Source organism: Sebastes fasciatus, chromosome 21 (assembly GCF_043250625.1).
Source record: "Sebastes fasciatus isolate fSebFas1 chromosome 21, fSebFas1.pri, whole genome shotgun sequence".
NCBI classification, from domain to species: domain Eukaryota; kingdom Metazoa; phylum Chordata; class Actinopteri; order Perciformes; family Sebastidae; genus Sebastes; species Sebastes fasciatus.
In genome coordinates, this window is record NC_133815.1 from 6,159,416 (window position 1) to 6,264,217 (window position 104,802).

The window sequence follows — 104,802 nt, forward strand, 5'->3', positions numbered from 1 at the left end:
TGCTCCGCCGGTCCCATCTAAGAGCCAACACCGACACCACGCTGCTGGAGGCCCAGGCCATATTGCTGGGCCCACTGGAGGGAAGGGAGCCAGTGGAGACCCAGAACCAGGACTGAGCGGGGCAGACTGTCAGACCCTGCTGCTGCAGTAAAATGAGAGGTTTTCTAAAGGGAGTCTGGTGCTCGGGAACACTACAGCTTTTTTCCACAGGGACAGCCAAAATCAACACAAATTAAAGTTCCTCGTAGCAGCATTACCATAAGTTTGGTTAGTCTTAAGGCTGAGATAGGTGGAGAGGCGTCACTCCTATACCTTACGCTGAATTCACACCAGAGCTGTGGCGAAGTGCAGCCTGCGGCAAGCTGCCATACAATGTTTATGAAAAGCTGTGGTGGCTGCTCCCGAGCTCAGCAAGCTGCAGCCCTTTGATCTGCGGTGAAGTGCGGCCAAATAAAAGTTTGGAAAAGTTTCACTTTTTGCTGTGAAGTGCGGCCAGAGAGTACACACAGCCAAACAGAAAACAGATCCTATGACTTCTGTGACATGTTGACCTATTGAAAGAATTTCTTCCCGCCTGAAACTCATGAATATGCCTTCCGGCCGCAGATAAATGTAATTATTGCGCATTATAGCCGCGCTTCGCTGCTGCCCGGTGTGAATTTGGCATAAAAGGTACCCTGTGGAGATTATGAAAGCAAATAAAGTAACGTTTACGTTCTGTGTTTCTCACCAAAATGCAAAAGGTCGAATAAACGTGAAGCGTTCAAATCAATTTGCAGAGGAGATTTTTGGATGAATTTCAAACCTACATTGTTTACATCCATGCATGCTAGTAGTCCTCTTTTTCCTTATTTTTGTTGGTCAGTGTTGTCAGATTGGACTGAAAAAAGTAGCCCCGTCAGAGCCAAGAACATCCCACCCAATCATCATAAAATTAGCCCAAAACCTGAACCCACTGAACTCAAGTGTGTGAATGTTAATCATACTACTCAGACGAGAGGAGGGATTCATTTTGTGGAATATAGCCAAACATTTTATTGGTGGAAACCAACACAAAAACACAAACCAATTTTACTCGCACAATTGCATAAATTGTGCATTAAAAAATAACCCAAATCAGATCCGGATGTCGTGTTGAATAACAACTGTGTGTTTGAGAGACTGTGAAAATCAATTACCGCGTCTGAATCTTCAAACTGGCCTTTATCTGCTTTATTATTCTGCTACACCTTTATTTCCAAAGTGTCACAATTACCTATTATTATGCCAAAACGGGACATAACAGTTTTATGCAGAGTGTAAATAAATGTAGCAGTCACTGTCAGGAAACAGGGAGGGAAGAAATCATTTTGAGGCGCAGCATTAAAACATGACATGAAATAGAAAATTGTTGAGATGGAGACGACGTGGACTGGTGGCCATTCTACAGCTGCTGATTTATCTGATGAGAGAAGCAATTTAACACTTCTGCGCTGATTTGTGGGTGTTCTTCATGCCCTGTCCACCGAGATCAATATGGGTGTCAGCGCTATGGCCTTAAATTACTGTTAGATGCTCATTACGCAGCCAAGCTCAATAGAATTGGGGGTGTTGGTATGGTTTGTGTAGATATGTGTGCGTAGTGCACCTGCGAGTGCATTTTTCTGAAGTGCCTGCCAATAAACACCAAGGCCATGAGGTTGTTGGAGAGGTTTAATCAACCAGAGGCATGATCTCTACCTCTCACACAAATACACACCAGCGGGGAAAACACCAAACTCCTTGAAGTTACCTTCTGAAAGCACAGGTCTCTCGGTATACAACGTAATATATAGCAAATAACGTTGCAGTGCAGATAAAACATGAAATAGTATGTCCACAATGGGATGATCAAAGGCCAGAAAAAGCAATAAAAGAAGTGTGTCTATCCATCAACAGGCTGCTGAACACCCATAATGATGTGAGTCTCAGGTGGACTGGATGGCTGACAGAGACTCTCCTCTCTAAATCACATGGCTGCTCTCTTATTTCCTGGATGACTGGACAGTTTCTCCCCTCAGCCATGTACAAAACAAGCAACTTCTGAAAGGGAAACTTCACCAGTCAGTCAATGGTGACTCACAGTTATGTATTATTGATTCTTTCTTGTTGCTGCTCACGGCCACATCAGTGCGTCTTATGAGGCTTTAAGAATTAATAGGACTCCGCACGCACTTTGTAAACATAATAGCATCTCTGCACTGGCTCGCTTCCTGCTTTGAAAAAGAACGTTTTTCTATGCTAGATTACTTAATATATATTTTCAAGAGTGACCCCTGCATATTTATACAGTTATACATTTTCATGCGTGGGACTTTTTAGTTTTGCTAGCTTTCTTTTTGCTGAGCTCCGCTCCATGGTTGTATAATAAGAGCTGGATACTGAACCGTAAGATGGTACCTATTCTTTACAATGAGAATTACTCACTTGGCGTATACGGCAAAAAAGTTTTCTAGCTTCCAGGTTTACCTCCATGTCCACTGAATATGTGCAGTAGTGTAGCCCACAAGTTCCCGTTCGGCCCGTAGACTCTGGGCTTTTTGACAAATATAAAATCTACATTGACAAAACAAGATGTTAACACTTCATTTTACAGGTCCACAAATTTCAGGGTAATTAGGTGATAATTAGCAAGTAACCTATTTGAAATTTCTTTGGAATTACTGCCAAATTACCCCAATATTAACTTCAAAATTTATCGAAAATTACTAAAATAAAATAGCATATAATGGTTAAAATAGGGCCCTTACGCTTAAGAAGCGGCGCTGCTCTTCATCGGATGTGGAATACTAATAGAAGACACTTCTGATCAGGCACAGATCTCACCATTGTGTGACTTATTGTTTACACAAATGTAACCTGGTAATTAATATGATGATTCAGGGAGTTTTTTAAAGAAATTTCAAATAAGTTATTTGCTAATTATCATCTATTAATCAGTAGACATGGAAATAAAGTGTGGCACCCTGGACATTTTAGGGTTAAGGATTGTGCCCAGAAACCTGTATGTCATTATTTTGGTACCCCCGCCATGGTTATTAATGGTAATTATTATTATTATTACCATTATTATTTCTAAAGCGCTTGGTGTCACTTAAAAGACAGTACAAAGGACAGTAAACCCACCTGCTTTAGTGTCAAGTAATTCTAAGACAACATTTTGTATTGACCAGTAGGTGGCGGTAGTGGCTTTGATATGTCAGCGACTGGCGCTCTTATTCTTCTGTAGCCGGAAGTCAGCGCAGTCGTAACATAACAGTCAGGAAAGCAGTGGAGAACAAAGCCGGCATTCATCCTTGACTGTTCTTTTACTATGTTTACAGGTGAGAGACGTACACAAGCGCCATATATAGTACTGATAATTGTGTGTTAAGTTTATTATCGTTTATGGGGCCGTGTGTTTATGTTTATAAGTGTGATGTACGTCACGGAGTTAGTCCGCTAGCTAATGCTAACAAAGGCTAGCTTGAATAGCTATTTTAGGTCCGTGGCGCGGGAACGGTACAGGTCACGGTTGTGTATTGATTGTGTAAATGTATTCCCATCTAAGATGCAGTGACATCGTAAACAAATGTTCAGTTGTTGATATAATTAATCTGTAATATGTTCAGAGGTTGATATAATTAGTATAATATGTTCAGTGGTTGATATAAGTAATTTATGTTCAGTGGTTGATATAATAAGAGTGTGTATTAGAGGCTGCACAGTTGCCATGGTGATTTGGTAATGATAGTTTCAGGATAGATTTAGCTTATGGTATATTGTGTACTGAATACTTCCATTGTATTACTTGATAGTGATTTAGTGATATTTAGTTACTGTATAGTTATTCTTCTGTAGCCGGAAGTCAGCGCAGTCGTAGCATAACAGTCAGGAAAGCAGTAGAGAACAAAGCCGGCATAGATAAAGATGGAGCAACTCCAGGACAACATCAGTGCAGTGCTGTGGACACTTGGGCAACCAGAACTCATCAATGTGTGCCAGCGTCTCAAGTGCAGTGAACCAAAAGGGGAGGGATTTAGAGAACAATCCCGTCGGGCCCTGATTCGGTTAACAGAGAGAGCACTTTGAGCGAGATTGAAGAGAGTGAGGAATCTCACGTGTTCCAGCAGTTTCTGAGTGAACTTTCTTTATACGTACAATCATTACAAAGAAATGACGGTGACAAAGTAGAAAAACAACAAACTGAGCCTAGTGAACTAGAGAGACTGAGACAAGAGTACACACAGCTTCAGCAGGCTCAGGCAGAGGCACGTCGTGCTCTGGAGGAGAAGATTGAGGTGCTGGGGACCCAGCTGAGCAACACAACAGCGTTAAAAGAGAGGGAGGCCATTCAGCCTGCACCCATCACAGCACCAGAAGTGACTTTGAGAAAAGATTTCCGGATTTGGGGTCAGATAGGGGAGGCTGGACAGAGGGACAAATTATCTTTCACCAGTCTGACCAACCAGATTGAATCAGGGTGGAAGAAGGGCTACACAGAGACTGAAATCATCGAAGCAGTGATTAAAGCAGTAAGTCCTGGCCTTCACCTTCGAGACTTGCTGGAGGTTAAGCGGGACCTCACACTCTCCATATTGAGAACCATACTGAGAGGACATTACAAAGTGGACTCATCATCTGACCTGCTCAATAGACTCATGAACATATCCCAAGATCCCAAGGAATCGGCTCAAGCCTTTTTGTTCCGGGCAATCGAGCTCAGAGAGAAACTGCTCTGGAAGTCTGGTGATGAGGAGGAAGGGGAACAGTTCAGTCCAGACTTAATCCAGCGTAAGTTTCTGCGCTCATTAGAGACTGGTATGTTTAGTGAGGCAGTGAAGTTTCAGCTGAAACCTCACCTTAGCAACCATAAAGTCACAGATGAAGTCCTGATAGAAAAGATAAATGAGGCTGCCAGTCTCGAGTTAGAGAGGCAAAATAAGCTTAGGAGAAACATCACAGTCAAGCCTCCCAGAGTAAATGAGATCCATACAGAACAGCAACAGCGACCTAACAACAGTCACTTGCCTCTGAACAATGAAACAGACTCAAATGATGAAACACAGTCAAAAGGGGATGTGGTAGTCTCCACGAAGAAAAAACAAGGACAGAGTAAAGAGCCTGATCCAGAGACTACCAAGCTTATTGAGGGCCTCAAGGCTGAATTTCTTGAGGTGAAGAAAATGTTTCAGGAGACACTAGAAGCAACAAAGCCAAGACCCAGTACAGACAACCGGCCACCATCAGCTGCAAGGTGGGCAAGAGGATGCCAGGCATGCAGAGAGGCTCAGGCCGGCGACACATGTAGACACTGTTATCGCTGTGGGCTAGAAGGCCATCTTTCTCGTGGTTGCAGGCAGGGCAGATTCACGCAGGGAAATGGGAGGGGGCTGCTGATGCGGGACCCACAGTAGCCCACCCACTCTCCAGGTCCCAGGTAAATTCTGTTTCTCTGCAAAACACCTCCTCACCTTCTCAAGAGCAAAATGATCACACAGACACCCTATCTGCCACCCCACTGCCAGACAGCAGCAACCTCAGAAGTGACACATCCACAAGTTATGTGCCTTCACAACGTCAAGCCAAGCTCATCAGTCTCATCGGGAGAAGATGCATGGTCCAGTGCCATCTAGACAATGTACCTGTCGAGGCTCTATGGGACACTGGTGCTCAGGCAAGTCTCATCAATAATGACTGGCGAAAAAAACACCTTCCACACAGCACTGTCAGGCCGCTTACTGAGCTTTTGGGGACAGAACCGCTGGTGGCATTAGCTGCAAATGGGAGTGAAATCCCATATGATGGGTGGATCGAAACTGAGTTTCATTTGGACTGTGACACTCATCCAGAAAAGACACTATTAGTTCCCATGTTAGTATCCAGTGATCCCAACGTGGCAGAACAACCCATTATAGGATTCAACGTGATAGAAGAAGTAGTGGGTAAGTGGGGAAAGCGACAGCCATGGTCACAACACTACCAGAGGATCAGCCGCATTTTCTCAGTGTCAGTGAAAACAGCTAAGGCAGTGCTAAAGGTACTACACACAGATCAGAGCCCATGTGTGGGGACAGTGCAGACAGGGAAGAGGGGAATACACCTGGCTGCTGAACAGATAACCACTACCTATGTCCGTGCACATGTTGGAGCCCAGTTTGCAGGACAAAGTCTGTTGTTTGTTCCTGATGTGCTGTCACAGCTGCCTGAGGGTCTAGTCATCCAAGAGGGACTGGTCACTATCAGTGAGGGAAGGTCAGTACACATCCCTGTCTCAGTTGCTAACATCAGCAAGCTTGATGTCACCTTAATCCCTCGCACCATTCTGGGACACCTAGAGGAAATAAAGGCAGTATATCCCATCACAGTGGAGTCCTCTGACGAGACACCAGAGACAGCTGATAAGACACCGGAGACAGCTAGACAAAATACAGCACAGCCTCCCATTCAGCTAAATGAGGTAATCAGCAACACACAACACAGCCAAAAGCCATCCCAGTGGGATCCTCCAGTGAAACTAGACCATCTAAGTGAAGAGCAGCAGCAGATTACGAGACAGATGTTACAAGAGGAATGTCATGCTTTTGCTTATGATGACCAGGATGTTGGATGTATTCCCACCTTAAATGTGCACATCACACTGCATGACACCACCCCTGTTCGAAAAACCTACATGTCAGTGCCAAAACCGCTGCACCAAGAGGTGAAGGAATACCTCCAAGATCTGCTGAATCGTGGGTGGATTTCAGAGTCAAGGTCACCCTACTCCTCCCCGATCGTCTGTGTTCGCAAGAAGTCAGGTGAATTGAGGCTGTGCTGCGATTACAGAGAACTCAACAGGAAATCTGTACCAGACAGACACCCGATTCCAAGGATCCAGGACATGCTAGACTCCCTGCACGGCAGCTCCTGGTTTTCAGTTCTTGATCAGGGCAAAGCATATCATCAGGGGTTCCTGGACCCTGAAAGTCGCCACCTCACAGCCTTTATAACACCCTGGGGCTTATACCAATGGAACCGCATACCCTTTGGCCTTAGCTCAGCTCCAGCAGAGTTCCAAAGGAGTATGGAGGACTGTCTGAGGGGCCTTCGTGATGTCACCTGTCAGCCATATTTAGATGACAACCTAGTTCACTCTCCTTCATTTGACGGTCATGTAGACCACATCCGTGCTGTCCTGCAGAGATACCAAAAACATGGTGTCAAATTGAGTCCAAAGAAATGTGATGTATTCAAGCGGAAAGTTCGCTTTCTCGGGCGGATGGTGTCAGAAGAAGGATACACCATGGATCCAGCTGAAATAGCTCCTGTTCAAGCTCTGAAAGACCGACCACCATCCACAGTAGGGGAGTTGAGCAGAGTCCTTGGCTTCCTCTCCTATTACAGGGCCTATATCCCAAACTTCTCTAAGTTAGCAAAACCGCTGTACCAGCTTCTGACCCTGCCTCCAGACAGAGCTCCACCACCTGTGCTAAGAACAAAGGGAAAAAAGGTTAGTGCAAAACAGAGGGGCCGACCACCACCCAATACACCTATTTGTTGGACCCAGAGCCACCAAGATGCTTTTAATAGGTTGATTGACTGTCTAATAGAGCCACCTATTTTGAGCTATCCTGATTTTGCAGAGCCATTCATACTCCACTGTGATGCTTCACAAGAGGGCTTGGGGTCTGTGTTGTACCAGAAACGAGAAGGCAAGATGAAGGTGATTGCATATGGTTCACGGACATTAACATCCCCTGAGAAAAACTATCATATGCATTCTGGAAAGCTGGAATTCTTGGCCTTAAAGTGGTCAATTTGTGAACGCTTTCGTGACTATCTTTATTATGCCCCACATTTCGTCGTCTACACGGACAATAACCCCCTGACATATGTCCTCACAACTGCAAAACTAAATGCTACAGGCTATCGGTGGGTGGGTGAATTGGCCGACTTCAACTTCACGATCAGGTACCGACCAGGCAAGAGGAATGCAGATGCTGACGGTCTCTCAAGGTTACCACTCAACATCAACCAGTACATGGACCAGTGCACAGCAGAGGTACAACAGGATGTGATCAGGGCTGCCGTGGAGAGCACTGTGATACAGAGGAAAAGCTCTTTTCACGAGACCACGGTAGTCAGCCAGAATGCCATCAGCCTAGTGCAAGACACCACATCACTGTCTGTTGGAAAGTCTCTCTCACAAGAGGAAATCAGAGTGAGTCAAGATCAAGATGCTGTGATTGGTCGTGTCATGCATTACAAAGCCAACAACTATCTGCCAAAAGGTCGTACTTTAAAAGCAGAGTCACCTGATGTAAAAATCTTGTTGAGACAGTGGAGCAGACTACATGTAAATGATGACGGAGTCCTCTACAGGAGAGCTAATGGCAGAGATCAGCTCCTCCTTCCCAAAGAGCACCATGACACTGTGTTCAGAGAACTGCATAAAGAAATGGGACATTTGGGGGCAGAAAGAACACTGGGACTAATAAGAGACAGGTTCTACTGGCCCCGAATGCAAAGTGATGTGGAACACTTTGTGATGCATGCCTGTGAATGTCTGAAGAGGAAACGGCCAAGTAAGCCCACCAGAGCCCCACTGACCCCCATTACCACTACCTATCCTTTTGAGCTTGTGTCAATTGACTTTTTACATCTGGAGACCTGTAAACATGGCTATGAATACATTCTAGTGGTGATGGATCACTTTACACGCTTCGCACAAGCGTACGCAACAAAAAACAAATCAGCTAAGACAGTGGTGGAAAAAGTCTTTGATGACTTTGCCCTCAATTTCGGCTTCCCAGCAAGAATCCATCACGACATGGGCCGGGAATTTGAGAACAAGATGTTTTCCCAGCTGCAACAGGTCTGTGGCATGCGTGGCTCTCACACTACTCCATATCACCCACAAGGCAATGGACAAGTGGAACGTTTCAATAGAACTCTTCTGTCCATGCTGAGAACACTGACTGATGCTGAAAAGGCTGACTGGAAGAACTCACTGGCGAAAGTAGTGCACGCCTACAACTGCACTCGGAGCGACGCTACTGGGTTCTCCCCTTACTTTTTGTTGTTCGGCCGCACTCCCAGACTCCCTGTGGATATCTTGTTCAACTTACCATCACAGGAGCAACAAGTTAGCTATGAGGAGTATGTGGCTAAATGGCAGTCACGGATGAAAGAGGCCTATGAGATTGCAGGAACAGCAGCTCAGAAAGAAGCTTCTAGAGGCAAAACATACTACGACAAAAAGACCTACGGAGCCCAGCTTCATCCTGGCAACAGAGTCCTGCTCCGCAACCTCACTGAAAGAGGAGGGCCTGGCAAGCTTCGTTCACACTGGGAGGATACAGTGTATGTGGTGGTCAGTCAAAAGAGCCCTAACATCCCTGTTTATGAGGTCAAGCCGGAGAGAGGAGGTAAGAGCCGCACAGTACACAGAAATCTGTTGCTTCCGTGTGACAGCCTACCTATTGAAAGACCAGAGACAGAAGAGCAGGACAAAAGAAAGAGGGGCTTGAGACAAAACAGAGGGAAAACTCAGCAACGGCTACTACCTCAGGACATGGATATGGAAAGTGAGGATGAAGGTGAATTTGTGTGGCGGGTTCCATATCAGGACAACCATGACGGCAGAGTTAATGCTCCAAATCCTGAAACAGAGGCCTGTGAAGCAAGACTGGATGCTGGAGGAGAGGAGGAACTTCAGCTGCAGACAACACAGGATCAACACAGCCTACATGAGCAGACATCTGATGTAGAACAACATCAACAAGGAGACAGAGACTCAGACACAGAACAGGGGTCATCACCTGTGGCACGGCATGTTCACCCTCAGAGAGAGCGGCGACGGCCAAGTATGCTGACGTATGATGCACTGGGACAACCTACAGTGAGACAAGCTGGTATGGACAGTATTGAGGTGGACACACCAACACCTTGTTTCCAGACACTGTGGAGACCTTGGATGCCCACAGACATAAAGACAATACGCTAGAGACTGGAGTAACAAACTCATAACAGGTTATGATAAGAGCAAGAATGTGAAAAAACAACATCGGAAACAACACACAAGAATATAACGCGCATCTTAAAGTACATAATGTGGTGTCATAAATTGAAACTGAGATGGTGACAAACACACGTTATGGTGTCTTAATATGTAAACATGAGAAAGGTGGTAACAGACTATAGTGAAATGTTGGCCGATAAGTGAGTCTAGTTACAGTAGAGAATTCCTCCTAAGGAGGTGTACATGTTTATGGGTCTTGAATGGAAAAAGAATGGTTACCCTCGACAATATTTTGTGTTGTGTATCAATTGATCAGTACTAACTTCTTCTATGAGTTTTAACTGTGTCTAATTGAACATGGTGTGAAGAATACCTTAATTGGACAGGTATTTGCTATTGGTGTATGTAACCACAGTGATTATTCAAGCAGAGACACCAGTAGTACAGTTATAGGTGTGTGTGGAGTTAAGAAAAAAATGTAATACATTTTTTATTTTTCTTAAGTAGGGGAGGGTGTGGCACCCTGGACATTTTAGGGTTAAGGATTGTGCCCAGAAACCTGTATGTCATTATTTTGGTACCCCCGCCATGGTTATTTTTGTAATTATTATTATTATTACCATTATTATTTCTAAAGCGCTTGGTGTCACTTAAAAGACAGTACAAAGGACAGTAAACCCACCTGCTTTAGTGTCAAGTAATTCTAAGACAACATTTTGTATTGACCAGTAGGTGGCGGTAGTGGCTTTGATATGTCAGCGACTGGCGCTCTTATTCTTCTGTAGCCGGAAGTCAGCGCAGTCGTAACATAACAGTCAGGAAAGCAGTGGAGAACAAAGCCGGCATTCATCCTTGACTGTTCTTTTACTATGTTTACAGGTGAGAGACGTACACAAGCGCCATATATAGTACTGATAATTGTGTGTTAAGTTTATTATCGTTTATGGGGCCGTGTGTTTATGTTTATAAGTGTGATGTACGTCACGGAGTTAGTCCGCTAGCTAATGCTAACAAAGGCTAGCTTGAATAGCTATTTTAGGTCCGTGGCGCGGGAACGGTACAGGTCACGGTTGTGTATTGATTGTGTAAATGTATTCCCATCTAAGATGCAGTGACATCGTAAACAAATGTTCAGTTGTTGATATAATTAATCTGTAATATGTTCAGAGGTTGATATAATTAGTATAATATGTTCAGTGGTTGATATAAGTAATTTATGTTCAGTGGTTGATATAATAAGAGTGTGTATTAGAGGCTGCACAGTTGCCATGGTGATTTGGTAATGATAGTTTCAGGATAGATTTAGCTTATGGTATATTGTGTACTGAATACTTCCATTGTATTACTTGATAGTGATTTAGTGATATTTAGTTACTGTATAGTTATTCTTCTGTAGCCGGAAGTCAGCGCAGTCGTAGCATAACAGTCAGGAAAGCAGTAGAGAACAAAGCCGGCATTCATCCTTGACTGTTCTTTTTACTATGTTTACAGCTGAATAAATGTACCTGGCACCTGGATGAGAAAACCCTGTCTCATCATTCAGTGTGTGGGTAACAAAAGCATAATAATTAACTTTGTATTCTTTTCCTGGAACTGTATTAAATAAATTACCAGCTATTGGGTAAGAGCGGAATATAATTATTGAATAATGTTTCTAACAAAGTCATTTTTGATAAATTTTGAGGTAAATATTGGGGTAATTTGGCAGTAATTCCAAAGAAATTTCAAATAGGTTACTAATTATCACCTAATTACCATGAAATTTGCAGACCTGTAAAATAACGTGTTACCAACAAGACATTTGAGGACGTCATCTTGAGCTTCGGGAAACACTGATCAACATTTTTCAGAATTTTCTTTTCATTTTATAAACAATATAAACATTATAAACAACTAACTGACAGATTAATCAACAATAGTTCATGAAATCATCCTTGGCCTTGGAAGTAATGATTAGGCGGACATGCTAACGATTGCAGTTTACAATACGTTTAATCCATTCATTAAACTTTTGCATTTGTGTTTTTGGTTTCGGAGAAGCTGAAACTCTTTAAATTCAGAGTATCGCCCTGAAGCCTCTTTACAAACCAGTGGCTGATTCCAGGGACGCCATGTTTACTGACAGTCTACAAGGCAAACACAACTTGAAATGCAAGACACAGCATGTCTTGTGGCAGACGTGCTGGTGGATAACGTGTCCGACAGCAGCCTCCCGTTCCTCTTGAAGAGCGTACCTCCTCGACAGTATCAGGCTATCGGGCTACCTGGCTCTCCCAGACCTGTCACTGGCTGCTTGGCTGCCTGACTGTCTGAGGACACGAGTGAGACCATCCTAATGAGAGATAAGGAAGGAGAAGAGGCATGTCTGTGTGTTGAGATCAGCCGGGTCCAGAGGGCTCACGCTGGGAGGTAAACAGCAGCTGTAACTTTTTATGTATTCAGCAAAGGTATTCTCAAGTTGCATTACATTTAAACCACTTAATCATTGCAAGTAAACAGGGTTTTGTTTATATATACTCACTGAAGCACAGTGTGCATCCAGCCTACACGTTGGCTGCTTTTCATACCTCCACATAACATTTGCAAAAAGGGTTTTTTATGTTCTTTTTCAGCAAACCCTGCAGTCTTCTTCTCTTTTATTAGAGCAGTGCTGCCATTTACAGTACTTTACCACCCTACGCGTTCTGCAGGTTTTACATTAAAAGATACTAACAATATGGTGACCTGCACATCATGCCCTGCTTTCTACTGCTGCTAATGGTTAAAGCTCCACAGGCTATGTTTACATCGTACTTTAAGTTGCATTTAATGTGTGACTAAATGAGTGAATGAATGAAGGAAGCACAAATTAATAAATACCAGAACCAGACTGCTGTGTACACATTTTCAAGCATTACTACAGAGTCCAAAAATAACAAATAAATCTGATTTTCAGATACTTATGTCTACAACAAAATTTGTAAAATCGCTGCCAAAGCACATGCTGTATAATACTGGAGAAATCAGAATAAATACTATTTAAATAGTCCATCTTGCTTCGTTTTTCAGGCTTTTGAGACAAAATAAACATTAAAATTAAACAGCTATTTCAATTTCTGCTCATATACCACAATATTTCAGCCATTTCATGAAGGATTTCCACTAAATAATATATGTTTGGATATAATATGGCTGCATCCGAAATCACATACTATGCACTACTGTACATACTCAATATGTGTACCGTCTTTCTGCATGTGTGAATAAACAGTAGTATGTGTCTTTTCAGCCGCACTGAACTGTAATTACCACGCCACTTTCTGAGAGCCTCCTTGCCAGTAGGAGATGCGTAACCATGGTAACCTGTACCAACGTCATGTGACCAAATGATGATTTGTGAGAATTATAAGGTCTGAACCACAGACTGTATATAAAGATGGACAACATGACAGCTCCCCACAGGTGAAGCCAAAACATCTCTTTCGCCCCCTGGTGGCTGGCTGCAGTATAGATCATAAGTCTCGCCCCCTCCATGTTAGCAGATGGGACATGAACCAAACTAAAAAGTAAAAGTACACGTCAAATACATTTTTTCCAAAGATAGTTTCTGTCATTTTAGGTAGTTCTTATCACGCTGATGTATATTCAGGAGTTCATTTTTGGTTTTAATTAGTTATTTGATGCTATAAAAAGGGGGTGTGACGTCATGATTGACAGCTGTGAGTCTCTCTTGCTGCGGCCGTGCTCGGCTCGTGAATGGTTCGGGTGGGTGACCTCGATACTGCGCAGACTCTGGCTCCAAATGACGTCAACATCTCAAGGTGGCAGCTCCCGTATCTGGGATATTTTGGCTTCACTTCTGTACAGCAGGAGGAAGTGGAGACGCGTCTTCCATCTTTATATACAGATGGAAGACGTCTTTGCTATAGACGTCTATTACGTCTATAGCAAATTGGAATATTATACTTGCACTTATTGAAGCGTTTTTGACGTTACAGAGCTGTCTGTCATCGTCTGTTAAGATTGTTGTCGTTACTACCTCATTGCATTGTGGGATATTTATGCCGGCGTAGTGTCCAGTGTTTGCATACTGTAGTATAGTATGCAATTCACGTACTATTGGTTTCATACTAAGGTTTCGGACATACTAAAAGACCTCACATACACTGTAAAACTTTTTCCTGTAAAATTACAGTAACTTACAGGAGAAACTGCTGCCAGTATTTTACTGTAAAATTTACAGTATCTGTACTGTATCAAAGAATACAGCAACTTACTGTAATCAAAGCATACAGTAATTTGCTGTAATAATTCAAAAATTACAGTAAAATACTGGCAGCAGTTTCTCCTGTAAGTTACTGTAAAATTTACAGTATCTGTACTGTATCAAAGAATACAGCAGCTTACTGTAATCAAAGCATACAGTAATTTGCTGTAATATTTCAGAAATTACAGTAAAATACTGGCAGCAGTTTCGCCAGTAAGTTACTGTAAAATTTACAGTATCTGTACTGTATCAAAAGAATACAGCAGCTTACTGTAATCAAAGCATACAGTAACTTGCTGTAATAATTCCAAATACAGTAATTTATTGGTTGCAGTTTCACCAGCAAGATACTGTACAATTTACAGTATCTCTACTGTATCAGAGAAATACAGTAACTTGTTGTAATCAAAATGTCCAATAATTTCCTGTAATAATTCCACAAATTACAGTATCTTAAGCATCTATAAAAACTAACAAGCAAATGAAAAATAACAATTTTGAACAATAAACACAACAACATGGCATATTCATATTATTCTTGTTTATTATAATAACCTGAGTTTGACAGAAAATAACATCCAAATACTCAAGCTCTTACAAATAAAAATGGTGTGATGAGTTGTGAGTGAGTAAGAGACACAGTGTGTGTGTGTGTGTGTGTGTATCTGACTGACTGAGTGAGGGTGTATATTTGACTGTGTATGAATATCTGAGTCCATGGACTGAGTAAATACCATAACCTTTCTGTTTCAAAATTAAATAGCCTCCCCTGTTACACTGAGGGGGTTCACTAGACAGAACCATCCTATTGAACAATACTGCGTGCTGGCTAAACATCTTCAATATTAAACGTAGAAATAATGCCAGGTTGAACATTGTAAATAGAATAAAATTCAAAAATACAAAAATAGCCATTACAAATAAAAATACTGTTGTGAATGAATGAATTCATGTGTGAGTGTATGAGTAAGTGACGGGCTTAAAACATTTGTACTTTGTGGACTGAGTAAATACTGTAACTTTTCTGTTTCAAAATGAAATAGCCTCCCCCGTTACACTGCGGGGGTTCACTAGACAGAACAATACTGTTGAACAATACTGTGTGCTGGCTCAATATGGTCAATTATTAAACGTATAAATAATGCCAGGTTGAACATTTTAAGCAAAATTAAATAAAAAATAACATTGTGAATAAGTGAGACACAGACATAAAGGGATTTTCAGTAATTGAGTGAGATATGGAGGGTTTGTCTCTACAGACAGAGTCAGGGATGTGATTGTTAAACTCACACAAAGTCCCACTCGAAATCCATGAGCTTCCGCAGGAGGGTGCAAACATGAGGATTCAGGGATGTCCCTTTCTTATGAACCATTTCCCCGCTCTTCTTGCTGGTCACCTTTCCCTGTCGTGCCTTTGTCCCTCTCTCTGGGTTGATCCTGACACAGCATCTACAAGGCATAGCAAGGTAAAACAAAAAGACACAAATGTGAATCAAACCACCTCTTACCTAAAATTAGACCGCTAAATATTGTTAGTATAAATAATACCTGATTTATTATAAGTCCCCAAATCGTTCTTTTTCATGCTTTATGTTTGCAATGCATATTAGAGTAGATACACGTGGACATGGTGAAATACTTTTTGCTAATATAGCTTACTTGCCTGATGTTTTATGAGTCACACTTTTGGAATATGAATATAACATTGAGTTTTTTTGGTAACTTGATGACTCTTTGATAATTATCTATTTAATTTAATTATTCAAGACTAATAACAATGGGTTATTAATTTATATATGAAATGATATTATTGAAGGCTAATACTGTTATGTTTCTTGTATATATTTTAGAACCACACATACACACCCAAACATCCAAGTGATCATTTAAGCTTATTTTGGAATGAACTCTCCATACCCTACTCTCTGATCGTATGTCTATCACACATAGATAGATACAAGGATAGCTGTAAGGCCCAAACATCTGACACAAATGACTATATGGAATTCAAACTTACTTCTGTATGAATTCAAGTGTCCAGGCAGCGTGATCCTAATATTGGAGGTTGAAGTTGTAGTAGGATGTGAAGACAACAGCAAGCCCCAACGCAGACAATGCCCCTTCACACACCACCTGACCCTCGATGCTTACCATCCAGCGCTGGTCGGAAATCATTGGACCTGAAACACAATGCAAAAAGCTTTAGGCTGAATACCAAATTGACCATTTGACGAATTATCAAGTGGCCACTTACCGCTTTATTGTTTTTGTATGGTATTGGCATTTCCAACTGATATTTGAAAACCTTTCTAAAAAAATGTAAGCCTCCGCTAGATATCAGGAATTCTTGATGTAGGATGCGAGATGCTACTCATCTACTGTACTGCTCTTTGATGTATCCAGGTAGCCATTTACATACTTGCGACACCATCGCGCACTCATTTTCATAAAGCTTAGTGGTTGTGTCCGTTGCAGTGAAGGAGAAATCAAGTAAAAAAGTTAATACAAATAAAATAAAATCTACAAAGGGAGGGAGAATATCAAACGAACTATTTACATATTTACAAGCTATAGGAACACCCTAATCCAGAAAGAGTGAGAGAAAAGCTTAAACAAACTATTTACATATCAGAGAAGAATCAGAGAAATTATTATTCCGTAGCCTACTGTGTATGTATTATAGAGTCAACTATTTATTAACTAAAACATAGCCCACTGTGTATGTATTATAGTCAACTATTTATTAACCATCTAAAACTACATATTTATTTATCCATTTCTGTATGCACAACTGTTTCAGAATCAGTATCTATTTATAAGAATGTAAAGTTGTGTGTATTATATACAATATAGAAGACATAACCATAGAAACTCACTACAACTGAACTCCAACTCCAGCGGCAAGCAGCGTCTTCCTGCCTGCCCCACACCTTCTGACTGCCTGCTGACAGGCTCAATAGAAGTACTCTGCATATGTGCACTAGTACAGTGTAAGTAGAAACGTGGGGCTTAGTGCTTACCTAGAATGATCAACCAAGGGCTATCAGGAAGGGTGAGGGATGTCTTCACAGTCGCCGCTGTGTCTGACACCTATATAGGAGACAATAAAGGCATTGCAATAAGTTAATACAATTAAACAATGCTTTAACTATAGTTGTCATCAATTTTCCTGTTTAAAGAAATTATTTTTAAAATCACACTGAGTTCCACTCATTGCATTTCAATGTCTTAATCTGAAATAAACTACATCAGTTATACTCACATCTGCCTGCAAGATGAGGACATCTCTCTTCTATTTGAAGCACCCTGCATGCTCATGTGAGCACCCTGCTTGCTCAACAGTATTCTCTCCATCATCTCTACCTGACCTGATCTGACTCAAAAGATTACCAACTACACAACCTTTATGTGTTCTTGACAAGTGTGATGAAAAAGTGGATATCACAGTAAACATTTTACCACAATTTGTGAATGGACATAAGACTGGTTTCCCCTCTTTAATGTGAGTCTTCAAGTGAGAAAATAATGTAGACAAACTGTCACATTTGACAGTACAGAAATCGATGTGGCATGATAAAACGTCTAATGTTAATGTCCTTATGCCAGAACATCCTTCCCTCAAGCTTGACTCCCTCTGATCTGGGTGATCTCTATATACATGGCATTTTAAAGCTGTAACTTTGCCAAATGAACGGTAACAATCGTGGAAAGCACATTTAAATGTGATGTGTGGGGTGTTTTGGTGAACTTTCATATGCCTAACAAAGGCATATTTAGTACCACATGCATGGCGGCAAAATTGACAGTTGAACATTCTTGAAACACAAGATAGATACTGCCTTGTCTCCCTTTTAGATTGCTGCTACCTATTAGTAATTATATTGAGAATTTAAATGCTGACTAAGCTAAAACCAGCTAGCTAACGAGCTAACGCTAACTAACGAGCTAGCGCTAGCTAACGTGCTAGCGCTATCTAGCTACCGTGAATATAAGATAGACTACTGATGTTTGTTACCTGTGATACTAATGAGTATTGAAATATAGACAAAGCTAAGAATAGCTAACGACCTACCGTTAGCTAGCTAATGTACATCCATGGAGGAACGTGCACTGTGTTAGCAAAGGTACAATACAACTTGATGATTTGACTTACCATAAAGTAACGTAATGTAACCACTGGAGTTTCCCTTCGTCTGGTCTGACGATCAAAATGGAACTGGCGGTGGTGAAAATAAAAAGTGTTTATCCAAACTGCTGCTGTCTCTCAAGTTGCACTGGACAACAACGATGCTGCTGCTGCTGCTGCTGCCGCCAGAGTGACCGTTGACCGTTGAGCTGCGGCGCTCAACGGTCAAATCGAAAAAAATACGCGCGAGAATTTAGAAAAATAGCCGTTAATTTATTTTCCCGAGATTCTCAGCGGCAAGCAGTAGATTACTGTGAAAAGATACACTTGACTGCTGGGATCATGGGAGCAAGCGTTCTGACTCCCAGAATGCATTGCTTTCACAGTAATATACAGTAAAAGCATTTTACAGTAGGTAACTGTTAGAATCTCGCTGTAAATTTACATCGAAGTCTTACAGTGTACTGTATGGAACTTCGGACGCAACCGTAGAGTTTTGAAAGTTGTTGAAACAAAGTTGTATCTTTTTGGTATCAGACGTGTGCTTCTTTCCCTATACTTTCACTGTATTGCTGTTACCACACTTTCACACTCCCTGTATCAAATATTTAAACTGGCGAAGCTTCAAACAGTCGAACAGTTCACTGTGCAATTAAACGGCCTGGATTTGTAAAAGCCGCAACCTCCCAGGCTGTGACGGAGGGTTTTCCACGTATTCTGGAGGTGTTAAAATGTTTCCATGTGGTTTTTGTGGTTGACACATTAGCATGCTCTATTTAGTGAGCAAACAGAAACTGAAAGTAAAAAAAAGTAGGCTGAAAGAGTTTGTTTTCATATCATATATATAATCATCTCATGTATGCTGAATCTTAAAAAATGATCCACCAAGATTCATATCTGTTGTCACAACACTTCACGGAGCCCCGTTGCTCATGTAGGAACATTTTGGAGACACCATGTTGCTAGAAGAGCGCAGTGCATTCAGCGTAATTAGGATTTTGTTTGGCAGTGTCTCCGAAGCTTGTTGCCTCTGTAGATAATCCTTAAAGGCTACACAATGTGTTTGTGTGAGCTATGGGAGAACTGTGAACTCAAGCCTGAGCCTGTAAGCTGCCACAGAAGAAAATGAATGAACACCCACATTCACAACAAAGCAGAATTTAAGAGAGAGGCAGGAAGAGAAAAACAGTGGCTGTTCAAGTGATGACACATAGCATAGCTGCTTTCCACAGCAGAGGAATTACTTTGGACAGTGTGTTCAAACTTGTGTGTGTGTGTGTTAAGTCAGCCCTGCACTTATCCAGCAGTTGTAGTTTATTTTATGAACTTTACCGTAAGTGTTTACTTTTTTTGTGCATGTGTATATTTTGGATTTGCACTTCTTTATTGTTTATATTTTGTTTTATTTGCACTCTATATATTTCCACTATTCCCTATTTTGTACTGCAAATGCTGCACAATAATTTCCCTCGGGATAAATAAAGTTTTATCTTATCTGTAGAAACTGGCTCTCTGTGGAAAGTGCATGAGTTTAAGTGGTTTTGTCATACTCTTTTTTTTATTTTAGATAACCCGTATTATTCTTTCTTTTTTACTTTTTCATGCTGAGGGTTAAATGAGAAGATTAATATCACTCTCATGCCTGTATGCAAATATGAAGCTAGCAGTTAGCCGGTTCCAGTTAGACTGGAAACAGATGGAAACAGCTAGCCTGGCTCTTTCCAAAGGTAATAAAATCCACCTAGCAGCACATCTAAAGTTCACTAATTAACACATTATATCTTGTTGTTTAATCTGTACAAAACCTGAAGTGTAAAAACAACAAGATGTGGTTGTAAGATGGGTTTCATACTGGACTATTTCTTGGCTAGAAGCAGCAACTTCCTGCACCACAACTTGTTGTTTTTGCACTTCAGTTTTGTACAGATTTAAATTAATTACTAATTATATATCACATGTTAATTCGTGGGTTGCTGGTTCATTTCTGAGCACTTTATGCATGAACTTCATGAAAAACTTTCTCTTGATTTTGCCTGATTTCACAACAAATCCCCGTCATCGCTGATATCTCGAGACAGTTTTTTTATTCATGGTTAAAGGAATAACTCGACATGTTAGGAAATAAACATATTTGCTTTCTTGCTGAGGGGTTCGGTGAGAAGATTGTTAACACTCAAAATATGAATCTGGAGCCAGGAGACAGTCAGCTTAGCTATGCTTAAAGACTGGATCATGGGGAAAGGCTAACCTGGCTCTGTCCAAAAAAGTAAAATCTACCAGCACCTCTAAAATGTCATTAATTAACACTAACAGTTATATCTTGTAAATGGTCTCCTGGCTAGCATCGTATTTAACGGACAGATATGAAAGTGCATCGATCTTCTCATCTAACTCTCAGCAAGAAAGCAAATATGGGGGGAAAAATACATTACAGTTATTTTTAAAAGTTTGACTTTATACGTAGTTCATCTTACCTCTGAATTAAATTTAGTTAATATTCATTGCCCATGTAGGCTAACAGCTTTGAGCCGGCCATGCCTTATAGGTGAACCCATCGATTTTCATTTAATAGTTGATGACTTGTGAGTCTGGGGCTCATTAAAACAACAGCGTGATGCAGATGCACGGCTTAGCGCCGTCAGATTCGCGTCTATGACCTCCTAGGACCACTGCATTTAACAGGGAACTGCCTCTCATTACTTATCCTTTATCTGCTGTCTCATTATACCCTCGTTCTGTTTTTTGAATTTTTCTATTACTGTCTTTGCAATGCAAATCTTCTGCTTAAATCAGCAGCTCTGTGTATACGAAAGGCAAGGGGGGGAGAAGAAATGACTCATCCTATTAGCGTTGAGAAATCTGGGCACTTGGGGAAGTAGTCAGGGTGTAAAGAGGGAAAAAGAATATTCCCATCTTCCTAAATGCTGCTGTTTCCCGCTAAAGTATGATTGGTATGAGAGAGAGAGACTTCCTATAATCTTTGCAGCTCAGCATCAGTCTGCAGTAAACTAACGTGTATGTGCTGATATGGCTTCCTGGATGGTGGATGATAGCTCATGTGTCATGACTGCAGGCCTATCACTCGCTGCGTTTCCCCCCGCAGTGTGAGCCAATATGTTCAGTAGACATAGATGTGGGCATTGCCTAATGGAATCCAGTCAGTATGGCTGATACCATCACCAAGTCACACTGCCAAGCCTCGATAACACGAGGCTCTCTCCCTCTTTGGAGCAATGGCAAGTGTCCTGGAGAGCCCTGCAGGATGTTACATATTAATACTTCTCGACATTTGCCGGGTGATAAGCAGCCTGGGTATAAATATTTCTTTTCAAGGAACCACTTCGGCACAGCTTCCTCATAGAAGACGATCTCTGGCTATTTTCTCTTCATGGACCTGTATCTGAAAACAAATGCTGTGTCCTCAGTAACCTGCACTTCTTAGAGATGCATCACCACATGAAGGGAAAGTAATGCACACAGGAAGGCATGGTGAGCATATCTGTGGCATTAAATAAATAGTTTGACATATTGGGAGATATACTCGGTCACTTTCTCGCCAAGAGATCAATGAGCAGGTAAATGTGAAGCTACAGCCATTAGCTTAGCTTAGCAGAAAGACTGGAAACGAGGGGAAACAGCTAGCCTAGCACTGTACAAAGCATAGACCGCATATAAGAAGTGGACGTAGTCACCGTGACGTCAACCGTTGGTTTCTGGACTGCTGTTTTGAAGCCTCGAGAACAGCATTTTGGCCGTCGCCATCTTCTTTTTTTGCAACCAGAAGTGACACGAGAGGGTGGAGCTAAGTACAACTGAACACTAAATAAACAAATTGTCATTTAATAGGGCCCCCAGGAAGTCAGTGGTCCCGACCAAGAAATAGTGCGGAGCATAACCCAGGTAAAACATGTGAACTGTCGTTCTTACACTTTGTTTTTTGCAAGATTTAAACAAGAAATTAAATAATATGTTAATTAGTTCGCTTTATTGGTGCTGGTGATTTGATTTTGTTACATCCAAACAGAGCCAGGCTAACAGTTTCCCCCTGTTTCCAGTCGTTATGCTAAGCTAAGCTAACCAGCTGCTGGCCACAGTCATGAGAGTGGTATCAATCTTCTCATTTAAAGCTACAGTAGGGAGGGTAAAGCATTTTAGAAACATCTTTTGTTGTATTTTTTTAAATTCACATCCCGACATCAATCAATAAATCAAATGCTCTGACAAAAAAAACGAAAATCTGGTGTCTGTGGCTGTCGGAAGAACTACATTAAGCTGAATTAAATGATTGGACGGCCTACCTGCATGCACTCTGCCCATGCACTAATTTTTGGGGGAGTGGCTTTGGAGGGAGGCCTGAAAGGACGGACTGTCAGTTTTGCCGACTTGGAGACTTTCTTGCCAGATTTTGCGACTTTTGGAGCTAGTGCTGCTACTTTCATCGGAAAAAAGTTGGCAACACTGTGCTCGGTTTTTAGGTTAAAAGCTAGTGTACTCTTGCTGGTTTCTCCAATGTTATCTAACCAAGAAAGCGAATAAGCATATTTCCCATTCCTTTAATGGAGAAAGACTCTTCTTACACAGCTATGAGCCACATGTTCACCAGCTATAAATGTGTGTGAGGGTTGGTTTGTGTGCATGTACCTGTGCGTCTGCATGCCACAGAGCCTTGAAATCCAAAACTGAAACGCAGAGCGAAACAAATACAAACCACACGGATCTCCGTATCCCCCCCCCTTCTCCCTGCCGAGTGAAAAATTCATGTTCTATTACCCCATCAAATGTGAATCGCAGCTTATAAGATCACATTTGAAATTCCATGTCACAGCTCATGCATTCCCAAATACTTTTGGTAACGTCGTCGGGGTTTTGTTTCTGGAGCCGGACTGAAATTTACAAATGTGTTTCTTCACGTCAAGGTAGACTGTGACAAAGAATGCTTCCTCGGTTTTAAAAGCTGAAATAATGAAGCAGAGCTGCAGTATATGGAGGTATATTTATTTAAATGTGTGCATCAGCTATAGCAGAGCGCTGCATGAGTTATGAGTCTGCCTGATCAGTTGTCGTGGGCTGGCATAAGGGAATGAGGCATGTGTCATATCTTGTTTAAGCAGCCTGATGCAGTGTGTGTTTTGGTGGACGGTTCACAGCTACTCCTCAGCCTCTCATTGCAGCTCATGTTGTTGAACGGTTCCTCCCCCCCGGCTGTTAACTGACTGGGAAAGTTTCCCGCCGGATACCATGACGACGGCTGTCATCCGCGCTTTGCACCGCGGCAAATGGAGGTCATCTGAAGAGACAGCACCCTCACCTCTTATAGTCGCCGCTGCCACTGCTGCCATGGCTACAGCGAGCCGGGCAGCCTCTCTCAGCCCTCAGCCATCCCAGCATGCAGTTCACCTCTCAGCAGGCTGGAGCCATGCATCCGTTCCAACGTACATATGCTCATGCAGGGGAATTCAGGTGCCAAGAGACTAGCGCAGCATGTGCTCGCATCTCTTACACATCCAAGTCCTTGGGGTTTTACATATCCCAGTCCCTCCAGCTCGGTGTAGAAAAAAAAAAAAAACACAAGACGCTGCAGCAAAGAATGAGTTCAGCCCTCCTCTGTTGGAAAGCAGCCCGCAGCGTGACACATTAATTATTCATCACAAGAAAGTAAAGATTCCATATCTCTGATGCGTGTGCATCAACAGGATGCTTTATAAGATTACGTTTCTCATCCTGATCCCCTCAAAGTCCACAAAGTTGCTGGCAAAATGTTTAAGGATTTATCTGTTTGTGTGGAGTTTTCCGTCCGTGCTTGGATTTTCTCAGGTTATGCATCAAACTTTCAGTTTAACATTAAAACCACGATAAAAAGATCTGAGATATAAAAGTAGACAAATCTATTTTGCATTAGTTCGGTGTGTCTCCTATTTCCAGTTACCACCTCGTAAACACATTTCCATGAATGTAAATGATTGATTTGACTATTTAACTGAACTAGAAAATACCCCGCGGTGCTCTTACATGAATAATCTTCTCTGTTGGTGTCAATGGTGCATGACTCAGGTACTGTGTGTCATGATGTGGCTCTGTGTCTGCTGCTGAGGGGCAGTAAACGCAGTTGGAGGGCTGTGATGGAGAAAAAAAACAGAACAACACTGCATAGCCTCTTGCAGTGAGCGAGGACAGGTATGGAGCAGGATGAGCCTGCAGTAGATATACAGCACAGAGAAAAGTGCTTGATTTGAAAGATTGTTTCTCTGAGAAAGTTGATTTCAACCTCACTGACTATATTTACATGCACACTAATATTCCACTATTATTCTGAATTTGATACAGGTATATACGTAGCATTTTCTGATTAAGACATGAGGGATATGCCGATATTATTTGTGTTTTAGGAGCATTCTTTGGACATGCCTACTGTGCATTCAGAATATGCATCTCAAGTGGGTTGTTTATGGCAGTTTGCAACACACAGCCTCTTGCCTGTTTACGGCCAGATCTGTGCGTTGTACACAAACCAACTAGCCGTCAGTTTGGCGTATAAATAGCATAGCATTACAAGGAAATTCCGCCTGCCATGATGACGTCACGCAACAAAACTAAGGTAACAGTCGCAGTTAGGTTTAGGCAAAAAATAAACACTTAATTAGGTTTAGGAAAAATGTCATGGTTAGGCTTAAAATAAGTATGTAAACTAAGTAAAATACATACATAACAATGTAACATAAGTATGGAAAACACGTCACAAACGTCATTAAAAATGCAACTTACAAAACAAAACACCGGCCTCAAACACCAGTTTCCTGGTTGGAAGTCATGTGTTTGTTGGATCCATCCACCTCTCCTTCCGCCCGCCATAAGCGTACTTTCTCACTTTTTATTCTACGTCAGCTCTGAGCGTAGAATATTTACACGGATACGTTTACATTGCAGTACATGGTGTACAAATGACACACCGAAAGCAAGAACGGCGTTCTTATTGCACACTAAATGCCTTGCACGTTATTGTGCCATTCATACGCCATTTAGTGCGAACGGGCCAGGGGTAGAGATGCAAGCCCAAAAGAAAAGCCCACATTCCTGGTCAGAGGGAGAAACAAACCTATTTTTTATCAAACCAATCACCAAAGACTGTTGGAGTTACAGTTCACAGTATTTGCACAACTTTAGGACATCAGCAGTGGTGAAAGAAGTACCCACATGCTTTACTTAGGTAACAGTAATTCAACAATGTAAAAATACAGAATACAGTATTAAAAAAACAGAAGTATCAACAATTTCACTTCAAGTATTAAAAGTAACAGTACTTCTTGTGATTGTTAATACTGATGCATCAATGCGTCACATTTTAGTGTTGAAGCTCGTTGAGGTGGAGCTAGTTTTAACTATTTCATATACAGTTACTGCAGGTCGTTTAGTCCAGTACCTCAAAACTTTACTTATGTATAGTACTTTTGTAAATGTACGTAGTTACTTCCCACCAGTGGACATCAGAAAGAAGCCCAGAAAAGTGTATTCACTTTAATGCCTAAAGGAAAAACATTAAAACGACATTATAAAACTGAATAATTCTTAAAAGCCTTCAATATTGCATCCAGCTAATGACAGTGAGGAGCGTACAAGATGAATTGACAGTGACAGTGGAGCCAAATGGCATCGAGAGCATGAATAGCAAACTGAATCAAATATTAAATTCATTCAAAAGGGGGATAACACTGGCAGTGACAGCGTAATCAATCCACATTTTGGCCTGATCTATTATGTAACAGCTCAGACAAAAGAGCACAAATGAAGAAAGAAGTCGATCTCCCCTCCTCCGCTGCGAGACTCATCTTCCTTTCACTCTTTCTTTCTGTCGCCAATCATTTCTTAATGTGTGCTACCTCTTTCTGTTCTTCCTCCAGATCACTTCCAGTCCATTTTCAACTCCAGTATATTACACTTTTGTCTGATAGCATGCGGTAGTTTCACATTTCAGAGTTATTTGCGGTGGGTTATATGTGCTGCCGCCACAGTGGAGAGACCGCCTGCTCAATTTCTCTCTTCGTGACAGATTTCATCCTCCACATATCCATCTTTCTTACCAGCTTGGGCCACATTGCTTCTGAAATAGGAAGAAAAGGTCAGAGCGTTAATGCACAAAGTGACAGTAGATACATCACCTAAATCTATGGTGACTTTTGGCAATACATCCCACACATGGACACTCGATTTTCATTGGGAGGAAACGGGAGTGATGAGAGAGGAAACTGGAAATACACAATAAGTCTCTTCCGGGCTAGAGAGGGTTTGGACTCTAATTGTTTTTAATGAGGAGATAAACAAAGTTATTCGTTCTAATATAACTTATATTAAAAATAAAATATACACTCAATCTATTTGCCATTAAATTAGTCTTAATTTTAGTAATTTAAAAAACAGATGGCGACCAATGCACTTCGTAATAGAAACATATCTCAAGACTGTGAATTTGAGCCAATAAGAGACACAACTTGGGACATTTCTTTTAACAACAAATAAATAAATAAATTAATAAATAAAAGTGCTTTACAAAGACATAAAGGCAAGATAAATGAAAAGTTAGTAATATATAAAAATAGAGTTGATACAGTAAAAATGACAATCAAGGTATAAAGTACTAAAACATATAAAGGATAAATAGAATTTAAAAAAAAAAGATAAATAAAATACATTTATCCTGTTGCAAATATAGGCATGTCACCAAAGATACCATCATAGTGTCCATACTGTTTATTTACGTCCTTGTTTGAGGACGTTTCCAGCATGCTTGAAGGTTTTGTTTGCATTTTGTGCACCCTTACACTGATTTCGGTTTAAAACCAGTGTTTCTCAAATGGGGGTACTTTGGAGAACTGCAGGGGGAGGTGTGATTTAAATGAAAATGTTAATTTGAAGAATATCAGTCATGCATAATTCCTACAATAATTATACTATAAGTTCAATAAAAAAAGTTTGATAAACCACATTCAATTTTAATGTTTTTTTTAAATTTATTTAATGAAAGTTATTTATTTATTTAATTAAATGTATTTATTTATTACTGTATTTTATTATTTTTATTTTTATTTTTATTCATTTGTATTATTATTTTATTTTTAATTTTGTTTTTTTAATTCATTTAATAAAATTTTAATTTCATTTAATATTCCTATTTTCAATGCAATCGTAAATGGCCGCAATCACGGTCCTGATTACGTTTGTTCAGTGTGACCTGGAAGCTACTGTCAATATTGAATGACAGACGAAAGTCAATTAAATGAATTTGTGGTTGAAACATAGCAGCAATACAGCTGAAACCACAGAGAAAGAAGGATGGTTTAGTGAATCAGACACTGATGATGCTGCGCTGTATTGTATACCTCTTAAGGGTACTTGGCTGAAAAAACATTTCAAAGGGAGTACATTATTAAAAAACATTTGAGAACCATTGCTCTAGACTGTTTTCCAGGACTTCCTCACAGTAAGTAAGAGGGCACCAATTTGAAATACCATCGTGCTTTATTTTACATTTATCCTGCAGATTACAGCTAACTAAAGCATCTTGCTTTTGATTTGTCGGTTGGCTTCACTGAGTTGTGACTGGCAGTTGAATATTTATCTCGGAGCCAGAAAAAAAATGTGAGAAATCAGGGAGGCAGAAACTGGAAGTAAGATGCCTTTGGCTCTCGCTGTGTTCCCAAATGTGCACATTAATTTGAGTTTTTCAAAATGTTCAAATGTATAGCTCGCTATTGGCTCTCTCTGCTGCAGCTCTGCAAAATGTGATTGATGGCAGTTGTTGTTGTTGTTTACTGTTCCATGTTGAAGTCACTGAGATTAAATGAGCCTGAAAACTGACTTGAAACAGAAGTAGGATGTAAATATCAATAAAATTAAGGATAAAGGGATGAAAAGTAAGATGAGCTAGAACTTAATTCAAACTACTATATTTACAAGATTGACAGTATGAACTGTAAGAAGACGTACCATCATCAAATATATTTTAAAAAAGCATTAAAATGAATGTGGTTTATCAATATAGTTTTATTTTGCTGCTACGTTTCAACCACAAATTAATTTAATTGACTTTTTGTTGAAAATAGGAATATTAAATTATATTAAAATGTAATTTAATTTAATTAAAAAACGAAATAAAAAATACAAATACAATTAAAAATAACAATAATAAAATAAAATAATAAATAAATGTAATTAAATAAATTAGTTAATTTAATTTAATTTAATAAATATATTTAAAAAAAACATTAAAAATGAATGTGGTTTATCAGTGTTATTTTATTATTTATTTATTATAGTATAATTATTGTAGGAATTATGCATGACTCATGTTTTTTTTAATTAACATTTTTTTTAAATCTCACATACCCCCATTTGAGAAACACTGGTTTTAAATCAATATAAATCAGTATAAGGGTGCGCAAAATGCAAACAAAACCTTCAAGCATGCTGGAAAACGACCTTAAACAAGGACGTAAATAAACAGTATACTATGATGGTATCAATGAATAAATAAAAAACAACATGTTTGATGAAATGTGTTGTTAGATTTGACCTGTAACAGAACAGGTCAAGACATTATCTCATAACGGTTTCACAGACCACATTATATGGCATATTCGTCCCTATCTAGACATATATTTGAATGTTATTTTTATGATTATTAGGGTGGGTTTTTCCTTTACAGATTCAGTCGAATGTCCTATAGATTGCAGGCTGTTGGAGCCATTAGTAAGGAGGCTTTTTTTCCACACCCTCTGTCTCTCTCTATCACTCCTTGTCCTTGTGGGTGATTAGAATGCACCCTGGTTGTCTGTCTGCTCGCTCATTAATCACACAGCGAGAGACTGGGCCGAACACTAAATATACAGTTTGTCCTCATCTCAGCACTCCACACAAAGTGCTATTACAGCAGAAAACCACACAGGGTCATAAATGACTCATAAGCAGGGCTACGGGTTGCCTAGCGATCGTTATAGTAACCCTACCAACACGTAGATGTACAGAGGACTCCCCTGCATTTATGTAAAATCTGTCTCCCATTAAAACTTCTGCACAGGTTTTCTGTGTACATTACCATTACATTACAACCCTATAGCCAGCAAAAAAGTTCTCCAACTTCCTAAACTTTAAACGAACATAATATAGGTACAAAACTTCCTATATGTTCCTTGTTTTTGAAGGAAATATCTACCTGGATGCTATCAATCTTCATCTCTGCCTGAAGCCAGTGTATCTTACAGCGAGAGACAGCAAATCCCCCGGCAGTGCTGTAAATAAAAAACCAGGAGAGTGTTTGAGCAGATGCCCAAGGCACACCACAAAAAGTCTCACCGTCAATACACAACGACTTAATCATAGTACTATTTGAGTTATTTCCAAAAGATATAAGCTTTAATGGATTCTTCTTTATAGTGTTGTAACATGTGATTCTGCTTTCTGGCATCGTATTTCTCCCTTAAGCATAAACGTGTCTTAAAATTGACTCAAGACTCAAAAACACAGTCTCTATAGTGCCATTGACCATTAGCTCACTTTAGTTATCCTACTGTTGCTACACCTGTGCACATATGCAGCTAACAATGATAACGTGGTAGATTTACCGCTCAAAATTATTAGATTAGATTGGAAATTCTGGCATCGTCTTGGTACCGAAGAATCGGTTTGCGTGACATCTCTACACATCACACACAGCCTATAGCCTACTTTTAATTTTCTGTACATTCTAGTCATTGTCTGTGGTTTGTTTAATCAATTCCTTACACTTTAGATTGTTAAAATGCTGGATAACTAAATAAGAATAATAAGTATCGTTAATACATCCCTTGGAGTGTGATTGAGGGAACATACGGTAGGCTATGTTCGACTATTCTTCGTGTGAAAGACATGAAACAGTTTGGAGTTTAATATGTGGTTTTCATCCTTTTTAGAAGACTGAATGGAAATTCAGCCTCCATCAATCCAAAGTTAAAACTTGAGTACTATAATGAACTTTTCGAAACCCACAGGTGACAAAGGATGCAAATGAGAACATTTAGTTTCAGCTCCAGTAATAAGGGCAGACAGCGTTCACCCCTCTAGCCTCACCGGTACCGATCGACAGTTTTAAAGACGGAGGAGGATGATTTGCGATTCAGAAGAGAACGTTCATCAGTCAACCGACTGCAGCTAACATGCACCACAACTTCAATAATATCTTGTGACTTCAAGGATATGATTAAAAAGAACAAGGACACTATAGTAGGGACCCCTTTTTTATATTCTCCTTTCTCTAATTATTCTGCCTCCACATTCAAAGACCACCCCAAGGGCAGTCATTTACCTGCAACCTAAACTTATAAGCCATTACTGCTGCATGATTCACAGGCAAACATAATGAGGTTGGAGCTTCCTAATGGAATCCAAACACGCTTTTTTTTAGATATTGTTTTCTGTCTAAGGGTTTACCAGCTATAGTACGTTTTAGCATCAAATGGCACATCTGAAGATAATCTACCTAACACCAATTATCTCTTCTATAAATAAATACTTCCTATATATCTACTATAAGAACTGCAGGTTTGAGCCTTAATTTGGTAAGTCTTTAAGATTCATCCTTGTCTCTCGGGAAAAGGGATGAGACTCATTCCCACTGGGATATCTGGGAATTGTGCCCCCCAAATGAGCACTTCATTGATTTTGCATGCTACAGGAATGACTCCTAAAACCCGGAAATTAATTATCATTTTAGCATTTACGGTTCCCTCATCTGGAAGTCAATGAGTTTTTTTAATGTTTTTTTAGTTTGTTGCCTGAAGGTCTGTGGTTAACACAAGTTTAAGAGATTTTAACGTTTCCTCCTACAACATAAAATACATCAATACATACCTCACTCGTGAATTTTGAAGCTTTTATATGTCTTTGAAAAGGAGGTTACTCGCCTTATGCAACCGTGGTGTAGTCCGTTTATAGCCTAACATTAGCTTTTTACTTCTCACAGATTATTTTGCTGAATAAAAAGTGTAAATATCATAAATGTGTGTTTGCCACAGAGCTTATTTTCTGCAATAATCCAAAACCCAATGAAAAAATCCCATTGGCTTTTTGTCGAGGGAACCCAGGGCGATGCTAACTTCCTGGTTGGCCGACAAAAATAAAACATCCCTGCACCTCTATTTACTAGTCATGGTGAATACTGCACAGGGTGTTAAAACAGTTGTACAATATCTTCAGTCTGAGAGAGACTGGGGGTGTGAGAGATGTGGATATTAGGTGATTGAAGGAAGGATGTCATCCCTCTTGTTAGCAAAATGACCAAAATGCATGCTCCCTTGTTAACCTGCCATCCCCTCCTTCTCCATCCCCTTGTAGCAGAGAGAGTGCAGGGCCAGAGGGGTCGTTCAATTGAATGTCTAGTCTGTCTGACACATTGATCCGTTATCTGACTGAGGTTTGTGCAAGTTGGAATCTATGGCCCCGACCACGGCACAGAAATATCAGTAGCCTAACTGTGCTGTGTATTGATAAATCCATGGTGCTGCCCGCGGTGCTGAAGTAGCAGACGGATCTGTAATTGCGACTTTTCTCAGAGTGGCGGGTGAACGAGACGAACCGGAATCGCCTCCTGGATGTGGGTGTTGTTTACCAGACTGTTGGTCTAACAAAAGACAAAATTGGGTTGCATTATGGGAAGTGTAGGATCATCTTTCAGGCCTAAAAGTGCCAATTATCTCAGCCTTCGCTGCAACGATTTTTTTAAATATGTCTCTTGTCTGTTATGGAAGTACAATACTAAATCATCAGAGCTCTGTGGTATATTTTCAGGTCTGATGCCGGACTGAGAGGCCCCTAATTAAAAAACATATGTGAAAGAAGTAGGGCAAAGGCCAGGGGCTGAAAGATAAACATGTAGGAGATACCTAAGACATGATGTCATATCTTAGCTCGGTGATTGGAGGGCCTGAACCCGATATAAGGTGGGCGCGGGCCCCCAAGCTGGAGGACTTTCATATTCGACTGGAGGCCTCCGGACTGCTCGCGACGTCCGTATGACATGTGTGGCTTGTTTGTAATAAACTCTATTTTACCAGCAAGAACAGTGTCCTCGGAGCATCCTTCATCATCACTTCAACAGCACTGTCGCAGAAAAGATACGACAGCTCTTTATTGTGTGAATGACATTTGTGATGAACCCCTCCACTCCACTAGGAGTTCCGAGGTCCTATTTGCTGTTTCTTCTTCTTCTGTTTTGCAGGGCGGAGTGTCGTCAGGTTAATGATCCTCACCTGGGCTCGGTGTGGTGGTGGTAATAAAAGCCTCCTACCTTCCCACAGATGGCTCTCTTCCTTGGTAGGCACAGCTGTTTTGGTTTTGTTTGCTGCAGACATTTTCACACAAGCCTACATTACTGATTACTGACATTCCATGTTTGTTAAGTTATTTATTGTTAGTTTGTGAAATAAATATGCTTTTTACTATTTTAAATCTCATCTCATTTTTGTCGCAGCCTTTGAGCCGGGTTGTAATCCATCAAGGCTCGTTGACTAATTTGTTGTTGGTATTTATTTAAACATTTTATGCAAGTGGAAGATGAGGTTCTGCATATGTTTCATCTCACTGGTCACTGGTGTGATAAGTAAGGGATAATGTACAGCGAGCCGGTCATTGTTGTAAAATAAACCCAGACACGGCGATACAGGCCTTGCGTCGCCCTGAAGGGGTTTATTTCACAACAATGCCCGGCTCGCTGTACATTATCCCGTTTATTACACGGCTACTTACTTAAGAAATAAGTAAAAAAAGATAAGCACTGCGCTCGTAGCAACGGTCTGTTATAAAGAAATAACAGATCGTAGAACGCCGTGATTGACCAATCAGAGTCAAGTATTCAACAAAGCGTGTAATAAAGAAGAATTAAATCACATGATCAGACGCTACACACACAGACCAGTAGAGAACAGAATTTCAGTCAAAAAAATCACAATAAATATACAGATATACCCATAAATAATTGGTCAAATACACATTTAATTCAGAGCAAATTTTAGAGTAGACCAAATGGAAAGGCAACAATGTTATATGTAAGATGAAAATTGACATACATATACAATTTTATTAAAAAATACACCATCTATAATCCATGGTAGACCTAAAAAAATATATAATATAATGATAAATAAATACTTAAAGCTAATATTTAGCTGTGATGTTACATTAGTTTAATTTTCTATTAATTACTACATTGCTTTTTCTCATGTTTTACTTGTTGGCTGAATGTATATCGTGTATATTATTAAAAAAACATCTGCCGCTATGTATTTAAATTCCTCCCTACAGCGTGATGGAAGACATTGTCAATCATCATCATTGTTGGTGTATTTCATAATTCCATAAATAAACAGCTGCAAACTGTTTTACATCTTCATCCTGATGAGTTCAAGAGTCGGTGTGGGGGAGTCTTCCCTCCAGGTAAATGTGCCTCCTGGGTGTGAGCTGGTATGTTTCTCTCTGACAGGTTGTTTGCTCGGGAAGATGTCAGCAGCATATTCACTTTGAAATAACACTTAAAACATGGAACAGTATGTTTCTGCAGAAGCCGGTGGAGAAACAAGATGTACTGTGCTCTTACTGTGTGAATATCTGCTACAGCTTCCAGTGCACTGCCGAGGTTTTACAGCACTGCAAACAGAAGTGCTGAGCACAGACTGTGCAGTATTTGGGTAAGGCTTAATCTACAGAGCGAGCAATGAATCATAAACAAGATGTCTTATTGACTTATCGACCTTTACACACGTCAAAGTGGCTGCCTGTTTTGTATCCATCCCCCCGCGCCATTTCAATTTGAGCCTCAATAATTCTCTGGACTGCAACTCGCACATTTCACGCTTGATTTCATGTTTCTCTCCACATTTATGGAAAAGCAGTTGTGTTTGCTTACGCAATTTGCGTTAATGGCTCTGGAGATTGTTTTTGCCACGGCGTGGACAGCTGTAATGTGTGGGGAAGTTGCTTTATAAAAACAGTTGTTCCCTTTGTCACAGATCATCTAGCTTTGTTTCACCTTGGAGATGTGAGATTTCACATGACCTAAAGCAGAATCACACTGTCCTCTCTGCAAACGTTACTTACCACAATCCTTTTAAAAACAGTGATTAATGAATTCCCACACTTTCCCACCACAGCTGCTGTCACTGCTTCTTTCCATTCTAAGCAGAATAATATTGATCCGCAGCATCGTACAATAAATACAGTAGCAGATCACCAATATTACAACCAATCACTGCTGCAGTAAGAGCCCATTCACACGGCTCAGACAACTACTAGAACAAAAAACATAACTCAGTTATTTAGTTTGGAAGAGGATGAGGTGATGACAGAAATAGAGAAGTATAGAGGGAAATAAAATCCATGCAGAAAAGGTACAAACACATAAACTGCATAATTATTAAACTTGTCAAGGATGACATGCAGTCTCGAAAATCGTGACAAATCAAATGACAAAATATGATTCCAGCTTTTTCCCTGAGCTGCTAACGAACGGCAAGCTGTCACTTTATTCACAATTTGAACCACTGTTCAAACACAGAAATAATCAAAGCTGGAATATGCAACACTGTAAACATACTGATACCATACTATACTGTATAGAGTATACAGCACAATCTTCCTCTTACAAATGAAAAGTTAAAATTATGAACAATAAAACGCACCTTTGCTCAATTCAGCTCACTTAGGGGCTTTAGCCGCTATAGCCTTAATTGGTCAGGTATGATTAAAGACTGTTTAGATGGATGACGTGACAGATCCCCAAAAGTGAAGCCAAAACATCTTGATCGCCCCCTGGTGGCTGGCTGCAGTATAGGTAATTAAGCCCGCCCTCTCCATGTTAGCAGATGGGCCAAACTAAAAAGTCATCGTCAAATCAATATTTCCCAAAGATGGTTTCTGTCATTTTCGGTATTTCTGATCACGCTGATGTATGTTCAAGTGTTCAATTTTATGATGAGTTTGGTTTAATTAGTTATTTGATGCTATAAAAGTGGGTGAAACGTCATGATTGACAGCTGCTCTGAGTGAAGTAATACGAGAGAGAAGTAACTTTAACTTTCCATAACCGTCACGAGTCTGTGTAATAGAACATGTGCCAATTTGATCATAAATGTAGTTATACAGATATTACAGTTAGTGCCCCCGTATCCGCTGTATTTAGTCTTCACTTATGTACAGTGGGAGGAAGTGGAGACACGTCGTCCATACAGACTATCGTATGACATATAGCATATTGTGGCTAATGTTAACGAGTGTTAGTTTACTTTAAATATTATTGTTGTTGTATAAATCACATTACTGAGTCAGTTTTCTGACCCCTCTAAAGTTGTGATTCAGTTACACTACGTTTTAGTTCCTTCAGATAACGTAATCATGACGTCTTTAAAGGAACGGACTCAAGAGAATCTTGGGAAATGTCGGAAATTTCGATATGCCATTATCCTGTAATTGCCAATTGTGGCCACAGTGGCCGCTGTTTAGCAAAAGTTATGTAATTTGGCTTTAAGTATTTGGTCTGTAATGATTTATTCTAACCGAATTTAAGACAAAAAATGAACAGAATATTATTAATTCTACAAAATGGTTTAGGATTCATCTGTGTGTGCTGCATTCAGGTTATTTTAAACATCTCTCCCATTTCTTGATTTTTTTTATATGTATATATGTGTTTATGTGTAGAGACGGAAACAGAGGGGTAAACGGATGGCTGCATGTAATCTTCCTTAATATTCTTTACATGCTCTTGAAACGCACAAACAGCTATCGCTGCAAACTGTGTCCAAACTGCAGACGTGTTTGTCTGTTTGAGCATCACGCAGGCAAACTTTTTTGAATGAACGCTCTCAAACAACTCCAGCTCAGATGTGCCCTTCTCTAAAACAAGTCTGAGGGTGAAGACGGTTGGAGCAGATTGGCCAGATTCACTTTCATAATGACTTACTTGAGCCTGACCTTACATGTCAAAGGTAAGGTGTGAAGTGAAGCTGAGCATGACATTTATGGGTCATATCTGCTGTAAATGATTGGAGTGCCCTTTGTCTACTTGGTCGGAGTTAATGGGGATGTCAGGGAGAAGGTGAGGCCACGTCTCACAGAGCAAGAGAGGAAACACAGAGATGAACATGATGTGCATATGGTGAGTAAAACGGGAAATCCAGAGAGGAACTCCCAGCACACGAGGCTATCGATATTGACAGAGATCAAATACGTGACATTTCTGTAATGTGATCTCTGCCACCATGTGTGACAATAGCACAATAAAGGTCAGCGCAGCGGCGTAACCTTTGGACAGTGTCACCTTGCTGCTGAACACACAGGGCCGACACACAGCAGCAGGATGTAAAAGCTGCCCTTTTAGCACTCCATCATGATTGATCGGCTCTGAAGGCTTTACTCTCCTCATTCAGAGAATATTAGGTAAATCACTATCTCTGAAATTACATAGTTAATGCAGAGTCTTTAAAAAGAAACCGCTCATTAGGAGAGATTAACACCCTGTAATGTAGTCACGCTAATGGCTGGTATTCTACCTGAGCTTGAATGATATGCAGCAGGCGTAATTACTGACACCATGAAAGTTTTTTTTGCTGTGCATGCGTGTGGAAACTATTGTTTCACTGCCACTACTTTTAGATTTCACATTTTAATTAAAAACTACTGTGAACGCAGCCCCGGGAGGAAAATCACTCAGAAAAAAAAAAGCAACAAATTGTAAACAAAACATCTAAAAAAATTCAGCGATGTGCATTTTCTCTTTCTCTTTCTGTTTCACTCATACACACAAAGAAAACAAGGTCTGACCAGTGGCTATTAAACAGCCATTAGTTCAGCTGACTCACCTCTTCAAGGAGCAGCATGGCCCAAGGCACAGTGATGCACTGTGGGTCACATTATGGTTCAGCTGCTGCAAAATCTCAAAGGTTAATTCAAAGTCAGCACATTAGTTCTTCAATAAATCATCCTTAAGTCCTAATTATTTTCCCTTCCCCCGGTGCACTGTCAACAGTTACAGGTAGCGCCTCTTCCTGTCCTCGAGCCACCTTGGAACAGTAATGAGTTAACAAGCTGGAGTCCAGGTAAAGTCTCTGATTAGCCAAATATGATAAGCTTGTGGATCATGATGAATTTGGCTGCGATCCATATTGAACAGCAGCCAGCAGCTAAAGAAGTTGAAAGAAAGTCTTCAGCTCTCTCTGCCGGCTCCCACGTCCACTGAAGGCATTAAAGAAAAGAATGAATTTCACTATTGATGTGCATGTGTTCATATTTATGGGCTTTGGTTCAAGGATGAAAGGTGTATCTTGATCATAACTTTCTGTTTTGCAAGTTTTATGATGGATTGAGATGATTTCCAGTTTGCTCTCCAGTCCTTTAGCACCACACTGTGCCTCGACTGGGCAGCACAGTTGGTAAGAGTTAAATGTGTGTGTGTGTGTGTGCGTGCACTGCAAAGCCATGTGCATGTGTGTGTTAAAGTTAACTGTGTGTGGCATTTTGCTGATTCTCGAGCTTTTTAAGAGGCTGAAGGTTAGGCACATAGTTAGTGATTGAATCGAGACAATTTAAGGCCTTCACAGGTAGAGTGATACAAATGTGGGTGACGTTTTTGTTTAGCTTTTTGTTTTCCGCCTTTTTTTGTGCCAATTTTCCACAAAGTGTGGTTGTTGTGTGCACTTCAATAAATATATTCATCCCATCTGCATTTGTTATTTTAATCCTGTCTGACATTTATTAAGTTTTTTTTATTATTATTATTAAAGAAAAAAAAACACAAAGCCCTGTCGTGTAGCCAACCATTCTCTCTCATAGTCTACCGCAGGAGTTTGTGAAACACTAGTGGAGATCCCATATCAGGCTAAATACAATTTGGGTAAATGTGTCTATCAGGGGTCTGCAACCTGCGGCTCCGGAGCCACATACGGCTCTTTAGCCCCTCTCCAGTGGCTCCCTGTGGATTTATAAAAATGGAAATGAATAACTGTTTTTTGTTTACATTTTCATTTTTATTTATCATTGTTGTAGGTCTAAGGTACGACGGTACGACGGAGTATTAGGGCCACATTGAGGGAAAAAAAATGTATCTGAGATTTTGAGAATAAAGTCATAATAATAATAAATTCATAGGTTTACGAGACAAAAAAGTCGTAATATAATGACAATAAAGTCATAGGTTTACGAGACAAAAGTCGTAATATTATGAGAATAAAGTCATTAGTTTAAGAGAAAAAAAGTCTTAGTATTATGAGAATAAAGTCATAATATTATAAACTAGTAATTTTACGTGTTATTTTCTTTTTTTCTGGTAAAGTTATGACTTTATTCTCGTAATATTACGACTTTTTTTCTTGTATTATGACTTTATTCTGTAAATCTCAGATGTTTTTTCCCTCAATGTGGCCCTAATACTCCGTAGTACATTGTCTCTTTGGCCCTCACTGCATTAGACTTATATACTATATACTTAGACTATAAACTGTGTTACCTTCATCACAATGCTCAAATGTTTTGCGGCTTCAGACAGATTTATTTTTTTTGCCTAAAATGACTCTTTTGATAGTAAAGGTTGCTGACCCCTGCTCTAAAACAATGCATAAATTAAATGTGTATATAAACAACTTCATATGGCTTCTATTAAAGGAATAGTTTTGTGGAAATACCTACATATTCACTTTCTTTCTGAGACTTTCTGAGGAGAAGAGAGTGGTATCAATCTTCTCATCTAGCTCTCAGAAAGAAAGCGACTAAGCATTTGTATGTAATGTTTACAAGTAAAGGCGTAGTATAAATATTGTATATTTATGTTTTTTTTATTTTTGTTTGGTTTATTTGATTCTATTTGATGTTATTTCCTTGACTGTGAAGCACTTTGTGACTGGTATCCCTGAAACTTTGCTTGCTTGTTTACCTGACAGGAAGTCATGTGACTGGGTAATTAGCTCACCTGTAAAGGCCTGGGGTGTACTGAAATGTTTGGAGCCTGTTTACAACTAATTTGACTGTAAAATGTGTTGGATCTTGTGAGGAACATTTGGGACTGACGTAAGGACAAAAGCATGGTGAGTTTTACTGGATTTGCTCATTAGTTTACACATAACCACAATGGAAAAATCAGGTCTACAGGCAGGTTTTTTCTTCAGTGTGACATAATTAATTAGATATTTAAATATGCATTTACCAAAATGTGAAGACTCCCTGTCTCTTCTTCTCGTCTTCTCTCTAAATTGTTCTCAGTGTTGTTTCAATCACTCACACAAAAAAATATATGATGCTGCCAGTCTCTACTGAAGCTGGCGTAAATCTTCAGCCATCCATCATCCACGCCGTATTAATCACAGACTAGCCGCCATCCACGTTCCGAATTAGCTTTGCAGAACGGAACCCCTCTGAGATAATCACTTTTTCATCACCGGCAACGTGACGTGTGGCAAATTCAGATGTGGATATATGATGGTAAAACAAAGGACAGATGTGTGTCTCTTTGTTCAGCTGCATGTAGAGCATCATTCAGTGGATGATGCTTCTGCCATTTGTGGCTCCAGTATGGTTTGTGAATCAAGTTGTTTTTTATAAATCTACTGCCTTGTGTGGTTTGTTATAGCATTTAAGGTCAGTTAGGCAGCCATCATGAAAGACTCACTTTTTCAGTGCTTGTGCTCATATATTTGTGTATCTGGAGTGACTACCAACCCACAAACTGTGAAATAAGACGACCCAGTCAGTTATTTGTGGGCTGCCTAGATCAGAAAACATGTGATTCAACAAGCCATTCAGATTTGGCTCCACTTCCTAAGTCACATGCAGGCTCATTAGAATATATCGCCTACAGCTTGAGAACTAACTTTGCAAAGGTGAAACATATTTTTCTCACAAGCCAATCAGAGCAGACTGGCTTAAAGAGACAGGCGCTAAAATGGAGCATTTAGTAGGGCTGTCGTAATAAACCACAATATTGACAAGCCAACCGCAGGGGATGGCAAGCAACCACCACAAACGCAATGTTCAAGTTTTTTTTCTTTTTTGAATTCTTTGCAATGGTAGTGCCGCATTTTTACACTTTGACGTCACAAGGAACTGAGCGCTGCACGTATGGCGTTTTTTTTTCTGGTCGCCGAAAGTTGAAAAATCTTCAGCTTTGGGTAAAACTCCACAAAGACCAACCGTCACATCCTACATGTAGGCTACAAGTGATGGACAACAACAAATATGGAGGAGAAATGAATATTAGATAGACCAGCAGGTCCATCCTCTCTCCCTACGTGCTTCAGCTTTCCTTCATCCAGAGCGAGTTCTCTACATTGTGCCGACATTTTGATATTCCGTATCGTAGCAACCAGACGCAACCATAGTCTGTCATTTAAAAAGCAACAATATATCTAATAATAGCTTAACGATAAAGCTTATTTATACAGCACTAAAATAAGGATAAATAAGTAATTTGCAAAAAAGAAGTTGCAGTAATATCGCGCTGTTGAGCCAATCATTACCGCAAGAGAACTTCCTTCACCACAAGCCCTACGTTTCAGACAGACAGTATGAGAATAATAATGTGTTTTTTTTTAACATTACAGCATGTAAACATGTTCTAGTAGAAACCCAAAATACAAGTATGAACCTGAAAATGAGCACGATATGTCCTCTTTAATATCTATTTAAATGGCAATTCTCAATATTTGAATATGTTTAAAGACAAGTCCTTGCACTTGGAGTGTAATGTAATGAAGTGTCTTGATGTTATGAAGCTTTTAAATAGTGATTCAATTAAACCTGAGGTTTTCTTTTCTTTTCTTTTTACTTTGATAATAATCTGTATAACTCGATATATTTATAATTAGGTATGTGGACTGATGAATTGTTCCAACTGGATCGACATCTCTCTGAAGACACACCGCCTGTTTCGTAAGTTTATCCTTAATTTGATGCTTCATATACATTAGTTGCATCTCTAATATTCTCTCTCTAGCGAGAGCATTCATTTGAACGTGATGTGAAAGGAAACAGTTAAAAAGAAGGCTGACTTTATTTGAAAGCAACACCTCATTTGATGAAGGTGAAAAGGGTGAAAAGGGTCTACTGACATCCAGAAAAAATTCATATCAAAGTTGTAGCATTCAGGAGGACTGGCCTGTGATCTCTGTGAAACTGTTTTCCATTAAGTTCAAAGAATTGAGTTAAAGTGCTTGAAGATTGAGTCCACTGGGAGCTGTCAGCTATTGGAACATTTTCTTTCATCCTGACAGTCGCACCGCTCCGCGTCTGTATTCCAGGTTGTGTATTAGTTGTCTGAAACGTGATGCGTGCTGCTATCTCCTTAGCCATGTCTCCCTTGATAAAAAAGTCTCAGCGGTGCTAACCTGGCAGTTTCTTTGTAGAAAGGAGAAGGGTTTTCATGCTACAGCCAAAATATGCCTATTTGCATCACAAGGAGCTCGTCATTGTACGAATGGTGTATAAAGTGTCAAGATTTAGCTGCAGTGAAGTCGGAGGCTGCCAGCTGAGGTCTATTGGTTTCGAGTGAGACTTACAAGTGAGTGGCCTTCAGACGCAGCACTGAATGTCAATCTGCAGCACATATTCATCTGAATGAGTGCAGGTACGAGCGAGAGTGGTGATAGACACTGCCATCCAGTGGTGTGATTTATGAAGTCACCACATCTACAGATGGTCATTTATAATATATCAAAATTATATTATTATATATATATTAGGGCTGTCAATCGATTGAAATAGTTAATTGTGATTAATCGCACATTTTTTTCTGTTCAAAATGTACCTTAAAGAGAGATTTGTCAAGTATTTAATACTCTTATCAACATGGGAGTGGGCAAATATGCTGCTTTATGCAAATTAATGTATATATTTATTATTGTAAATCAATTAACAACACAAAACAATAACAAAAATTGTCCAGAAACCCTCACAGGTACTGCATTTAGCATAAAGAATATGCTCAAATCATAACATGGCAAACTGCAGCCCAACAGGCAACAACAGCTGTCAGTGTGTCAGTGTGCTGACTTGACTATGACTTGCCCCAAACTACATGTGATTATCATAAAGTGGGCATGTCTGTAAAGGGGAGACTCGTGGGTACCCATAGAACCCATTTTCATTCATATATCTTGAGGTCAGAGGTCAAGGCACCCCTTTGAAAATGGACATGACAGGTTTTTCTTCGCCAAAATTTAGCGTAAGTTTGGAGCGTTATTTAGCCTCCTTCCCGAGGAGCTAGTATGACATGGTTAGTACCAATGGATTCCTTAGGTTTTCTAGTTTATGTTCTAGTTCTTAGTTGTATATGGTGCCAGTATCTTCACTTTAGCTTTAAAACTGAGCCCGGTACAACGTCCGGAAGATCAGTTGGGTTAATTATTAATAATCATGTTAGCTTTGACAGCCCTATTACTGTGATAACTTCAGTAACAATCCTTGTAGTAATTAAAGACAACGATACGTTGTTGGCATTTCTTTAATAAACATTTGCCAAAGGAGGAGGGAGAGGGACAAAATCAGTTTAGTACAAAAAAAAAAGACAGTTTTTGAACTCGGGTTGTGTTTTTTGTTTTGTTCATGATTTTACAACACCTATCGGCAAAAAGGCATGTGGAATTTAAAGTGAAAACAGCCTTTCTCCATGAAGTCGGATCAGATTTTGAAGTGCTACCTCTCTGTCTGGAACTAACAGTCCTTATACCTCAAATAGCTCCCTATACGCGCCATCAACCGAATAAAACTGAGCCATCATCGTTTCAACATAATAAAAAGAGGACACTACATTACTGGTCTTATTCCTAATTGTGCAGATAAAGCACACCATCCATTTCCTTTCATAGCTAAAATAGTTTCCGCCTACTTCAGTCAGTAGTGCAAAACATTAATACTAGTCTGCCCTGGAGCAATTACAGAAAGGCTAAGGTAGAGATTTAAAATGTACCCGGCCTGATAAATGTACACTCAAAAAAGGTAAAAGTTTAATTTAAAAGACAGCAGAATAGATTACAAAAAAATAGGAAAATGGTATGAGCAAGAAAAGCTCCTCCGGTGTTATTCGGCTGTCCTTCTGCAACGTACTCCACATTCCAGACTGAGGAGGAATAAAACGCCTGACACAGATTTATTACAAACTGAGTGTGCATCTCCAGATCCCTCTGGTCTGGCCTGAGAGGCTCCAGGCTCTAAACTGAGTCCTCGTGCCTTTTGTCCATTGTCACAATTTCCTATTTCCAGTCTCTCAGAAAGGCAGGCCTCGTCCCCTGATTGTTGCTGCAGAGTTTACGTGTGGGACAAAGCCGAGGGGTAGTGGCGGAGCCCCCACTTGGGAAGGGGAGCCCCAGGGTTGTCCTGGCGCTGGGATGGGCGGGTGAGGAGGTAAACCATCCTTTCTAGCCATGGCGTGGTTGTACATGTGGATAGGGTTAGGCTGTCCCTCCACAGTTAAAGGGCTGTGACTGTACTTAAAACGGTGGTCCTGGTCCCCAGTGAACACCATGCTGCCGGGTCCGGTGGCTCCTGGAGGGTAGGGGTCTTGGTGAACCCCTGCAGACGACGAGGAGCTAGCAGCCTGGCCAGGTCCGCTAAACACCTCCCTCAGAGCGTGAGGTGGCAGGCCTCCGCCCAACATGTGACCCATGTAGCCGTCCCCAAACCCTGCAGGAGTGAAGGGAGGCGGAGGTGGGTGGATGTAGTCTCCGCCGTATCCGGGCCCCTCTGCAGTAGGGAGAGGGGGGTAGTCTGGCTCTGGGGGTCTCCCTCCATCGCCTCCACCTGCAGACGCAATAGGTGGAGCGTGGCCGGTCTTGGGTTCAGGTGGAGGCTGCCGGTAGTCCAGGTCAGCGTGTGGAGGTGGCTCTGGAGGCTCAGGTGGTCTCTGGTCTGGCGGCAGGATGGACACGCCACCTACTTCAGACACTGAAACACAGAAATTACAACATTATATTAAGTAGTTCTTATTGTTTTATTCAAAGGCTGTCAAAGTTAACGCGATAATAACGCTGTAGCGAGGTTGTAGCGAGCTCAGTTTAAGATACCGGTAGGGTTACCTGGAGAGACTGGGCTGGGCTCTGGAGGCTGTTTGACCTCTGGAGGTAGAGGCTGCCCCCCTGCTGCTCCTCCTGCAGGGTTGGTGCTCTCCGCTCCCTCTCCACCATCACTCGGTTCCTGCCTCTGGGCCTGCTGAGCCTGGAGGAGCTGGGCCAGCAGCATGGTCATGGCCGTCTGTGTGGCGGCTGCGGCCTCTCCTTCTGGAATACCCGACGGCGCAGACATGGGGGGTGACGGAGGCTTGGGCATCGGGGGTGTTCGGGGCACGCCTACAGGAGCAGCTGGCTGGGGAGGCTTGGCCGGCATAGGTTGAGGAGGAGGCTCAGCTGGGTCGGTGGGAGCGAGCGCTTTGGAGAGCTGTTGTAACGTTTCCTGATTGACCTTTGTGCCCATGGACTGGACAAACTGGGCCGTGTTGACTGAACTCTTGGACTGGCCAAGAAAGTTCAGGAGGACCGCTAGCTGCTCTTGAGTCAACTGGGAGTGTGGACCCTTTGGGTCTGTAAGAAGACAGAAGATTCATTCAGAGATGCATTCTCCACACACATGTGGGATGAGATATTAGTAGAAATAGAGATCTTTCTGGAGCTTTCGCCCGTATTTAAGATTCGACTGAAAGCTGTACTGTACATCTCAATGAGTCATAACAGTTTTAGAGACCCTTAAATGCCATTTCAAAATCACTCCCACGTGAAATGAATGCAAATATGAAAAGCGGTTAGACGAGTCCGACTACAGATCCACCTGACTGAGCTGATTCATCACTAGAACAAGGACCAACAGTCATAGTGTCAACATTACTGTAGAAAGGGACTGACTAAATGAGCTTGATAAATGTGTTATCTATGCGGATATCCTCCAAAGACGTATGACCTTCAGAGGATAAGTGTATGAATGAGTATTGAAAGGACAATTATTCTGCAAAGCAGCCAAGCTTTTAAGCTTTTAAGATTGATCTTTAAGTATTAAAGGGATAGTTCAGGTCTTTTTAAGTTGTATGTTGTACTTATCCATAGTCAGTGTATTACCTACATTAGATGACGGTCGGCACGCCCCCAGTATGGAGAAACAGACAGGAGTACCAGCACGGGAGTAAAGCAATGTACTGCTGTGGACGGGGGCATCAGCAAAACATGTTTTAGCCACCTAAAAAAATCGATATCAGTTTAAGTGTACGCTATATTTAGGATATTTTCACCGGTTTACCTTGCCGTGAGACAGCAATATAGTCTATGTTTCCGAGGGGGAACTGAAGCCGTTCTCTATGCTCTCGCTAAAGCCACCAGACTCCATTGAGAAACCTGTAATTTCACCTCGCAGGACATGGAAGTTGCTGGTCTACCGCTGCCTCGATTGGTTAGTTTGTTAGTGTTATTGTGTGACTTTGGTTAGTTCGGATTCACCAAAGTCACACTATAACACAATCAAACTAACCGCTCGAGGCAGCGGTAGACCAGTAACCCCGGGGTACTGTGAGGTAAAATTACAAGTTATTTCAATGGAGTCTGGTGGCATTGGTGAGAGCATCGATGGACACAAACGGCTTCAGTTCCCTGTCGGAAAGGGCTGTCTGACGGCAAGGTAAAGCTGTGAAAATGTTCTAAATATAGCGTACACTTAAACTGATATTTTTTAGGTGACTAAAATACGTGCTGCCCCCGTCTACAGCGGTACATTACTTTGCTCCCGTGCGGTAACTCCTTCTCTGAGCTGGGTGCGTGCTGACTCATCTACTGTAGGTAATACACTAATTATAGATAAGTACCTCATACAACCCCATTTCAAAACATCTTAACTATTCCTTTAAGTGCACACCAGTTGTACTTGTTTTGGATGCATTACATCATACTCCATTAGCTCAGCACCTTTAATACAGGTGAAGTGCAACAGTTACTAACCAGTGACTGACAAGCTAATAATAAGTACAAAAACAAACAGTAGTGAAACTCACCCAGCAGCGCAGAAGCAGCCGTATTCTGAGCTTTAACACCTCCAGGAGCAGGGAAACCCTGGGGAGTGTTACTACGGCTGTCGTCAAGGCCCAGCTCTTTACGGGGCGCCTTAGGGGCGGCCGCTTCCTCTGGCATCTGCTTCTGTCGCCGGCGTTTCTTACTCCACAGCTCGTGACAGTCCTGCCACAGCGGAAGACTGGAGAGATGGAAACAGTTAACGTTGTAATCCTGCTAATAAACCGTAGGATAAACATGTTGATGCAACATGGAGCCAAACATACTCTGGTGGGGGCATCTTGTCTGGGTCCACGTCCTTGAGGAACTCGCTGCCCAACGCTTGTTCGGCTGTGCAGCGTTTGCTGGGGTCCAAGTTCAACATGTGGTCAAACAGGTCCAGGGCAGACGGAGGGATGCTGGACAACAACAGAAATACAACCTGTCAGTATAATGCACTGCTAGGGGGCCCAATCTTTTAATGTTCAATTAGACATCATAACTTACAAAGCAAACTCCTCTCGTAACCGCCTCCTGTACTGTTTCTTTGGTTTCATGGTGTTGAAGAAGGGAAGTTTTATTACATCTGGCCAGACGGCGGGGCAGGGGCTGCCACATATTCGGCTGAAAGACAGAAATGTATTTGTTTAAGCCGAGCGCAGTAATGTGTGGACATAATAGGCAATCGGGACTTTGCACATATCTCAGAATGACATCATGACAACACCCAGAGAACTGGCCTGACTTGTTACTTTAAATCACATTTGAATTCACATGAGCTTATTTTCTCTCCTCTCTCACCAGTGTTTCTTTACTTTACAAAGTGAGGCAAGTAATTAAGAGGAAAATTAAAAAGCTCACAGCAAAAAACGATCAATAAAAATGTGCAGGGTTTCCCCCAGCAGAGGCGGGCGGCCTCCACTGGATTAATCACTACCTTCAACTTTCCTCTAACAAGGGCAGTCATAACAAAATAAGTGAAGCCCGTTAAGCAAAGCACATCTTGTGACTGTGTAGCTTTATGGCCGATTGAGCCGATCAGTGGAAAAGATGAGTATTGCTTTCTCTTCCTGTTTTAGATCAGTTTCTCAGTCTGTCTCTGGCACAAGTGGGTGCAGCACTATGTGGGAACCAGTCAGCAGTTCACACAACTAAATCTCAGTTTCAAACATTTAACATGATTTAGATTCAACTTACCTGATGAGCTCTAACTGGGCAAGCTCCTGATTGGCTTGAAAAATTGGTTTCTTTGTGAACAGTTCTCCAAGAATGCATCTGTGAGAAACAAAACAAGACAAAATTTATCATTATAACTTACAAAAATAATACTGACAGGGCTAATAATTAAATAGTAACATGTAAACTTCAAAACAGTCTCTTACCCGCAGCTCCACACATCGATAGCCGGCGTGTACCGTTCTTCTCCCAGAAGTAACTCTGGGGGACGGTACCATAGTGTAATCACTTTATTGGTGTATGGACGACTGAAATGAGAACAAAAAACATGTTATTAGTGTTATCACACACATGAGTGACAATAATTGTGAAAGCGAGAAAGCCTGCAGGCCTTTAGACACCGGGTGCCTTTTTTTCGTGTGATTAATTTGCATGTCAATATATTCTTTCAAACTGCTGTTGAAACGCGAATATTATGCGGCGGAAAAAACATGTTTTAAGGTAAATTTTTCTGAGCTTTCACACCACGAATAAAGGGATCAACCAATCACGTTGTGCAGAATGGGTTGAGTTGCATTTCTATTTATAAAACAACAAAATGGAGGCTATCTAGTCTGAACCAAGACGACAAACTTTATTACTCATTTCAACATTAACAAAGGCAGAGCAGAGAAGACCAGATGCACTCCTTCTGTTCTTAACTTTCACAATAAAAGCCCAAGACATCTATTAATCACAGGCGAGAATTTTGCATTTTCATGTTGCTTATTTGTCACACCCCCGGTGTGTAAAGGCCTTAACAGGTGTGGTGTTTAGCTACCCAAAACATAGGAGACTCACCTCTCTTCAGAGTTATACAGCCGAGCCAGACCAAAGTCTGCAAGCTTTATTTGACCTCTGAATAGGAGGGGAATAAAATAATTAAATGTAGTCAAGAAAAAGACAAACTGTTCATTCTGTTTGAGTGTGTTTGAGGACTCACTTGTTATTGAGCAGAATATTGGAGCACTTGATGTCTCTGTGCAGAAAGTTCTTCTTGTGGCAGTAGTCAAGGCCCTCCAGCAACTGTCGCATGAAAGACTTGATGTGGCTCTCGTTGAAATGGACCAGGCCAGACTCGAGCAAACCCATCAGGTCGTGGTCCATGTATTCAAATACAAGGTAGAAAGCACCTGAAAAGAGAGAATAAAGATTTAGTCATCAAATTAACGTTGCGTGGCAGGATCATAGAGCCACTATGAGTCAAAACCTAATGTACCTTTATCATTCTTGAAATCGAGAGCATCCTCCTTGTCCGTGACGATCTCCTTCATGTTGATGATGCTCTTGTGGTTGAGTTGTCGCAAAATCTTAATCTCTCTGATGGCCGTGATTGGGAAGCCCTCCTTTTCATTGTCCAGACGGACTTTCTTCAAAGCCACCATTTCACCTATGAAACAGAAGAATAGAAATGGGAGATGAGCATCATTACAAACCTTAATATCACCTCTAAAGAACATTAATAATGGATGTTTACAATGTTGAGGAGTTACGGATATCTTCAAAACACTCACCAGTGTCTTTGTCTTTCGCTTTGTACACCTGACCGTAGGTGCCCTCCCCTGTGATCCCAATGATCTCAAACTTGTCCACACAGCGTTTGCCCCAGTCTATCTCAGTTTCCTTAATCTCGCCGTATCTTGGGCCACAAATTCTGGAAATTACAAGAACATACTTCAGTGAATATACAGCAAACAATGGCAACAAGAAAATATGATAAAGCACTAAATGCACCGTAACATACTTGGGTCTTCGGCGAGGTGTTTGGGACTTTTTGTCGTCGGGCGGGCTGCGCGGGGAAGACGTGCCACCAGGAAGTTCAGGGGGGAGAGGCAAGTCGGCAAGAAGCTGACGGGCCTTTTTCTCCAACTTTTTCTTCCCTGAGAGCAAGCTGTCCTTCAAGCTGATAGTAGAAAAAGAGCAGGAGATACAGAGAGAGTGTGAGTAAGTCTTGACAATCATTTATAAAAGGTGCATAAGAATTTGTGGCACAACAACATACCTTTCTCCTTTATCCATGTGCTCAAGAATGCTTAGGGGCAGTGGTAGGGATGATAGAGCAGAGATGAGTGAACTGGTGGCTCGTTCCTTGTCTTTGCTCGGTCCAGATGCTGGTGCTTTCCTTTTGTCCCGATGAACAGAGTCATCTTTACCCTTTCCATCTCTGTCCCTGCTGGTCTGTTGCTCAGTGGTCCTCTTGGACGTCCTATCAGAGGGGGACTGTGGCTGGATTGACGTCGGCGTTCTGGGTCCTTTCTCAGGTTGTGGTGGAGATGGAGGACGACCCTTCCTGGACGTGTGATTGGGCTTCGGGCTGGGCTGATGAGCCGACAAGGGACCCTTGGTTGGAGTAGATGTGTTGCTGGAGTTCTTGGCTTGCTTGGCTGCTTCTGCAGCTTTAGCCTTTTTCTGCTTACTGAGTTCGGCAGCGAGACTGGTTTTGAAGGTGAGCGTGCTCGGCGAGAGGCTAGAGGGGCGGCTGCGGGAGCGAGAGTGGCGGTGACGGCTGCGAGAGCGTGAATGCCTTGTGGATGAATATGGACTTCTGCTACGTGACCGAGCAGATCGCCTGGAAAGAAAATGACATGGAGACATTTTTAGATTTTGATTAAACGTTACAAACTCAATGTGACTGTTTTATTTACTTGCATGAGATAGAAAATCTAGTGGATATCTAAATATGAAGACATAAAATCTAGTTTCACTAATGTCACATGCAGGACTTTCACTAAATAGTAGGGCTGACCCGAATGCTTCGAAGCTTTGACCGTTGCCACGACAATCGACCTTCAAATCAGTATTCGAATGCTTTGTTTTTGGGAGATGGAGACAGAAGAACATATCAGCCTGTCGCGCCACACTTCGAAGCTTCGAATACCTTCGGATATTTCTCACTGAAGCTTCGAAGCCCCAAAAAAATGGTATTCGGGACAGCCCTACTTATTGGCATCTGGTCAAAGGTCAAATGTTTTTGGAAAGGCATAGGCAGGCAAGCAAATATTGACAGAAAACATAAGGCCTCAATTTTTCTTGCCACACATCCCCATTAGCTGCTTTATAATAACTCACCTGACGTCTGGACTTGGGCTCAGGGACTTCCTGTACGGACTTCGTGATCTCCTGCGGTTCCCGTACGGACTTGAACCGAACTCTCCTTGTTCGTATGGACTGTGTCGACCATAACTCGGGGACCTACGCCAGTTTGCTGGGCTCGCTGGGGATCGCTTCCTTTTGTTGCTGGAGTAGGAACTGGGTGACTTTGTCACACCGTATGCCCCGTACCCATCTGCATCCCGGCTGTAATACGCGGAACTGGGAGAAAGTCTTTTGCTCCCATAAGTTGGACTTCTTCTAGATATTTGCTGGTTATAACCACCAGGAGACTGGTAGCTATACGAATAGGACGTCCCATAGGGACTTTCTCCTTTGAAACCAGGACTTCTCTTGTACGCCCTGAGGTCTTCGCTTCGGTCATCTCTGTAAGATTGTGGAGCATCTCTGTACGCAGACGGGGGCTCTTTCTCGGATCTTGTTTTACTTTTGTGACTTTTTGAATCCTTTTTTGAATCTGCAGATTGCGAGGACTGAGATGTCTTTTTACCGTTCCTGTCACTGCTCCTTGTAGTGTCTCTGTGGTTTTTAGAGCCACTAAGACTAGCTCCACTTCTAGCTTTTGAGGGGTCTCTCTCTCGGCTCTGGTGGTCCTTTTTCCTGGCTGTCTCCTTCTCCTGTTTGCTCCTCCCAGATGGTCCTCTTGTTTGTCTGTCCTTGCTGATACACACTCTCTGGTGACTTCTGTCTGGGGATCCATTATACTCACCAAAGTCACTAAGTCGGTCCACTGAGAGTCTGTCAGCATGGGGGTCATGTTTTGGAGATGGGCTCCCAGAGAATCTCTCAGACTGGGAGCTCACATCATCATACTCAACCAATGTCCGAAGTTCAGTGTCTTTGCGGTCATTGTCTCCTGCTGCACCTGCATGCCCCAAGTCTCTCCCCCTGGTCTGTCTGCGTCTCTTCCTCCCGGTAGCCGAAGATCTCCTCTTCTCTCGGTGTCTGTCTCTCTGAGCAGCAGCAGGAGGAGCAGGAGCAGCAGCAGCACTGCTCCCAGGTTTACTCCTCCTGTCCTGCCTGTTAGCAGTCCTCTGAGCAGAAGGACTCCTTCCTCTACCCTCCCTCACCACCTCTGGATTAGGCATCTATCTATCTAACTAAATAAACACCTAAAAGCCACGTTTAAAGGAATATAATAATCCTTTTATATATTATACACTTCCTTGTTTTGTCGTGGAACAAAACATTTGTGCTAGCTGTGTGTTAACAGAGCTAGTTAAGCTAATTCACAATTAAGCATTACAAAGCCAGCTCCTTTTCAAGCTTAATTCATGACACTTATATCCACAATATGGTGTTTACTTATAGAGACAGTCCAACCATTGTAATCTCCCAGATCTGCTAAGCTAACTATGCTAACTGTGTCCAGCTAGCCAGACATTAGCTCCTCTAAAATATAAAACCCTCTTCTTCTGTATGGTTGCACTTGATGCAAACATGTAACATATTAACCAGATGGTGTTAAAGTGGAGGTAGAACAACTCACAAACTTCTTCTCTCCAATGTGCAACAAGGAAGTGAATAGCACGCTGGTTAGCATAGCTAGCATCGTTAGCATAGCATAGCTAAGCTAACTATGCTAGCTCTCTTTTCTCCTTGCTGTTGTTGAGTTTCAATTCAACTCAGTCAAAGACGCAGTGTAATAAATGATATATCCTGCCAGGGTTGTTGCTCCGTCTTCACCGCCACATGGTCCACAAAGTAGTAAACTTGTTTGGCTGCAAAGAAATCCTTAAATGTTGTAAAGTTAGTTCTCAATGAGGCTAAACGAGTAGAAGTGTTGAGAGGCCGCAGACAAGCTGAGAACTACAGGCCTGCTGCTGGCGCTCTGGACCAATCAGAGCACGATGCGTCAACCGGATCAGAGCTGACGTCACCGCCAAGGGAAACCCCTACTTTTAAAAATATATTGTAAAAAAACAAAATAAAACATTTAGAAATCAATTTTCTTCTATTTATACAAAAGGTAGTGTCTTATTTTGGACAACCAAAAAACAGACATTAATTTAGGGAATTATTTGATTTGATTCTCTCAAAAACTTAATTTATACTACATAAAGTTACACATACACATCACTCTTTTAATTACTTAGCTATAGTTTCTCCTCTGTGTTATTTACTAGTATGATTTTGTGTGCCCCCTTTGTAAAGCGTCCTTGGGTTTCTGAAAGGCGCTATATAAGTCCAATTTATTATTATTATTATTATTATTATAAAAAAAGAAAAAAAAGTTTTGTGCATCTGCTACAATTTTACAGACTTAAATGACAATTGTGAAATTCAGATTTAATTATTGAAAATATTACTGGTATTATACGAAGAAAAATACTAAAAATATATTAAAATACTGAGTGCATGCACTCAACAAAGGACCACAAGAGACACGCTAATAGTAATAAAGCATTTACTTGATAAGAAAAAACTAATTGTACAAGGACACCCTTGTATAGGAGATTTTTTAATTTAAATAAGGCTTTTCCCCATTAAATACATTTTAAATTTAATGAATGGCAACATGCACACATTTAATATAAACATATTTTATGAATATTTTCCAGATAATGTGGGAATATATTACAGTTTCTAAAAACAGGTGTAAAAACTGTTTAGGCAATTAGATAGAAATAGGAGAGTATGGAGGACTACAATACTCACGTAAATAGTAATAAAACATTTATTAAGCCATTAATACATTTGTTTACAAATAGATTTATTAATCTATGAATAAATGGACTAAATTACAAAGTACCTAATTATTTGACATTTTAATGGGCAATAAAAAGAAGAATTATAAAAAGTATTTACAAATGAAATATTAATCCATCAATAAACAGTTCAAATTAAAAGGGGTTTTACAAAAACGTCATAAAACAGTCAATAGGTACATAATTTAAAAATACAATTTAAAAACTATTTATTGATGGATTATTTCATTTTTAAATTATTTTTATAATTATTTTTTATTGGCCATTAAAATTGTCAAACAAGGAATTACTTTGTAATTTAGTCCATTTCTTCATAGATTAATAAGTTAATTTGTTAACAAATGTATTAATGGCTTAATAAATGCTTTATTACTATTTACGTGAGTATTGTGGTCCTCCATACTCTCCTATTTCTATCTAATTGCCTTAACAGTTTTTACACCTGTTTTTAGAAACTGATATACTCCTTCATTATCTGGAAAAAATTTATAAAATATGTTTATATTAAATTAATGCATGTTGCCATGTATTAAACTTAAAATGTATTTAACCAGGAAAAGCCTAATTTAAATTTAAAAAATCTCCTTTACAAGAGTGTTCTGGCCAAGACTGGCAGCAAAGTGTCAGACATACAACATATAACTGTGCAATACTGTCATTAATACTGCATTTATCCTGTACATTCAAGAAATGTTCTTGTTTATTTCTTATTTTTTATTTATACCATTCTGGTATTTATATTTAACAAACTTAATAGATCCCATTTCTCAGCATTTTGTATTTACTTATTTGCGATGTAGTTATGTGTTATATATTTAATTATATTTGTACATATTTCATATATTCCCATTTTGAATTCTAGTACTTACTTATATTTCTTTACATATATTGTTTATATTGTACTATTATGTAAATAATTTATTTATATTTTCTTACATTTCTTTATGTTTATACAAGAGCAACTGTAACGCCCCAATTTCTGATTCTGATATAAGTATAATACAATATAATTTCAGATCACAGTTTGAGTATAGCAAGCCTCAGATCATCATCTACAATCTAATGTACCTTCCTCCAACTCCTTCAATGTATTTTTGAAAAAATACAGATTTTACTCTAAGTAACAATGTCGCCAGTAGTCTGCATTGTGCACTAAATTCTATTTGAAACACTCAATGTCCACAACATACTGCAACTGCAACATATCCATGTCTGAACTATGGTAAATCAATACTAACCGAGCTGTAGGACGACCATATCTGCAGCACAAAGACTCAGTGTGATTGCGTAAACACACAGAGAGATATGGGCTGAGTCATGCTATCTGTGCTTGCATATACATTATATAGGTCAACAAGAACAATTTGATGCAGTCATTTTGCCTTCAAACTGCTTACAAACATGGCAAATTCAAAGTTGCTTTGATAGTGTAACTAAAGGTATTAAACCTTCATCTGATCAATAGAAATGAAGGTCGTGTTCTGCAGGTGGTGACATTCAGCGTGTTCACAGAAATATGAGCAGCGTGCAAACTCCCAGAGGAGTCCTCTGTCTGCTCGGTGTAATAACTCAAGTCTAGACATAAATCTTCACACAAAGAATACCTGAATACATTTGGAAAATGTTATTAGTAATATCCACTTTATTTTTCCATTTCCAAATAACTCACAAACAGAAAAATAATAAATTGAAATGTAAGCTTCACCTCTTGCATTCACAAACAGATAGGCTACATTAGTGGTTACGTTCAAAAGAAGTAAACATGGAGGAAATTGATGGCAAACATACACCCATCCAATCAAAGACGTATATATCTACTCTTTATTCCAAGGGTATTTATATAAAAGGCAAATTATTTGAATACCCAGGAGGACAGGTTGCTCATAGCTTTCACACAAATATCTGTTTTAGTATCACCACTTGAATCCCGCTGAAAGGGCCATCACGTCTATTAGCATGAAGACGAAGAAATGAATGTTTGCTTCTAAAACAAGAATAAGACTGCATGTTAGAGTAAGCAAGCACTATGGTTTAAGTATAGTAGCTTCACAGCAGTTAATGCAATGGCCGTAAGCTGACGAAGGTATGCTATAACAGACTGGGATTCAGATTCTGTGCCTGTCACTTTAACTTTCAGGTGTGTTTCTATCATTTATGGTGTACTGGAGGTTAGCCCTTAATAACATATTAACCCAAACTACTTTCTAAACATTCTCATGCCACGAAGATCCCAACATTTTTGGGTTCGAGTCACATATCTTTCTCTACTGTGTGCTTTTCAGTTAACAACAAATACCACGGACATTCTTTTGCATTAATGTGATTTTTTTTTGTACAATTAAACAAACTGAAATATGACAAACAAAAGCCTGTAATCAAAGCCAGGAGTTATTTAGTGTTCTCAGGGAATCAATGAGACAATGTTTTCAAATATAAAAACAGTTTTCAGAGCTCTGAACTGCATTAAATGCTTCTCACTGACACTGTTTTGTTTCATATTCTCTTCCTCTTTGCTATTACAACAATCATATTTTTTGCATAGACTCCAGTGTTGGGCACCCTATTTGTTGAGGAAATCCTTTTATGTAAATGGTGAGCTGGATAAGAGTGAAACATGGAAAACCACCTCTGGATGGTGGTCAGACTTTGAAACATAATTAAATAAGTTATTTTAAATAAGTTAAAAAAAAAAAAAAAAAGAGTGGCTCAGTCATAAAGGGGAGCTAGGAGAGTGGAGGGGCAGATTTCACAGTGTGTTTTGGTCTATGCAATTTAGCTGTTAATCACGTACGTAGACTCGGTGCCTTCAAATGGGGTCGTGTTTACCGTGTTCCCCCGTTGTGGTATTCACTACCACGAAAGTGGAACGTTTCTGAAAGCTCAGAGTTCCCGCACTGTGACGTGTTTGTTGACGTTGTCAGAAAGGGTACATAAGTGAATATATTGTCATGGCCTCTGTCATTATGTCTTTGTATTTACTACATCATGTTAACTGCTTGCTAAATTGTTAGCCTCTGTGGCTTCTAGACGCCGACAGTAATGTTGCCGTTGCTTAGCAGCAGTGTTCTATACGACTTAACCACTTGAACGCCAGCATATTGTGTACACGACTTCCCATGTTGTAAACACGAGCTCACGAGTTTCAATTGAAGGCACCAACTGTAAATAAAGATGGACAACATGACAGCTCCTTAAAAGTGAAGCCAAAACACCTTGCTCGACCCCTGGTGGCTGGTTGCAGTATATGTCATAAATCCTGCCTCTTCCATGTTAGCGGATGGGAAACTAAAAAGTCAAAAGTACACCGCAAATAAATTTTTCCCAAAGATGGTTTCTGTCAAATCAGGTAGTTTTTAATCACTCTGATGTTGTTCAAGTGTTAATTTTTCTGATAAGTTTGGTTTTGATTAGTTATTTGATGCTATAAAAAGGGGGTGAGACGTCATGATTGGCAGCTGTGCTCTGGTCGCGACTGGTTTGGGTGGTGACCAATACCACGGCTTCACCGCCTGATCACTACTACGCAAATTACATCAAAATCTCAACATGGGAGCTCCCGTAACCGGGATACTTTGGCTTCACTTGTGAACAGTGGGAGGAAGTGGACATGCGTCATTCATCTTTATATACAGTCTATGATCACGTATAGGACTCTCATTTTGACAAATTTTTACACTTTAATCCTCACTTGAAATGACTTCTACATGAGAGGAAATGATCATTACCATGTTATTAGAGCTTTATAACACCAGGTAGCCTTGCACAAAATGGAACAAAGGTAAACAAAGTAGGATGTCAATGACCTCTAAACTCTGCACATCATTGGCAAGCTAAGATTACAGGCAAACAGTAAGGGTATGGGGGAGCTGGGGGGAGGGGATTATTCACATTCACAATGGACAGAGAGGCAACAGTGATGAATTACTAAATCCCACGTAACCTTGCATTTCTTTCCCAGGCCGTTCACAATGAAGTACTTTAAGTTTTTACACAAACACTGCAGTGCTTCCTTTTGATGCTCGCTATAGCAGGTTGTCATTCACTTCCAGTAATAAGTGGGCACTTAATTGTACTAGCTAGCATTTTTCTTTGGTGACTGAGAGCAACTTTTTTGGACACTTCATTCATTTTTGATATTTAATGCCTTAAAATTCATCGATCCATTAATTTATTTGAGTCCATAATAAGAAACACATTTAAGTAAAAAAAGAGGTTGGTGATTAAAAGTCTGAGCCAGGAAAAAATAAAATTGGCAAAATAAATCTTTACATGACTGGAAGCAATTTATTTTATCAACTTTAATGTGTTTAAAAACAACATGTAAAGGATGTAGTGTTATGGAATCACCTTTTTTAATCAGGAGCACCAGGGATTCCTTTATCGCAGAAAAAATAAAAAAAGGCAATGAAAGTCGTTGGCCGAGTGAGGTAAAACTTCTGAAATGTTATAACTGAAAAAAACAAGTTCAAGTGTTGTAGTAATCCCTCACAGATTTAAGGGTAATGATTAATATTGTTTGTGCGTTTGAGAAGGACTCAACAAAGTGACGCGAAGGGGAAAGAAAAAGGAAACATTAGTGCGCTTATATCTTAAGACTGGTCGATATGATAAGAAAAGAGAGATAAGTTCGACTTCACAGATAAAAATAAGGTAATAAAATTGAGGTGTAAAACAACAAACAGGAATGGCATTAAATTTCGGCTTTTCGTTAACGATCTTTCAATTAAAATGCTTCATAGATTCACCAGTGCAACGTACATTTTGGTGGCACTTGATGAACTCTGGGTTGACACTACACTGCTGAGTCTGTTCACTTACATTTCCCACCAAAGCTCCAGTTACATTTTCTCTATTTTAAACCTTGGCTCTGACACTTTTTTTATCTTTTCTTTTTCAACTGCACAGTTGTCTGAATATATTATACACATCAAACTTTACAATGAAAGGTTTCGTAACATTTCAGGGCTTAGCCTCTTGTCAAGCTTAGGCCTAAATTAAACACCATCCATTTATTACACTCTAATGTGGTCAGAATAAGAGAGAGAGTACATACATTATTTGGAGTGTCAGCACATAAAAAGTTAGAGCTATAAATGGTGTATGGAGTGCCACCTTACTACTCCCTGACACACGGTCAGATGTCCTGTTAGCCAGGAACAGAAAGTCATGGTCAGGTATGGGCACAAAATAAATGCAAAAGTCTGAGAAATGTATATGTACATAAGCAGCTACCCTGCTCCTCTTTTACCACTATAAAATACAACATCTCTCTCTAATTCTCTTGGCCAAACTTTTACTTTTCTTCTTCCCGTTCTTCTCTTTGCTGTCCTCCATTTTCCTCGCCCGGATCTCTCTCATCAGGTCAAAGAACACCTGTTAAAAAACACAAAAAGTCGTGTTTCACGCTTTTCTGTTTGCTGAATATCAATGACGTAAACCTGATTTTTTTTTTGTTCTTAAAATTTTCCAGATATTCCTGTGGTATGGGGTATGTTGAGAACGATTTTTACATCCCCTGATCTGCTCTTAAGTCCATCCTGACAAATATCAAATGTTCAATATTTACGATCGGTTATGTGAGGGAACCTCAAGGCATACTTGCCAATCCTCCCGATTTTCCCAGGAGACTCAAATTTCTCATTGCAACAAACATCGCTAATTCTTCCTGCCCGTCTTTTACCATGTCAAGTTTGATCGAGAGATTTTGCAAGATATCTGGTTTTGAGAGTCGGGACTCTTTCGTTCATGAATGGAATCTGTTAGTGTGTGGTGAATGTTTTGGCCAAATCGTTGCTCACCACACACTATCAGGACAAAACTGTTAAATTTATCATAACATGTCGTTATGTGTGTGGTCTCTCACATTTTCAAAATCTCCGAATCTTTTAGTGTGGGCTAGCCTTTAGCCAGTCAAACGTACCTTGTCAACATTAGCACGGGTTTTGGCAGAAGTCTCAACGTAGCACACGCCCCACTGCTCGGCGCGTGCCTTCGCCTCGTCTGCGCTAACCTGCCGTCGGTCGTCCAAATCTGACTTGTTCCCAACCAAGAGAAAGGGTACATTCTCATCCTCCTTCACTCGCAGAATCTGCTCTCTGCAAAGGAACACAAATGTCATTCAGCCATGAATTATTAAAAATAAACAGACTACTGCTTGCTAAAGGGAATGAGGCAAAATTGTAGAAAATACAGATGCCTTTAATGATGTTCCACAATGTCAAAACAGTATACAGTGCCTTCAGAAAGTGTTCAGACCCCTTCACTTTTTTCACATTTTGTTATATTGCAGCCTTATGATAAAATCGTTTAAATTACTTTTTTTCCTCATCAATCTACACGCAATACACCATCATGACAAAGTGGAAACAGAATTTTAGAAATTTTTGCAAATTTATTAAAAAGGAAAAACTGAAATATCACATTTACTTAAGTATTCAGACCCTTTACTATGACACTTGAAATTTAGCTCAGATGCCTCCCATTTTCCTCGATCATCTTTGAGATGTTTATCAATAGATTGGACATGATTTGGAAAGGCACACACCTGTCTATATAAGGTCTCACAGCTGACAACGCATATCAGAGCAAAAACCAAACCATGAAGTCGATGGAACTGCCTACAGAGCTCAGAGACAGGATTGTGTCGAGGCACAGATCTGAAGAAGGCTACAAAAAAATGTCTGCAGCATTGAAGGTCCCAATGAGCACAGTGGCCTCCATAATTCTGAAATGGAAGAAGTTTTGAACAACCAAGACTCTCCCTAGAGCTGGCCGCCCGGCCAAACTGAGCATCGGGGGAGAAGGGCCTTGGTAAGAGAGGTGACCAAGAACCCAATAGTCACTCTGGCTGAGCTCCAGAGATCCTGTGTGGAGATGGGAGAAACTTCCAGTAGGACAACCATCACTGCAACAATTCACCCATCAGGCCTGTATGGTAGAGTGGCCAGATGGACATGAAAGCCTGCTTGGAGTTTGCAAAAAGGCACCTAAAGGACACTCAGACTGTGAGAAACAAGATTCTCTGGTCTGATTAAACCAAGATTGAACTGTTTGGCCTAAATTCTAAGCGTTATGTCTGGAGGAATCCAGGCACCGCTCATCACCTGCCCAAAACCATCCCAACGGTGAAGCATGGTGGTGGCAGCATCATGCTTTGGGGGTGTTTTTCAGCGGCAGGGACTGGGTGACTGGTCAGGGTTGAGGGAAAGCTGAACGGAGCAAAGTACAGAGATATTTTAAAGAAAACCTGTTCCAGAGCGCTCAGGACCTCAGACTGGGCTGAAGGTTCACCTTCCAGCAGGACAATGACCCTAAGCACACAGCCAAGATAACGCAGGAGTGGCTTAGGGACAACTCTGTGAATGTCCTTGAGTGGCCCAGCCAGAGCCCTGACTTGAACCCAATCGAACATCTCTGGAGAGACCTGAAAATGTCTGTCCACCGATGGTCCCCATCCAACCTGACAGAGCTTGAGAGGATCTGCAGAGAAGAATGGCAGAAACTCCCCAAATCCAGGTGTGCAAAGCTTGTTGCGTCATACCCAAGAAGACTCAATGCTGTAATCGCTGCCAAAGGTGCTTCAACTAAGTACTGATTAAAGGGTCTGAATACTTAAGTAAATGTGATATTTCAGTTTTTCCTTTTTAATAAATTTGCAAAAATTTCTAAAATTCTGTTTCCACTTTGTCATTGTGGTGTATTGAGTGTAGATTGATGAGGGAAAAAGATAATTTTATCGATTTTAGCATAAGGCTGCAACATAACAAAATGTGAAAAAAGTGAAGGTGTCTGAATACTTTCTGAAGGCACTGTACATTGGTTATGCATTTTAGCAGGGGGAAGATACCTAATGGTCTCTGTCATTAAATTCTAATGGATTGAATATTGTTTGCCACTGGACCTGAAGTCGACTGTTGCTGCAAATGACTCCAGTTCTGTGATGGAGAATACACAGAGGAAACCCTCGCCGCTGCGGAAGTAGTTATCTCGGATGGCTGCATAGTCCTCTTGTCCAGCTGTGTCAAGGATGTCAATCTGTACCTCCTCTCCATCCAGCACCACTTTCTTCCTGTAGCTGTCTGCTTTGGTGGGCTCGTAGTCTTCAACAAACTACAAGGGGGGATATAACATAAAGTCGGTCATGCATTATGCAAACGAGAAACTTTCCTACCTCAACAACCTGTGAATTTTACTTGAGTGTTGTGATGCAAGTTGCTCACCTCATCATACATGAACTGGAGCGTGAGGGCTGATTTCCCCACTCCTCCACTGCCCACCATTATCACTTTGTGCAGGGCTAGAGAGTTCTGCCCTTTTGGCTTAGCAGCTGCCATGGCTCTGCGTGCACCAGGAGAGATCCGAGTGTGAAAGGTAGAAAGTTCAATGTGGAGCTTGAGGATTGTGAAATGAAGGCCGTGAAATCCAGCTGCAACAATGATAATTCCTGGGGAGATTATAAAAAAAAAAAAGAAAAGAGAGGAGAAATCCTAAGATGTTTCATCATCATTTCCGAGGCTCCAGATCCCATTTCTGCAGCTAGACTGCAAAGCCATCATTGTATCTCATAGCAATAAAATAAAACCAGGATAAACTGCCATTACACTATAAACGTAGTGTACCAGGTTCAGACTAAAGCAAGATAAAACGTGGCTGCTTTATAAATCAGTATTTTCATTATCGCTCCTCCCTGCAGCTATGTGTCTGCAGAACGACTATATGTCCCTTAATGTAGCTATAGTGAACACTGTGCCTTTACTTTTTCTTTCCAAGGACAAAACAAGTCATAGAAATAGATTTCATTACTGGAAAAATTTTATTCATAGCATTGTTTCCCCATACATTATGCAGAAATTATTTGGGTGATGAAATGGTCTGCCAGAAAGGTGCATTCATGGTCAGTATTATAGATTAACAAAATGCTTCAAGTTGATCAGTCGGTCAAAATAACATAAGAGGGGCTGCCAGGTATAGTACAAATTTCTGGGCTTATCCGTGAATGGCAATTCTTTTTTTTTTTCAGTTTAAGGAACAACATTATGTCCTCCATCAGGGATGATGATGAGTATTTGATGTAAAGTTTATCGGCCTATTTTATCTTTAGTTTGGGATTTATTCTATAAGTATTATTATTGTCAATGTGTATTTGATTTATTATTTATCTTATTTTATTTAAATCTTTTTTTCTACTTTCTACTTTTAAAATGTAATATTTCTTTTTTATCCTTTTTGCATCGTCAATTGGTGAGGGTTGGGTGAGCGGGGGCTTGGGGGGAAAAATACCAAAATATAGAGGGACAATCATTTACATTTATGCTTTATTTGTATGTTTCTGTACAGCTGATGTTACTTCCAATAAAATATTATTGAAAAAAAATAGAAGCAACCTCGTGAATGCAGAGCTATTTTGCAGCCAACCACTGTTGGAAATTAACTTTTTTGTCGACCAGCCACTGTGGCTGGTAAATTGCAAAATCCACCAGCCACTCCAGAGATTACTATTGTTTTTTTGGCTGGTGAGTGAAGCAAATCTAGCAGCCACTTGCATACTTTACCAGCATTTGGCTGGTGTTAATTTCCAACCCTGCAGCCAACTTTCACATGCTGGATGTCAGACAAACCACAACATAAATTGGCAAACCTGTGGGAAAAAAACCTGTTTGTGGCATCCTTTTGAGAAAACCTAACAACATCGATGACATATTGATAATCAAACTTATTGTGCATCGTGACAAACATTAGGTACATTCCACTAAACCGAACAGGAACCTGCCAAAGCCATTACGCAATGACTTTTTTTTTTTTTTTAAAGCTTCTGAGTAACATCTGGCAGTATTTTACAAAGGACTGGATAAAATCTGACAGATGCCAAAGCTATTTAGTGGTCAGTTTCCCTTACTGGACAGTCCAGGAAGACTATGGGAATACCATCAAGTGTGTGTTAATGCCCTTTCCCTATCATCGGCCCACACAGACCTCTCTGGGGATCAGGGATAAAGATGGGAAAGCAGCCAATAGGTCATTATACAAATTAACAAAAGGGGTGTATGCACTAAATGTCAATATTAAGATTTAGTACAGGAGGCCATGTCCTATTACTTTAACCATTTAAGCTCCCGTAGTAAGTAAGTAAAGCTTTATTTATATATAGGTTAATAACATGGCCTCTGCAGTTTGAACCACCTGTAGGTGATTTAAAGCACATTGACTGAGGCAGGTGTAGAGGGAATTACAATAGTCTAGACGGGAGAATATGAAAGTGTGAATTAAAAGTTCAAGATCCGTGGAGGACAAGATGCATCTGATTTTTTGCAATGTTTCTTAACTGGAGAAAGCAGGTCTGGACAAGTTTAGTGACATGATGGTCAAAAGTCAAGCTGTAAAACTGATATTGGATTGAAGTGGGCCAATAAACTGATGAACTGCTGTAGCAAAAGTAGTAGTAGTAGTAGTAGTAGGGGAAAATGTCTCTTAACCCTCCTATTATCTTTGGGGTCGGTTTGACCCCATTCAATGTTTAATGTCTCTAAATAAATGATTGACATAATTTTTTTTGCTACATATTTAATGACTTTTCCTAATTTAATGGGGACAGCTGGGTAAACATAAAATTAAAATGATGATATGTTTTCAATGTCCTGTACACATGCTGTACACATCGGTGTTCTTTGGGGTCAATTTGACCCCAGGCTGTTTTAGCTGTATAAAACATATAAGAAATATCAACATTTTACACACATTTGTTTTGGATGATATTGAGGTCACTATAACACGCAATTTTATAATCTTCAAAAAGCTTTAGGGCCCTAACCTAACACAACCATAACTGTAGTAGTGCGAGAACCACTGATAGTTCACACTACATGGGAGAGGGGAAACATCATTCTCGCGAGAACTTTGATATTTCCCCACGCTTTGGGGGCAGCAAAATATGGTTCCCGTGAAGATATTGATTTTATTTAAAGGGGTATTTAGGTAGTCAACAAACAAAACTAAAGTACCTGACACATAAACTTGGGTAACAATTTTAATTATAATAATTTTCTGGAGGTTTAAATTGCTGGGGTCAAATTGACCCCAAGGATAAAAGATGTTAGTAAATTTGAAGGTAACAGGAGGGTTAAATAGTTTGTAGGAAACATTTTGTTAACTTATATAACGTTATATGCATATTTTAAGTAACATTAGGAACGTTTAAGTCAATAAACAGTAACAACAAAGACCTCGGCTTAAATGATGACGTCAACATGACGTGTCAGTGAGGTGTAATGAGGTAATGGTGACACATCATAACAAGTAAACAAACCTATAAGAGGATCATGAAAGTGGCTCAATAACATTAATAACACCTGGCACGTCAAGAATACAATAATAAGGAATATACTGTTATCTTAGCAAGCACCTTATTATCACACCAGACGACTGAAATCATTAATAGCAACGTGCAATGCTCTAATAATCATGTTAACGTATCAGCACGTTAGCTGGTGGCATGGCAACAGCAGGTGATGTGGCTAACTAACAAGCTAACTAACAGGTTAACAAGCAGGTTAACGTCACCTGTGCGTTAATTAACATTTAAAGACATGCAGGTAGCAGATATTAATAAGGTAAATATAATAACATCGGTTACTAAGCAACAGATGTTCGGTCGATCCTCTGTTAGCCACATAGCATGCTAAACGGCTAACAAGCTAATCACAACTAACTGATGCAACATTAATAATATTAAAATAAACAAACATAAGCAGCAGTTAAGCGTTATAAAGGCAGATTATATGTGTGAATAACAGCACCTACCGGTAGATTGAATAGTGTTCACTTTGCTACGACGTTTGAGGTTGAATTAGATGCTTGTTAGCTCATGGCTGGCTGCTCTGAAGCTAACTCCTCCAGCAGTGGACTGACTCTGTCTGACAACGCCCGACCGTCTGGGAGGAGAACCGGCTGGGATTAACACACTCAGCTTTACTGGTTTGTGTCTATTTCTCACTAATAAAAACATCTCAGAATAGTTAAAAAATGATAATATAATTTCCAAATTATGTAGCTTCGTGGTTGATGTAATAGAGTGGATTAAACATGCGAGATAATTGGTTAATTGGATAATCTGTCTATATAATTTGTCTCAGGTGGAGACTCTTTGTCAAATCAGCAAGAGAGACAGATTTGAAGGAGCAGGTAATTTGTTTTTTTACAGGTTAGAGTTTTTGTTTTTATTTAAAATATTTTTTTATCATTAAATCCAAACACAAAAGTGACTGTGTGTTTGTAGACCAAAGATATATTATTTTAAATAAATTAATATGTTATCATTAAATCCAAACACACACACATTTGTAACCCAAAAATATATTTTAAAAATGCCTAAAATTAAAAGAAAGAAAAGGCAATTCCAAATTCAAGCTTGTCTTTACTGTTTTAATAATATTTTATTTTTTTCCTCATTTTTTTTTTTATCATTAAATCCAAACACAAAAGTGACTGTGTGTTTGTAGCCCAAAAATATGTTGTTATTTTAAATAAATTAATATTTTATCATTAAATCCAAACACAGAAGTAGGCCTAACTGTTTATTTGTAACTCAAAAATATATTTAAAAAATGCCTAAAATTTCAAGAAAGAAAATTACAACAACAACAAAAAAAACAATTACAAATTTAAGTTTGTGGGGACTTTTTTTTTTAATAATATTTAATTGTTTTCTTCATTTTCTATGCTTTAGTCATGAAGTCCATTAAAAATTTGCAAAAAAGACATGGAATTAAATGTTTCATCTTTACTTTTTCTGTGAATGTAACAGCAATTTCTCACTAATAAAAACAGTTTTAAATAATAATATAATTTATAAGTTATTTTTATTCGTGTACATTACAAATTTAAGCTTATGGATACTTAAGTTTTAATATTTTAAATGTTATTTTTTTCTTCTTTTTGTATGCCTCAGTCATGAAGTCCATTATCTCTCAGCTACACTTGAAATTTGCAGAGAAGACATGGAATGAAACCTTTCAGCTTGTCCGAAGATGCATGGTAAGACAAATTATCTGTTTTCATCAGCATGTTTGTTAAATACCACAGTGTAAATCGTGGAGATAACACAAAATTCTCATTGACAGGGTTATTTAAAGGCCCTTTTATTAGTTCTATGCAGAGAAAAGTGTTGAATGCTTAAATAAGAGTTATTGTTACTGGATGGCGTCTCTAATATGATGATGTGCTGCAAATCAGGAACTGGTGTGGTAATGCACTGAGAGTGAGAGCATCTATCCGGGAACACACAAGTCTTTGTTATTGGATCAGTTTGTGCATTGACGGATTCACTTCAACCACATGCCAGAGTATGAGTAGTGAGCCTTTTTGAGACAAACCAAAGTTGTTTTTCTCGGCCGGCCATTGCTTTGTTTCTAGTATGTTTAACACTGTCATGTTTGGTAAGACGATCTATATCATTTGGCTACAGGCTTAGGGCCAAACATGCAAAGCTTTGCAGATTCAAATGTCTTTTACACTCAACAAAAAGGCTGCAAAGCACTCTTTAAGTGTATTAAGCACTGTTATATAGTGACGTGTACTGTATGCTGAAGCAATGAGAGGGTGTGTTAGTTTTCTTTAGATTTGTCATGGGTGGAGCAGCAGGAGAGATAATACTTTTGGATTAATACAAAGTGGAGCTTGGCAGCGGTCAGTCTCTGGAGTCCAGTAAAGAAACGTGATTAGTTGGTGGTCTGAAGTGATGTGTGGTCCAGGGGGGGATAAGGCAGCTGAGGCTCGTCATGCAGTTTCCTGCCAGCAGTGATGCTGAGGAGGACTTTTTTAGGACCAGAAAAAAAACGAAGTACTATGTATTTTCACTTCTTTTCCAACCTTCCTGGTTTTTAAAACATGCCGATCCCAAAGTGCAAAGCATCCAAATCCCCTCGCACTGCACTGGTGTCATGGGATGGGCTGTAAGGACCAAACACTGTTTACACAAGGATGACTTTGTCACACAACTGGTCCATTGTTTGTTTCTGCCCTTTGTTCCCCAATAGGACAGACGCAAAGATGAATCCAGACCCTATAAGCCACTGGTTAGATCACTGGAAAGGCTCCAGGAAGAGTTAAATGGTAAACAAACAATATACAAATGCTCTTTTGTATGTATTTTAGTACATGTATGTCACTTTACCTGTGAGTAAGTCTGTCTCTGTGTGTTTCAGTGTCCTGTATGAAAGCCATGAGGTCTCGTCTGGAGATGATCGCCAAACAGCAAGGGTAGAGAGTTGTTATATTTGACTTCACAGCCCTACAAAATCTATTTTATTGGTCTATAATGAACAGGATCATCATTACAGAGCTCAATTTCTCTTGTAATATACTGTGGTGGCGCAAATTTTCTCCTGCTCTGTCCTCCCTAGAATGGGCTTTCACATTACCGAGGCCACATGCTACCTGACGGCCGATTTGTTCTACCTGGAGGTGGTGCTGCTGCCGTGTGGCGGGGTGGCGGAGGTCAAAGTGGCTCCACATGGAGGCTTCCCTGTTGTAAGTGGACTACCATTCACACTACTCCCCTTTACTCTGCGTGATAATAAATTGAAATTGTCTTGCAGCCCAGTGAGTCCTTCCTGCAGCTGCTGAGGTAAGCATTAGAGCTGCAATAAATTTGTCATTTTGCTTGCGAGATGAAGTGCTATTTAAATGATTAGCTAAAGATAAATTGTTTTAGATGCTGATATTTTTTTTGCGCAGGTCAAAACATTTTGCTGAGTTCTCCGTGAAGTTGGCAGGCCTCTTCACCCAGTACAACATCCCTGGGGACAAGTACCTACTCTTTAATATTATTCAGCCTTTTTTAATATTGTGGGCCTCTTGCAGTCATTTAGCTATTTGTGTTTTTTTGTTTCAGTGTAATCAAATTAAAATTGTTTGCATCTCTGCAATGCCTCGGGAAAGACTTGCAGCAAATCTCACATTTGCCAAGGTAAGTGACATAAAAGCGCTGCGACGATTAGATGATTAATTTGTCGATCGATTTTGATATTTGATTAATTGCTTCAGGCAAAAATGTCAAATATTGGCTGGCTCCAGCTTCTAAAGTATGAGAAGTTGATGCATGCTTTCATCATATGATGAGTAAATTAAAGATATTAGATTTTGATTGATATTTGGATAAAATGGCAATTTAAAGACATCACTTTGAGCTCTGGGAAGTTATGATGTCACTACTTTTTGACATTTCATAAACTAAACGATTGATTGAGAAAATAGTCGGCAGATTCATTTTTTTCATACATTTTATTTAGAGTTTTTCCAATATGCAAAAACTAATCCCACCCACCAAAAAAAAAAAGGCCAGAATATATCAAGTATATTACAATAGTGTTAGTAAATTGTACAAGCATACCAAAAAAGCTGAGCAAGTCCTACAGCTAATGCAACTAAATGTCATTATTCGGCAGATTAATAATGAAAATAAAATGTATTTGTTGTTTTTCCTGCTTTCAGGGAGCCAAAGGACTCTGACCCCCAAGTGGACATGATTAACAATGGCAGGATCGGGTGTCTGATAGCTGGAAGAGAAGGCACGTAACATCAAGAAGCAAAAACATAACATGCATCATTTTCTTCAATTAATATTTAATCTATCACTTTAGATTCCCCCCTGACGATCCAGTTCTATATCACCCCGACTGATGAAATGAAGACCTCAGATTTACGTAAGATGTCAAAGTGCCAAACAAATTACTTAATAGACCTGTTAAATGTTTGAATGCATGAGGCTCGTTCTTACATGCATGTAAAGTCTTAACAATTGTACCGGAAAACTTCTTATTTTTGAAGAAATGGCCAACACAGAGGCGTTCGTCCAGGCAGCCCATGTGACTGTAGGTGTCAGTTATGAAACCCACAACCTTCAGATGGCGTCTGTGATCCCACAGCTGGATCCCCAGGGGTGACGTGTTACTGTTTAAATCTCTCACTCAACAGGATACTTCTCATTATACATCCCACAGTGAATGTGATGGTGTTTTATATGGTAAAATTGTTTCCTGTGGCAGTCGTCCTGTATTCCTGCCGTTCAGTGAGGCACCATGTGAAGCGCTGCCTGCCTGCTTTCTCCTCAAACTGCAGCCAGCAATACCAATGATGTTGTCTTTTGTAATCAAGCTCAGACAAATTACAGGTCCGTGTACAGATTACACCTTTTTTAAATGATCTATTTGAACGTAAAGCATCAGCCCCATCACATGCTCTCTGTGATATTTCATAGACGTGGCCATACCAGATGTTGACCTGCAGTGGGCACCATTACCCAAGCTTCTGATGAGACGTTCATCGAGTGCAAACAGCCATGAGGAGACATCAGACGAGCAGGATACTATTTTTACAGTGGTATGTATGATCACCACAATGTTTGCCTTTATTTGTCTAGCTTTGCTGTCCTTGTTCCTAGCTTTTATTTTTCACACACTTGGCCAATAAAGGTGATACTGATTGTGTTAAGCTCAATGTGAAAGGTAACTGGGTTCATTTCAAGCTGAATTATTATGCAAGCTTTGGATTTATGACAAAAGGAATCAATATGTTTTCTGTCCAGCCTCTTCCTGGTGGTGTGATGCACAGTTATGTCCTCCCCGGAGCTGCATGGGAGGTGGTTCCCCAGATAGGGACCGTAGTGGACAGTATTCCCTTCACCCACCCGGCCCACGTCCCAGCCCTGCTGGAGCTGCTCCGACATCAGAGCGCCATCAACACCCTGCTGAGGAGCTGCATCACTTCTGAGTGTGCAGGAACCGGTAGGGGACATTGTAATATCACGAAATTGGTTATATTGGGCAAGGTCATCATGCAAAGTTGGCAAGAAAAATTAAGACAATTTCATGAGTGAGTTATGTGATGGGTTTATTCTGCTAACAGGTTCGGTTTGTGACCTTCACTTCGAAGTCCTTCCAGAGTCTGAGACCAGCTTTTCTGTGACCTTCCACCGACCTGACACTGACTCGCTCGCTGTCTGTGAGCAGAATATTACTTTTATCTGATTAGTTTGGGTTTCATAAGCAGTGCCTGAAATGGGTTGGTCCACATGAGTACCCTTACTACTTATAACGTACCGCCACCTCCTGGTGAGTCGAGGTGTGCACCCCTAAACATCCACTCAACTGCTTCTCTGTGTAAACACATAGCCAGCTTAATGCTGAGAAAACTGCGCTGAAACTGCCCTTGGTACTCCTTCTCATTATCCCAATTTAATATGTAGGCCAACACATATTTTAAGTTGTCAAAATTTGTGCACAGTTTGATTTGTGTCATTAGCTATGTCATGCAACTGCTGAATTAGGGTACTGATTTTTGGTCCAATTCAGACACTGCTGATAAGGTGTATAATTTTTAGGTAATGGCAAATGGAAAGAGAAATCTCACTTGTTGTCTTTTTTGTGTTGGCCACAGTGCTGGTAAACGTACCTGATCCCCGTCAGATCATCTGCACTTTGTTCGGAGTAGGAACAGGGGATCCCTCTCTGAATGAATATCTTTCCACTGTCATGAAGAGGTATGGCTTCATAACTTATATCTACCTCTTATTTCTCTACAGTTTTCCACTCCAGCCCTCTTTACTATAGACCCGCTTTTGTCTTTGTTTTTAGAGGGGTACAGGGGGTCTTTAGGGGGAGATAGCAGGTCAACAGTAGATGTCACATAGAAGTGGTGTACATCATCTGAAAGCTGGGAACCGGAAGATTAATTTGAGAAGCAGCAATTTTTGATACCATTTGGTGCTAAATTTAACAATTTTTTGCGTTCTGCCCTCAACCTGACCTTTTCTAACGCTGTGTCTCAGGTTCATGTCCATTCCTGTGACCTTGACGACATTATACAGCAAGCTAGAGGAGGTCACCTCTGCTCCACTTTCTCCCGGCCACCCGGCCACCACAGAGGCCGAAAATGACCACTCAGCTCCCTCGAGGATTGCTGTGACCGACACCAACGGCGCCTTGACCGCGTCCTCCCAGAGTGCAGCTGTGCCAGAGGATGGCTTCAGCGTCTCTGGTTCGGCCTCCTATGCCATGTCTGTAGCCAAATCTGAGCTCCTTCCTGAAATAAACACGAGTCCTGCTGTCAACCCGTACATGTTCTCTCCTGTGGGTGTGTTTTCTCACTGGGTGACCAATGGCAGCCAACTGTCAGAGCTCATCTGAATCTGTACGCGTGTATACATGACGTGATGACAAAGTTTAGCCTTTTAAAATGTGTCATTTTTAGAAATTAAATAAATGTTTCATAAAGCAAATGTTTCTTTACATGCAAAATCAGGATTACCATGAAACATGTCATGTGTACACATTGAGATACTGTGAAACTGCAGCTGTTTGTTAATTCAGCTCTTGTGTGATCACATCCATCTCCTGCGAGCTGGGGTATTCCAGTGTGGCACAGATCGCTGCCTGTAAAGGTTTGAGGTTTGGCGTTTGACCTCCATCAGACAGCCGAGAGCCTGGTTGATTGGTACCATGTGAGCCAATCAAACATTGTTAACGTGCATTCATGATGGCTCGTAAGAGTAAAGTGTAGAGATTAACTCGCTACACATTAAAATAAGAAATGGCTCTGCTGGATGCATAAATTATATCAAAGTAGGGCTTAATTGTGACCATTATAAAAATTTTACAGACCACTTTTAAAAAATGTTCCCCCTTTAAAACTATTATTTTTGTACAATAAATTAAAGGCAGTTGGTATTAAAGTGTAGGAGTTCAATACCTTTGTGGAATTAAACTCCTCGGTCTGAATTATCTTACTTATCCTGGGACAGCTACCAATATAGTACACATACTTTATCAGACATACTTTGCCATGTAAAGTGGAGAAGCAACACATGCGTCATAAAGCTCCCATAATGCAAAAATAGCTGTTTTCACTTTTATATCAATATTTGTATTGAATCTTTTTCCACTTTTATGCAAACATTCATGCACAAAACGTAACAAACACGGGACATCTGGCATCCCGGTACGTGCTCATATACCTTTTACATTCTATCCCACATATGCACAGACATAACTATTGTGCTCGTAAAAATAACGTATAACTAGTATAAATAAATAAATGAATAATATTAATCCAAATTCGAAAAGTGGATCAGAAGAAAAAAAAAAAAATTAAATAAATAAAAATCTCTAAATATTTAAAAAAAACAAAAAAAAAACATATTACATATAGAAATAAAAATAATAATGAACTTTAAAATTAAAAAACAAAGTGCAATATGTGCAGTCTCCTTGAGTTTGTCCCTGGACATTAGCTAGCTTATAACTTGCACTATTCCCTTTATATCTTGAATTTTCTTAGTGTTACAAGTGTTTTTGCTCTTTGTGCAGAGTTTAATTTGTGCCAGACTCCATTCAAAAATCTTTAAATTGTGAGGATATTTGCTGATATGGAGCTGAAAGCAGCATTTGACTTTAAATTGCCTACTTTTTAAAGATGTGCAGCGTTTACATTCTTCATGTAAAATAAAGAGTGACATCTGGTGGTCATATTTTAAACACTTTAAAAAAAAACTAACTTTTTACCCATGCACATTTTCTCCAGAAATGGTCTGTCTAGCTTCAGTTAAAGATATTTTACACCGTGCAATAATGAAAGAAATTTGACCCTTGACCTTTTATGAATACACTTGAGATAAAACTAGTGTAGTTACATTAACCTCTGTGTCTAATTATAGAATATAAATCAGTATATATGGAGGATGGAACCTGCCAAAGTAAAAAATAAGTAAATAAATGACTTGATAAATTAATAAATATGTCATTAAATGTAGCAAAAATAATAAATGTAGCCATTCATTTATTGATAAAATGTGACATAAATGGACACTTCTGTTTTAATTTGCTTCTTTATTTATTTATATTTGTATTAATTCCTTTATTTATTTACTCTTTTGTTAAATTTCCCCTTTATTTATGTATTTATTTTATATTATCTTTTTAATTATTTTGTTGCATTTATTATTTATTTATTTTTGCATTTATTTTTGATTTATTTTTAAATGTATGTATTTATTTTTTATTTATTTATTTTTGCTATACTTAATGACATATTTATTTATTTATTGAGTTTTATTTTTATTTATTTATTTTATTTTATTTTGGCAGGTGCCGTCCTCCATAAACATAGCCCAAAATACCATGTTATCCTCAGCAGATCTGTGGGCTGTGTGCATTTAGAAAGGAATTTCAGCATGTATGTAGAATATTAAGTCACCTGTCAACAGCAGACAACTGGTTTTGTCCTGCGACTTTACTTCTGGATATCCAGTGACCTGTACGGCTGCTATTCATAGACACATTCCCACATGTGTGGTTAAACCATTCTCTTCTTTCAGCACGACTTTATCCTCAGAATATTCAGAGATTATGAGTCCGCTGTTCTGATTGGTTGAATCTCTTAAAGTCACACCTGTGATGACATAATACTACTTAAATATCAATGAGGTACATTAAGTAAAAATGGGATTGTGACTGCTGCTTCCATTATGTCATCTATAGACTATGATTGTGTTATTCCAGTGGTGGAAAGTAACTAAGTACATTTACTCAAGTACTATACTTAAGTACAATTTTGAGTACTTGTACTTGAATATTTCTGCTACTTTATACTTCTACTTCACTACACTTCAGAAGCAAATATTGTACTTTTTACTTCACTATATTTATTTGATAACTTTAGTTACTTTAAAGACTTTAGTACTTTTACTGAAGTAATTGAATTCAGGACTTTTACTTGTAACTGAGTAGCCTATTTCCAGAGGTGGAATGTAACTAGTAACATTCACTCAAGTATTTAAGTATAATTTTGACACACCGTTTTGTGCTATTTTATACTTCATACTCCTTTACTTACCTTTTGCATTAAAAAACATATACGCTCATGTGATATGCAGTGCTAAACTAATCTAACTAGTATTACAAAAAGTATCTAAACGTGGCTCTACCTTGACAAAATACAACATTAAAATAGTCTTACAAGTACTTGTTAATAAAACAGAATAGTATATTCTATATTTACAATGAGTATTTTTATGTTTCATACTTTAAGTAGGTTACATTTTGGTGGTAATACTTCTGTGCTTTTACTTAAGTAACATTTTTAATTCAGAACTTTTACTTGTAGTGGAGTATTTTTAGACTATAATATTTGTACTTTTACTTAAGTAAAGGATCTGAGTACTTCTTCTACTTCTTCCATGCCTATTTTTACACTTGTAGTATTGCTACTTTTTACTGAAGTAAACGCTCTTCTTCCATGACTGTGAAGTACATTTTGCTGATAATACTTCTTTACTTTTACTTAAGTAACATTTTGAATGCAGAACTTTGTAGGTTATTTTTAGACTATAGTATTTCTACTTTTACTGCAGTAAAAGCTCTGAGTACTTCTTCTAAGACTGTGAATACTTTAAGTACATTTTGCTGATAATATTCTATACTTTTACTTGTAGTGGAGTATTTTTAGATGATAGTATTTCTACTTTTACTTAAGTAAAGGATCTGAGTACTTCTCCCACCAATGCCTATTTCTACACTTGTAGTATTTCTTCTTTTACTGAAGTAAAAGTTCTGGGTACTTCTTCCTCTACTGCCTATTCCTATAGTATTTCTACTTTCACTGCAGTAAAAGTAGAAATGCAGTAAAAGTAGAGAGTACTTCTTCTCTCTACAGTGTGAGTCCCAGACAGTGTGTCGTGGTCTTATCTCTCTCTTTAAATATCCACATCTCTCCTCCTCTCTGGTCTGCGGTCTCTTTAAATCCAGATCCAGATCCAGATCCAGAGGAGGAGAGAGAGCTGAGCCTCCTCTCAGACTCGTCTGGCTGCTCTATGAGCTGTGATTGCCTTCACAAAGCCTGATAAACAGCTGCTTACCATTTAGACCACTTCTGCAAAGTTTTCCTCGGAGTTTTGTGTGTGTATATGTAGATGTAGACAGCTCTTTGTGTCTGTGGACGTTCAGATATAGAGAAAGTCTGCTGCACCGCTGGAAGGAGTCTGGACTTTGCGTAATGCTGAGGCTCCAACATCTGGATTAACTATTTGGAGTCTAGCAGGGCCTGCACAAAGACTGTCTAGTCTCTCTTTATCTCTTTTCTTCTCCGGGATTTAACTCCTTTTGATACACCGAGGTTTGCTGTGTAGATTATGTATTCTTTAAGATGGGAGCGAACAATGGAAAACTGTATGGAAGCGAGGGTAAGTGATTTAATTACACCACTTTAACACATGTTTTATTTGAGACGAATGTCTTTTTACGATCAAACTGTACTACAAAGGTTTCTATATTACAGATATCCATTAAAACAGAAAACAATGTGCGGTTTCTTGGGTCTGTAACGTTCCTTCAGTTTGTCCCTATAGACATTAGACAGCTAGCTGAACACCAAGCTACAAGTAGCTTAAAAACTATCTAAAAACTACCTAAAAACTATCTAATACTATCTTAAACTAGCTAAAACTATCTTAAACTAGCTAAAACTAGCTAAATACTACATTAAACCTAGTTTAAACTATCTAAAACTAGCTTAAACTATCTATAAACTATCTATAAACTATCTAAAACTATCTAAAAACTACCTTAAAAACTATCTAATACTATCTTAAACTAGCTAAAACTAGCTAAAAACTACATTAAACCTAGTTTAAACTATCTAAAACTAGCTTAAACTATCTATAAGCTATCTATAAACTATCTATAAACTATCTAAAACTATCTAAAAGTAGCTTAAAGCTAGCCAAACCTAGTTTAAACTATCTATAACTATCTTAAACTATTTAAAACTATATAAAAACTTCCTTAAACCTAGTTTAAACTATCTAAACCTAGTTTAAACTATCTAAAACTATCTATAAACTATCTAAACCTACCTTAAACTATCTAAAACTATCTATAAACTATCTAAACCTACCTTAAACTATCTAAAACTATATAAAAACTGCCTTAAACTATCTAAAAACGACCTTAAGCCTAGTTTAAACTATCTAAACCTACCTTAAACTATCTAAAACTATCTAAAAACTACCTTTAACTATCTCAACCTAGTTTAAACTATCTAAAACTATCTATAAACCATCTATAAACTATCTAAAAACTACCTTTAACTATCTCAACCTAGCTTAAACTATCTAAACTAGCTAAAATCTACCTTAAACTATCTAAAGCTATCTTAAAACTAGCTAGCATTATTCTCTCTATATCTTTAATGTTTAATGTTTTCTGTTTGTGTTGAGATGAACGTGTGCCAGACTCCATTCAAAATCTTCAAATTGTGAGGATATGTGCTGATATGGAGTGAAAGCAATGTTTGACTTTAAATTGCCTACTTTTTATACTTTTTTAAAGATGTGCAATGTTTATATTATTCATTTAAGACACCAAGTGACATCTGGTGGTCATATTTTAAACACTTACAGTACAATATAACATTTGAAGTTTAAACAAAACTAGATTTTTTACCCACATTTTCTCCAAAAAAAACACAACTTATGTCTGTTTAGCTTCAGTTAAAGGCATTTTGCATTGTGCTATAATAAAAATGTGGGAGGTAACATGTCCTATAACTTGCGTAGGTGTTATTTGACAGTAGCAAAGGTGATATTTTACACCAGTAACACTGTCAGTTTAAATCACCTCACATAATCAGTCAAAACCAGCTGACTTGGCCGGACAGCCAGTTCATCAGACAACACCAAGTAGCCTAATGTATGGATCTTTTTTAAAAGAGTGCAGGTTTTGTGGAGGTGGGTCAAAGGACGGGAGTGGTTGGGCATGTGTGGGCACTTAGTCACCCTTATCTTGATAAGAGCCAATTCCAGAGATTTTTGTCCACAATCCCTTAACCCATCTGTTGTTTGATTTGGGCATATTGGTCATGCCTTATGATCCTTATGTAAACAAAAATATGTAGGAGACACCATGAAAAGCGAAAAATAGCGATGAAAAATGTTCTATGGAAACAGCTCCTCTTTAGATGGTTTCTTACAGTAGGTAAAGTATTTCTACAAAATTAGACTAATATTTTAGTTTTAATAAGTATTTTTGACCTTGACCTATGCCCTTTTCACAGCAGTCATTTTGACAAGTCATTGCAGGGTAAACACAGGTGTAATTAATAACATTAATTATGACCCTGTTCCATTTAGGTGGGCCTGGGCTCTGGTATTGTGCATGCAGGACCATCATTAATTTGATCAATTACACCTGTGTTTACCCTGCAATTACATGTCTGCTGTGAAAATGGCCTATTGTTATGAGATTCTGGTCATAATAAAAATACAAATTTGGTCCCTCCGGCACAGATTTCCTCTAATGAAAATACTGCAAGCTGAGACATTCACTGTCCGTCTCATCAGCTATCAGATATACTCAGAACATTGTTTCACCCAACTGGAATGCAGCTTAAATCTGAGAAAACAATATTTTTTTGTGATATTATGATAACCTAAATCCATATCTGCAGACTCTCATAAACCACAATATTGGTAAAATATCCAAACATGGCATTAATGAGCTCAGCAGGACAGTCCGACTCACCTCCAATGCTGTAGGCACTTCATTGAGTTTGTACCATGGATATTAGCCTTCGTATTAGCCTCCTACCTCCTTCCTCCCCCGCTGTCCTCTTCATCTAATCTTCAACATTACTTCTCCGACTCCACCAAACACATTATTCTGTCTCCAGAGCAGAAATGTTTGTATAAATAACATTCCAGTGAGCTCTCTTCCTAAGTCAATAACTGCTGAGAAAAGATTGGAAGTCCTGATGTTAAAAATAACAAGTGGACCGGCTCCACCCAGGAATCCAGCCTGTTCAGGTTCAGGTATACATGAACAGATCCGACCACAGATTTGAGTCTTCCTTCAGCTGAATTTGCAACATACCAAAGGTTTTTTTTTTTTTTTTAATTTAACAGGCATTACTCAGATGGGAAATATGTGATGTAAGCTATGCAGATGTGGAAGTAGAAGGTCTTAACTCTCCCTTTCATTGCAGCATGAAACACAGGCATATACACTCCAAACTCAGTATAAATACTAATGTAGACTTGTGCTTTTTGTTGATTTAATATCCTCCAATTAAAACCGCCAAGCATTGATTGGATTGAGTGAAAACATCCCTTTTATTATTCACCATCATCTGGTTTAAGTGATACATGGAAACAGTTTGAAGCAGGCCTATAGCAAGAAAACTAACATTACTGTAAGTGCTTTAATAAATATCCTTATGAATAACTTTGCAGATAAAAGTGACTTCAAATGTAAGCATTGGTCATCAGATATGGAGTATTTCAGGGGTTACATAGCGGTCAATGCACATTTCATGATACCACATCATGACTGTTTTATATCTCAATACTCACAGATGTTAGCCAGGAAAAACAAACCCATTGCACCTTAAAGTTATTAGTTAGTTCAATACTGGTTGTTGTGGTGACGTTGGAATGTAAACAGCCAAACAAAAAACAAATGAATGTTGTTTTCAGGGCTGCAACTAACAATTATTGTCATTATCAATTATTCAGCTGATAAAGTGACTAATCATTTTGTCTATAAAAGTCAGAAAATAGTGAAAAATGTCCTTCAGAACCCAAGGCAACGTCTTCAAAAGTCTTGTTTTGTTTGATCAACAGTCCAAAAACCCAAAGATATTTAGTTTACAATCGTAGCAGATGAAGGAAACCAGTAAATACTGACGTTGGAGAAGCTGGAACAAGAGAATATTGGCATTTAACCACACAAAACAATTAATCGAATATCAAAATAGTTGACGATTCACTTTCTGTCGATCGACTAATCAATTAATTGACGAATCATTGCAGGTTTATTTGTTTTAATAAATAAGTCAGTCAATAATTAGCTTTTTTTTTCTAACAAGGCAGTATAAAGACAGTTGAGAACGGCGGACTCCGCCACAAACAATGACAACTACTGTGTAATGAGGTAATCACAGAATGCAAATGCTTACAATTAAATCGCTGACAATTAAATTGATCAAATATGGGATTGATTTCATGATAATCTTAAGGATTGTAACTTTAATATTCACATTATTACACGTTTATTCAAAGTAGGGGCATTGTGATATACCGGTATTGACGATAACCATGATATTTAAGAATGAAATGTTGATATCATGTTAATAATACACATAATATGATGATGATATTATTGTGTAAATAATCCAGCACCTCTTAGTTATGGTCACAGACTCTCTCCACATCCATACACTTGTATTTTTAGTGTAATTAATTTGCCAAAATAGAGACAATAAGCAAAGTTAAAGATGTATTTCACTGATAGTATTACTTTTTTTTTTCAATTTTCTTTAGATATTGCGATAATATCATTATCGAGAATGCTTTTGGCGTCGATAATCGTGCAGTGAAAATCTGACAGTGTGACAGTTGTAATTCAAAGTATAGTTATTTCACAAAAGAAGATAATGCACAGTATTTATCAGCATCTTTACAATGTCAAAGACCAGCTTCTTAGTTACAGATGCAGAATTCTGCAGTCCGTCTTTCCACATCTGTTTTCAAGTGTGATCCCAAAATTAATCACACGCTGGTCACAACTATGCTGCAACCCTCCACCAACACATTATATAAGCAGACGACAGGAAGCAGGAGCTTTTCTGAAAAGTTGTTTTTCCATGAAAGACAGAAAACAAATCGGCCTCACACAGAGAAGAATCACGTAACCAGCTAAACATTAAGATATCGCGTTTAGCCCTGTGCTTTCTGCTCTGCTTAGATATTAGAAAAGTGGACATCTGCAAACGCCTCACGAACTTCTGAGTCATTTCTGGGGACTGAAGGAGCCGTAGCAGATGTGCCGGCCCAGTGATGTCACCACAAAATGTCACACCATATGAGCTGCGTTGGTTTTAAAAGACTTTATACGTATCGGTGTGATTGTCTTCCGTGCGGCTGAACATGGATTCATAGGTTGCATTTGTTTCCTCTTTACACAAGCGGCTTTCATATTTAGTGCTTATTTCGGGAACTGTCTGGTCTGTTTAGGTGGCTGCGCTTGGTGTGCATGTGGGTGTGACTGGGAATACCTCTTCGTGCTGGGTGAAAGGCGCATACTTAGTCTCAGGAAAGCCACAAAGCTGCATTTATGATCCGACAGAGGACTGAAATGGCATAAACAACTACTCCACAGGCAGCCTGCAGTCGCCTGTTGTACTGCGGCAGCAGAGGCACACATACAAAGAATATCTCTGGTGTCACTGTATAAAAATCTGAATCCAACAACACAATGGTCGCTCATAAATCAAGAGTTGTAAATGAAACATAATAAAAACCACTTTCATGTGGCAGTTGTACAGATCAGAAGTTCGCCGCTGATGATACAGTTTATCGTAATCACTCATTACAGAGAGTGGTCGCTCATATCTTGAGTGTTTCCTCACTCGTCCTCTGTGGAAGTGAAGGCTGAGAGGGATATCAGGAGACTTTATTCTTCTTCCAAATGTCAAAAAACAGACTTTGTGCATGTGCCAAGCCTAACCATTCATCCAAAAGTGAGGAGCATAAAAGTCACGAAAGCAGAGAGCGATGGGCTTTATGTTTTTTCTTTACACTTCATACCTCCTTACCGTATTAAATACAACACGAAACACCTTATCTATGACAGGAATTAAGCTTAAAAAGTGGTTTCTCTGAGCTGAAAAAGTTCTTCAAAGGCTATGCGGTAAAAAACAATAAATCATAAGTGCAGTTTGTCATGTTAAAGTTTCTATAAAGTGTCCCAGCAGTTGTGTTTTTCTTCCCATTTCCCCTGCAGGTAAAGGCAGCTCAAGCATCTCTTCTGACATAAGTTCGAGCACAGATCACACACCAACCAAAGCTCCAAAGAATGTGGCTACCACTGAAGGTAAGGCATCTGGTGCTCATTAACCAAACTCCCCTCCCTTCTCCTCCTCCTCCTCCTCCTCCTCTCTTTTCTCCTCATCCACTCTCTGTACTGCCTATTTTTGGAGAGAAACCTGCTTGTTCCTGGGATAACCCTAAACTGAAAACAAACTCACCGCTCCCATCAGAAACCAAAGGCATTTCTTGGGCTTTGTTTGAGAACAAGAAGAAGAAAAAAAAAAACCACTTCTTGCTTCTCATTGTGGAAGAATGCTTATCTAAACTGTGGTCGTATCAGGCTCACAGCGCTGCCAGAGAGGGAGGTACGTGTGCTCGAGAGAGAGGGATTTAGCTGGAGAAGGTGTGGGGAGTGAAAATGGGAAAAGAGAGCTTCACCTTCTGTTGTTACTCCTCTCCATGCAGCTCTCTGGCTCCCTCTCTCCTCCTGCCTATCCAGGCAATCTTCCAAACCTCTGGCACGACGACTGTAGGGAACCGCTCCTCTTTGTCAGGAGTGAATGTGTGTTACGAATGTAAACTGTGTGCTCAGAGTAATGGTTCAGAAATACTTTGCAGCTGACGGACGCCTTTTGAAGCCTCCTGTCAGCAGGTCTGAGACATTTTTAACAATCTGTCCGTCAAAGCAGACGTGTTTTTTTTACTTTTAAAAGAACAGAACAAAATATCTCAGTAATAGCTTTAAGTGTAGCGCAGTGCCAGGTGCTTCATGTCTTGTAAACACCTTGAATATGAGCTTTTTGCTCTCTAGGAAATCATAGTTTGTTATGAAACACATTTGTATATTTATTAAATATTTCAGACCACATGGTCTCTCAACCAAATAGTCTTTTAATGAATGCATTTATTTTTTTATTATAAACTTGCGTGCCAAGCAAAATCCTGAGCAAAACCTATCCACAAGCCTAACCATAATCATTTTACATAATGTTAACTCAAAAAATATGTTTATGAATGGGCCCTTGTTTCTTTGTTTGTTGTTTTTTGTTGGATTGTTTACAAGAAAACTCCATATTTATTTGAGACAAATACATACTTGTAAAAATCTTTAAAGTACAAACATTTGTAATTATGGTACATATGGGGCGGCTGTGGCTCAGGAGTTAGATCGGGTCGTCCACTAATCGGATTATCGGCAGTTCGATCCCCGGCTCCTCCAGTCCGCATATCGAAGTGTCCTTGGGCAAGATACTGAACCCCAAATTACTACCGAAGGCTGTGCCATTGATGTGTTAATGGTCATTTAGATTAGAAGTCCATTAACCGTATCACTGCAAGGATATACTCTACATTTAAACCTGACTTAATTTCAATTTTGACCACTTATGGGGAAAGCAACAAGCTGAAATATGAGCTTTTAAATTGAATGTGTTTGTAAACTTATTTTCACATCCAGCAGACTCCTTTTTATGCTTTTGGCTATTTATGTTTTCAAATTGTCCGTCCGTCTCATGAACGTGATATCTCAGGAATGCCTGGATGGAATTTTTTCAAATTTGGTACAAATGTCGACCTGGACTCAAGGATGAACTGATTCGATTTTGGTGGTCATAGGTCATTGGTCAAGGTCACTGTAACCTCACAAAACACATTTGGTCTAATGGTTAATAGGATAAAATAATGTAGTGATGACATGTTGGTCAGACATGGATGTAAACTGCAACTTGACTGGTTGGCGGAGGCACACAACCCTAAGGCGGTAATTCTAGTTAGCTTTGTTTTAGTCTCCACCAGTTCCTGAAGTAAATATCTGGCTCTTTAGTTGCTAAATGCTCCACGATGTCCATCAGCTAGTTGCTAACTTTGTCCGTCTACTGTTTGGTGCTGAGCAGGTAGCATACAGTAGGTTTATCAGAGCTTCTGGTAAAGTGGAGAGTGAATCAAAACAATAAAGTTGCTTTAAAACATAATAATCTGATCCATTGTTTATGTAAAATATTGATTAGTGCAGCTTTAAGCATTTCAGTACAGCAGACTAATACTCATTGGCTTTATATCAGTAAAATGACACTATATAGCATCCTACAGCTCATTTACAGCTACCTCACAGTGCTTTACAGGTTTTGGGAGTGAGTTCAACTTCCACTGCAGGAAATGTTGAAAGAGTATGAGTCAGACAGTGAACATGAGATCTCAGATCTCAGAGAAGTAGTCATTGATTTTGATCATAAACCTTATCAAACTCTACCACAGATACATTATGGTCTCTCTCTTTGTGCTGTGGTCTCTTTCTCTAAGTTGACCAGTGACTCACCGACTCTTTTGCACGCTCGTACGCTTATACACTCCCCCTCGTTCCTCCTGTGCATTGTCATCACCAATCTTAAATTTGCTCTGGCATGATGAATGTAGTATTCTTGTGGTTTCGGAGCTTCCCACAAGAAAACAAATAGCAGCTACAGCCTGTGTTTGTAACTGTCACTCGGCTGAAGATTTCACAGTGTTTCTCTGAGAGAACAAAGCGCCGGGCTGACTTCTCACGAGACATCAGATGGGCTTTTGGTTTCACGCAAGATGTATGTCAATTAGTTTGTTTGAGTGAGGTTAATTCACTGATTAACCTCACTGTATAGAGAGCGAGATGTACCGGACTGTTCTCCAGTGGGTGTGCATTAGGACGAGGCAGATTACTCATTTGATTTCTCTGGAAAATGCTGACTCACTTGGATCTGTCCATTGAGGAGCTGCTGGAAGTGCACCCGGAGTATTTTGGGGAAATTGATAATTGTCCTGAATTAACTTGGAGAACAACCTGTGCTGATAGTAATATATATACATAGAGTATAGACCATGACCAGTGGCTTGCCTACCATAATTTCCCTCCTGTGTTATGACTGAAATTGTTATTTTTTTCCTCCATGCTAAGTGGGAGTAATTACATGGTCTGGAACCGCCACGGCCACAGTCAAATCCCCCCTCCTTAAAAAGACACACATATATGCATACACCACGTTCACACACACACACACACACACACACACAGTGGCAGATTACACAGTCCTTGCCCACCTTGTCCTGTGGTCCACTAAACTAATCAGGAAGCAGTCTGGGCTGCTTCCCCACCACACACTGGGAGCATTTATATTAGGGTCATGCTGCAGTAATGCCACTGCTGCATTAATAGAGTTAGTTAGTTCTGGTAACACGTGCACAAAAGAAAAAAACATGAATGTCATAACATTATATATACATCTAATAAATTGTGCAGAAGAAATAAATAAATGCTATAAGCCAATAGTTTAACCCCATGAGGGACTTTTTTCCTCATCGCCCAGGCTTTGTCCAAGTAACAGTGAATTGTAGGTGAATAGCCAACTTTGTTTCTGTTTTTAATCTTAAGAAAACCACATGTTGTTTGGTTCCCAGTTGTTTTGTATATCATTGAGATGGCACGTTGAACAAATCCATCTTTCTTCATGCAGACTGACATTCCACCCAATTTCAGCGTTATTAATCTACAACCAGATATCACGCCAAAGCGTGTAATAGACCTGCCGGACGTGAGTATTACACGTCTGTATTAACATGCAGTAACAACAGGGGGCAACAAAACCACTTAGATTAAGGCAAAACATCATGGTTGAGCTTAAAATAAGTATGTAGACTAAGTGAAACACGTACAGAAACAACGTAACGTTGGTATAGAAAACACGTGACAAACATCACAAACGTAACTTGCAAAACAAAACACAGATCTCGAACAGTGGTCTCCCGCTCAAAAGTCCTGTGTTTGTTGGACCCATTCACTTCCCCACCCGTCCAACACTAAATGGTCTTTCTCACTTTATATACTACGTTACTAGCTCTAAAGTTGAACTACCGTCACTTCACAACACACGATAAACGTCATGTGACAACCGTCACTACAAAACCCTGCTCCTTCATGCAGGCGTGTAATATTCACGTCACGGCGACACAAAACGTGACACTGCCATGCTTTCTTCTGGAGGTGCAGTTTTGAGTAATTTAACCTAAATAAAAGAAAGTCTTTTCTCTGTCTCATATGGAGATGAAGCACTTCATATCTATAAAGAGAGCGGGTCCTCGTCACAGAGTCCGCCATGTTGCACCACCATGTTTCTACAGTGGCCCAGAACGGACAAACCAAACTCTGTTAACTTTTCCTGCTTGGGCCGGAGTTGATAACTTAACTCGCTCCTGTCGCCGCCATATTGCTGGGCCCACTGGAGGGAAGGGAGGCACGGGAGAACCAGAACCAGGATTGAGCAGGGCAGACTGTCAGACCCTGCTGCAGTAAAATGAGAGGTTTTCTAAAGGGACTCTGGTGCTTGTCCACAGGGACCGCCTTAGTCGACACAAAATGAAAGTTCCTCGTAGTAACTTTAAAAGTTGTCTCTTTAGGGTATGAAAAATATATGCAAAATCACATGTAAATTAGCCAAACTGATTTTCATGTTTGTGCATATGCATCACTGTTGTGCATTACATAAGATCAAACTTTTCACTCTTGTAAATCAAAACCATTATTAACTAATTTTGTTGTTTTTTAATTACAGTTTGCTTGAAATTATATTTTGGGACAACTGAACTATTCAATTCCACTTAAAGCAGCTATATAACTTTTGCTGAACAGCAGCCACAGTGGCTACAAGTGACAATTACGAGATGATGACAAATGTAAAAGTATTGTGTAACAGTAGCCCAAGTAGAGCCAGTCTCAGTTATGTCAGTTACACATCAACATCCACCTAAAGTTAACTAACATCTTCCACCATAAACTGTTGGTCATACCAGACCAAGTAAGGCTGTTTCCGCAAAACCCCAGAGTGTATTGAATTGAGAAAGAGTGTGCTTTAATGCACGTGGATTCAACTTTTCATTTGTAAGAGAAAAAGATCTTTATTTCCTTTTTCAAAAGACACATAATCTGCCTTTAAAGCCATGCGAGTGAGATCCAAACCGGAGCCACGGAGAATGAAGTCTAACCAGAGTTGTTTCATGTTTCTACAAAATAAAAACTTCTGTCACAAGAAGAAAGCGAAAGATGCGATAATCATCTTGAACCTCTTCCCATAGTGGGTTTAAACCCAATGAACCATAATATTGAAGCATTGTCTGACCTTAATATCAGTATAGAGATGGAAAGTAGGCCGTTGCCTTTAACATTGTGTTCCCCCAAAATCAACACCAGGATGTTACACTCATTCTGCTCCTGAAAACAAACCGAGTCATCTGGCAGGTTTCTGCAACGTGTCTCTGTTTTCATTTATTATATAGACGAGTTTGTGGTGGTCTGACCCAGTTGCTTATTAGCCGCAGACTGAAAGGCACAATCCTGGACAGTAAAGCCTTCCTGTGGGATGAAACTGAGTATCTCCCAGCAGGGGTTACACTGTGACCCTGTCTGGGCCTCAAGGGTTTGCTTTGGCACAGCTGAACTGTAGGGTACCTTAGGAATGTGGCTCAGACATGGCGGGAGCTAAACTGACAACACCCTGAGATGTTCGGCCTGGGTGTTGTAACTCTCAAACCCCCGTTTTCATCCTCCTATATCAGCTGTGCCAAGCTTTAGATGTGACGCAGACTCACAGGGGCGTCGATCATGTCAAAGAGCAGCCATGCTTTGGGGTCAGCTCCTTCACCCGTTTATAATGGCACCAGGAAGGTAGCTGAGAAACGGGGAATGGTGGGAACAATGAACACGCCGACTTCCTGTCTGTCGGCCAAGGACCACAGAAACAGTGATAACAGTGACGGGGAAAAGCTGACTCTGTCCTTCCACAACAGAAAACACTGTAGTAGAAGATTATACTGTAAACTATGGAGGACAGAACCTGCGAAAATCTAAAATAAACGAATAAATGACTCGATAAATAAATTAGTGTGCCATTAAATGTACCAAAAATAATATTAAAAATAAATGTAGGCATTAATTAATTGATAAAATGGGACATTAATTGATATTTCTGTTTTAATTTGCTTCATTTATTTACCTTTGCATTAATTCCCTATAAATCTACTCTTCTATTTAATTCCTGTTATTTATTTATTTATTTTTTTGTATATTTATTTATTTGTTTAATTATATAGTTATTTATTCATTTTTATGAACTTTTTTAAAATGTATTTCTATTTATATCAATAAATTCATGCCTATATTTATTTTTAATATTATTTTTGGTACATGTAATGGCATATTAATATATTTATTGAGTAATTTATTAATTTATTTATTTTTTATTTTGGCAGGTTCTGTCCTCCATAGAAACATGTAATTCAGTTGCATGACTTCAGTGTATAAATGTAAACATGGTAACGGACATTCTGCCCATTGTGACCTTTATTTAATCAGGTACATCTCGTTTTAGTTCATTAAAACAAGTTAATTTAAAAACACTTTTCACCTTCGCATGTCAAGCAGATCGTGAGAGGCCGCAAGCAATGATTGGTCGGGGTTCAGTGTGTAGTCTCAGACGTCTATAAACCAAGTCATAGAAGAAATTAAAGGCACCATGATCACCTAATCTGGCATAAATTATGTTCCCACTAAAATATTGGGCAATTTTGTCAAAAATAAAATGTCACATTCTGCCTCTTCATCTACATCAAACCCATTCACTGTCATTCTCTACCTGTCCACCAGATGTCCTCTGACTTGTTCCTCCTGTTCCTGTCACCTGACTCCCTCATCCAGCCACTCCCTCCTGCACTTCAGTAACTCCTCTCCCTCCAGTCACCTGACCTTCCCCGCCCACCTGCTCACCTGTTCCCACTTTCCCTCATCAGCCCTGCAGATATTTAACCAGCCCTTTCCCACTTGCTCTGCTTCTAGTTCTTGCCTTTGCTTCCTAGCATCTCTATTCTGTTATCTGTTACCTGGAATCTGAACTTAGTCTCTGTCCTGTGAAACCCATCTAGCTCCTAAACACACATTTTTCATGAGCTAAGAAAACCTTTCCCTGTTTTAAGCTTTGTGACGATGCATTTTTCAGATCCAATGAGTTTTTTAGAGTCTCCTCCCTTGAACGACAGCATTGTTTCAGCAAGTGCCCCAAAATGACATTATACAGTATTTACCCTGAAGTGACAATGCAGGAAGTCAGGTGACGTTGTTAGAGAGCGACTACGTTTGCGTAGAGAGGAGGTCTGGGTCAACAAAACATTGGACTTTAACACAGGAGACCACTGTTAGTTTCCCATTTGCAACCAACAGTAAACATGATTACGATTGTTCCCTAATCGTAATCACACGTTTATCATTGTAACCATGACGATGAAGGTCATCTAACCTTTACAAATTAGTCATTGTAAAGTTACTACAAGGAACTTACATTTTCTGTTGATTTTAACTGTGCCTGTGGACAAAAGCGGTAGTGTTTCCGCGTACCAGACTCCCTTTAGAAAACCTCTAATTTTACTGCAGCAGTTGTCTGACAGTCTTCCCCGCTTAGTCCTGGTTGTAGTTCTACCGTGCCTCCCTTCTCTCCAGTGGGCCCAGCAATACGGCCTGGGCCTCCAGCAGCGTGGTGTCGGTGATGGTTCCCAGCGGGGACCGGCGGAGTAGCTAGGCGAAACTCTGCTCCTGGCCGGAGGAGGAGCCGCTGCAGCCGGGCGCGGAGCTCTCCACCTCCACCTTTTGCCTGATTTTGCACAGAATCTGACCCGGTGGCACCGATGACAAGCATAGCCAGTCTTCTCGCTGATGGTCTTGTTTGCTTATGTAGGTCATATAGAAGCATCGGTATTAAATTGAGACTGTTTCATAACCAGTTAAAAGTTCCTTGTAGTACAACATTAACTTAGCAAATGAACTGCTTGGCAGCTCGGCACACCCACACAGGTGTTTTCAGTTACTCTAATAAAAACCTTTTTATTTGTCTGGATAATGATGGAATCACAAACTCTAATATAATATAATAATATTACAGCAATACACACTCCTAATATTGATCAGCCTTAGTATTCCCACTTGAGGGTGAGCTGTTTAGTCTAAACAGCCACTCCACAAAGCGCCAGTCTCCATCATGTTAATACTTTTACCCTCGCAGAGGCAACAAATCCCTCACACTTCATCTGCAAACCAACCTCACGCGCTGACGACCCATTTACTGGTGTTTACTCAAGCAGATATATAGTATTTCACTGTTGATTTTTGCCGTGCCAAGTATGAAAGAGGCTGCAGCGAGGTGTTTGTGTGTGTCATTGCCGCTGGGACATTTTGTTATCCTCCATTTATGTTGTGGCTTTTTATCATTTATCAGTTGCCGTATATCTTTTAAGCCAAACAATTCTGGGCCAACTTTGGTGTGACAAATTGTATGTTTTGGTGAAACATACTGCATTTGTTCTGCTGCTCTACAGCTGTGTTCTCGCATAGGGAAGAGAAGCTGTTTAGTTGTTTGTTTTTTGGTGGGAAACATTTGGCAGGTGATTGACTATTTTATGGAGGATTGGAGGAAGTTGTGTTGTACATTGTTCTCATTTTATACAGAGGAATTTGCAGCCTTGAGAAGTTTGAGGACTCATTAAGCGTAGGCGGTAACGGTGGAAGAAAAGAGTCTCTTTTCACTATTCTTTCTTTTAGGACACAAAGCAGCAGCCTGCAGTTATTTTAAGACTTTTTCAACAAGCCTGTAGCAATTGCAATGAGAAATATCAGTGCTTTACTTCTTAATCCGCATTGGAAACTGTCTACGTAAAGAGAGAACACAGAGAGGCGAAGAATGCCAATGCTTTTTCCCCCAGATTTTCTCCATCAGCTGTCCTCGCTCCTCCCCCTTCCTTTCTACCGCTCTTATAGAGCCAGGAAATCTGAGCGAAAAAGCACAGAACAAGGCGGCGAAAGAAAAAAGAAAACAAGTGAAAGCAGTTTAGCGAAGGAGATGGAAGAGGAGGAGGAGGGAGGCGAAGGGAAGGCAGTTCAGTGAGCAGATCTCATAACTCTTCTCTGATTACTGCTCGGTCTTCTCATTCTCCGTCTCGGGGAGGAAGCGGCGGCCCCTGTTGTTTTGAATGCCATTTCTTCAACAGGGTCACATTTTTCACTTCTACTACGGCAGCGTGTTTGACAGGAGTTGGGAAAGACGCCACTTGGCCCAAAAGGCACGCTTTGCTTCCTGTAAGCTTTTGGCTCGCGAGTGATGTTTTTACTGTGATACACCTGGGTCTTTGGGCTTTTCATGTGGCAATATGACCACAGTTGTGGACCAGCTGAACTGACACATTGGACTTCCCGTCCCCTCTTTTTCATTCTGTGGTTTGTTTCATTACGTAAGCAGCACAGTGTCAGATGTGGCTGAAGCTGCAATGGTACAAAAATGGGGAGAAAATTCCTCTCTAGACAGGGTCCTTGAACCAGAATGACTAAATTACTTTGTTTTCATTTTAATGATGATGATTTAAAGGGGACATATCATGAAAACACACTTTTTTTAATGCTTGTGAACATACATTTGGGTATGTGGAGTGCCTACCAACCCACAAACTGTGAAATAAAACAACCCAGTCAGCTCTTTGTGGGCTGCCTAGATCAGAAACATGTAATTCAACAAGCCTTTCAGAGTTGGCTCCCCTTCCTATGTCACTCATTAAAATATAGACCTACCGCCCACGGCTTGAGAACTACCTTTGCAAAGGTGCACCATATTTTTCTCACAAGCCAATCAGAGCAGACTGGGCTTTTTCAGGAGGGGTTCTTAAAGAGACAGGTGCTAAAACAGAGCGTTTCAGACAGAGGGTGAATACAGGTATATTCAGACAGACAGGATGAGAAAATGTGTTTTTTTCAACATTAAAGTATGTCAACATGTTCTAGTAGAAACCCCAAATACAAATTGGATCCTGCAAATGAGCATGATATGTCTCCTTTAATGGTTACATATAACACTTTAATATGAAGGAAAAAGATTTGTCATGAGTTTGACTTTGCCTGAGGTGAATTTTTTCCACATTAAAAGTTGCTTCGAGGATCGGCAACATTCTTCCTGTGACAAATTCTCAAGGACTAAAATGTCCCGATTCCATGAGGTGGCTGCCCAGGAGGACTGTGATCTACTAGGCCTATGATGGTCTTGCATAGCGGCATCATCATTGTGTATATAAATATTAATATATACAGTGAGAGACCAATCACAACCATGCATAGTGTCTCAAAAACCAAAGTAAGCTGATAAACAAAGGTTTTCTAAAGATTTTTCCCTCTTCCTAAAGGCTCTTCTTTGAGACAAAACAACCTCTTTCTGGAGTTAAAGTGAACCCCTTTTTCGTCAAAAGTTTATAACCGCAAAAGTTCCAGCACTTCCCTTGTTTCTGCTTCAACCACATGAGATCATTACATTTGCTCCTCATCACAACCAAATCAACCGTTCAGGCCAGCGCTCACTTTTCCATTCCTGTCTGATGTGCAGTTCTTCTTGCTGTTTGCTGTGTGTGTAGCCAACGTTACCCTCCGCAGTCATTTAACATGACTGTCACTCTGCACTCTAACCCTCCTCACACACTGCTGCCAAAAAGGATAAACTGTACGGAGAGGCATTTCATGCACATGATTCTCTGCAAAAAAAACAAAAAAAAACATCCTGATTTAACAACCTGTAAAAGAAATGACGTCATGTTGAATTTCAGTGATGTGCCAAAGGCCAGATCAGTTTAGCATGAAGCCAAATTGCTTTTGGAGTCTGAACTGTCATCTCCACTCTGGAAAATGTGTGCTGTGATGAATGGCTCATTTCTGACTTTGAGCAGATCACGCCTTTAAATTTGGCTTTAAGATATCCGTGCGTCTGCTGTCCTCCTCAGCTGAGGATTTATAAAGTGACGAGGCCGGAGTGCGGAGACGTTTTGTGTCTTTTGAACTGACAGAAGGGGCTTTAAGAGGCGGACAACTCCCTTGAGGAAATTAGTCGTGTTGTGGGGAAAAGAGCGTAATAGTTCCTGGCGCACGTGAAGCCGAATGTGACGCTTCAATCCTCGAGACTGAGTGAGTGTGAGAATAGCTGAAGTTATGGGGGTTGTGTGGAGCTAAGGAGTCTGTTTCCTGTCCAAGTGTGCACATTGTAAAGGAACCAGCAGGCCCCTATTGTCTTTCAGGTTGTCCAGTGACGCAAGACCTTCCTGTAGTGAAGGATTTGCTGATAGCCCGGCCGCCACACTGTACGGTAATATCAACTTCCATGTATTCAATAAAACCCAAGACAGAGCCAGATGTTTTTTATCCCTCTCAGTCGGATGTTTCCCTTTAACAAACTGTACCATTTAGTGCTGATAAATCAATTCTCTTTCAGTCAAATCCCTCCTGCCTGGTTGTTTTTTTTATAAGCTTATTTTTTACCCCTCTTATGTTGATTTGAATTTCCCGACTTGTGAGTAGAAAATGAGCATCTCTGACTCACATGCACCACACCGCCCTGTCACGGAGCAGCTCAGTGAAGCTCGCAGAGCAGGAACATGTCACAGGGCTAATGGCATTGAGGTAATGGATTGGTCTGTCCTGCCAGATGCAGCAGTAATAATCCTGCGAGGTACAGACAGAGTCTTAGCAGAGCTTCACAGCACTGCGAGATCCTGCAAAGAATCCCTATAGCTTTAGTTTATGACCAGGCTGCGTCAAAGTCTGGATTGACCCTGCCTGTGCACTTGTCTCTGTCTCTGCTAAAGTCTGCAGACTCCTTTGCCAATTTATCTTCCCTCTCTCTTTCCCCCTATTTTCTTTCAGAGGCCCTCAAACGGCTCCCTTAAATCTGTTTTTGTGCATTACTTTTCAAATCAGGTTTTTGTCATTAAGGCGACATCACTCCCGAACATGCAGCTGCAGCCTCTTCGTCACGCAAGCATCTTGTCTTTTCAGTGATCACTTCCATTGATTTACATTAAACTTCTAGTATCAAAGCGAGTTCCAGATGTGCCTCAGAAGTGAGCTGATGTTAATGGGATCCTGCTGCGGCACTGCTGTGGATCAGCTTAGATTTGGGTATTAGTGGCAAGTGATTTCAGCCAAGTATGCCTTTCTGCGGCTGTGCGCACATTCAAAATGCATGAGTTTCTCTTTCATTTCACCACTGCTCCGTTGTTCTTTGTCCAGAGTAAAGACCAGATGTTCCACTGTTTCTCCTCTGATTTCCTCAACCAAACTGAATCTTCCACCATCTGCACTCGCAGCGCCTTCAAGAGCATTTTAACAGCTGCATGGTATTTGTTCTCTTAATGACGGGTTTGCAGTGATACAGAGATATAAAACACGACACCACACTGGTTAACTTCCAGCAGTAACAGGGTTACAAGTTTATTCTTTCATGCATAGAGTTTGGAGCTGCAGGTATATGAACCCAACAGTCCTAACTCAAGGTCCATTTACTGTACTAGCTTTTTTTTTGGAGCTTTCAGTTATATCAGATGGTCTTTATTAGTGGATAGAGTTTGCTTAGTTGTCATGGAGATAGATCTGTTGTCCGTAGCACTTCTAGGACTTCTCATGTGTGTTGGCTGGTGATGAAGTTAAATCTTGACCTGAGAAATTGTTGCACACTTAAAGGGACTCAATGTAAGAATCAGAAATTGCTTGTTAATAATGACACCTGTGGCCGTCAGTGTCCTGTTGCTTGCGCTCGACGTCACCCATTGGTTTGTGGACTGCTGTTTTGAAGCCTCAAGTTTTGCATTTTGTTTTTTGCAACCAGAAGTAACATCAGAAGGTGGAGCTAAGTATAATCAAACTCTGAATAAGACATTTTCAAGCGACCAAAATGTCACAATTAACTTGCATGAACTGAAAACACACTGTGAAAGGATCCCCTGTTTTATGGTTGACTCTAAATGGGACCATAATTTACTAGATGAACATCATGCTGTATTGAAGAAGACTTGAAACTAGTGATTGAGACCATAAACTCATGTTTACAATGTTTACTGAGGTAATAAATCAAGTGAGAAGTAGGCTCATTTTCTCATAGACTTCTATACAATCAGACTTCTATTTGCAACCAGAGGAGTCGCCCCCTGCTGGCTATTTGATATAATGCAAGTTTAAAGCACTTCTGCATTGGCTTCACTTTTCAGACCCCAGTGGTTGCCCACTGTTCATATCCAGAAGGGTGAAAAATGCGAAAGAGTATTTCAATCAGATAATTTTCAGCAACTTCACCATGCTTATTGTGTGTGCAGCATTAATGGTGATTGGATAAACAGATGCCTTACGCAGCTAGAAACACAGATAGATAACACCTGGGCATCCCTAAAGAGACCCAGGTGCTATCTATCCAGCACAACCAAGCAACGGCAAAGCTGTCTCCGTTTAACTTTTCCCACCAGCTGTGTGGAAGTGTGACTCTGAGAGAAGGGAAGTAGTCTAATTAGTCGCACTGTGTTTTCTCTGCTTGGAGCTCTCTTCTGATCAGTGACACATGTAATTACGCAATTTGGAAGTTGCTCCTTAGCCAGTGGCAGATGAGTTTGTGTCCTGCGTGCAGAGTCCATTGCATCAACTCGGACTGGGACAACAAAGGAATGCATCCATCAAACTCAAGCAATGTGTCCGTGTCACGCCTCACTGTGGAAAATCTGATCTTCTCCTGCGTGCGGAGACTTTTGTAGCTCTTTGCCACAAGATTGATGCTTCAAATCAGCTTTTTAACAATAAATATATGAGCTTATATCATTAATATTCTTTTTATTTAATTAAAAGATATAATTGGAGGGGACTGGTTGGTAAAAATAGACTGATTTCCACTTGTTTTTATAGCTCTGTGTTGCACAGTGTGTGGTTTCCAGCCCTGTTGGATAAATCCACAATCACGAGGTATTAACTCAGGAATCTTGCAATATTTTCAGTGAATAAACATAGCTCCACTATTGTCCTGAACATATTTGGACAGGTGTGTGAAATTCAAAATAGATGAGGTGTTTATAATGACCTCAGACCGTTAAATCCTTTGTAATAAGATAAAAATACACAGACCAAAATAAACTGGATGACCTCAAGGAAATAATCCCACATATTTACAGTTGAACTAATCATAGGTAGACCACCCGAGAGAATGTGATGCATTAAACCCAACCACATTAAATCCTCCTGTAAGCTGAATGAAATGAGTTTGATGCCGATTTTTAACACGCGATGCATTTTGGACCGCGGCGCTCGTCGTTCCGCTCGAATCTGGATGCGAGTGAGAATTTTAAGGCTCACAGGAGAGGAGTTTTAAAGTAGCCGTGAATCGGTGGACATGTTCCCGGGAGGACGAGTCTGTGGATTTCATCAGTAGGCGAGGCGGGAGGCGGACCGAGCCGAGGTCTGGAATACAGATCTGCAGCACCGTCGTAAGGACGGTGTCACTGCCCAGCTGTCTGTCCCTGCACACAAATCCACATGACAGGCAGGATGCGGTCCATTCGTCATGAAGATGCTGACATGTTGCTGACGGTCGGTCCTGAAGCATCCATTAACCAACACGGTTCAATCATGGTTCAATCATGACTGGGACTAGAAGTGTAGGTTAACACAGTGTTGTACAATGATATCAGTGTGGGAATCATGGGGGAATGCACGTAAAGGTACACCTAACAATATAATGTATTCAAATACAACACAGCAAACCACCTCAAAAAGATACCTTATCGTTGACTCAACACTTTCTGGCAGTTTCAACAAAAAACAAACATCATAAGCTTAATATTGCCAGTATTTTTGACCAAAATTGTCCAAATAACACACTGCAAGGAACTCAACTTAGAAACAAAATCAAGTTCCAAAAGTCCATTTCATCCCATTCCTGTTTGCCTTTCCAGAGCATCTTAAAAACCAAGATTAGACAAATTAAAGGATTAAAAAGTGACGGCTTTGTTTGAGTCACAGTTTTGGCCAAACAACACCAGGCCTCTCTGAAAAGTAACTGCTGAGTGATTTTTTTCCCTCCACTGTTTTGGGCATAAACACATTGAAACAATTAACAAGTTAAGTGTAGCTACTCTCACTAGTCTTCTCTCTTTTTCTCTCTTTATCTTACTCTTGTTCAGACTTGTTGGGAATCCAGCTCCATAACTTTGTTTAAACCTCAATAACGTTACAAGAAAGTCCCAATATTGATCCAAGAGACAACGAGGGTTTGCTTGCAAGATTAATTGATTCTATACACCTGCAGCTTCTGTTTTACCAGACAGAAATGTTCAGCACTAATAACTCAACCTCAGTAGTTCCTGGGCAATCAGAAGGTACACAAGGGTGGACTTTTTGGGGGAAGGAACTACAAACCAGGAACCACTGGAACTACATTCCTAAAGTGAAAATTAGTTTTTGAAAAAGGGCCATTTTTCACTGCATTTTTAATTCAAGTAATATAAATGAAATCTTTTGACCAAAGTTGATACTGTATATTGCCTTTTGGAACAACAGTCTTTCCTCAATAGCCGTTCATTAAGACTCGCTGAAGAAAGATTGAAAGATAAGTAAAGTTATTGAGTTTCTAAAAAGGTTCCTAGAAAAGTTATTTTGTCCAAAGTAATACAATATATTTCCCTCTGGAACAAAAGACAAGTATTAGTCCCTATAAAGGTTCTTAGCTCAACACTTTGAAAATGTTTTGTGCAGACAACTAAGTGGAGATAATTGAAAAATACAGTTCAAGACTCGCCCTTATCATCACATAACTATTAGTCTCAAACATACAGCATAATCTTTATTTTGAAAGGTGATAACACCTAATTTTTTGCCTGTAGTTGGACAGCTGTAAGTGACATCATACTCGTGACTACTTGAAATGCTTTTAGTGATGACTATCAATCCAACTGAGCTCCTCGAGGTCGGACAAGACGAGCTGGAGGGGTGCTGAGGAGACGCAGATAGCATCAGGGAAGAGCACTCAGTGTCCCAGTGTGATGGGTCAACCCCGGGAAGTCAGACCTCGACGCCCCGGCTTACGAGGCGGAGGGCTCCGCCGTCTCACGCCACGGTGATGGGATCCAGCCCCCGCTTCTCACAGCTGCGCCTTCAGACGTGGCGGCAATCAGTGCACATCTGTCGGGAGGGCCTCAGTGTTTACACAGGGATAACCGTACAGTGTCGGCCTCGGCACCGAACTCCTCAGCTGGTCGCTTTGAAGCCACGAAGTTCATCTGAACTGAGGCCCTGTGACACATTCTTTCCCAAACATCCAAAAACATGATAACGAGATCCATGGAAACTCCTCTTCGTTGATGATAAAAGCTGGTGTGGCTATGGCACCATCATGATGAACTCTGCAGCTTTTTGACCCATTTCCTCAGCTTTTTTAGCCTTTTTCTCATTCCCACGAATAACTGACAAATATAATGTGACATTATGTTATTTCCAGCTTTGACACAGTGATGATTAATGGAATGAATGAATTTCAGTGATGCAAAACAGCAGCAGTAAAGATCTGGTGTTAGTCCCTCAGAATGAACACTGAAGAGTCAGACAGCAAGTGATTCATCATAGTAGAACAAGGGAGATCAGTGTCTTCACCATAGACTGTATATAACAAAGTGGACATAGTCATCGTGATGTCACCCATTGGTTTGTGAACTACGGTTTTGAAGCCTCGAGTTCAGCATTTTGGCCTTGGCCATCTTGGTTTTTGGTTCTTGTTTTTTTTTGCAATCAGAAGTGAAACGAGAGGGTGGAGCTAAGTACAACTGAACGCTGAATAAGATATTTTTAGGCGACCAAAAATATTACAATTAACTTTCATGAGCTGAAAACACACTGTGAAAGGGTTAAAGTTCTGAAAAAAATGTCTAAAAAAAAAAGTTTGAAAAATGTCTGAAAATAAAGTCTAAACAATGTCTGAAAAAGGTAAAAAAAAAAAAAGAAATATATCTGAAACATGTCTGAAAAAAATGTCTAAAGAAAAGATGGAAAATGTCTGAAAATAAAGTCTAAACAATATCTGAAAAAGATAAAAAAAAAAAAAAAAAATGTCTGGAAAAAATGTCTAAAAAAAAGTTTGAAAAATGCTGGGAAAAAAGACTGAAAAAAAAAGTTTGAAAAATGTTGGGAAAAAAAAGTCTGAAAAAATGTCCGTAAAAGAAACAGTCTGAAAAATGTCTAAAAAAAAGTTTGAAAAATGTCTGAAAATAAAGTCTAAACAATGTCTGAATAAGGTAAAAAAAAAAAAAAATGTCTGAAAAACGTCTGGAAAAAATGTCTAAAAACATTTTTTTTTAAAATGCTGGAAAAAAAGACTCTGAAAAAAAAGTTTAAAAAATGTTGAAAAGAAATGTCTAAAAAAAGTTTGAAAAATGTCTGAAAATAAAGTCTAAACAATATCTGAAAAAGGTAAAAAAAAAAAAAAAAAATGTCTGAAAAAATGTCTAACAGAAAGTTTGAAAAATGTCTGAAAATAAAGTCTAAACAATATCTGAAAAAGGTAAAAGAAAAAATGTCTGAAAAAAAAGTCTGAAAAATAAAGTTTGGAAAATGCTAGAAAAAAAGTCTGAAAAATGTCTAAAAAAAAAAGTTTGAAAAATGTTGGAAAATAAAGTCTAAACAATGTTTGAAAAAGGTAAAAAAAAAAAAAAAGAAAAAAAGAAAGTCTGAGAAATGTCTGAATAAAGTCTAAAAAATGTCTGAAAAAGGAACGACTGCAAAAAAAATTGTGTAATGCCCTTGTGGCTCCAGAGGGAACTTCGTGAAATCCGATTGACTCGGTTGGGGCTGAAGACGACAAGTTTGAAATATTGAAATGTGTACAATGGTATAGAAAAGCAACGCAAAATCTGTGGAGTACTCTTTTAAGCGGAGTACAGCTCAGCCTGTGGAAACAGCTGTATGATGTCTTCTGTGTCTCTGAAGGGAGCTTTGATGAGTCTTGAGAAAATAACCCAAGGGTTATCTCAGTTAGGGCTTGGAGTCAGCATTACAAACTGGGGGCATGGAGTTCTAAAGATGTTGGCATTTACCAGGCAGGGAGAGTCTAATGAAAGGACTCCGTGGGTTGCATTATGGGAAGTGTAGGATCCTATGTTTTTGCTATGTGAACCTACTAGGGCCTGGATTTTTTAAAATTAAAATCTCATGTCACTTGTTGCGTTATGCACATTGAGTTTCCCTGTGCTAGATAAAATTGCCTAAAAGTCTGCATACCTCAGCCTCTGCTGCTTCAATTTCAACCATACTTTTTTCAATCTGTCTCATGTCTTTATGTAAGTGCAATACTAAATCACTGGAGTACCCCTTTAAGATGCTGAGCTATTTTTTTTTTCTTGCATGGAAACTCTTTCCTTGTAGGTTTTACTAACAGGAACACCAATAGCTGCTCTCTCCACCTCTGTAAAAACCCACAGATGACAGTACAGTCTTTGTGAAATAACAATTACATGAGTCAGATTTAAGGAAAGTACAGCAAAACGTCAAATGACAGTTTTCATTGCAAAGTTATTCCTGGATTGCGTTCAACATCATTGATTATATTTATAAATAAATGTTTCGTAAAGTGGATTTTTCCTTTAATAGATGTTGGTACAGTCTACTGCACACTGAAGGAAGGATGGTGTAGAAGTTGGCTTGCAATTCGGAGACTAAGCAAAAAGATAAAGGCCGATACTGGAGTGTTTAAACAAAATGAACTTTTTTCACTGACTCTTTTCTTCTCATCTTGTCCTCCTCTTATTCAGGTTTAGACTCCAGCACTCGGACTCTGAGCACCCCCAGCCCGGGTCTTATCCTACCATCCAAGTCCTCCTCCCTCTCCTCACCTGCCCTCTCCAGTAACGGCCATGAGACCAACTCCTCTTCCTCCTCTTCTGCCCAAGCCGAGACCGTCGCCGTGGTCCACTCCCAACCTGGCACCCACACGCGCTCACGCCAGTCGAAAAGCCACCACCATGCCCCCATTGACCTCCTCCCCGACCACGCCCTCCTGCAGATCTTCTCCCATCTCCCCACCAATCAGCTCTGCCGCTGCGCACGCGTGTGCCGCCGCTGGTACAACCTGGCGTGGGACCCGAGGCTGTGGAGCACCGTGCGGCTAACGGGAGAGCTGCTCCACGCCGACCGCGCCATCAGGGTGCTGACCCACCGGCTGTGCCAGGACACCCCGAACGTGTGTCTGACCCTGGAGACGGTGGTGGTGAACGGCTGCAAAAGGCTCACCGACCGCGGGCTGCACGTGGTGGCTCAGTGCTGCCCGGAGCTACGCCGCCTGGAGGTCGCCGGATGTTATAACATCTCTAACGATGCTGTGTTTGAGGTGGTGTCCCGCTGCCCCAGCCTGGAACACCTGAACCTCTCAGGTAAAAAGAAATATAACATCTTAGTGGCTAATGGTATGCTCCTTTAGTTTTATTACTGCTACCCGACATCACGCACATGTGTGGATTTACCTCTACTCCGTCCCTCTCAGTCATTCCTACTAAAGCTGGTGAAATCATTAGACTCGCAGGAGAAGCTCTGCCAACCTTAAGCTCCCATGTGGGAGAAGAAAGGCTTTCTTTAGCTGAAAGCAGAACTTACCTCAACGTGAGTAAGGAGAGCGGTCTGCTGCTTTCATTAAGGAAGTGACACAAATAACATTGACTTGGACAGGACTCTGGTGGCAGAGCAGCGTCTGCACCCATTAGCACCAGGAAGTAAGTCCTTTGTTGTAAAAATAGCCGACTTGTGGCTTTTATTTGAAAGGCACAAAATAATGAAAATCAAGTCTATTATTTCAACTGGTAAGGACATCAGTCTTTGATTATTTTTTTTCCTCTGAAAATTGACCTCAGTTTTGGTTTTCTTGGAGTTGTTTGCACTCAAACATCTTCATGCTTCTTGTTGCAGGCGTGGAGCCAAATACAGCAGGTTTTACTGTGGCGCCCTCAAGTGGCTGCTCATAATCAAGCTTCAAAAGTGAAATTAAAGGGAAGGTTCACGTTTTTTGCTGTAATTATTCCTCCTGTTCATACTGGTCGCTAAAAGATCCTTTCCTACTTTTAATGTAATAGATAGGGGGTCAAAATACAAATGTAATGCTAATATCATATACGTAACAGTCTGAATTAGACAAATCAAGTGGTTTTGGTCTTTTTTAGTTAGAAATGAGCTTTACAAAAACTGTTTCATTGTTCATATGGACACCTGACAGTTGTTTTAAGGCAGACTTTAAAAATTGTGAACTTATCCTTTAACCCTTTAAAAACGGACCTCCTGCGGGAGTTCGGTGTTTGCATGATCCTGTTTAAATGGACCTAAATAAAAACCATAATAGCTAGGGCATTCATTCTTTTTGCAGCAGAAAACTAAGGCTTCTGTCCGTCGTGTCATCACATTGTACACTCGTGATGACGTCATTACTTTACATTACGTGTGGTACAGAATGTGGTGACAACGTGCAATGGCGCCGGAGTATTGGCCTGTAATGGCAGGAGATCGTTGTTAGCGTGATCCTGTTTAAATCGATCTAAAATAAAAAAACATAATAGCTAGAGCCTTCATTCATTGTATGCTCATGATGACGTCATTAAGTGAAGTTACGTGCAGAACTTAAAGAAACGAACAAATCGCCTTCGCACTCGATGTGATCATAAAAATGAGCAGATCTTAAAAAGTAAAAATGTACATCGTTCAAGTAACTTATGGAGTGCTGAGAAATATTTTGTTCATGTTTTTACATTTAGAAATATTTTGCATCAATATGTTTTGTGTGTTTATTTAGTAACATTTGTATTATTTTTTTTATTTACATTTATATATATTTATTTAAGGATATGAAGCATTTGAAGATAACTCCAAGAAAAGACATCCCAATAAGCAAAAATACCAATGTAGGCACTGGTGGACCATTTCTACTGCAGAGTTCAAAGGGTTGAACAAAAACAATTAGAGAAGTCATTAGTTTGTGAGTTGATAACCTCTACTTCCTCTTCCTCCAGGCTGCTCCAAGGTCACATGTATCAGCCTCACCCAGGAGGCCTCGCTCCAGCTGTCCCCGCTACACGGCCAGCAGATCTCCATTCACTTCCTGGACATGACTGATTGTTTTTCCCTCGAGGACGAGGGCTTGCGAACTATCGCCTCCCACTGCCCCCGCCTGACACATCTGTACTTGCGTCGCTGCATCAGACTGACGGATGAAGCTTTACGCCACCTGGCTCTCCACTGCCCCACAATACGGGAGCTTAGCCTCAGTGACTGCCGCTTGGTGGGGGATTTCGGCCTGCGAGAAGTCGCCCGCCTGGAGGGCTGCCTGCGCTACCTGAGCGTGGCCCATTGCACCCGCATAACTGATGTGGGCATGCGCTACGTGGCTCGCTACTGCCCAAGACTGCGCTACTTGAACGCGAGAGGCTGCGAGGGGCTGACAGACCACGGCCTGAGCCACTTGGCAAGGAGCTGCCCCAAATTGAAGTCCCTGGATGTGGGTAAGTGCCCGCTCGTGTCGGACAGCGGGCTGGAGCAGCTGGCGATGTACTGCCAAGGCCTGAGGCGAGTGAGCCTCAGAGCGTGCGAGAGCGTGACAGGCAGAGGACTCAAAGCTCTGGCAGCAAACTGCTGCGAGCTGCAGCTCCTCAACGTGCAGGACTGCGAGGTGTCGCCAGAGGCTCTGCGGTTTGTTAGACGCCACTGCCGGCGCTGCGTCATCGAGCACACAAACCCCGCTTTCTACTGAGACGGGGAGTTCTTGGACTGGTCCTCTGACAAGTGGATGTTCTAATATTCCTGCTATGGAGTTGGCAGAGTTCAGCGGCCGATGTGTCAGAACTGGTTGAAAACTGGTGTGCAATACTGGCCAGAATTTGTCTCTTTGAATCCGCCTGGTGGCTTTTTAATTCTGAAAACACTTCCATAGACTGTATTTAACATATTTATCTGAAAAAAGGCAGAGAAGTACAGTATGTCAGTATATTACAACATCACACTTTACAATGTAATAACACTGAGCACTGGGTACAGTCGTGTTACCATGTAACAGCATTGTAATCTATTTTATTTCAACACCGTACGGCCCTGAAACATAATCATTATACATTACTGCATCTATTTATAAACAGCAAGTATCTTCAGACTAAACCACTAAGAATGTAGCTACGAAGCAGCAACTAAAAAATATTCTTCAGTTTAATTTTCTTTATGTTGCATATGCACTTTATGCAATTGTGCTGACAATCACTTCAACTGAAAGTGTCATCTTCTTTCTGTAAATCTAACTATTAGCCAGAACATTTTTTTTACAGCCAAATAGAAACAAACAAAGAACACATTGCTGCTATAACTGTGCCAATAAACTTCTTCAAAATCCGCCTCCACATTGTGAGTGTTTTACTCAAATCCTCATTACAGTCTTAAAGTATTTAAACCTGCACATGTTTGTGAGTCATTAAGGTAACTGAGGAGTATCCAGGAATACCATATATGGATGTTTTATGTTTATGGGTTGTAATGGTCCTTTAAAGGAATTTCAGCAGATTAAAAGGATTGAGTGGGCTATAATCTGTCAGACATAATCCTCATGAATGAAATCAAACCATTCTGAAGCAGAAAAAACTTGTCAGTCACAAGGTAGGAGCTGCAAACAGTTTTTGGCAGGTGAAAACATTGTATGGGTTGTAATGGTCCTTTAAAGGAATTTCAGCAGATTAAAAGGATTGTGGGCTATAATCTGTCAGATATAATCCTCATGAATAAAATCAAAACATTCTGAGGTAGAAAAAAACCTTTCAATCAGAAGGTAGGAGCTGCAATCAGTTTTTGGCAGGTGAAAACTATGAGTTGTAATGGTCCTTTAAAGGAATTCAAGAAGTTAAAAAGGACTGAGTGGGCTATAATCTGTCAAATATAATCCTCATGAATGAAATCAAACCATTCTGAAGCAGAAAAAACCTTTCAGTCACAAGGTAGGAGCTGCAATCAGTTTTTGGCAGGTGAAAACTACGTTATGGGTTGAAATGGTCCTTTTAAAGGAATTTCAGCATGTTAAAAAGGACTAAGTGGGCTATAATCTGTCAGATATAATCCTCATGAATGAAATCAAACCATCATGAGACAGAAAAAAACGTTCAGTCACAAGGTAGGAGCTGCAAACAGTTTTTGGCAGGTGAAAACTATACGTTATGGTTTGTAATTGTCCTTTAAAGGAATTTCAGCAGGTTAAAAGGACTGAGTGGGCTATAATCTGTCAAATATAATCCTCATGAATGAAACCAAATCTTTCTGAGTCAGAAAAAAACTTTCAGTCACCAGGTAGGAGCTGTAATCAGTTTTTGGCTCGCGAAAACTGTATTTTATGGGTTGTAATGGTCCTTTAAAGAAATTTCAGCAGGTTAAAAGGACTGAGTGGGCTATAATCTGTCAGATAGAATCCTCATGAATGAAATTAAACCATTCTGCGGCAGAAAAAAAACTTTCAGTCACCAGGTAGGAGCTGCAATCAGTTTCTGGCAGGTCAAAACTGTATTTAGGGTTCAAGCCCCAAAGGGGCAAAACCCTTTTGAGTTTGAGTTTTTTGACACACATTTCACCTTTAGAAAATACTAATACTGCGATTTGAAAATTGCAGTAGGCCATTTTGCGATTTTGATC

The 104,802-nt window shown here is 40.0% G+C and overlaps 4 protein-coding genes and 1 long non-coding RNA gene across 6 annotated transcripts; 2 read left to right on the forward strand and 3 right to left on the reverse strand.

The window, feature by feature from the left end:
• Window positions 1-16,282: 16,282 nt before the first annotated feature.
• Window positions 16,283-17,718, reverse strand: LOC141759586 (uncharacterized). Its single transcript, XR_012592160.1, has 3 exons — window positions 17,509-17,718; window positions 17,267-17,336; window positions 16,283-16,426 (listed from the first exon to the last, which is right to left on the reverse strand). It is a non-coding gene; the product is annotated as an uncharacterized LOC141759586 (long non-coding RNA).
• A 23,504-nt stretch (window positions 17,719-41,222) lies between these two features.
• On the forward strand, window positions 41,223-71,696 carry med1l (mediator complex subunit 1-like). The gene is made up of 18 exons (XM_074622244.1): window positions 41,223-41,304; window positions 65,554-65,621; window positions 66,369-66,454; window positions 67,456-67,531; window positions 67,624-67,678; window positions 67,822-67,948; window positions 68,017-68,045; window positions 68,156-68,227; window positions 68,313-68,387; window positions 68,912-68,988; window positions 69,061-69,123; window positions 69,248-69,359; window positions 69,466-69,590; window positions 69,678-69,799; window positions 70,005-70,203; window positions 70,325-70,420; window positions 70,856-70,958; window positions 71,247-71,696. Exons 1-18 carry the CDS (start codon window positions 41,243-41,245, stop codon window positions 71,602-71,604), a joined length of 1,905 nt encoding a protein of 634 aa, XP_074478345.1. The 5' UTR covers window positions 41,223-41,242; the 3' UTR covers window positions 71,605-71,696.
• cdk13 (cyclin dependent kinase 13) lies at window positions 42,857-52,564 on the reverse strand. Its single transcript, XM_074622239.1, has 14 exons — window positions 50,676-52,564; window positions 49,609-50,175; window positions 49,351-49,509; window positions 49,121-49,260; window positions 48,826-48,996; window positions 48,550-48,739; window positions 48,408-48,464; window positions 47,774-47,875; window positions 47,589-47,666; window positions 46,899-47,015; window positions 46,679-46,810; window positions 46,397-46,593; window positions 44,445-44,945; window positions 42,857-44,313 (listed from the first exon to the last, which is right to left on the reverse strand). Exons 1-14 carry the CDS (start codon window positions 51,803-51,805, stop codon window positions 43,637-43,639), a joined length of 4,218 nt encoding a protein of 1,405 aa, XP_074478340.1. The 5' UTR covers window positions 51,806-52,564; the 3' UTR covers window positions 42,857-43,636.
• On the reverse strand, window positions 55,048-65,490 carry ralaa (v-ral simian leukemia viral oncogene homolog Aa (ras related)). The gene is made up of 5 exons (XM_074622242.1): window positions 65,222-65,490; window positions 61,645-61,868; window positions 61,326-61,534; window positions 59,346-59,520; window positions 55,048-58,798 (listed from the first exon to the last, which is right to left on the reverse strand). Exons 2-5 carry the CDS (start codon window positions 61,756-61,758, stop codon window positions 58,676-58,678), a joined length of 621 nt encoding a protein of 206 aa, XP_074478343.1. The 5' UTR covers window positions 61,759-61,868; window positions 65,222-65,490; the 3' UTR covers window positions 55,048-58,675.
• Window positions 71,697-75,222: 3,526 nt separating the features above from the next.
• LOC141759824 (F-box/LRR-repeat protein 7) lies at window positions 75,223-103,523 on the forward strand. Of its 2 annotated transcripts, XM_074622240.1 has the most exons (4): window positions 75,223-75,653; window positions 81,250-81,339; window positions 99,918-100,535; window positions 102,156-103,523. In XM_074622240.1, exons 1-4 carry the CDS (start codon window positions 75,617-75,619, stop codon window positions 102,890-102,892), a joined length of 1,482 nt encoding a protein of 493 aa, XP_074478341.1. In that variant the 5' UTR covers window positions 75,223-75,616; the 3' UTR covers window positions 102,893-103,523. The 2 variants fall into 2 exon arrangements, with proteins under 2 accessions (XP_074478341.1, XP_074478342.1); XM_074622241.1 differs by lacking the exons at window positions 75,223-75,653; window positions 81,250-81,339 and adding an exon at window positions 90,130-90,327.
• Window positions 103,524-104,802: the final 1,279 nt, after the last annotated feature.

Bases quoted from the DNA above. Each gene is read 5' to 3' on its own strand.
- med1l (XM_074622244.1), top strand. From the start codon at position 41,243: ATGTGGACTGATGAATTGTTCCAACTGGATCGACATCTCTCTGAAGAC. The intron at 68,388-68,911 runs GTAAGTGACATA...TCCTGCTTTCAG, and splicing joins CAAATCTCACATTTGCCAAG to GGAGCCAAAGGACTCTGACC. The intron at 69,360-69,465 runs GTGACGTGTTAC...TTCCTGTGGCAG, and splicing joins CCACAGCTGGATCCCCAGGG to TCGTCCTGTATTCCTGCCGT.
- cdk13 (XM_074622239.1), bottom strand. From the start codon at position 51,805: ATGCCTAATCCAGAGGTGGTGAGGGAGGGTAGAGGAAGGAGTCCTTCT. The intron at 50,176-50,675 runs GTGAGTTATTAT...TTTTCTTTCCAG, and splicing joins AGCCCAAGTCCAGACGTCAG to GCGATCTGCTCGGTCACGTA. The intron at 47,016-47,588 runs GTAAGTTGAATC...TCTGTCTTTCAG, and splicing joins GCCCAGTTAGAGCTCATCAG to CCGAATATGTGGCAGCCCCT.
- ralaa (XM_074622242.1), bottom strand. From the start codon at position 61,758: ATGGCAGCTGCTAAGCCAAAAGGGCAGAACTCTCTAGCCCTGCACAAA. The intron at 59,521-61,325 runs GTCCAGTGGCAA...GTTCCTTTGCAG, and splicing joins GCAGCAACAGTCGACTTCAG to AGAGCAGATTCTGCGAGTGA. The intron at 58,799-59,345 runs GTACGTTTGACT...GTTTTTTAACAG, and splicing joins CCCGTGCTAATGTTGACAAG to GTGTTCTTTGACCTGATGAG.
- LOC141759824 (XM_074622240.1), top strand. From the start codon at position 75,617: ATGGGAGCGAACAATGGAAAACTGTATGGAAGCGAGG. The intron at 81,340-99,917 runs GTAAGGCATCTG...CCTCTTATTCAG, and splicing joins GAATGTGGCTACCACTGAAG to GTTTAGACTCCAGCACTCGG. The intron at 100,536-102,155 runs GTAAAAAGAAAT...CTCTTCCTCCAG, and splicing joins GGAACACCTGAACCTCTCAG to GCTGCTCCAAGGTCACATGT.